Genomic DNA, 144,179 nt, shown 5'->3' with positions numbered 1-144,179 from the left:
GAGATCTGTTGAGAAATTTATGGCTTTCATTGAGAATCTCTAACAGCTTTTAAGTATTAACATAATGCTGTCTTTATAAAATTACTTGACAACATTTCCATTTTGATGACCTGGAATCATTAAGTGGCATTTGAATTGTCTCTTATTTTTTGAAGTGTAGCTAGAACTGTCATAAAATTACATGCTTCTGGTGTCTTTATATTGGAGGAACTTTATTAATTATCTAACATCTTTTTTAGTAATTGGTCAGAATTTTTAACAACAGGAAACTTGTCAGTACAGTTCATTACAATAAATAAAGGCTAAACATTCAAATGTAAGAGCTGGATAAATCAATATGGCTTTGGAATAAGCATAAAAAATAGATCAGTGGAACAGAACTGAGACTCAAGTAATGATACCTATTATATGTCAAGATGCATTTTAATTTAGTGGGAAATGTATGGTCTATTTATTAAGTTGTGCTACACACTAATTGTCCTGAAAGAAAGTAAAATAGGAACTCTAATTCCCATCTGTCCCATGAGAGGCTCAATCTCATTTTTGGGGAACTCCAAGCCTCTCATTTTCAAGCTAAGCCACATCGCCCACAAACAGCTAACCTTCAGCTGTCTTAGGCTTTTATAGGAACTTACTCAGGGGTGAGTCCCTCGCCAGCCCCTCCCCCCCAGGCAGGAATTCTTAGATCCTGGAACCTGCAGCAGAGTCTAGATTGGGATGGAAGCAGGCACATAGTCTCACACTGGACGTGACCCCTGGCCCTTCAAACTCCTTGCCCATTAGGAGGCCCATGGCCAGAGGAAGGCCTGAGTAGTGGCTTGTAAGAAGTGTAGACTAGAGTCACAGCCCTTCCTCTCAGTACAGTGGTGAAACCATATTCTTTTGCCCTCTACCACCATTACAACAGCCTCTCCACCTGCCAGAACATAGGAGCAAAGATTAATTACAGTTCAAATGCAACTGAGCTAAGATGGAGATATCATAGTATTTGTATTTTGGAGAGCCATTTGTTAGAACAGCATGGACTGGCCTTTCCTAACTGATGCACCTACGAGGATGTGTGTGTGTGTGTACCACATATCTATACATGTTAATGGCCACCTATGTGGACATGGATACTTATCACTAATGCAGATTACTAGCCAGGGATGATATGTGCAGAACTTGGGAAAGTAGAATAAAATGAGAAGGGTAAGGAAAAATAAAATCAAAGGAGGAAAAATGGTAAGACCACAGACTACATTTAAAAGTATATATTTATTTGAAAGTAGAGAGAGCTTTCCCATCTGCTGGCTCATTCCCCAAATGTTTCCAACAGCCAAGGCTGGGCTAGGCTGTCTCCAGGAGCCAAGAACTTAATCGAGGTCTCCCATATGGATAGCTGGGACTCACCTACCTGAGCCATCACCTGCTGCCCACCAGGCTGGGATTGGAGCCTCAGCATCCTGATATGGGATGGGGACATCCCAAGCTGATGGCCTAACTGCACACCCACACCCATATTAAAAAAAAAAAAAAAAAAAAAAAAAACCTATAAGACATGATGTCCTTTCCCTAAAATGCCATAGGTGTGTCGGTGTTTGCACATGAAGATTACATGAAAAGATGGACACCCAAATATTAATGGGGACTACTTCAGGGATATCCTGGAAGTTTTACTTTTTTTTTATTATTATTTTATAGGTAGAGTTATATATAGAGAGAGACAGACAGAAAGGTCTTCCTTCTGTTGGTTCACCCCCCAAATGGCCACCACGGCCGCTGGTGCTGCACTGATCTGAAGCCAGGAGCCAGGTGCTTCCTCCTGGCCTCCCATGTGGGTGCAGGGCCCAAGCACTTGGGCCATCCTCCACTGTCCCCAGGCCACAGCAGAGAGCTGGACTAGAACCCGGCACTCATATGGGATTCTGGCACCGCAGGCACCGGCTGGAAGTTTTACTTTCTTATACTCTGTGCCATTTGATTTTTAAATGATGCTGTTATATAAGGAGCAAGAGGGAGACAAGGAAGCCATTTTCATTGCAGAGGAGAAAACAGGAGCCAGCTTCTTCTCTTGAAACTGACTCCCTCCTGGGGATCCCTGCGGCTGTGACCTTCCTCCTTCTGCTGAACTGTGGTTCGTTCCCAGAGTTTTCCCAGAATGCAACACTTGGGTAGATCCGAAATCATGAAGTTGTTTTTTTTTTTTTTTTTTGCCAGTTTCTTCCAATTGATTGGCTAGTTCCCGAGGGAGGGTAGCTCCTGAAATTCAGCTGTCCTTTGGGGGACGTTTTCCCTGAGCTGAGGGTGTTCTTTTGACTTGGGGGTGCATTGGGTTGCTTAGGGTCAAGGGTTCTTGCTGGTAGTCAGACCCTTCTTGGACACTGATTTCATCACCAGATGATTGAGGAGACAGAATGTAGGAATCTCACTGGAGATCTGGAAGAGATGCTATAAAACCTTAAGAAGAATAGAAAGTCTTCCAAAGCTGCTTGCTTAGGGTCTAAACTGACCTCCCCGATACCTTCTTTTGGCCCATATTTCTGCTTGCCCTTTGCAAAAGTTGGGCAACATTTAAACAAATCACGAGTTATATCTGAAAGTTGAAGATGAAAATAACCGAGATAATGTTACAAAATAACATAGTGAGATAAAGTGATCTAAAACAAGCATCGTAAACTAAAAGCCAAGAATTAATAACAGAAGATAAAAATTAAGGGAAAATGAAAATGAGAAACTGGAAGATTAAAGAAAATTTCAGAGTTAAAAATCATATGTTAGCCAGAAGAGCAAACTATATAAGGTCATAAAATAGAATACATAAATGAAGAGTGTAATAAAATGTTAGAATAATAAATGAGGACAAAAATCAAGGGACCATTTGGGTTGAGTCTGCTTGGAACAGCTCCTGAGTTTCCTGCACGGTGGTTCTTCCTGGGCTGGGAGTCTGTTGGTGGGGATTTCTGGGCTCTGAGGCTCCCAGATGGACAATAACAGCAGAGCAGAGCTTGGCGATTTGATGGTGAAGGTCTCTTCTTTATTTGATCTGTCATGACCTCATCCATCATTTCCAGTCAGGCGAAGTTGACCTCGATACCTCTGCACCTCTCCAAACACAGGATTGATGCAATCTTTATTTTAACGTGCATTCAAATATTTGCATTTCTCTGTACTAGTTTATTTGGGCAAAGGGAAAGATGAAAATAAATGCAGCAAAAGCCCCTAAATTTTCCACATAGCTCTTACACAAAAGAGATTACTTTACACATGAGAGTCTCCCCATCTGTAGGGCTGGATTAAATCACCTCTGTGCCAATACCAATTCATAGTACGAAATTAGAATGTGTATCTCATTTCACATGAATGGAATACTTGCAGATCTGCCTCCCCTGACTTTCCTCCATTATCTGTCTAATGCAAGTGGCCCAGAGTCCTTGGGTCTCAAGGAGCAACCAAGGTTTTTACCACGGTTTCACTTCAGTTTCCTACATAAAAGAAAAACTTTTTCTTAAGCAGAATTGATGTTACAATGAACAGTGTTTTTCTTAGTTGGAATTGCTTGAGCCCATTTTACTTGATCAACTTGTGATGATTTTCAGAAGCAAAACAACTTGAACAAAACGTCCTTGAATAGAATTTCACCTTGACTGGATTCCCACTTGGCTAAATCTATTGTAAAAAAAAAAAAGCTGCATGTTATACATCAGTAAAATCACATGCATATATTCTCTATATGGAGGTAACGTGTTGGAAATAGTCTACAAAAATGGACACACAAACAAGACGACTATGGTTCAGAAAGATCTTGAAATTGGAGAAAATTTCAGGACACAAAGAAGAGCCTCATTAGTAATTTTGAGTAGGCAAAAGCCAGCAATAAGGCTTTTTGGAAAGTTTGCCATGTTCTGTTTCTCTTCTTTGTTTCAGAATTAGCGAGTGCCCTTCTTGAGATAGGATCTGAGCAATGTAATCAACAGAACCTCTTCAAAGGTGGATATTCAGAGTCCCTTTGCTTGAATCATGCTAATCTGGATTTTAGGTGCTTCTGGACCAAGCATGCTTGAAAAAACATACATAGATGCCTGATTCCCAAGCAGTTTTGATGGTACTGTTAGAATATTTCTAAGTCCCTTCTCTCACAAGTTCTGGTGATGGACTGGCCAAGAAGTTTCAGTTGACTCCTTTTATAGAACATTGTTGATCTCAGACAAATACATCACAGTTCCTACAGGCAACATTTGGCTGTACACCATATGCAGAACAATTATTTGCGATCCTGGGCCCCTGGTCATGTCTTCATTTCAGAAGAATTTTGGTAAAATATTTAAAGGAGTTTGCATAGTTCCTTACAAATTCTGTGCCCTCAAGAGCAGACCCTCCTGCTGGGATTAAAGAAGTTACAAATACCACCTGCAACTTCCCTGCTTTGCTCAGTAAATCTAGTGCTTAGAGAAATATCCATGTAATCTCTAGTTTACCACGCTGGGGAGAAAGCATTGCATCATCTGGCCAGGTATACACACGTCATATATCATTTGTACAGCTCAAGTCAGCCACAATGTTCAGAACAGGTACTGAGGCCTGTATTTGCTTTTAATTTTAAGATAGATTTACTTGCTAAGTAGAAAAGAGGAAAAGGAGAGAGAGAGGATGCATGCAAGATAGTTCCCATCTACTGGCTTATTTCCCAGATGGCTGAAACAGCCCCTGGCCAAAGCTGGGAGCCAAGACTCCATCTGGGTCTCCCATATGGGTGGCAGGCACCCAACTCCTTGAGCCATCACCTTCAGGACGTTGGAATCGGAAGCTACAGCTGGGAATTGAACATGAGTGTCTTAACCAGCATCTTAATCATTAGGCCAAGTACCCACCCTTGGCCTGCTTCCTGTTGACCCATTCACTATTATCCTCTTGACTTCATTGTGCCCAACAGGACCCTTTGCTGTAGCTGCAAACTCGTCACCTGCCACAATAAATAAGTAGGAAATGAGAATGTTTAGGACAGGCTGCATGGGTTCCAAGGCTGGATAGGTAGAGTGTCTGGGAAAGAAGATGAGAACTGAACACAGGAAGTCACGTGTTCAGTCAGGACCTACAGTTGATTTCCTGCCAGTAAGCCTCTATAGGTTGTTGCCCAGCCCCAGTACAAGGATTCAGTTGGCTCTGTCCTTCCTGTTCCACAGGTAGCCTGCTGATAGAACAACAGCCCAGTGGGTGCTCAGCTTTTACCAACAGAGCTTCCTAGTTTGTATTTTCTTTCACCCACCTTTGGATTTTCTCTGTTGATATTTGTCTGAAACCCTATGCACAAACTGGGTTTTTCTGACTTGATGTTTGGTCCCAGGGTTCTGGCTCTTTCTTGCAAGTCACACAGCCTCTCTACAAAACAATATGTGATGCTGACCTTCGCTGCTGTCTCTGGGTCACCTGTGTGTTTGGATGCCAGTGCAGCCTTCCTGCAGATAGTTCATTCTGGGAATGCCGGATTCTATGGGGAGGCACCAGGCAAGGCTGAAAGCAAGTGGATGAGAGTAGTTCAATCCATCAGCTAATTTGAATTAGTTATGACTTGAACATGTTAGGTTCAAAGGGATTCAAGTAAAGGTTATAGTAGTTCAAATATGTCTTTGAACAATGCCTGCATCTCTAGGGCTGGTGTTTGGTTTAGCAAAGAAGCTGCCACTTGGGATGCCTTAATGCATATCAGAGTGCCCGAGTTCGAGTCCTAGCTTCATCCCCTATTCTAGCTTCTTGCTGTTTTGCACTCTGGGAGGCAGCAGGTGATGGCTCACAGAGTTGGGGCCCTGTCTCCCACTGGGGAGACCTACACTGAGGTCCCTGCGGCTGGCTTCAACGTGACCTACCCCTAGCTATTGCGGTCATTTGCAGAGTCAACAATTAGATGGGAGTTCTGTCTCTGTCAAAAAAAAAAAAAAAATCAACAAAAAAACAATGACCACATCTTAAATTGGAGATCTAGTTCCACTTTGTTTAGTTCCAGGGCTATTTAATATGCACTGAGAGTAAATTGAAAGAGACTTGTTTTCTTTACTCGACATCTTAAGTTCACTGGCTCTGAAAGAATTATTTACTCAGATATAATTACGCCATTCTATTTTGAGCCTAGAAAAGCAGTTTCATTTTGAGAAACATTCAATGAAATAATTTAATCTCTTAAATGGGAAGAAGTTTCTTGTAATATTAGAAAAAAATATAGATTACTTTCAAGATTGTTTCATTGAATTTCTAAATGGCAAAATTATGCATGTCTGATGACATTAAGACAGAAGCATAACTTTTAATTCCAATATTACTAGGGGAAATGGGAAAAGAAAGAGAATGTAAAAACTATGTAAACTATTTCCATTGGAAATATAGTTATTAACATTGCAAACTTTGACCTACACTTCTCAAACTATTGAGTCAACACCAAAAATAATGTATTTTTAGGCACCAAGTTGCTACAAAATAAAAATGAGTCTTTTTCTATTAAAAGCACTAAAAAGTATGTTGTAAAAGTCATTTTTCTTTGAAGCAGTACTCATATCCAGTTTTTTTTTTTTTTATGTACCTACACATCTTATTCATGCACCATATTTTTTCAATCAGTTTTTGGCAACATATCTTAAATTTAGAATTGAAACTGTTCCATTGAAGGCTCCCAGAGAAGAGAAAATGAAAAATTAAGTGCTGATTTTAGGCTTATTGAAGTCTCTGCCTAAATCTGCTTTTGAGAATTATTAGTGCCAAAGTTATTTCATTTGTGACTTATTTACCATTTGGCCAAAGTGAAAGAAGTCATTATCTTATCACATTTTTGCTTCTAGGGCCAGCAATTTCCCTTCGGTAAGTGCCTCTTAGGACTTTTTTTTTTTTTTTTAAGAAAAGTTGTGTTTGTATTAAAAAAACACACACATACACATATTCTCTTGGTCTTCTCTGGAATTGGATGGGTGATGCTGTTTGGGTTGGTCCTTATGAAACAATAGGACTTTTGGTACTTACTGTATGCCAAGCAACCGACTTGAGGTGCAGCTCTTTGCCATTCAGAAGGGTCTCTGTAGAAAAAAAAAATGGTATCACCATATGAATCTAAGTTATTTGAGGGCAAATGCTTCAGGAAGTGGAATGAAACTGTTATTGAATCAGGAAATGAAGAGATAGGGAAGATCTTTGAGATCATCCAGTCTCAACTTATTTTACTAACAGTTGACAGAATTAACATCTCAATAGTTTTGGTTTGTTCTGCAAATCCAACAGATTGCTTAAGGCAAGAATCAAGTTCAATCTCCAGAGCCCTGTTCTGGAAATTTATAAAATAAATGTCCACCATGCATTTTTAAATGAAAAGGAATTTTGAAAGCTGTTCAGTTGCCCACAGAACTGTCAATCAACATATATATTGTGAATACCATGACTGAGTTACAAAAAAAAAAAAAAAAAAAAAACCCACTTCTGTTTTCATTTGAAGTTGAGCCACAAATACTCAAACATACTGTTGGCAGAAAGCTAAGATGAATTTCCATCAAAGGATTCTGTTTTGTTTAGCTAATTTTCCCCATGTGACCCAGTGTCCAAGCCAGCCAATTTCAAACTTAATTTTAAGACAGTGTTGTATAGCCCTAGGTGATAATGATGATAATTATGCCACTAGATTGTGAAGCTTACTTAGAGTTCTTCGGGTTAAGTTTCACTTCTGGGATATGGCCAAGGTGGTATTTACAACATCGCCCGAACACTGGAATTACCAAGGGGCCTTAAAAACTCCTAATGCCTGGGTCCCAACTACAGAGGTTTTTATTTAATTTAATACCAATCTGGTTGGATATTGATTTTATTTTGAAAGCTCATACTAGCTTATTCTAATATGGAGCAACCTTGAAAATCACTGGGTAAGGAAAAGTGATTACTATCCTCGTTAGCTGATTGGAGGCCCTTGGATATCTCCCTTGCTGCTGTCTCCTCTTTGGAATGTGGTTCCTGCTCTTGTTTTTCAATGCCAGTGTGCTGGGCTGCTGTGTGTGTTCTCTGTAATATAGGAGGTGATCCATTTCTTCTTCTTCCTTCTTCCTTCTTCCTCTTCCTCTTCCTCTTCCTCTTCCTCTACCTCTTCCTCTTCCTCTTCCTCTACCTCTTCCTCTTCCTCCTCCTCTTCCTCTTCCTCCTCTTCCTCCTCTTCCTCTTCCTCCTCTTCCTCTTCCTCTTCTTCTTCCTCTTCCTCTTCCTCCTCTTCTTCCTCTTCCTCCTCTTCTTCCTCTTCTTCCTCTTCCTCTTCTTCTTCTTCTTCTTCCTCTCCTCCTCCTTCCTCCCTTCCTCCTTCCTTCTTTCTTCTTCTTCCTCCAGAGTGGACAGTGAGAGAGAGAGAGACAGAGAGAAAGGTCTTCCTTTGCCGTTGGTTCACCTAATGGCCACTGCGGCCGGCGCATCTCGCTGATCCGGAGCCAGGTGCTTCTCCTGGTCTCCCATGTGGGTGCAGGGCCCAAGGACCTGGGCCATCCTCCACTGCACTCCCGGGCCACAGCAGAGAGCTGGCCTGGAAGAGGAGCAACTGGGACAGAATCTGGCACCCCCCGACTGGGACTAGAACCTGGTGTGCCGGCACCGCTAGGCGGAGGATTAGCCTGTTGAGCCACGCAGCCGGCCCCATTTCTTATTTGGGCCCTTACCAGCCTTGTTCCTGAAGAGTTTCAATTTGGATTCTGGTATTTTCCTTCAGAAACATGACAGAGGCATGGGAATATAAGTGCATCCAAGTTCACTACCATGTTGGGTCAGAATTCTCTGTGCCAGGCTTTCTGGCCGTGAAGTGTCAGGTGCAGTGGCATTCTCAAGTGTCAGGATTCATCCCTTTTTGATTGGTTGTCTTTTTAGACCCTGCATTCGGCTTGATTGATGTCCTGGATATTTTTATTTTGCATGATTAAGTTACTGAATAGGAGAAATATAAATGGAAAAAAGAAACAAAAATGGATAGGGTGATAATGTAAAAATATTTGCCAACTGTCTAAGTTAGAGAAGGCGCTTGATAATTTTTTTCTCTATTCTGAAAACAACTCTAGTATATTTGTTTTATTTGTAAAATATACCCTCCCAGACTATTCTGAAAATATCAGGTATCTCCATCTTAAACCTAGATAATTCACATAGCCCTACTAACTAAATTCTCTGGATAAGGAGATGGACATGGAGGTCAACTGCATATCAGAACCTGCCCTTGTGACTTTCAAGTTGGAATTCACATAGAACTCTGTTTTTTTGGCTCATCACATTTTATGCTAATGTCATTTGTCCCCTGACAGTTTTCACCAAGCCCCTGGTACTGCTTCAGTTGTGGTTTGCAATGGTGAGTGTTAAACAGGTCCCATGGGCTGGTTTTCTCAAATGTGTTTTCCAAATGTAATGAAAAACTATTTTACATTGCATGTTTTGCACCGTTGTAACAAAAATCAAATAACCATTGATGAAATTTTATTTGTTTTTTAAAAGTAATCAATTCTGCAGGGTTTCACAGACCCAGTGACCTCCCTTTCTAACTCTGTTTTGTGATAACCCCCTTGAATTTGGTGCTTCTTGGAGATGCACACCTGATGTTTTCTTTTCTGCTATGATTCCCCAGGCCTGGTTCCCCTTGCCAAATTCTCCATCTTGCACTTCTCAAACTACCCCTCACCACTACGTGCTATGTCCGATAGCTTAACAGTCTGAAACAAAGGATCATTTGAAAAAAAAAAAAAAAGGTTTAAATCCTGAGCTTTGTTGGTCTGGTTTAATACGAAGGAGCCCGCAATCTTGCATTCCTACATGGATATCCCAATTTCTTTGGGATTTCTGCTTTGACCATAGAAATCCTAAGCAGCCACGCTGGTCAACAATCTGACCTCGCTGACCAAAAACAAGTTGATCTATTACAGATCGACAGAAAACACATTTTGAAAACCATGTGAATTACTTTTTTCCAAACTATTTACTCATTATATATTTAAAGGTCACCAGTACACATCAGCATTTCAACTTTCTGGGAATTTGTTCACTGCTGGTAACTTAAATGAGGCCACCCTGTTTTTCATTATGGACTGGTATTTTTTTTTTAAGTCTGTTTTTTTTTTCTGACCTTCTAACTTAGAAGCAGAGCAAAATAGCTTTGTTTCAACATTCTGAATCATGGCCAAGAGGTTTCCTATTCTCAAGATGACCATAGGAACTAGATGTTACCAACAGGACACTAAACAAGAGACTTAGATTTTTGCTACATTGGGCTAAATCTGAAGGGTATAAGTTTCAGTTACAAACGCTGCTAAGAGTCTCTCTGAGTAAAATAAAAGTGTCTCTTCGAATGTTTGCTTTTGTTTTCTAGAAACTTCTTTGGATGGAAGAATAAACCATTATCAATAGTTTTCTCCATGTAGTGGGATCACATGGAATTTTCACTTAAGTCTTTGGGCTTTCCCAAGTTTTTAAATTCATCACTAGGAAAAACATTTTTTTGGTAATTAAAAAGATACTAGGCATTTGTCATTGCAAATAATATTGTCTTTATTTTCAGATGAATGTTTTATCTTTACTCTGGGAAAGGGTTTTGAGAAAAAATTTGTCAAGAGTCTATTGCTTTCTCATACTTTAATACATATAGAGATCATCTAGGACATCATTAAAATGTAGGTTCTCATTTGGTAAGTCTGGGGAGGGACTGGAAATGCTAAATTCATCTTTTTTAGAAGAGATTTATTTATTTATTATATTTGAAAGGCATAGATCTTCCATCTGCTGGTTCACTGCTCAAATGGCTGCAACAGCCGAGCCTGTTGAGACTAGAAATCTGGAGCTCCCACATGGGTAGCAGGGCCCAAGTACTTGGACTCTCCTCATTAGCAGGGAGTCTAAGAGTTGCCCTGATACAAAACGCCATGATCGAAAGTGGCAGCTTAACCTGCTATACCACCATATTGGCCCCCAAACTCATTTTTTTAAAGATTTATTTATTTTAGGCCGGCGCCGTGGCTTAACAGGCTAATCCTCCACCTTGCGGCGCCGGCACACCAGGTTCTAGTCCCGGTCGGGGCGCCGTTTTCTATCCCGGTTGCCCCTCTTCCAGGCCAGCTCTCTGCTATGGCCCGGGAAGGCAGTGGAGGATGGCCCAAGTGCTTGGGCCCTGCACCCGCATGGGAGACCAGGAGAAGCACCTGGCTCCTGGCTTCGGATCAGCGAGATGCGCCGGACGCAGTGGCCATTGGAGGGTGAACCAATGGCAAAAAGGAAGACCTTTCTCTCTGTCTCTCTCTCTCACTGTCCACTCTGCCTGTCAAAAAAAAAAAAAAAAGATTTATTTATTTTATTTGAGAGGCAGAGTTAGAGAAGAGAGAGAGACAGAGAGAAGTCTTCCATCCTCTGGTTCACTCCCTAAATGGCTACAACAGCCAGAGCTGGGATGCACCATTATCAACTTGTAGGATGGTATTCTCACAGTGTCTCTCAACCTAAAAAGGTCTAGGAAGAAATACTATATTTTTTTAAAGATTGATTTACTTATTTGAAAATCAGAGTTACAGAGAGACAGGGAGAGACAGAGATGGGGATGGAGAGAAGGAAAGGGTGATCTTCCATCCACTGGTTCACTCTTCAGGTGGTCCTAACTGAAAGCCAAGAGCCAGGAGCTTCTTCCAGGTCTCCCATGTGGTTGCAGGGGCTCAAGCACTTGGGCCATCTTCCACTGCTTTCCTAGGCCACAGCAGAGAGCTGGATCTGAAGAGGAGCAGCCGGGACATGAACCAGTGCCCATAGTGGGTGCCAGTGCCACAGGTGGAGGCTTAGCCCACTATGCCATAATGCCAGCCCCTAAATTCATTTTATAAGCTCCTTACTGATGCTGCTGCTGCTGATTTGGTAACCCCACTTTGACTAACAAGGCTCTGACCAGGGCTTTGAAACTAGCTCACAGCAAAATCACCTAGAATGCTTCCCTGAGTACTGATTGTGGATCCCCCAGATTCTGATTGAGTAGGCCCAAGAATCTACATTTGTAAATACATTCCCAGGTGATGCAGATGCTGTTTCAGGACCCTTACTTTGTGGGTACTGATCTAGAGCCCTATTAATCAAAGAGAAGCATTGCTTAAATATCCTTAGTTCCTCTCAGAGGCTCTCAACTTTAGCAGCCTTAGTTGGAATCAACCATGGAGCTTTAAAAAAATCCTGATGTCCAGGCCAAACCTCAAAAAAATTCTGGGACTGGGGCCAAGGCATCATTGGATTCTAAAGCTCCCCCAAGGGATCCCAGTGTATAGTTAAGTTGAGAACCCCATTATGGAACTGGAGAATGGAGCCATCTCTCATTTGCCCAAAGGATTGGCTCGGTGTTATCGCTCCTTCCATGTCACAGCCCTGTTCGGTGTGTCCTCCACCATCAACCCAAGAGGAAACACTTCCTGCCAGAGCATTAAACGGCTTTGAACTTTATCAACCTGTACACACATTTTGGCTCCGTCATTGGATTTCACGTTTCTACAGCTTTGTCGCATACAACCTAGAGCTAACTCTTCCTCTATTCCACCGGCTTAGAGACAACCCATGGGCAGTTGGGTTACTTCCCTACTCTACACTCATTCAAAACTTAAACATTCTCTAAGAGGTCTCCATGTGAACAGAGTTCTCCTGCTTTGATAGTGTGTACCAGGAGGCAGATGAGGCCATTTTTGAGGGAGAAACAGTACAGAGTTTTACAGACAAGAGAGATGATTAAGATGCTAAAACAGAATAAAGCTCTGTCCTCTAGCACATGTTAGGTATTTTCTCCAAAATCCTGGATTTACCCAGTGTGGGCACGGGAGCTGGGATACTTGCTGCTATGAGCCTGTCCTGACGTTCTCAAGCCTTAAAATCTTTCCTCGGCCATTGAAGTGTGTGTGTGTGTGTGTGTGTGTGTAGATTTTAGAAAAAATCGTGTATTATCCATAAAGAAATGTTAAATTGTTATTTCCAAGGGATGTGAAGGTTGCATCTAAATCTGGATAATGTCTGTGGTTTCTTAAAATTTTTTTGAGGGACAGAATGAGTGAGGGAATGTGAGTGAGCTGCCACCTGCTGGCTCACTCCCCAGATGCCCACAGTGGCTGTGTAGGAGCCAGAACTCAGTCAACATCTCGTATGTGGGCAGCAAAGACACTATCACTGGAGCCATCACTGCTGCCTCCTACAGTTTGCACTAACAGGAAGCTAGAGTCAGGAATCGAACCCAGGCAATTCAGTGCAGGACAGAGGCATCTCAACCAGGAAGCCATAAACGCCTGTTCGTCCAATACTTGCTGATCTTCTGTTGCAGGGAAGGGTGAGCTGCATTTCCACATGTAAACCATGTGAATTCCCATATGTATGTCTGTTGTCTGTGCTCTGCTTCATCTCAGCGAGAGATGCACAACTTACTGAGATATGGACTTTATGTCAAGTGCCCTTCTCAGGGAGGAGGAATCTGTTTGAAATCCATGATTCCTCTGTATTATTGTCAGCTTTTAAATCTTTTGGATTGATCTTCTACCACTGCCAGGCTGTTTGCCACCTGTTGTGCGAATGAGTGAATTCTGACATCTGTTCCTGCATTTCCCTACCCTAGTAAGGCTAGCTCTGTTGATCATTTCTCCCCACTTCCCTGATTCCAGCCCACAGAGGAGGCCTCTCCCAGAACCTTCTGATGGTTCCTTGTGTGGGCTGTGCCAGTTGAGAATCTCTGTACCCTGTGTCATCTTCCCTGAGAGCAGCAGGCACACCCACACCAGGAATTGCAGAGATGGCTTGCTTCACCATCTCAGGTTGAAAACAAAATCTCTACCATACACATTATTTAGAAAATTATTGTCTAAAGCAAGCTACAAACCATGGGATAAAAAAAAACTACTTTATTTGGAAGGCAAAGAGATCTTCCATCCACGTACTGACTGTCCAAATACCCACTGTGGCTGGGGCAGAACCCAGCTGAACCCAGGAGCCCAGAACTCAATCCAGGTCTTCCCTGGTGGAAGCAGGGACTCAAGTACTTGAGCCTACACCTGCTGCCTCCCAGGATGTGTGTTAGCAGGAAGCTGGAATCAGAAAAGGAGCTGGGACTTGAACCCAGGCACTCTGATATGGGATGTGAGCATTCCAAGCCACTGCTGAACCACCATGCCAAATTCCCATCCCAGCTGTGGCGCTGTTTATTACATGGAAAATTCAAAACGAAGCTCCTTATGGAAACTCCCTTATCTTAGCCATGAATGTTAGTAAATTCTTTTTATTTTTTTGAGAATTTATTTGGTTGAAGGGCAGAGCTATAGAGAGGCAGAGAGAGAGGGAGAATGAGAATCAAGATCGATCTTCCATTTACTGGTTCACTCCCCAAATGACTGCAAACCACCAGAGCTGAGCAGATCTGAAGCCAGGAGCCAGGAGCCTTTTCCAGGTCTCCCATGCAGGTTCAGGGGCCCAGGCACTTAGGCCATCTTCTGCTGCTTTCCCAGGCATATTAACAGGGAGCTGGATTGGAAGTGGAGCAGCTGGGACTCCAACCTGTGCCCATATGTGATGCCAGCACTGCTGGTGGTGGTGGCTTTATTTGCTACACCACAGTGCCAGCCCAGTTGGTAAATTCTTAACAACTGTGTTTAGTAGTGCCTGGGAGAGGCTTGGTCTGTAGTGCTTGCTAATCTCTATGGCATAAAGACTCTTAAGGTGGCCGATTTCCAACAGTTGAGCAGAATCATACACTCAGAGTTGCAAGCCAGGTTAAGGGAGAGCAGGCCCAGCACATCAAAATACCAGGCCTAGAAATATCGGTGATATTTTAGGCATCCAGATCTCATTTTCCTTTCACTTTCAAATGAGAGACTTATTAGACGGTGTTTCAAAGACATGTCTTCCCTGGTGGATGTTACCTTTGTGATCAGTTCCCAAACTGCTGTTTTCTCAGGAGGACTTGTGTATCATCTGAGGACTCTCTAATGACATTTATTTTCCCATCAGGCCAGCATTCCTAGACTTCCTGCAAAACTCTGGTGGCAAGAAGCAGAGCAGCCTGGTTAGAATCCAGTGCACACTCAGGAGTGTGCAGCCCCTAAGCTGCAAGGCACAGCACTGAGAATGTTTATGGCTGGCTTAAATCATTGACAGTTTTCAAAAAAAAATATTTCCTGTGACTGATACTGTGGTGCAGCAGGTTAAGCTACCACCTGCCATGCTGATATCCCATATGGGCACTGGTTTGAATCCTGGTGTTCCACTTCCGATGCAGCTCCCTGCTAATACACCTGAGAGGGCGCAGTGGAGGATGGCCCAAGTCCATGTCCTTGGGCCTCTGCATTCTCATGGGAGACCCAGAAGAAGCTCCTGGCCCAACCCTGGCTGTTGGAGCCATTTGCAGAGTGAAACAACAGATGCAAGATTCTCTCTCTCTCCTCTCTTCTCTCTTCTCTCTCTCTCTCTCTTCTCTCTCTTCTCTCTGCCTCTCCCTCTCTCCCTCTCTCTGCCTTTCAAATACATAAATACATCTTTTTTAAAAATCATTTCCTCTCGGTGAGTTCATGGCTCACCAAAATAAATAACATTGTAATGACCTCCTGGCCCTCCTACACTCCGTTCCTTAGGCGGAGTCACAAAACCTGTGGATATTGCCACCAGTTGTGACTTTCCTCATTTTTATCTTTAATTTGTTATAAGAGTTTTTGTCTGTGTAGTCTATCACAATGCTCGAGCTGATTTTTATTTATTTTTTAGTGTATGTGTGTTTTCATCTTATTTGAAAGGCAGTGAGGCCGGCAGAGCTCCCATTCTTTGGTTTACTCCCTAAATGCCCACAACAGCCAGGCTGGACCAACCTGATATGAGGAGCCCAGAACTCAATCTGGGGTGGCAGGCCATCCTCTGCTGCTTCCAGGGTGCATATTAGCGGGAAGCTGGGAACAGAGGCAGATGTAGGCATCCCAAGAGCAGCTGAACTGCTCTGCCAAATGCCTGCCTCTGCATATGATTTCTTTTTTAAATCTACACACCCTGCTCTTGCCAACCTCAGTATTCCACAGTGCGTGGTTGCGGGGAGGGGTGCAGCTAGAGGGCAATGTGAGGGATCCCACACCTGTTCCTCAGCCTTTCATTGTGCAACTCCAGTTTTGAGCCTGAGCGAGCTGCCACAGGTGAACAGGCGGGACCCACCCTTCAGGTTGGACTTCACATTGAAAGACAGTTGTTCAGAAAATTCGATTTTATCCTTTGAAATGTCCAGTTGAATAATTGGGAAAGCAAAACATTCAACTTTAAAACAAGACTTTTTTTCTTAGATTCTAAAGCTGTGTTTATAGCTAGGCAAATCTCTGTCAGTAACCCATATAAATACAGTTACATGGGAAATGAAACACTTGATATTGTATGGACTCTATTGTATGTTTCTTAGGGGAACATTTAAAATTGCATCAAATTCCCTCACCCCATGATAGATATATTACTGGGGTACAGAGTACAATGGATTAAAATATTACATGATCAAATTAAGAGCTGCCCATTGTTAATTTAATACTATTGTTTGACTATATTAAGGAATACCCACTCTATGATATGATCAAAACACAACTATTACAAATATTCTACTTCTGTTAAATTATTTTTCAAAATAACAAGACAATGCATTCATGTTGCTTCAAATAAGACCTTGACTTTGCCAGTATTTTGTATATTGGCATTAAAACATGTGAAATGCAAATTACTATAATGTTTACTGGAGAAAATATGGGGTGAGGGAATGTTCACAACTGAAGATGTGGTTAATGCTTTCCTAGATATTATTTTTCCGTTACAGCATGGTTTCTACATCAGTTATGACATTCTGGCTACTAGGGTGGAAGATAATTATTTGGTTGATTGCATTCCCGTTCTGGTTAGTCTTGTTTGACTATCAGCATAAGGAAGGTAGAATTTCAGTGTAATATTTTGGGGTCAAGTTGATGGCACCAGTATTTGAATAGTTATTATTGAAACGATCATTTCCCAATTCATCTCTTGACAGCTCAGTTTTCAGTAATTCATGACATGACATCTGTTTTCTTAAAGAATAATATTTGGAAGAGTGACAGAGAAGAGAGATAGAGAGATCTTCCTTCCACTTATTCACTCCCCAAATGGTCACAGTGACTAGGGTGGTCCAGGCCAAAGCCAGTAGCCAGGAACTCCATCTGGTTCTCCCACATTGGTGGCAGGGGGCCAAACATTTAAGCCATCTTCTGCTGTTTTCTCAAGCACATTAACAGGGAGTTGGACTGGAAGCGAATTAGTAGGGGCTCCAACTGGTGTTCTGATATGGGATTCTGGCATTGTTGGTGGTGGCTTAACCCTCTGCATCCCCTGTTTTATTTATTTGAAAGGCAGAGTGACAGAGCAAGAGAGACAAAGCCATCTCCAATTTTATAGCTACATAAATTGCTGGTGTCCATCCATCAGAGTTGGATAAACTGAAGCTTGAATTTTGCACTTTTTGGACAAGTTATATTCCATCTGTAAGCCTCATTTTTTAGATGGAAAACTAGATAAAAATATGTGTCTTTTGGGCTTCATTGTGAGAATTACATGTCAAAATGAACACAGAGCATTTGCCATGGTGCTAATCCTTATCGTATAATAAATTCTACACATACTTGTACATATAGACATAATTACAAGCATGTATATGGATAAACAGACATAGATTTAACCATATGGGCATAAAGGATAGAACAGTTTTGCATAACCCCTACACAAATGAGTATTTTTCCCCGAGAACCTTTGGATAGCTTTATAGCCTAAATGTCACAGGAGATGACGTGAACCCCTGAGATCAAGGAGAATGCATGAGCTCTTTGACGACTAGAAAAACATTCCTATCCCCTATGGGTGGGCATGGATGTGCTGGAGAACAGGGATTTAGATGGATTTCAGCAAACTTCTTTCATAGAACCTTAAGTAGAAGTGCCCTGTGAGCAGATGAGTTGTCTAAGTACACCTGTGGAACTCGAGGTAGAGGGGGTTTCTCAGTGTGACCTAGCCCAGCTCTTCACTTGCAGAGAAAGAAACTGAAACCTGGACGAATGGCAACTGAGGGCTCACATGCCTAACCTCGGGGCAGAACAACTAACCTTTTCATGTTGACAGTTCCAAGGAGCCCATTTCCTGTGTGTGCTCGCGTTGTCTTAACACAAGGACCTCGTGAGGACAACAGGAGCCATCCATCTTGGGGAAGAACAGGATACATTTCTCGAGATGAAACTTCTTCTCTAAAATCATACTCAGTGGGAAGCAGGGAAGCACAGCAGTAAATACTTCATCATTCTGTTTCACGGGTCCTACACAATGGTAGATTAATTAGTGTGAACTTTGGGAGAGTAGGAGCCGTGTCTGATTCAGCTTTGAACCTTAGCCAGTAGGAAGCATCTAACAAGTTTATATGGTAAAGCACACAGAAAATGATAAGTGCTTAATTAGTGGGTGAAATAATTAGCATATGTTGGTTGGATAAATGCTTGTTGAATTATATTTGGAGGCTGTGTCCGTGCCAGGCCACTGAACACTATGATCATGATTTCTGTATCGTCCATGATCACAATCTTCTAATAGAGAAGCAAAAAAGGAAACAATAGGGTAAGGAAAACAGAACCAAAATCAAGTCTGTATCTGCCCGTACCCCACAAAGTACAAATTACATACAAATGCAGAAAACAGAAATAACACAAACAGAGGAATCACATGTGGAATATAATTAAAGAAAAGCCCCTTTGTAATGTGTTTGTGTTTAAGGGTTTAACTCTTGGCGAAGCAAAAATTCTTGTTTGAGAGATAAAAGGCTTATTTTACAAATGATTTCCATCAGCCATTTGGATAACTGATGTATTTGCTGCATTTTTAGTTACATGTAATCTAATGGCATTTCTGCTAAATCTTATATTTCATATGTTTGGTACATGTTATGGAATTACAGTACATGTCTCCAAGAATTTTTTTGGCATTGTGTGAGTCTCAGTTCTTAGAAAGACTATCTCCCATAAATTCTAAAATGCTTGCAAAGTCTTTAGCACCAATCTAAACATTAGTAGAATCAAGGTTGCTGTTACTACGAGTCCTTATAAGAATTGCAGATATTTCCTGTACTTCCTGGATGTGCTGTAAGAGAAACGTCAAGCATTGGAAGAGCTGAGGCACATCTGTTTCAGAAAGTGGATTTTGACAAGCGAGGTTGGTGTTTCCAGAAGCTTGTAAATCTACCTTGCCAAAGCAAAACCCCAAACGTGATCAAGTTGGGTCCTTTGAAGGGACACCTGCAAGAATCTTTGCTAATTGCTCTAAGATGATGGGTGGTGCTTTACAACATGAAGAAGCTACTAAGTGCTTCTGATACAGTGGCTCATCCCTTTGTGAAGGAGCCCATCCTTCTGAGAAAGATGTAGCCATTCGTAAGTTCCTTGTATCTCAGGCGAGGCAACTTCAGAAAGCTCCTGGAAAAATGGGACTGAAAGATAATATGTATTTCCCATGGCCTTTTTTGGAGCCCCCCTCAGTATGCTTAGTCCTATTTAAGCTGATGTAAGCTACATATCTTCATAAAATATAATTGCTTGTGTGGTGGGTAGAAGGTTAGAAACTTGGGACAAGGGGGAGAGAGCCAGGATCAAGTAATAGAACTATTTTTCCCCAATATTACTGAACTCCAGCCCATAACAAGTATTTTATATCACGACTCACTAACAAATGTGTACACATAAAGATTTATACACGTGCCTACAACAAAAGTAATGATGATTACCCTGCCTCTGCAGGGGGCTTTCCAGTAATTTCTACTCTATTGTAGAACATTTTTAAAAATGCTGTACCGGGGCTGCTCATTGTGGTGCAGCAGGTTAAGCCACTGGTTGGGATGTCTGTATCCCATTTTGGAATTTAAGTTCAAGTCCCAGTGGCTCTGCCTCTAATCCAGCTTCCTGCTAATACATCCTGGGAGGCAGCAAATGGTGGCCCAGTAATTGGATTCCTGCCACCCATGTGGGCAATCCAGATGGAGTTCTGGGCTCCTCACCCAGCTCTGGGTATTGGGGACACTTGAGGAGTGAACCACTGGATAGAAGACTGAAATCTATCTATTCCTCACTCCCTCTTCCCCCCCCCCTCTTCTCCTCTCCTCTCCTGTCTCTCTGCCCTTAAAATAAACAAATACCTTTTTAAAAAATTATACCATAAACATAATTCTTAAAAAAGGTGTAATATCTGCTATAGGGATTTCACTAAAAAGCAATAGTGATAAGCTGCACTTTCAGAAGTACTGAATTTGAATTGCAGGTTGACCTTGGAAAAGTAGAGAGAGAGAGGGCAGTCAGCCTAGGAGACAAATAGGATGAGGTTATTTTCAGAGATGAATATTCTGACATACCAGCCCTTTCTTGCAGAACCCACAACTGTGTGCTGCCTTAAGTCTTGCAGCTTTGTATCTCCATGCTCTGAAATCAGCCCCAGGGACTAAAGACCTTGCTTAATGGGTATACACTCATTTCACGTGGCTCAAAAATGACAGTAAGAACCAGAAAATTAAACGAGTACAGGAAAAATGAGAGCAGAAAACAGAACAAACATCTGAGGGGGAACAGCAAGACAGGGGATCACTCAACAGACTACAACTTGGACCAGAATATTCCAGAGGACAGAGCTAAGTTAGGGAGGTCCAAGAAAGGAGAGCTACCAAAGCAGGGGACTGAACCTGGGAAGTCCTGATCTCGCCAGTGTCAGGGATCTTCCAGCTGAGATGCAGTGCCATTGTTCGGGGTAGTCATCTGGTTAGGGGTTATGTTTTGTCAGATGCAGCACAAAACCCAGAAAAAGTGGTTTAGCCAAATAAGGGTCTTTTTTTGTATAAAGCATGTAATCTAGGGGTGGCCACCCCAAGGCTAGCAGAGCTTCTTTAAGGACTTCATCAAAGGCCCAGGCTTCTTGTGCTACCATCATTAGTGTGACTTTCATCATCAGGGATGTAAGTCAGCTGTTCTGCCTTTAGGCTCATGCATTCTCATTCAGTAGAGAAATACCAATGGGAGGGAGAGAAGAAGGGGGGACAAAGAAGGGGAAGTGACATTTCCTTAGAAATCCACAGCCAAATCCATCTTGGATCTAACTGAGTAGAATTATGTCATGTTAGCAATTCTAGCTGCAGATAAAGGTGAGGGATTTGTTTTGTGGTCTAGGAATGTTGCTGTCTTACCCTTCCCCCAGCAATGATTCAATTCTGTTAGTAGGCATGAAGAAAGGATGGGTAGGTAAACAGGTATTGTCTTCCACATGTAAGAGGGACTAATCTCATGTGAGGAACCTGTACTGAATAGGTTGAGAGCACCTGCTAGTGGAAGAAGTGGGTGTGGCCCTTACCATTTTACACCCAGGTACACTGAGGTTCAAGGGGTAAGGAAATGGCATTGCTAAGACAAGCTCTAGGCAGTTTGCCTCTAAAGCCAGATTTCTCCCTTGCATCCATGATGTTCTCCAAGGGTAAGTGAACGTTTGTCAGTTTCCTTTTCTCAAATTTTTACTGCAGGCCCATCTGGCCAAAATTTCCTTTCTTTTTCAGAAGAAGAGATCAAAACATCCATTTGTCTATGGCTCACAGAGAAAAGTGGAAGGCAAAAGTTTGGGAAAAATGAAACTCCCCTTAATTATCTCAGAACTTAGATTTTAGAGAAAAAAAGATGCAAGAAAGTTCACTGTTTTGTCTTCTCTGTGGAGGCTTGAGGAAGCAGAAGGCCTGGTTCAGATTTTTTTCTGGGAAGTTCAGCACCATCCTCTAGGCAGCATACTGCATTTCTCAACATGATCCATGGTCCATGAACCATGCAGACCAGGATACCTGATTTATAAATTGCAGATGCTGCCGGCGCCGCGGCTCACTAGGCTAATCCTCCGCCTTGCGGCGCCGGCACACCGGGTTCTAGTCCCGGTCGGGGCACCGATCCTGTCCCGGTTGCCCCTCTTCCAGGCCAGCTCTCTGCTGTGGCCAGGGAGTGCAGTGGAGGATGGCCCAAGTGCTTGGGTCCTGCACCCCATGGGAGACCAGGAGAAGCACCTGGCTCCTGCCATCGGAACAGCGCGGTGCGCCGGCCGCAGCGCGCTACCGCGGCGGCCATTGGAGGGTGAACCAACGGCAAAAGGAAGACCTTTCTCTCTGTCTCTCTCTCTCTCACTGTCCACTCTGCCTGTCAAAAAAAAAAAAATTGCAGATGCTAGACAAACACTTCTGCAGAAGGTCAGAACCTCTGGAGATGGGACCTGGGAGTGGGAATTGTCATCTCTCCAGGGAAATTATGCATAATACAATTTGGGATCCACTGATATTAAATATTAAAATAGCATTTATTGAACAACTAATTTGGCAAGTGCTGGCTCAGACACAGATTCATATTGTTTTATTCCAATACCCTTACAAGATCAAGTGGCTTCTTACTTTACTCTGAAGGAGTTGAGGCTCAGAGAGTTGAATATCTTGTCAAACTCAACTGGCTCTTAAATGGCATGCCTGGGATTCCTTCCAGGAACTCATTCCAGCCATTTGCCTTCCTCAGCACCAGCCTCAGGATGATGGGCATAGTCTGTGCCATTTTTCTCAAATCTCATGAGAGAGCCCACTTAAGTGGCATTTCTGCATCCATAATAGAGTTGAGTTTGTCGTTAGAAAGATACAGAGGCAAACCCAATGGTGGAGTGAACTGAAGGAAAAGATTCTCAGGTGCAAAGAGCTCTCAGATTTTTCCATATTGTTATTTTAAAGATTTATTTATTTGAGAGGTAGAATTATAGATGGGGCAGAGAGGGAGAGAGAGAGAGAAGCAGAGAGGTCTTCCATCTGTTGGTTCACTCCCCAAATGGCCACAATGGCTAGAGCTGGGACAATCTACATCAGGATCTAGAAGCTTCTTTTGGGTCTCCCACATGGGTGCAGGGGCCCAAGGACTTGGGCCATCTTCTGCTTTCTCAGGCCATAGTAGAGAGCTGGATTGGAAGTGGAGCAGCCGGGACTTGATCTGGCATTGATATGGGATGCTGGCTCCACAGGTGGGAGCTAAACCTATTATGCTACAGAGCTGGTCCCCTATTTTTCCATATGCTAAATTTGGGATCATAGCAGGGTCTGTTAACCTTGGTGCTATTGATATTTGGGGCTGAATAACTTTGTTGTGGGGCCTGTATTGTATATTATGAGATATTTAAAACCATTCTCAGCCTCTGCCTTCCCCATCAAGTGTGACAATCATAGGTGTCTGTAGAAATGGACAGATGACTGCCAGGGGCAAAATTGCCCCTGGTAGTGATCCTTTGGGTTGCAGTATGGACCTAGTAAAATGCCATCCTGGCTGAAAGAGAATCCTGCCTGTGCCGAGAGCCAGGACCCAAGGTGTTGGGAGACCTGGAGGGGACTGGCCAGTGAGCACTTACTTGCATTTGGTCTTTGCTTTTCTGGGAGTCCTTTAAAAAAAAAAAAAAAGCAAATGGAATCATTTCATCTGAGTTGGGAAAGCCGTAAATAATTAAGCTAATTTGTTTGTAAATGTCGTTCATCAAAGGAGCCTCTAGGAATCTAGGTCCCATAATTTGAAAGTGGTGTAGTCGATTGCAAGAGAGAACCCTCATCAGTGTTGTGTGCGGGTGGTGGGGCTGTGGCAGAACTGATTTTATTATTCATCCTTGACATCTGGAAGTTGAACTTGGCTATTACACTTCGGTTCTATTGAGGACTAGGGGACACTTTGTTGTCCCATGTTCCTAAGGCCATGATGAACTATTTAAACACTGTGGACGTTATTGGAATCCACGGCTAACATCAACTTGGGTGAGCAACACTGCCTACAAAGGAGTCCCTATTTCTCACATAGTCCCTCTGGCCAAACCAAGTCACATCTTTCAGTTTTATTCCTTTTTACATTTACTTCTTTTACGTAATTATTTTTACCCCTTTGGTCCTTGGCCTCCTGCCCTCTTGGTTCCTGTTATTTTCTGAGTTTACTTTCCCTGTTTCTCATTAGGAATTCTGTGTAGTTCTGGGGTTCCTAACCATCCATTGGCGGAATCCTGGGTGGTCCATGGAAGGTCTTCCCTGGGGTCTGTGTAGCCCATGAAATCACGTGCAGTATTTTTGTGGAGGGACCTGTTTTTCTCCGCATGGTGGGCCCTTGATCTAAGTATTAAGAGCCACTCACTGTCAGGCATTTTTTTTAGACCTTCGGTACTGAAGGGGAAGGATGTATGTGGGAGTGTCTGCTGTTCAGCAGACCCTTTACCCCCTTTCCCTGTTTAACCCATACAGCACATGGATAAAGGAGCCATTGTTTTAAAGAATAGCTTGAGGATGTGAAGATACTAGGTAATTGCCAAGGTGACTGGACTTTCAGAGTGGTTCAATGATCAGAATTGAAGTGCTTCTCTTTAAGAATGACTCAAAAGTGTATTTCCTGGATGTGAAGAATATTGGACAACTGATAATCAGGCTATGTCCTTGATTTCTCTACAACAGATGGCAAGCAAGAGCCCCATTGACTGTTGTCAAATTCTTGACATGATGATGAGAGCAACAAGGATACTCTGTCTGCATTGAATTAGATAGCCTGCCCTGTAAACACAGCCCATACCTTCTGACTACTATGCTAATACAAAGTGCTGTGCTAACACAAAAGGTTATGACAGATACTGGATGAATTTATAATTCAGTTTCATCAATTTGCTGAAAATCCAGTTTATCATTTTAAATTTATTACAAAATATCTTAAGAAAACTCTTAAATATTTATTGTCAATTAACTATCCAATAGAAATCAGTAGCAGGTTTTAAAAAAGTGAGCCTTAAAGAGCCTCAGGTGATTACTGATGTCATAAACAAGAGCGTCAATTGTTAACAACAGGAGTCACTGTGCACTTAATCCCCATGTAGGTTCTGTGTCCTTAATGTGTTGTACTATGAGAATTAATGGCAAAACTGGTATTCAAACAATATTTTATACTTTGGGTACAAACTGTTGAAATTTTTACTTAGTATATACTAAGTTGATCTTCTGTATATAAAGATAATTAAAAAGAAATCCTAATGAAGAATGGGATGGGTGAGGGAGTAAGAGATGGGGATTGTTTTTGGGTGGGAGAGTGGTTATGGGGGGAAAAAGTGCTATAATCCAAAAGTTGTATTTTCAAAATTTATATTTATTAAATAAAAGTTTTCTAAAAAAAAATAAAAAAGTAAGCCTTAAAATTTCACTAAATGGGCCAGTGCCATGGCTCACTAGGCTAATCCTCCACCTATGGTGCTGTTACCCCAGGTTCTTGTCCTGGTTGGGGCACTGGATTCTTTCCCGGTTGCTCCTCTTCCAGTGCAGCTCTCTGCTGTGGCCCGGGAAGGCAGTGGAGGATGGCCCAAGTGCTTGGGCCCTGCACCTGCATGGGAGACCAGGAGGAGGTACCTGGTTCCTGGCTTCGGATTGGTGCAACGCACTGGCTGTAGCAGCCATTTGGGGGTGAACCAACGGAAGGAAGACCTTTCTCTCAGTCTCTCTCTCTCACTGTCTAACTCTCCCTGTAAAAAAAAAATTTTAATTTCACTAAATGGTCCTATTTATATTGCTCACTCTTGTCTGTCAAAAGCAGCAGTTTATTGGAATTTGGTTATTTCTTAAATCTAATTGTTTTTGGAAAAGAAAAAGATGATCCACCATAACTGTTTTCCATTTTGAGAAATTTCTTCCAGTCTTTTTTGTTCCCCCTTATTCACTTAATATTATATCTCAAAATATTCCCACATGTTACTGTATTCTTCATACATTTCTGTAGTCACCAAATTGTTATTTTAATAACTGCATACTACTCATGATGTTAATTTACAGAGATACTTCTTTGTTGCAGGATATATTAGTTGTCTGAAACTTGTTAGCATTTTAAATGATGTTGAAAGAGCCTTCCTTGTGAATATAGCTTTTTTTCTTTTTATGGAATTACTTTATTCCAGGACAGTTGATTGGCAAATATATCCGGAATCATGACTTATGAACTTTTACCAGATTTTTAATATGTGGTCCTTCTAATAATCATAAAAAGGTTTAGAATTTGGCATGAACTTTGGTCCAACAATTCAACTTCTAAGGATTAGTGGACAAGTAATAATTTGCATGTGTGTTGAGACTAAGCAGCAATGACCATGAACCTCACATTTGTGTTTGCTCTGTTTATTCTGTGACTACAATGGGAACCATATAAAAGTCAGGTCCCAACAGATTGATGAAATAAGTATTAATGGAGTAGTGAAATCAGATATGCATCTCCTGGCTAAAATTATCTTGTGTATAAATAGTAGTAACAGTATAATAACAGCAAAGAATATTTATTCAGCACCCAGTATGTAACAGGAATTGTGGTAGGCTCTTCATATCCTGTGCACATGATCACATTCAACACAGCCCTGAAAGGATCTTCCATTTGTTCATCAGATAAACATTAAATATCTTTTATGTATCCAGAATTGTGCCAGAGGCTGACAGTAGAATGCAGGACACCATACAATGTTACAGTCATGCCTTTAAGGAGTTTGTAGGCCTGGGGCTGGTGGACACTGACTGTATCCCTGGAGAGGAAGAGAGGGCAGGAGGAAGAGAAGGGCCAGATACAGGAGTCTGTTCTGCCACCTTCATTACTCCTTACCCCAACTACTTGCTATGCTTGTAGGAGAAAGTGAGCATTTCTTGCAGTTGTGAAAGGCTAAGAAGGGTCTCTTATACGGTGTTGGTGAGAGAAGTATTGTTTAGTTGTTGGTGCTGGGCTAGTCCTCACTTTTCTAAGGCAAACAACGGGATTACTTTAAAGTTATGATAACTGAATTAATTCATTGGAGGCACATAATGCAATACTGCCTCAACTTCAGGTATCGTTATTTCCATCACCCACCATACAGGTGACACTATGGTTGGAATCTGAAAGTTCTTTTTCCAGAATAACAAGTATCACTGTTGACTTTATTATGTCTTGTTGACAATTATGTTTTCTGTTGAAGGCAGAGCCAGCACAAAACAATTGTTGAGGATATCTGTCTATAGATATTTATATCATGACTATGATAGTAAAAGGATAGCTAAAACCCTGGACACCAGATTCCACATAATAATTTTAATTTTTTACCTTTAGCAAGTGACAAGTCAACAGTTAAACAGTTGGGACTTTCTACTGTTTATTTGAGAGCTGGTTGTTAAACCCATACCGGCCCACCATTGTCAATGTGCATCAGTTCTTGCAAGACCAAACTTTACTATTATTCAGAAGCTCATTGGAGACCCCTTCCTTGCCATGACCAACACATTCAACTCCTCATCAGTCAGAAACAGGAATCTTGCTTAGATCAATACTATATATTTATAATAAGTGGTTGATTTCTGGGTGCAGAGGTTTAAAAATTTTTAATTTTTCATTATGTAAAAAATGCAAATCATTGTTTAGGCAAGTAGTGTTGAAATTGTTACTTTTGTCTTCTATAGCATGCTTCATGTGATGAAGGATGGGGTTGATTAGGAAATATCTAAATAGCTTTTTACCTTTTATTGAGGGACAGAGGGAGAGCGAGGGGGAGGGAGGGAGAGAGAGAGGGAGAGAGGGAGAGAGAGAGAGAGATGCCATCTGCTGCTTACCACCTCAAATGCCCACTCAGCTTGGACTGGGCCAGGCTAAACCCAAGAGTCCAGAAGTTGATCTGGGTCTCCCAGGTGGTTGTCAGAGACCCAAGTATTTGAGCCGTCACCTCCTGCTTCCCTATGTATTATCAGGAGGCTGGAAGCAGAGCCAGGACTTTAATCTAGGTCCATCCTCTAAATTATTTTTTTAAAAATTTAATTTCATTTGTAAGGAGGTGGTTTGGTCAGGTTCATTCTCTCGTGATTTATTTTGGACTGAGTTATTTCTGGCTGGTGTTTCAGAATCATTTGCAACCAGTTTCGCACCAGGCCAGCTGCAGGGACTTGAGTAGCTCGGCTTCCTGGCATTCTGCAGTTGTGTGGTTCAACTTCAGTGACTCCTGCAGATCTGGAGTCCAAATTCCAGGTTCCTAGGAAAGGACCAGAGTTCACTGGGCTGGGCTTCAGAAGATGGAGCTGCCTGGTCCTGGTGCTGGTTGACTTTGAGCAATGTCTGTGTTCAGGACTTGCACCTACATGTCAGGAGATGCTGAGATGTTTAATGTCCAGCCTTTAGTTCCATAAAGTTCTTCTATATTATGGTGAAAAATAATGACTTGAACGAGAATATTTAGTCAAGACCATGGGTATTGCATTAAGAATGTCTATTATAAAGATATTTGAAAATGAATCTTGATGTGAATGGAATGGAAGAGGGAGCAGGAGATGGGGGGGGTGTGAGTGGGAGGGAAATTATTGGGGGGGGAGCCATTGTAACCCATAAACTGTACTTTGGAAATTTATATTTACTAAATAAAAAAAAAGAATGTCTATGACATTACAGCCAAATATAGATACAATTAGAATAAATTTCTAATCTTTAAAAGAGAAAGAAAGGAATTAACATAGGTCATTTGGGAATACATCTGGTTAAAATTTTAGTTAGTATAGTTCTAAAAAGAATTCCTTGGACTTAAACAGGAACTGTTCTTTTTGACAGTCTCTGGTGTGGTTTAAACATTAACACGTGTATCTCAATGTTGTTCAAATGAGAAAAGGGGCTTAGATAATTTTTTACCCCACTGAAAATGGACAAACTGTGATAGAAACTGTTGACAATAATTTCCAGGCACACAACAGTTTACAATGAGGTCTGCACTAGGAATTTCCCCAAGAGGCGACTGGAGTACAGGAGAGAGAGCATAGAATCTGTACCAAGATTTCACGTGTGAGTTACTTCTACCATGCTTAAACTAATATTTCCACTGTATTAACTAGCTATGTGGTCTTGGGCCATTTAAAACTCTATGAGCCTCAATTTCCTAGTCATAATGCAGAGTAAATACTATTGGATATAAAAATACTATTTGACACAGAAAAAAGTTACATAGTATATGTGAGTATCCTTGCAAACGATTTTACATAAATGTAAAATATTAATACTGGCACTTAAGTTTTTGGTTACATGTTGTCTTCTTTGTGTTTATCTAACCTCTTACACATGTCTAGCGTTCACTCAATACTTCAATTCTTATTGTATCTACTATGTGGCAGGTATTGTGCCAAGTTACAGGGATAGCAAGATCTATCTAAAGTGATCCCCACAATTTAAGTAGCTAAATATAAAGCTGTTATTTAATCTGGGTTGTTATCATCAGTGCTTGTCGGAGAAAGCCAAGTTGAAGAGCTACTCATCAAAGGTCCAGTGATACCAGGTTTGCACCTGGTCTTCATGTTCAGTGGGCTGTGGATGATGCAGTCCTTATAGAGAGAAGTTTCACAAACAGTGGGCTCAGAAGATATCATCTCCTGGAGAACTTCTGGAGGAGGGTGCTTTGCCACGTTAAGTTTGGGTAACCACATCTTCACTCCTGATTCTGTATCTTCTAAGTGATATACTTTTGATTTTAGCGTATCAGAAAACAGAATCCATTAACAATTTGTGTCATCGAGGAATCTGTCCCTGGATGAAACCAAAAGTCAAAACTAAATATTAATTCACAGGAAGCAGGTCTGAAATATGCTGTATAAGGGATTGAAAGCACTGATTCCAAAGAGCCCATACCAAAGCTGTTCCCTCTCTGGAATGTGGCCATGCTTAATTTTGCAACTAAAACACAGCCCATTGATTTGCAAATAATGACATGAACCACGAAGTCTTATCATTTGCAGGAAAATGTTGGATTTTGTGAAGATAGATTCATTTCCAAGAGAATCCTATGATTGACAATCAGAGCAAATGCATTTCCACCAACAGCTAGGCTTGCACTAGTGTTGTACCATTCACCACTAGGATTGATGACATGAGAAACATTCAAGAACCACAGATAACAAAGCCGGATAGGTTAGAAGTGTTGACAACAATAGGATGTAGTGTATCTTGAAGTAAGTGTCTATCCTTTGGGATAGGAGAAATGCAAACTCTCTCAAAAATGCAATCACTAAAAAAAGTGTGAATTTGACCCAGAGAGGTTGATAATGGCATAAACAAGTTGTTCAATCCTATTTGCTTTTATGACTTAATATAATGAATGGAAGTGGACACTGTGATAGCCTGATAGACCACCCCCGATAGAACTCCCCTTAGAGTGTCACTGACTTTACCTTCTGTCTGCTTGGAACACTATAGAGTACCACACAAAGGGTGAGTGAAAACAGAGGAGTTTGTTCTCTCACAGTTCTGAAGGGTAGAAGTCCAAAGCCATGCTGTTGGGCGGGCCCAGGTCCCTAGAGAGAAGCCTTCCCTGCTGTTTCCAGCTCTGCTGGCTCAGGTGTCCCTGGCTTGTGGCAGTGTAGTTGCAGTTTCTGGCCCCATGGTCACATGGTCTTCTCCCTTGGTTTCTCTGTGTCCATGTCCCCATTTTCCTCCTCCGACAGAGACAACAGTCATGTGGGATTAAGGCCACACTAATGCAGTATAGTCTTTTTAACTCGATTACATTTGCAGAGACTCTGTTTGCAGATCAAGTTACATTCACAGGTACCAGGGCTCAGGACTTGAAAACATCTTTTCAACTGAAAAGTCAACTCAATCCAAAACATAATGGTAATTTATTTTCCTGATTATTCGTGTTAATATATGCCTTTGTTACTTTCAATAATATGTCAATAAAATTTGGTCTTGTAATCGTATTCTCCTTATTGAGTGCATAGTTAAGGGAGAAGGCAGTGGGCTTTAAAAAACAGCTCAAAATGTAATGATCTTAATTGAACTCACTTGTACTCAAAGACTACAAACAAAATATTTTCTATCCTAAGAACCAAGTACATGGAAGGGTTTTGAAAAGTTCAGGGAAAAACTATGTATGGATTTCAGGGTTATTTTTAATATGTATTTTACTTGAAAGTCAGAATTACAAAGACAAAGGAAGAGATACAGGGAAAGAGAGATAGAAGGAAAGAGGGAGAGAGAAATGGAGGGAGGGAGGGAGAGGGAGATAGAAACAGAGGTTCCACCTGCTGGTTTACTCCCCAAACGGACACAACAGCTGGACCAGGACAAAGCCAGAAGCCTGTAACACCATCGAGGTCTCCTACGTGAGTGGCAAGAGCCCAGATACTTAGCCATCTTCCACTGCTTTCCCAGGTACATTATTAGGGATATGGATTGGAAGTGGAGCAGCCAGGAATTGAACCAATGCTCATATAAGATGATGGTGTTGCAGGTGGTGGCTTAACCTGCTGTGCCATGATGCTAGCCCTGAGAATTTTTCCCAGTAAATAAAGTTGTACTAACTTGCTCTAATATGTCTGAGCAGGATTTAATTTGAGAAATAAGAAGGATAAGACATCCCTTTGAAAAGAGCCCCTATCACATAAACATGAATTCTGCTAAAATTGAAGGAGGAAAACATCAAATTTATGGAAAAGCTTGGGTAAAACAATGGGTAAAATCACTGATGCTTTATAAAACATTTATGGGGACAATGCTTCCAGAAATCACAGCTTGCAAATGGCTAGTTCATTTTTAGAAAGAACGAGATGATAGTGAAGATGCACCGTGCAGTGGCAGATACCTATATCAATTTTGCCAGGACAAAAGTTATTCGTATCCCTGTCCTAATTGAAGAGGACCCACAATTAGCAGCTAATAGTGTCTACATCCTAATTGGCTCTGCGTACACAATGCTAATGGGAAAATTAAAATGGAGCAAACTTTGCACTTGATGGGTGCCCTGATTAGCTGTAGACAAGAGCAGAGGTTTCACTGGGGCATTTATCCCAGGAATTGGAATAGCAGAGGAAACACAGCTTTACTAGGATCCTGAAGGCAAAGCACAAACAAAGCAATGAGTAACTGAGAAGTAGAAGCGGCTCCATCAGGGCAGAAGTGACCTTGTCAAAAGTGAAGGACACAGCACAAAGTATTTGGGATGCTCAAGACATTTTGCCTGTTGACTTTTTTTGGAAGGCCAAAGGGCAATAAGCTGCCTTTAGGAGAATGTACAAAATATGTCAACACATGCTCAATCGGACTTGCCCCAAATGGTGGAGTTAGAAATGTGCCAGGGGATTCCAATACAATCCCATCAAGGTGGCATGTACAAATGCCATCTCACTAGTCCAAGTGATCAATTTCAGTTCACAATTGATCACACTGATAGGTCTAAGAGTCAAAGGGATCACACAAACAAGACTAGTGTCTGCTAATACTAACTGATAGAATCAAAAAGGGAGAGAATGATCCAACATGGGAAGCAGGATACACAGCAGACTCAGAATAGCAAATGTCCTAAATAGCACTCTGGCCTCAAAATCAGCCTTTAAGGCATTCGGATCTGGCTGAAGAGCCCATGAGAGTATTTTAGGCATGGAAAGCCAAGTCACTCTGGGGAAAAAAAAAAAGAAGACCTAAATGAAAGATCTCTGCGAGTGAGATCCCAGTGGAAAGAACGGGGCCATCAAAGAAGGAGGTACCCTTCTCTGAAGGGAGGAGAGAACTTCCACTTTGACTATGACCCTGTCTGAACAAGATCGAAGTCGGCAAACTCAAAAGGCTTCCATAGCCTTGGCAATTCATGACTAGAGCCTAGGGAGATTACTGACGCCATTTACGAGAGTGTCAAATTGTTAAATCAACAATAGGAGTCACTGTGTACGTACTTCTCATGTGGGATCTGTCCTTAATGTGTTGTCCAATGTGAAGTAATGCTATAACTAGTACTGAAACAGTATTTTATACTTTGTGTTTCTGTGTGGGTGCAAACTGATGAAATCCTTACTTAATATATACTAAATTGATTTTCTGTATATAAAGATAATTGAAAATGAATCTTGATGTGAATGGAATGGGAGAGGGAGTGGGAGATGGGAGGGGTGCGAGTGGGAGGGAAATTATGGGGGGGGGGAACCATTGTAATCCATAAACTGTACTTTGGAAATTTATATTTACTAAATAAAAAAAAAATGTCAACAAAGTTTTAGTAGAAAAATGCCCAGGCAAGTGCCATTCTCTACAAGGACTATGTCCCTGTTCATTCTTCTCATCAAACAAGGGCAAGTTTGGAAGAGCTCAACAGGAAATCACTAGACACCCACCTTACAGTTCTGATTTGGCTCTTTCTGATCTCTGTTTCCTAATTTCCAAAAAAAAGTCTTGTGGGGTCAGTGTTGTGTAACAGGTAAAGCTGTAGGCTGTGATGCCGGCATCCCATATGGGCACTGATTCCTGGCTGCTCCACTTTCAATCCAGTTTCCTGCTAATGGCCTGGGAAAAGCAGCAGAAGATGGCCCACGTGTTTGGGCCCCTGCCACTCATGTGGGAGTCCTGGATGAATCTCTTAGCTCCTAACTTTGGCCTGGCTCAGCCCTGACTCTCGTGGCCAACTGGGGAGTGAACCAGCAGATGGAAGATCTCTCTCTCTCTCTCTCTCTCTCTCTCTCTCTCTCCCCCTCCCTCCCTCTCTCCCTCCTCCTCCCTCCCTCCCTCCTTCTCTCTGTAACTCTGTTTCAAATAAATAAATCTTTAAAAATATCTTTAAAGGGCATCTATTTTTCTTTATTTAATCATGTAAAAAAGACAACATCAACATGGTAAAATTCATAGGACCCTTAGTTCTTTAAGAATTAACTAAATGGCTGGTGTCACTTACAAAAGTATATAAACCTTGGAGGAGATTATATTGAGAAATAAAAGGCAAAAAGTACAAAGTTCCATTTTTTTCCATGAATGTTTCGAAATCTCCTTGTGTCTTGAGCCATCTGCAATTTTGCATCTCACTTAAGAGCATGCACCCACAAATTTTTTTTAAAAAAGATCTGTGATGAATGTAAATGCCCTTATTGTAGCTGAATGTATAAGGCACATTCTGGAGCTATTTCGTAGTGTGGTACTTTGAACTGTGGCATACAAAAACAAGTGTCAAGGCCAGTGGGCTACAGCCCTCCCCCACGGTGGCATTTGATGCTGTGCAGGAAGTGCTAAATCTACCCCCAGATCAGTGACAACAGGGGATCCTGCTCCTAGGATTAAGGAGCCCTTTGCATCTTTCCCTCCTCTCAGACAATGTTCCAACTGTGTCCCCAAGAGCCCTGCCTTGTGACACTGAAGCCTGCGACATCTGGCTTCTTGCACTGCTGTGTGACCTTGTTTCCTTTTTGCTTTTTTCCCTCCCCAAAAAGTGGCCATGAGGAATCTGTTAAGGGGGGTGGGGTGGGTGCGGAATAACATAAACCATTGCAAATGGCAGTCAATTAATGGACAAGACGAGCTGATCTGGAAACCAAGGGGAATAACATAGTGTGTTCAATAACGTCTTCTATTTATAAAAAAATAGAGCTCTGTGCTGCTTTTGTATCATGTTTCATATTTTATTTGCTTTTTAGGGTCTATGGTCATATTCCCTGTGTTTTGATGAAAATGAAAATAATAAAAAATAAAATTTCATAAAACTGAATAGGAAGCCTAAATGAAGAACTTCTTAGTCTAAAATCTCCCAGATAGATGCAGTGAAATGCACTGAACTGTAAAACTTGGAGCTAAGTAGAAGTTATTGTCAGGTCATGGTTCTGTTATGATTTACAGTGGTCATTAATAGTGACAGAAAAGGCAAGGGAGCTTGATCTTTTAATGTGCCTTATGGTTGTTAATATAATTTAGAATAAACTCTGATGTAGATAGAATATGTGGTTTTAGATGAGGAGCTGACAACACAAATTGACAACTTTGGATTGTAATTCAGTGTGAATTTTTTTTAATCAAGAGAAGGGATATTCTGACAGGAATAACTGGCTCACAGTATATGAATACTTAGTTTGAGCCCCATTTTCATACCTTAAGCATGAGAGAATGAAAAACATATGAATTCCATCTTCCTCCAAGTATCCAACTCAGAAAATAAGGAGAATGTGTGCTTGACAAAATGGCTTAGTGCATTTCAAGTTTCTAATACAATTTCCTGATTTGGACCCTCCAAATGGATTTCATGCTTCTATTTCTGGAGTTTGTTTCTTTGTCATTTTATATAGCATAAAAATCATGGTTATTTTAGAAGCATTACAAATATTTTATGATCCTTAAATATACCCAAGTGTCTCCTTTAATTTAATGTTGTATGCTGCGCATGACTTAACTAAAAGGAATGGAAAAAGCTTATTCAAAATGGTAGGGACATGGGGTATTTAGACGTCTCAATTTAATACTTCCTCATCTTTATCAAAGTCTAATTGTCCTAGATAAATTTATTGACAGCTCATAGCTGATAATTTTATTCCAATTTTGGGTACTTTTTTCAGGTTACATGTGCACTTGGAACCCATTTTTGCTTATGACTTTCTTTGGTTTTCTGCTTTCAAAAGCATTCTAAATTCTATCGCTGAACCCCTTCCTAAAATAGGTCCTCCTTTTTTAATTTGATAGAGAGAGATGCTGTCTGCTCCCACTGCCTCAATGCCTGCAATGTTCAGGGCTGGAGCCAGACCCAGGAACTCAGTGCAGGTCTCCTATATGAGTAGCAGTCCCACTATCTGAGCCAGGGTCTGCATTTGCAGGAATGGAGTCAGGAGTTGGATCCAAAAAAATGAGCCTGGGCCCTCTGATGAAAGACATGGCCATCCTTACTCTTAGGCTGAATACCAACTCACAGTAAAGTTTTTGTAAAACTATTTAGTTGATCATTTAAAGACAGTAACAAAATTGTATTCCACTATGCAAGAGTTTAAGATTTGCTAAGACTCTGGGTTCATGGCTGAGTTCAAGCCTATTCGTCCACAGTCTTGGAAGCTATGAAGCAATCTGAAAAATAGTATCACTTCTTTAGCTGTTCATGCAAACTGTGCGTTTGCAGTCCCTGACAATGATAGGATGCAGTTGAGCACAGTATTGTGTTTCAAGACAACAAACACTCAATCCGTGTGTTCTGCACCTTAGCAAGCTTCTTGGGCCACATTACAGAGGTCAATCTGGAATCTGAGCCTCCAGGACAGTGGCGCTACAGCCTCTTTTGAATGCTTGATTGTGGAGAAGCAGGAATTCTTTTTCTGACAGGGGTTGAGGGAGCTTAGTTATTAAGGTCAAAGGCCACGTAGAAATTTCTGGAAGTGTCTGCTCACATCAGTGTGTAGTGGTTGGACCACACTGTCTCTCTCAAAGCCACAGATTTCAAAGCAAACAGGAAAAGCAGACACATGTACTACATTTCATGTTACTGTTAAGTCCTAAGGGAAGGAGAATGTATTCCCATGTCCAAAAGGCAGAGATGGCTGGGAAAGGTTTAAATGTCATTAGGCAGATAGCCCAACCCTTACACAAGCTGATTTTCTTAAGAAATCAATGCAATGTAGACCTGCCAGGCAGTGTTCTTCTAGTCTTGAGATAAGAATTCAAGTTACCAGAATGGTTTTCTAAGTAGAAAATACAGAAAAAATAACTCTGATCTTCTCTTGTAAGTTGCCTTAATTTCTGAGGAAATGCCATTCTAAATTTTCCTTTGCAGAATCTTCAGTATTTTGATAATGAACACACAGACATCAAAGAAATCAGAAATATTCAATTGGAGATTGAAAGACAAGAGGGGATAGCATTTATTAAATGTCAAGCTTGTCACTAATTATTCTTCACACTGTTTGTAGGTGGTAAATAGTCTGATTTTTTTTTTTTTTTGGACAGGCAGAGTGGATAGTGAGAGAGAGAGACAGAGAGAAAGGTCTTCCTTTTTGCCGTTGGTTCACCCTCCAATGGCCGCTGCAGCCAGTGCATCTCGCTGATCCGAAGCCAGGAGCCAGGTGCTTCTCCTGGTCTGCCATGTGGGTGCAGGGCCCAAGCTCTTGGGCCATCCTCCACTGCCTTCCCGGGCCATAGCAGAGAGCTGCCCTGGAAGAGGGGCAACCGGGATAGAATCCGGTGCCCCAACCGGGACTAGAACCCGGTGTGCTGGCACCGCAAGGCGGAGGATTAGCCTGTTAAGCCACAGCACTGGCCTAAATAGTCTGATTTTTAACCCGAATGGTATGAGTTCAAGTCCTGGGTTCAGTTTCACCAAAAGCCTCCTGAATGCTCTAAGTGTAAGCATCAAGTCTAGCCTTACAAAAAAATTTTCCAAAATCTTTACTTTAACTCAGATCATATAGTTTCCCCAGGTAGGAAATATGGATAAGAATAAAAACACTTTCCTGGTGATATTGTTGGGAGAGTCAAGTTTAGAATGCTTATGGAAGAGTTTACTAAATTTTTGAAAGACAATGTTATTTTCATCTTATTGCTTATGAAAGATTAGGTCAATAATTACTTAAATGTGATCAGTTTTTGAACATCATGCCCTACATGAAATTTGTACTGTACTGGCTAAGGTAATAAATACTGTACACTTAAATTTCATAAGAACTAATTGAATATATCTTTTAGCCAAGTCATTTTGAACTCATTTAAAAATAGTGAGCAGATAAATATTTCATGTTTTATCCATCCTCACATCTTTTGTAAATACAGAACTTTAAGGAGTTCAAGTTTTGGCTGAAAATCAGGAGTTTTGTTTGTTCATTATTATTATAATTTTTTTTTACCTTAGACATCAACTAGGCATGCTTCAAGGTGCTGAGAAAAGCAGTCGCTCAACAGAACCCCAAATGGCAGGAGAGTACAGGGTTTTGAGAGCATAAAAGAACAGAGGAGGCGTGAGTGTTGGGGTGCAGCAGGTTAAAATGTGACTTGGGAGGCCTACATCCCATAGCAGAGTGCTTGAGTTAAAGTTGTGCCTCTGCTTCTGATCCAGCCTGTGCTGATTGGCACTCTGAGAAACAGGTGGTGGCTCAAATACTTGGGCCACTGCTACTCATGTGGGAGACTCTCATGGAGGTTCTTGGCACCTGGCTCCCACCTGGCCCTCTCTAGCCATTGCAGGCAGTTGGGGAGTGAACCAGTGGATGAAAAATTCTCTGTCTCTCCCTCTGTGTCATGCTTCCTTCCCAATATATAATAATCAAGTTTAAATGGAGGAGAGGGGGTGGCCCACATGGAATATCTCAAGTGTTTTCTACTAGCAAGGCAGTTTTTGTTTTTAATCAATAGTAACTGTTCATATTTAGTGTGATATTTTGATGTATGTATACTTGTCCACTGTGTAATAGTCAAATCAAGGTATTTAGCATATCCATCACCTCATATATTTGTCAGTTTTTGTGATGAGAACATTAAAACTCCTCTCCTCTCAATATTTTGGAGTATTCACTAAAATATTGTTAGCCATAGCCACCTTGTGTCTCCCTAACTGTAGCTTTGGACCCATGCACCAGCCTTCCTCTCCCCTCCCCCACTGTTCTCTGGTAACCATCATTCTGCTCTCAATTTCTATTGGACCAGCTTCCTTAGAGGGTCATGGAGCTTTTTCTTTTTTCTGTCTGGCTTATTTCATTTAATGCCATGTGCTCCAGGTTCATCCAGACTTGCAAATGACAGGATGTCATCCCTTTTGCTTTTTTTTTTAAATAAAGATATACTTATTTATTTGAAAGATAGAATGACAGAGACAGAGAGGGAGCGATCGTCCATCTGCTGATTCAGTCCCCAGATGCCTGTAATGGCTAGGGCTGAACCAGGTGAAGACAGGAGCTAGGAAATCCATCCAGGTCTCCCCCTTGGATGCCAGGGGCCCAAACACTTGGGACATCTTCAGCTGCATTTCCAGGCACATTAGCAGAGAGCTGATAGGAAGTGGAGCATCTGGGACTCAAATATGGGATGACAACATCCCAAATATGGGATGACACTCAAACATGGGATGACTCCTATATGGGATGCTGGTGTCACATGTGGTGGCTTGACATGCAGTGTCACAATGCCGGCCATGGATTCCAACTTTGTGTGTTTGTATATGGCCAAGAAGATTCTGTATATGTACCATATTTTCTTTCTTTCTTCATCCATTGCTTGGCACACAGGTTGACTCCAGGTGTTTGCTACTGTGAGTAGTGCTTCAGTAAACTTGGGAGTGAAGGCTTAGGTCCTGTGCCTTGTAAAGATCACATGAGAGGCAGACCAAAGAGCACCCTCCCATCCACTGTTTCGTTGCCTGAATGCTTAGCTAGGAACTGAATCCAGATCTCCCACATAGGTGTCAGGGATCCAACTACTTTATCACCTGCTGTCTCCCAGGGGACACATGAGCAAGAAGCTGAAATCTGGGATGGAGCTGGTACTCGAACCAAGAACTTGGTATGGGACATGGATATCCTGACTGGCGACTTAATTCCTGTGCCAAACAGCTGCCCCTGTGCCTTTGGTGAGGAGGGCATCCAGGCTTTCTCCTGGACCTCCCTCTCCAGGGTTTTGTATGCTGCTTTATGCTGCCCTTGCTCTCCTCCTGCCTGGTGTACTCACTGCACTTAGTTCACACAATGGCCCCCTCAGTATAGGTTAGCCCACCCCTCGCTTCCACCCACTGCGGCTGTTGATTCATCAGATTCAGTCCCTTGGTGGGTGGAGACAAACTCCATTCACTTTTCATGACCACATTTCTCCAAGGAGAAATTGCATAGTAGGACTGGCCATTAGTTGCACTGGCCTGCCCTTGTCACAAGAACTACTGGAAAGGAAAGCTGAAAGGGTTATTATGGGATGGCAGTGGCAGGGGGTGGGCACTCCACTGTACCTGGTCCCACTGCTTTCTCTGATCTACAAGTCTCTTGTGAAAGACTTCATCATTTCTGTCTTTATGGTCAGATGTTTTTGCTTCATGTTCTCTTGTTCTGTTCTTAAGGTTCTTTGAAGTGTCTTTCTCCTGTCATATCCTGTTGCTCAGATAGATGAAACCCTGTTCATAGTTAGTAGGCATTTAAGAGGGGACTTCAAAAACTTCATGGGAAATGGAAATGAACCATAATTTGATTTTGATGCATCAACTTTTGAAATCCGTGCATAGTTTTCATAAGAAGTATTTTCCATGGACTTTTTGAAGACCCTTCGTATTCTGCATTATATTCAGTAACAGATTTAACAAGAACTTTTTGTATACAACAGGGGCTCACATTCAGGATGTTAGAATGTGAATATTGAATCTGAATTCATACCCAAGTGCGAGCAAAGCTGCCACAGTGCACAGAGGAGGATCATGAACTTGAGTGACAGCAGCAAAGGACTCCAGGCCATAGTGGAACCAAAGTGTTAACACATTTCTCAGTGTATGGAAAGTTCTAAAATCACAATCCAACAACTCACTGTAAATTGTAATCTCTTTACATATAGCTTAAATATATGGTACAGTGTGAGTACCCATGTTCCATAAAATGCTACCATTTTAATACTTCACAGAGTCAAATTTACAAGTCCATTTAGATATTCTTTTTTTTTCTTTCAGCAAAAATCTGCTTAGAGTGGAAAAAACATCATGTCAGTGTTGCTGTAGCAAGGCTTACTTTGCTTAGGGTATTTCACCTGACCACCGAGTAGGATAAAATGTAAGTATCACTGAAAATAGATTTTACAGTCATGTGCCACATAATGCCTTTTCAGTCAACAGTGGACACCACATACAATGATGGCCCCATAAGACTGGAATGGATCTGAAACATTGCTACCACCTAGTGACATCATAGCTATAGTCATGTCAAAGTGCAGTGTGTGTTACCCATGCTGATGTAAGCAAACCCACTGTACTGTCATTGTAAAAAGTACATCACATAGAATTATGCACAGTATGCAGTACTTGATAACAATGAGGATGTTCCTAGTAGATGTATTTACTTTTTTTAAATTTTATTTGTTATGCAAGTTTCATGTATTTCATATATACAAATTTAGGAACATAGTGGGACCTGCCCTCCCTTCCACCCATATTGCAACCCTTCCCTACCCTCCCTCTTGGATTCCCATTCTTAATTTTTACGATGCTCTATTATCAGTATACTTAGTGATCATATAGTTGAACCTACTCTAAGTAAAGGAGTTCAGCCAATAGTATGAAGAGAAAGAAAAGAAAAGAAATGGAAGAGACAGGGCTGTAAACAATCATCCATTCTCCAAATGGCTATTTTGTTCAAATTTATTACATTTTAGGTATTCTGTTATTTGCATCGAATCAGGGAAAACATATGTTCACTAAGTATAAAGGTTTCCAGGTGTGACCATCTTGTTGCAAGGCAGGATTTTTTTTTTTACAGTTGAGTAGTAATCCATAGTGTGTATATACCATAATTTCTTTATCCAGTTAATAGTTGATGTGGGTTGATTCCATATCTTAGCTGTTGTGAATTGCACTGCAATGAACATGGGGCACACTTAACTCTTTCATATACTTGGTTTGTGTAAATTCCAAGGAGTGGGGTGGCTGGATCATATATTAGGTCTATATTCAGATTTCTGAGCTATCTCCATACTGTATTCTACAGTGGTTGTACCAGTTTATATTCCCATCAGCTGTTGGTTAGGGTACATTTTCTCTGGACCCGTGCCAGCATTTGTTGTTTGTTGATTTCTGTAGGCAAGCTGTTCTGACTGGAGTGAGGAGAAACCTCATTGTGGCTTTGATTTGCATTTCCCTGATGGCTAGTGATCCTGGGCATTTTTGCAAGTGTTGTTTGGCCATTTGGATTTCCTCTCTTGAAAAATGCCTGTTTAACTCCTTTGCCCATTTCTTTATTGGATTGTTTTGTTGTTGTTAATTTTTTGAAGCTCTTTATATGTTCTGGATGTTAATGCTTTATCAGTTGAGCAGTTTGCAAATGTTTTCTCCTATTCTGTTTGTTGCTTCTTCATTTTGCTAAGTGTTTCTTTTGCAGTGCAGAAGCTTCTTAGCTCAATGTAATCCCATTTGTTAATTTTGGCTTTGATTGCCTGTGCTTCTGGGTTTTTTTCCAAGAAGTCTGCCTATGCCAGTGTCTTGTGGAGTTCCATGTTCTCTAATAATTTGAATATATCAGGTTATAGATTTAGGTCTTTGATCCATTTTGAGTGGATTTTTGTGCAAGAGGTAAGAGGTAAGGTAGGGGTCTAATTTCATATTTCTGCACATGGAGATTCAGTTTTTCTAGTACCATTTGTTAAAGAGACTCTCCCTGCTCCGTGGATGGGTTTTAACTCCTTTATCAAATAAAAGTTGGCTGTAGATGCACGGAGTGATTTTTGGAGTTTCTATTCTGTTCCATTTGTCTACAGTCTGTTGTGCCAGTACCAGGCTATTTTGATTGTAACTGCCCTGTAGTAAGTCTTGAAATCAGGTATTGTGATGCCTCCAGCTTTGTTTTTATTGTATAATATTGTTTTAACTAGTCAGGGTCTCTTGTGTTTCCATATGAATTTCAGCATAGTTTTCTCTAGATCTGCAAAGAATATTATTTGTATTTTGATTGGTATTGCATTGAATCTGTAAATTGATTTTAGTATGGACATTTTGATGATCTTGATTCTTCCAATCCATGAATATGGAAGATTTTTCTATTTTTAATGTCATCTTCTATAGTATTTTGTAATTTTCATCATAGAGATATTTGACAATCTTGGTTAAATTTATTACAAGGCATTTTATTCTTTTTGGAACTATTGTAAATGGTGCTGATCTTAGAAGTTCTTTCAACTTTTTTTTTAAAGATTAATTAACTTGTTTGAAAGGCAGAGTTAGAGGCAGAAGCAGAGAGAGAGGTCTTCTATGACTGGTTCACTCTCCAGAAGGCCCACAATGGCTGGAAATGCATTGATCTGAAGCCAGGAGCTTTCTCTGGGTATCCCAGAGGATGCAGGGGCTCAGGGATTTGGGCCATCTTCTACTGCCTTCCCAGGCCATAGCAGAGAGCTGGATTGGAAGTGGGACTTGAACTGGTGCCCATATGGGATGCCAACACTGCAGGTGTCAGCTTTACCCACTATGCTACAACACCAGCCCCTACAAGTTCTTTCTCAACAATGAGAAAGTGTACAAAGCCTTTTGATTTTTCTGTGTTGATTTTATATCCTGCAACTTGACTACACTCTTTTATGTGTTCCAATAGTCTTTCAGTGCAGTCTTTTGCATCCTCTTTATATAGGATCATGTCTGCAAATAAAGATAGTTTCACTTCTTCTTTACTAATTTATATCCCTTTGATTCCTTTTTCTTGCTTAATGGGTGTAGCTAAAACTTCCAGTATTATATTAAATAGCAATGGTAAGAGTGGGCATCCTTGTGTGGTTCCAGATTTTAGGGTGAATACTGTCAGCTTTTCCCATTATAATAGGATGCTGGCCATGGGTTTGCCATAAATTGCCTTGATTGTATTAAGTAATATTCCTTCTATATCCATTTTGCTTAAGGTTTTCATCATAAAAGAATGTTGCATTTTATCAAATGCTTTCTCTGCCTCTACTGAGATAATCATATGGTTTTTGTTCTTTAGTTTGTTACTGTGGTGTATCACATTGATTGATTTGTGAATGTTGAACCATCTCTGCATACTGGGGATAAATCCTACTTGTTCAGGGTGACTGATCTTTCTGATGTGTTACTGGATTTGATTAGCTAATATTTTATTGAGGATTTTTGCACCTATGTTCATCAGGGATATTGGTATATAGTTCTCTTTCTATTGTATCTTTTGCAGGTTTACGTATTAAGAAGTTATAGGCTTTGTAGAAAGAGTTTAGGAGGATTCCCTCCTTATAGACTGTTTTGAATAGCTTGAGAAGAACTGGAATTAGTTCTCCTTTAAATGTCTAGCAGAATTCAGCAGTGAAGCTGTCCAGTCCTGTGGTTTGTTTTGTTGGGAGAGTCCTTGTTACTGATTCAGTATCCATCTTGGTTATTGGTCTGTTTAGGTTTTCTGTATCTTTGTGACTCAATTTTGGTAGATTGTATGTTGCTAATAATCTATCCATTAATTCTAGGTTTCCTAATTTGCTGGCATATAGCTCTTTGTAGTAATTTCTGATGATTCTTTTTATTTCTTTGGTATATGTTGTTACATTTCCTTTTTCATCTCTGATTTTATTGATTTGGGTCTTCCCCCCCCCCTTTTTTGGTTAGTTGGGCCAATGGTGTGTCAATTTTGTTTATTTTTTTAAAAAAATAGCTTTTCATTTCTCTGATTTTTTGTATTTTTTTGGTTTCAATTTTATAAATTTCTTCTCTAACTTGAATTATTTCTTTCCTCCTATTAGTTTTGGGTTTGGATTGTTGTTGATATTCTAGGCTCTTGAGATGCATAAATGATCTCATTTACTTGGTACTTTTCCAGTTTCTTCATGTAGACACTGATTGCTATAAACTCCCCTCTTAATGCTGCTTTTGTTTGCTGATTTCATTTCCTTTGGGTAAATTCATAGGAATAGGATGGCTGAGTCATATGGTAGGTCTACATTCAATTTCTGAGGTATTTCTATACTGTCTTAAATGGTGGTTTTACCAGTTTACATTCCCTCCAACAGTGGATTAGGGTATATTTTCTCCCACATCCTTGCCAGCATTTGCTGTTTGTTGATTTCTGTATGAAAGCCATTCTAACTGGGGTGAGGTGAAACCCCATTGTGGTTTGGGTTTGCATTTCCCTGACGGCTGATGATCCTGAACATTTTTTCATGTGTCTGTTGGGCATTTGTTTTTCCTCTTTTGAAAAATGTCTTTTTAAGTCCTTTGCCCATTTTGTAACTGGGATGTTTGTTTTGTTGTTGTGAAGTTACTTTATCTTTTTATATATTCTGGTTATTAATCCTTTATCAGTTGCATAGCTTGCAAATAATTTCTTCCATTCTTTCAGTTGCCTCTTCACTTCCTTGAGTGTTTCTTTTGCAGTACAGAAGCTTCTCAATTTGATGTAATCCATTGTCTGGATCTGGATCTCAGTGGGAATGCTTCCAACTTTTTCCCATTCAATAAGATGCTGGCTGTGGGCTTGTCGTAATTGCCTTGCGTTGAGGAATGTTCCTTCTATACCCAATTTGCTTAGAGTTTTTATCGTGAAAAGGTGTTATACTTTATCTAACGCTTTCTCTGCATCTATTGATATAATCATATGTTTGTTGTTCTTCATATTGTTAATGTGGGGTATCATATTGATTGATTTGAAAATATTGAACCATCCCTGCATACCAGGGATAAATCCCACTTGGTCCAGTTGAATGATCTTTCTGATGTGTTGTTGGACTCAATTGGCTAAAGTTCTGTTGAGGATTTTTGCATCTATGTTCATCAGGGAAATTGATCAACAGTTCTCTTTCTGGTGAGTCTTTTTCAGGTTTAGGAATTAAGGTGATGCTAGCTTTATAGAAATTATCTGGGAGGATTCCTCCCTTTCAGTTGAGTTGTTTTGAATAACTTGAGAAGTATTGGAGTAGTTAGTTCTTCTTTAAATGTCTGAAAGAATTCAGCAGTGAATCCATCCAGTCCTGGACTTTTCTTTATTGGAAATTTCTGTCTTGGTAATAGGTCCGTTTAGGTTTTCTATGTCTTCATTGTTCAATTTAGGTAGGTTATATGTGTCCAGGAAAATCTATCCATTTCTTCTTGGTTTCCTGGTTTGTTGGCATACAGCTCTTTGTAGAAATTTCTGATGATTCCTTTTATTTCTGTGGTGTCAGTTGTTACATTTCCTTTTTCATCTCTGATTTTATTGATTTGGGTCTTCTCTCTCTTTTTTTTTGGTTGGGCCAATGGTTTGTCAATTTTATTTTTTTCCAAAAAAACAGCTCTTTGTTTTGCTGATATTTTGTAATTTTTTTGGATTCAATTTTGCTGATTTCTTCTCTAATTATTTCTTTTCTCCTACTAGTTTTGGGTTTGGTTTACTGTTGTTTTTCTAGATCCTTGAGATGCATTGATAGCTAATTTATTTGGTGCCTTTGCATTTCTTGTTGTAGACACCTATTGCTATAAACTTTCTTCTTAACACCACTTTTGCTGTATCCCATGTTTTGATAGGTTATATTGTAGTCTTCATTTGTTTCTAGAAATTTTTTGATTTCTCTTTTGAATTCTTTTATAATCCACCATTCATTCAGGAGCCTGTTATTCAGTCTCCATATGTTTGCATATGTTCTAGAGATTCATGAGTTGCTGATTTCCATCTTCACACCAATATGGTCTGAGGAGATGTATGGTATGATTTTAAGTTTTTTTAATTTGCTGAGACTTGCTTTATAGCCTAGCATGTGGTCAATTCTAGAGAAAGTTCCATGCACTGCTGAAAAGAATGTGTATTCTGTAACTATAGGATGAAAAGTTTTGTAGATGTCTATTAGGTCCATTTGATTTATAGTGTCGATTAACTCTGCTGTTACCTTGCTGATTTTCTGTCTAGTTGATCTGTCCATTATGAAAGTGGAGTATTGAAACCCCCCATTATTATTGTATTAGAGACCATGTCTCCCTTTAGATCTGTTAACATTTCTTTTATATAGCCAGATGCCCTGTAATTAGGTGCATATATGTTTAGAATATTTAAATCTTCCTGTTGAATTGATCCCTTAATCATTATGTACTGCCCTTCTTTGTCTCTTTTAACAGTTTTTGTGTTCTGTTTTGTCTGATATTAGGATGGATACACCAGCTCTGTTTTGGTTTTTGTTAGCATAGAATATCTTTTTCCATCCTTTAACTAAGTCTGCATGCAACTTTGTTTGTAAGATGTGTTTCTTGTAGGCAGCAAATAGATGGGTTTTGTTTTTTGATCCATTCAGCCAGTCTGTGTCTTTTAACTGGAGAGTTGAGGCTATTTACATTCAAGGTGACTATTGATAAGTAATGACTTTGCCCTGCCATTTTTCCATAAACATTCCTATTTTTTGCTTTAGATTTCTTCTGTACTTTTACTTTTTACCTTCTTTCATAGTGATGACCATGTTTCTGTGTGCAGCATATTGTTAAGCATCTTTTGTAGGGCTGGACAGGTGAGGACAAATTCTTTCAATTCAATTTCTGTTTGTTATGGAAGGTCTTTTATTTCACCTCCATTCATAACTGAGAGCTTTGCAGGGTTAGTATTCTGGGTTGACAGGTTTTTTTTCCTCTTAAGACTTTGAATATCTCTCCCCTTTCTCTCCTAGCCTGTGGGGTTTCTGATGAGAAGTCTGCTATGAGTCTAATTAGAGATCCTCTGGAAATCTGGTGTTTCTCTTGTGCTTAGAATCTTTTATTTATTTCTGTGGAGAATCTGATCACAATGTGTTGTGGTGAAGATCTTTTCTGGTCATGTCTATTGGAAGTTCTATGTACTTACTTCCTGTACTTGGATATCCTTTTCTTTCTTCAAATTTAGGGAAAATTTGTTATTATTTCACTAAAAAGGCCTTCTAATCCTTTCACTATTTCCTTGCCTTCAGGAACTCCTAGAACCCATATGTTGGGTCTTTTGATAATCTGTAGATTCCCAACAGAGTTTTTAGTTTCCTAATTTCTTTTTCTTGTGTCTGGTCTGACTGTATAATTTCCTGTGTTTTGTCTTCTAAGACGGATACTCTTTCTTCTGCTTCACCGATTCTGTTGTTAAGGCTTTCCACTGCATTTTTTATTTCTTCTATTAAAATCTTCATTCCCAAGATTTCAGTCATTTATGGTTTTCATTAGTTTTTGCATTTGTTTCTGATTACTTCTAAGTAATCCTATGATCAATTTTTTTGAATTCCATTTCTGGCATTTCTTCAATCTCATCATCTTCACAATCTAGTATTGAAGTGTTGTGTTCTTTTGGGAGCATCATGTTATCTTCCTTATTCTTGATTCTTGAATTGGTGTGTTTCTTTTTGGCATTTGTAGAGATACTCGTTGGTTTCTTTGTTTTCTTGCTGTGGTGGCTTTTATGTTTGTACTATGTGTGGATTAGTGGAGTGTCTACTTTTAGGGTATACCTGGAGGCATGTGGTGGGTGTGGCCAAGGAGCTCTGCTCAGTGTCCCAGTGTGAAAGGCATACCTGAGGTGACACACCCAGATTTGGCATGCTAAATCTTTTTTTTTTTTAATCAGAGGGGAGATTTGTTCTTGTCTTTTGGCATAGACTCAGCTGAGCTCCTCAAAGTAGATGAGTGTCTCAGTGCTAGCCCCAGTGGGTATATTATTCCTCCCCTCTTCCACAAGGACCACACAAAGGATGTGTGCAGTCCTCTGTGTAAGCTCAGATTCCCCAGCAATGCCCCTTACCAGGTAACCAGGGAGCCGATCGTTTGGAGTCTCCCACTGTGCTGCCTAAACTCCCAGCCACACCCTGAGTCCTCCCATGCAGTTTCAGTGTTTTCATAGTCCTGGCATATAAGCATCCCACAGTCACAAGCACCCAGAACCCTGTTCTGCCCACCAGACTCAGGAGTCTCTGCTTGGCTGGTTACTGGGTGTAGACACGAGCTGGTGCAGCTGTTACATATGTCCAAAAATGGTGCCTGCTCTCTATCAGCTTGTTATAGGACACAGTTGCAGGGTGATCAGGGAGAGAGAAAATGTTCCCCCTTACTTTATCTTTTCTCCTGTAGTTTGGGAGGTACACTATCCCCCACAGAACTCTAAGTCTGATTCCCTCTTGACTCTTGTGCAGCTTTTTGCCAGTGGCTTGGGCTGCTACAATCTGGTCTTACCTCACCCTCCAATGCTGGTGTGGAGGCTCTCGGTTGCTGGGATCCTGAGTTGTGCATGTCCTCACCCTCCATGTAGGTCCAATGTGTCCCTCTGATTTGCGTAGAGTTTGCTCTTCTGTTTTTTCCCTAACTCTTATCTGATACTGCACTCTTTCCACTTTTTAAAAACTAACTTCTCCTGGACTAGAGCAGCAAACTCCCTCCCTATTCTGCCATAGTAATCCCCATCATCTAGTTTGACTCTTTTTGCTGGAGAATTCAAGGTGGTTATTGATAAAGTCATGATTTAGCCCTGACATTTTTCTATAAAAATTCCTATTGTTCACTTTGGATTTATTTTATTTTGTATTTCCACTGGTGGTTTTTCTGCCTTCTCATTCTTTCCTAATGATGGCTATTTTTCTGTGTTTCTAAGTGTAGCACATCCTTAAGCATCCTCTCTAAGGCTGCATGAGTGGTGACAAATTCTTTCAATTTCTGTTTTTTATGGAAGGTCTTTATTTCACCTTCATTCATAAATACAAGCCTTGTGGGGTATAGTATTCTGGGTTGACAGTTTTTTTTCTTCTAATACTTGGAATATATCTTGTCATTCCCTTCTAATCTGTAAGGTTTCTGATGAGAAGTCAGCTGTGAGTCTAATTGGCAATCCTCTGAAAATAATCTGGCATTTTTGTGATGTCTATTTTAGAATCTTTGTTTTACTGTGCAAAGTTCGGCTACAATGTGTGGTGGTGAAGATCTTTTCTGGTCATGTCTGTTAGGAGTTCTCTGTGCTTCATTTACTTGAACACCCCTTTCTTTCTCCAAAATTGGGGAAGCTTTCTATAATTATTTTAAATGGCCTTTTAATTCATTCTTTCTACTCCTTCAGATCCATATGTTGGATCATTCGATAGTATCCTATAGATTTCCCAACCCTGTTTTTAAGTTTTCTATTTTCTTCTTGGTGTGTGTGTGTGTTTTATCTGATTGTAAGAATTCCAAAGATTTGTTTTCTAGTTTGGATATTCTTTCTTTTGCCTCATCGACTCTGCCATTAAGGCTTCCCACCACAGTTTTATTTGATCAATAGAATTTTTCATTTTGATTTCTCTTGATATTCTCAATTTCCTGTGAAAAATTTTCATTCATGCCATGTATGTTTTTAGTTCGTGCATTTGCATCTGATGATTAATTTTCTAAATTCCATTTCTGGCATATCCTTAATCTCTTCATCTTCACATTTTTAGTATTGAAATGTTGTATTCCTCTCGGGGAGGGGGGAGAGTCATGGTGACTTCCTTATTTTTGTTGTGGAATTTTGGCTCTTAATGTTTAGCATTTGTGGAGTCAATTTTTTATTTTTTTCTTCAGTTGGTTTTTATCTTTGGGGCTATGCTTTGTGGCTTAGTGGAATGTCTACCCTTTCAGTGAATACCAGGAGGCGTATGGTAGGTATGGCCAGGGGCCTCTGATCAGTGCTCTGGGGGGCTGGCCAAGTTTCCAGGGTAACACCTGAGTGTGATAGAACTCCAAACTCAGTTATGCCCTACAAGTTTTCATGTAGCCACCAAGGTTCCAAGATCTCAGCACAAAAGGCTCCCACAGACACCAAGACCAGAGGATGCTGTTGGCACGAGTGACCCTCTGTCTCGTATCTGCCAACCCACCTTCCTGCCAAGCTCTGAGGCAGTGGGGGCTGTGGACCATTCCCTTGCTCATAGCTTTGGATCATGCACTCACAGTAGAGTCACAGACCTAATATGTGTCTGTTGCTGCTGCCAGCACTTCCTTCCGGTGTCCTGTCTCAGTGAGCTGTTATGTGCATGCCTGAAGGCTTCCATAGTCATGGTCCTGTTTTAAAATGGCCCTGCCCTCTCTCAGCCAGATTGTGAGTTCTAATTTGGAGAGATTGGTTTGAACCTCTACTTCTACTAGGACCACCAGCAAGTGCCAGCTCCTTGGGCTCCAGCCCAGACCCATGCCATGCTCGCTCTCTGGCTCTGTCTCCATGGATGGTACAGACCAACCTCCCCCGTCTCAAAAATGCAGCTGGCTATGGCTCTCTGTAGCTGTGGTTCTCTAGGTGCACAGCAGCACTCACCACTCAGGTTCAAGTCATTTCCCCTCTTCCTGTGGGCTTCCTGGGTGATTTTCTCTCCATTTCACCACCACATGTGTACCTCCTACACTATTCTCCACACTGTTTCTTCCTAGCCCTGTGGAGCTTCCCACTCCCTAATCATTTTTCCCACATTCCCATTCTTAGGCAAGACAGGACTGTATTGAAATGTGCAGATGACTATAATGTATGGAAATAACCTTAAGAGATTAAGGGACACTAGGACATTTTAGGGGAAGCTGCTAAACTTTGCAGTTGATGTCACTGTGCAAAACTATTGGGAGTCATTATCGGAGAGAAGCTGTTGCTAAAGTGCAGGACAGTTCTCATGACTTAAAAAGCACAGGAATTGATTGGAGACTCTACTAGAGTAGAATACCTGATTGGACCTGTCTTCAGATTTGTTTTATTTTCCTTGAATTCTGTAATAAGGTATATCAGAAGAGATATCATAAAGTTTTGGTGGTGTTATTAGTGGCCACTAAATGTAAGAGTAAATAAAAAAAATTTCATTCTCCATGGGTAAATCAAAATTGACACTGGTCTGAAAAAAACATGCAAAAGGGAACAGTAGAGGTAAGGATTTACAGTAGAGGTAAGGATTTACAAAGGGGCAGAACCAGGGCAAGCCAATTAATACATAGGTCTGATGAACTGGAGCCACACCCAGTGTTTTGAGTCAACTATAATGTCATGTCTGTGTTAGATCACATACAAACCCTTGTACCACTCCACTTTCCCCATGCCAGCAGCATGAGGCTCCACCCCCTGGCTCCAAGATGACTTTACAAGATACACAGTACGATTGTCTCATTGCTAAACTGTGTGACTCTAGTAAAACATCCATTACATTTCTGTCTTCTAAGCAGATCCTGGGGAAACAGTTAAAATTAGCCCAGAAGCCTTGGGGTGCTGACCACCAGATAGTTCATCTTGAATGCAGCATTTAACCCATAGACCTCTATTTCTTCTGTAAGAAAAATGGTGCCATGTAGGTGCTAATATTCATCCAAGCTGTGCTGTGGTTCACATCATAAGAAAAAAGGGCACACTCTCCTTATGAAATTAATAGCATTCATAGTGTTTGCTAGTGGATTAAAATATATGTACATTGAATCTAGGAAATATAGCTTAAGTGCCTAAAGATTTTAATATTCTGTGCTTTATTATACCATATTATAATTATGCTTTTATTTTTTTCTCCAGATCAAGTGACCTTAACCTATGATTTCTGGTTAGGAAACTTGTATTTGAGATGTTACTCTTTCTTAACCTATTAGCTTTCTATGACTGTGAATCATGTCTGATCATGCAGTGGACAAAAGGCATGGATAGGTAGCTTTCCATCAGAAAAATGCACAGCTAGATTGACAAATTTATTAAATATAGAAAATTTTTTAAAATTAAACTTTTAGTTTATTATATATGAATCCACATGCAAGCATAAGAAATGATATAGATACCGTACATATTTTTTTGAAAAAAGTTATTTATTTGAAAGGTAGATTTACAGAGAGGCAGAGAGTGCTGGTTTACTCACTAGATGGCCTTGATGGCTAGAGCTGAGCCAGTCAGAAGCCAGGAGCTTTTTCTAGGTCTCCCATGTGGGTACAGGGTCCCAGGGACTTGGGCACTTTCCCAGGCAACAGCAGAAAGCTGGATCTGAAGAGGAGCAGCCGGGCCTTGAACCAGCGCCCATATGGGATGCTGGCCAGTGTGACTGCTGGGATAGGGAGAGGAGGGTGAACAGGGAGATCAGATGTGTCTGCCTCAAAGAGGACTTTGAATATGAAACATGAAGGGTGGATATTACATGGAAAGCCATTTCAGGATCTCATTTTCAAAATTTGTGTTCATTTTTTGTTTGAAAGAGACACAGATAGACATTTCATCTACTGTTCATTCCCCCAAATGCCTGTAACAGCCAGGGCTGAGCTAGGTCAAAGTCAGGAACCTACAAATCAACCAACACCTCCCATGTGTGTGGCAGGAACACAAGTACTTGAGCTGCCTCCCAAGGTGTGCACGAGCAGGAAGTTTGTTCAGAGAAGTATAGCCAAGACTTGAACTGGAGCATTCCGATAGGGATGGAGGTGACCCTAGTGGTGACTTAACAGCTAAACCAAACAGCACCTCCCATTTCAGTATTTAGGAGAATGAAATTACTTATTAAAAAAGCAATCTGGCTAGTGAGTGGAGACAGAGGGATAAATCAAATACCGTCCAGTTCTACAGGGCATACAAAGGGGTGACCACTGGACTGGACAACATAAAAATGATGTAACATTGCCTAGAGTCACTTCAGGAGCATAGTGGCAAAGGGAAGTTCCAAGAGGAGTTGATGGGGAAGGAAGTAGAATCCATGAAAACATAATTTCGTGAAAGTGATTCAGTGCCTTTAAAAATACCCTACCGGCTGGTGCCATGGCTCACTAGGCTAATCCTCTGCCGGGGTGCTGGCACCCCGGGTTCTAGTCCCAGTAGGGGCACCAGATTCTGTCCCGGTTGCTCCTCTTCCAGTCCAGCTTTCTGCTGTGGCCCATGAAGGCAGTGGAGGATGGCCCAAGTGCTTGGGCCCTGCACGGGAGACCAGGAGGAGGCACTTGGCTCTTGGTTTCGGATCGGCACAGCAGCCATTTGGGGGGGTGAACCAATGGAAGGAAGACATGTCTCTCTCTCCCTGTCAAAAAAAAAAAAAAAACCCTACCAAGACCATGTCATCTTCTGCTTTTAAACACATTATGTGCAAAGCTTTCAAAGTTGGAAGGAGCTGTAGAGATGAGGCGGCCCGAGCCTTTCATTTCACAGATGGCCTGAATCGGGTCTGGAGAACTTAACTAGCTGCAGAGCCAGATGCTCAGTTCTGAATGTGCCATTCTTTTTACCATCCCATACTGCTGCTAGTAATAGCCAACACTTATTGTTCGTTAGGTGCCAGGTACTATGGCAAGAACTTTACATACGATAACTAATTCTTATAATATCATCCACCAAGAAAGTTCTATTAAAATCTCACTGAGGCTCAGGAAGTTAAAGTGTCTGATCTAACATCATCTATCTAGTAAGTTCTGCAGAGCTGGAGTTCAGAACTCAGATTCACAAAGCTGTGTTCTTAATCATTGGTTTGTTCAGCTCTGGTCGGTCCTTATGACTTACCTTAAAATGCATCTCTCCATCATTTACTGTGCTAAAATTTAAGATTCTGTCATCTGTCTGATCTCATTTAATTTCACGGTAGCCCCCTCATCGCTCCTAGTAGAAATAGTAAAAGTATTTTTAAGTTTTTAGGCATGTGGTAACAAAAGTAAAAACATATTGGCATCAGACTACTGATCATTGCAATGAACTCTATCATTGATCAGGTGAGAAACCCAACTTGTAAAGATAATAATGTAAGAAATGTGTACTTCTGTCTGAGCGTGCTCGTATCTCAACTTCCTTTCCATCAGATTTTCCAACATTTAAGTTACACAAGGAATAGTATAATTTTCTCAGGGAACTTCAGAATATCTACTACCTGGCTGTCAGCACTAGAAATTCAATATTTTTCCTAAGAGTGAAAGAAAAAAATCACCATAATTTTTAACACTTGGAAGTTTCAAATGAAAATATTACTTGTCTTAAGTTGCTTGCTTTTTTAAGATCTGAACTTCAGGATCCAACTGGATTTTCACTGAAATTCACCACCGTTCCGTCAGCAGCTGTGGGCTCCAAATGCTATTTCTGCTTTTAGCCCGTGGAAGAGCTGTGCTGAGAAACCGCAGGAGTCCATCAGACTCGCAGGGCCCGGATCCTGCCTGCTTTGGAGTTTTCCATCTTCAGATCAAAGCTCTCCATGCCCGTCAGCAACTTTTTAATGCATCTGCGCCTTGTGTGCATGACTTCCCTTTAAACACTCTCCTTGGCTGACTTCTCTGACGAAGTTGTCTGCTTGCCAGGAGAACAGCGTTAATGCAGCCGTGGCTGTGGGGCGTTTGGGTCCCTGTTTTGTTTCTCTTACCGTCCAGCTTCAGCGTGGGAGGAATCACCATTCTTTTTACTGGGCAAAGGGGTGTTAGTTTTCAACATGCACCAGCTGTGAAATTAGAGAGATAAATGAGAGCCACACTTAGGAAGAGACTTGAAGACCCAATAGAAGCAATGCATGCCATGTCCTCAAAACCTTTGTAAGTAGGTGTTTTTTTGAACTTACACTTGTTGTATGTGTGTGATGAGGTCAGAAAAACTTGGAAATGTTTTTCCTTAGCATTTAAAAAAAAGTGCCGAGTTGATTTAAATAGTCCCCATGGTCTTGTTTTAATGAAATGAAAAACAATAGAGCTCAAGAACTACAGCCCAAATTCCCAAGGGAAAAGTTTCTTCTGGAAAAAGTTAATGTTCATGAGTTATGGGAAAGTGGTAAGAGTCAACATATCACTTGCTTTGCTTGCAGTTCAATCGGGTCTTAGACTTACACTCATGCTATGGCATCCTGTGAAACTTCAGCTTAAATATCCTTTCACATTCAATATTTGGTTGACAGGTGAATTAGTTCATTTATTTATGGTTTATCTTATGTAATAATATTATGCCCATATCACAAGTAGAAATAATTACCCATGTTTCCCCAGGAATTCCCAGTATATGAGTGTTGAATTAAGCAGATCCAAGCCAGCCTCTTGTCCTTATCACGTTCCCCCTGCTGTCTCCTAGGAGGGGAGTTGGCATCTGTGAAATGATGGTCAAAGTTGGGTATCTATTGTTCATCTACATTTTAGTGGGGGAGGAGGGTTAGAATTTTATGAAGGAAGGAAGAAGTGAATGTGAGGAAGAACAGGGTGTGACTGGCAGTGTGGCACAGGGTGACGGGGTCACATACAGGCTTGTACAGAAGGAAACATGGTCTTGAATTTGTTTTCAGTCTGTCCCAACCTAGCAAGGAGAAATAGTGCACTCTGAGGACCCGTTTTCCAAATCGTGACATTCTGGTTTTGTGGATTTAGAAGAGCAAGAAGTTCAAGTCTATACAGCAAAGCTTACAGTCAGGAAGGGCTACTCAGCAACAGGTGAGAAAGAGTTGTAATAGGCAGAATGTCAGATTGGAGTGATCCCCACATTACTGCTGGTTAGCCAAAAATGTGTGTGGAGTCTCAGCAATTATTTAGGAGATCAATAGAAAGCACACTTCATTAGCCATATGGTTTGGAGCTGTGCATGTCTCTACTCAGCTTTTAGGACTATACACATACATTCATGTATTCTAACTACTTAGGATAGTGTCCACATCTTAGATATGTTTTTACTGCTCAAGCTTCACAACACTGAGATTTCCATCCTTTAAGAATGAGGAAGGATATATATTCTTGGCAACAGATGTAAGGAAAATATTAGAATAGTTCTCATGAGTCAGCACTTTAGAAATACAGTATGATTAGAGAATAGATGTATTAATATAACCAGGTTAAAATAGTTTCAATTGGAACATAGGCAGATTCACACTCAGGAGATAGCCGGCAGTGTTAGATCTGAACACATACCATGTAATATCCTCATTGAAAGAGGGCTAATGTGTATATCTTGTTAAAGATGAGTCTGGAAAATATGCTATGTTTCATCTAAAGATAATTCATAGCAGTGGAGCTGATTATTTCAAGAATGGTGGCACGTTCATGTTTAGTGATCAAGTACTATGTCATTGACTCCCAATTTAGAAATCTCAGATGCCTGCTGAAGACAGGAAAACTAGCCCCAGCAAGCTACTGAATGCAAGTGGCCTACCTCTGGAAGCCTCCTAATGAGTGAGTGATTTTTCTGTTCTCCAAAAAGTCTCTTTAGAAATGGGAGGGAAAGTCACAGTTCTGTCTGTCCCCCTCTGCCAGGGTTCCACGTGGGGCCTCAGCTGCCCACCCCTGTCAAAGGTTCTGGTTTAGAGAAAGCAGAAGACACTTGATCAGTTCAGTGGTCACGTAGGCACTTTATTTTCTCATTTTACACTATTTTTGGCATCTTACTCATTGCAATGTTCAGTCCTTCTCTCTCTTTAGAGTCCCTTTATGCAACCCAATGATGAATACCTTCTATATGGATTCAATCATGTTCACACATTTTCCCCCCTTAAGATGAAGGTGGAATGTTACAATTGAAAGCAACAGTAGGACTCATGAGAATTTGACCAAGTCCACTGTTGTCTGGAGGATTGTTTATTCAAATTGCTGTCTTTGATTAGTTCCAAAATTCATGGTGCCTTTCTCTGTTTCCCCCTCCCCCCACCTTCTTCAACAACTGTAATTAATCACAGAATTTTGGCATTAATCTCTCTACCAAGGCAATGAATACTCTTCGAATGAATGACAGTTATTTCTTTGTGTTAAGTCTCTGTGCCCCAAGGCTATTAAAGTTTCTCCACATTCTTCAAAGCTTTCTCTTTCAACTTTTGGCTAAAAACAACAAGACAGAACAAAATCCATTATCTGGATCTCTGAATTAATCTCCATTCAAATGCCTGGTTATTATAGCACTTAACCCTGTTTATCAAAGCTTTTGGAAGAGCATTTTAGAAGCTCATGCCTATGAGTTGGGTAGAAAAGACTACACAGCGATCAAAGCACTTGGACCAGGCAGCAAGATTAAAAAAAATACAGGATTGACTGTCCATTTTATTGCTCTAGGGTTCTATTTCTAGATTCTGAAGGATCAAAGGAGTTTTTCACTTTTTGGATATCCAGGACGTACTTCTTAGTGTGGTGGGGCTTATCTCACTACATGGTGAAAGACACTGGGTCTTACGACTGGGCTTTAAACTTTATGTAAACCAGGCCCTCATCCTCTTGACATAGTAACCAGCCAAAACCTCCTTTGTTGATCTTACCAGTTTTTGTCGATTGTGTTCTCTCCTCCTTCCACCTGCCCTAGTCTGTCACCCAATACCTCGCCTAGTTTTCAGAGAAATTTCAAAATAGCCCAACTGAGAGCTAATGGAAGCTCTGTACAATATGTATTGAATTACAGTGGCTGGAAGCAAACTGTCCCTAAAATGAAAATATGTGGGGAAAGACATGGTCTCATTGTCAGTCATTTCATGTGAATGGGCTTAGGTACAGCCAGACCCAATATTAAAACAACTCCATCAAATAGAGATGAGCCTCATGCAGAATTAACTTATCACAAAAATTCTTGTCTGTTGCATGTTAGAATGATTTTGGACAATTGTCCCAGTGCCTAATTGATATGACGTCTGTAAGGATTTGTCCATGTTGATCAACTGACCATATGGATTATTACTTTTTTAAAAGATTTATTTGAAAGGAAGAGTTACAACAAAAGGGAGAGAGTCCTCCATCTAGGTCTCCTATGTGGGTGGGTGGCAGGGGATCATCCGCTTTTCCTGGGCCATTTAGCAAAGAGCTCCACCAGGACTGGAGCTGCTGGACTCAAAGTGGCACCCTTACAGGCAGTTGTTTTACTTGTTATACCACAATATTGGCCCAATATTGTCATTTATGTGCTGGAAGGACACTGATGCATATAAGATTGAATACTTCCCTACACCAGCCCTCATATTAGATGTGGCCTGACCAGGTGGGCCATCTTCTGATGCCCTTCCAGAACAGAGTAACAGGCAATGACACTGAGGACATAAAGTGAGAGATTATCTCAGACATCAAAAACTTATCCGTGTTAGGGAAAATGAGTTCATTTACATTGAAGGCATCACTGCTGTTGAGATTTACTATTTTTGTGTATCATTTTCCTTGATAAATCTTCCTTGACAAAGTGACCTGTGAACTGAATTTGGAAAGGAAGGACATGAAGTATATTCCCTGTAGAAGAAATAGAAGGGGTGGGGCTGGCACCCCATGTTCGAGTCCCAGCTGCTCCACTTCCACTCCAGCTCTCTGCTACATCCTGAGAAAGCACTGGAGGATGGTGCAGCTCCGGCCTTTGCAGCCAATTGGGGAGTGGATGGAGGACCTCTCTCTGCCTCTCCATCTTTCTGTGAAATAAGCAGGTTTTTCATTTATTTATTATCTAGCTAGAACACAGAGGAAGTTGGTGGTAAAACTCCTGGGGGGGGGTCTCAAAAACCAGCCTAAGGGGCTTGCTGTTACCCACTGCAGGCAATGGGAAGCCAAGTCTGTCCTCCAGGTGAGCAGCTACTGGAGGCTTCATAGCCTGCTCCCTTTGCACCAAGTTGACCACCACCTCAAAGCACATTCAGCTGGTTTTTAAGAATGAAGTTCTCGAGTCTTGTTATTAGAAAGCTTACTTCAATAGGCCCAGACCAGCTTCTCCAAGGTCCTGTGGCTTGTGCTTCCTTCAGTGTAAAATGTTCTCAAGCAATGTGAAATACATAAAAATTATCACATTTTCTCGGATTGAGCTTTTTGCGCACATAGATTATGGTCTTTTCCATTCTGTATTAGTAGCTACTCTTTGTGCAGCTTGGTCTAATACAAATGCCATTGAATTATGTACTTTCCCAGGCAAGATTCTCAGAGGAGAGGATGAGGACAAGCAGCGTGCCCTACCTCTGCATGCTTCTTAGTGTGGTAGCCAGTCTCAACATTCCCTTCCCCACATCCAGGAATTCCTGCTCCTCTCCCACAGTTGGTCTGTATGATCAAACCCTACAGCTAAAGAGATGATACGTCACTTCTGAGTTTTGGTAGTAGAAGATTGCAACTACCCTGGGACCTCTCTCCTGGGGGAAGCCCGCTGGCCTGTCAGGACACACACCTGCAGTACTTAGAGAGGTACATGGGGCAGAGCTGTCCTGCCAACTGCTCCTGGATCCTTGGCCCAGAGTAACTAACGTGATGATGATTCTAAGCTTCTCGTGAGGAAGCAATAAATAAAACATTTAACAGGGTTAATCAGTTTGGGGTTTCAAACAGATAGCATTCAAGTTGAGACAAAGGAAGTTTCAGTCATCTTTGTCAAGTAGCCCATTTTTATGACAATTTTTTCCTTAAGGAAGATCTGTACAACAGTTCAGATTCAGTGCTTACTGATCTAGTGCATAAACATTATCTCTTAGCCAAGACTAGAAGAAGGGAGGGCCTGTGGAAGAAGAGCTAAGATTGAGACCATGCTCCGTCACTCACGCTCTGGGATGTCAGCATTGATGCTCTGCCTATCTTGAAGGTTAGGTGAGTCACTGGACTGTGCACCGAAAGTTTCTCAAGTGCAAGGGCTTTACACACAGCAGTGCTGGGTCTTTGGCCCATCAAGTCCCATTTCCTGCCTCAGCTCCAGGACAGCCCTGTGGCAAGCCAGAGGCTCCTTCCTGGGGAGATTCCCTGGCTCATTCTAGGCTTCTCAGTCAGGGTCTGACCCTCTATATTGCAACTGATATTGAGAGGAAGGCATCAGTTGGAAAACAGCATCTTTGCCTCTTCAAAGCTAGGAACATTAGGGACCTCATATTTCCTGTGGTAAGAGAGCCCCAGCTGCCTTACTGAATAGAGTTTCTAAATAAATGCATTCAACCATCCAGATCTCAGACTTTTTTTTTACTTTTGACAGGCAGAGTGGACAGTGAGAGAGAGAGAGAGAAAGGTCTTCCTTTGCCGTTGGTTCACCCTCCAATGGCCGCTGTGGCCGGCGCACCACGCTGATCCGATAGCAGGAGCCAGGTGCTTCTCCTGGTCTCCCATGGGGTGCAGGGCCCAAGCACTTGGGCCATAGCAGAGAACTGGCCTGGAAGAGGGGCAACCGGGACAGAATCCAGAGCCCCGACCAGGACTAGAACCTGGTGTGCCGGCGCCAGAAGGCGGAGGATTAGCCTGTTGAGCCACAGCGCCGGCCTCAGACCATGTTTTTAAAACGGAGATTTTTTGAGTCCAAATTTTTGTGCATATTAACTTACATGTTTTATATTCAATGCTGAATATAGCCTTTTCATACAATTCTTGTGACCCAGTAAGAGCTTGCAAATCTTTCTCAATGGCAGGAGAAAGCTTGGGTGTGGAACGGTGGACGTTCTGGCATAAACAGCCCTGAAGAAGGTTGAAAGGTAAACACTTCAGCTGGCTCAGGGAGTGAGAAGGGATAACAGCTCTCGAGGGGTGTTCTACCTAGGGGTCTTGAGCCGTCACCTGTTCATTAACAGATCTGAGACCAGCTTCCCAAGGTAACTTACCAACTTACAGGAGCTCAAGTCATTGTCTCAGTCTGCTTATGCGTGGAGGGGGGGAATACAACACCCAACCCCCCTCCGTTTATCTCAAAGTATTCCCAGCCAGCTTCCAAATCACACACTAGAGTGATCTTTACATGGGAAGATGTGCCTGGAGGACATGCCAGAACATTTCTCACAGACAGTATTCCAAAGATACGTTTTTCAAATAAAATAAAAATGCTTCTGACAAGCATTTCTACATCCTATTGCATAATAAAATGAACAACTTTTGCAGGTATTTTTTTCCCCCCTGATGAGTCATCCTATTGTTTCATAGACACAGCTGGGGAAATGCAGGTATTGGGAGAGCAGGTGGTGGCCAGAGGAACCGATACAGGGAAACTGGGCTTGGAGACAGAAGTGGGCAAGCTTGGATTTTTGCCAGTCCTGCACTGAAAGTTTCTCCTTCATAGGACAGCTTGATATGCCTACCTTCTACAGATGCACCCATGTCTCATCCGGGACCAGGAAGGCAGAGTTTCCATACAACTCTCAGGATGCTTCGTACATGCTAAGGTACCACCCCCCCTCCCCCACCTCATCAGAGAGGCTGATGGAGGAGGGACCCGATTGTGCCTGGGGACCCCATCTTTCTCCTCATAAGCAACTCTGGCTCAGTCAGGATGGGTGTTTCTCCATGGTCGCCCACACTCATGCATGGATGTAAGTTCACTCTTTTAAACAAATCTGGTTCTCACCTTTGCACCTTTTGTAAGGCTCTCTTTGAATCCTTATTTCTGTCAAGAGCAAGAACCTAGAGTAAAGATTAGGATCCCTATGCCCCTATCAGTACCACCTGTGCCTAGAGGGGTGAAACTTTCAACTCTATTCTCCCCCTCACCTCTGTAAAGGGGAGGAACTAGATTGATCCAATCACCAGTGATAAATAAAAAAGTGACTTTGACAGGTAGCATTACAGACAGAGAAAGGTTTTCCTTCAGTTGGTTCACTCCCCAAATGGCTGCCACGGCCAGCACCGAAGCCAGGTGCTTCCTCCTGGTCTCCCATGTGGGTGCAGGGGCCCAAGCATTTGGGCCATCCTCCACTGCCCTCCCAGGCCACAGCAGAGAGCTGGCCTGGAAGAGGGGCAACTGGGGCTAAAACCCAGCACCCATATGGGATGCCAGCACCGCAGGTGGAGGATTAACCAAGTGAGCCACAGCATCGGCCCCTGAAGTCACTCTTAAATAAAACTTTGAATCATGGGGCTTGGACAGCCTCCAGGCCACTTCCCCTATGCTTGTTTTCCAAAGTAACCATTCCTTAGTTACATCCTTCCTGATAAATGAGTTCACACCAGTGCGTGCTTCCCCCAGTTCTCTGAGCCATTACTGCAAATTCTCGAACTAGAGGAGGGGGTTATGAGAACCATCAACTTAATCAGGCTGAAGCATGGGGGACCCACGTTCTGGACTGGCATCTCCAGCCGGGGAGACGATGCTAACTTCAGGTGGATAGTGCCAGAAGGGAATTGAGTTGTAGGATGCTCAGTTGGTAAGTGTTGAGAAGTGAATGGCATAGGGAATAACCCCACAGATTTGCTATGGGAAATGAAGCGCAGCTTCGAGTAAGACCAAATATTACAGGGCCTTTTTGCGAAGGCTTCTCTGTCAGTTCCCATCTCTTGGTTGTGGTTGCCTCTCTGGGAAGCAGACATCAGATGGTGACTTTCTCATGGGCTCCTGTTGGAGACAGTCCTCCTGGATGGGTCATCAGAGAGATGGAGGGCCTGCAGCAGGAGCCTGCCCATTGCACAGCTACAGAGGTGGAAGATCCGCTCTGCCAAACCTCAACCCCCTTCTGGGCTCCTCGTGACCCCCACCCCCAGGGCAGTCCTTCAGAGTGGGTTATCGACAACTGAACATCCGCCTAAACGTTTGTTCTGATGGTCTTGGAAAACCCATGCTTCCTGAAGTCCAGCTGCAGCGGCAATGAAAACTCTCCCCAGCCGCCTCCCTCCCTCAAGTGCAGGCTGTCCAGTCTATGCAAGCACAGTTCTGGGGCAAAAAGGAAGCTTCCATTCAGTATAGGTATATGTCAGTGAGTTACCTGTTAAGGCAGTTCCCAAGACGGAGGGTGAACTGAATGAATACTGGCTGGGTGAACAAAGGTTGAGCTTTGTTCAACTCCTATTAGACCAAAAGACATTTCTCCAGTGGGAGCCTAAGAGCTTTCATTCCATCTTGCCCTGTTTTCCTTGGGGAACATCTGTTCCCCAACCCATTTATATGGCACATCACATACAGTGGGACTGTAATTAAGTCGCTGCAGCCTTCCCCTCGCTTGGCCAACCAGCATCATTTTCATGATCCCTTCTTAAGCCTTGGTTTCCAGCCCTTTAATCATCTCTGCTCTCTTCTGGATCCAAATGTCCCACTTACTTTTAAACTGTAGAGATGCAAATGGAAATCTATCATAATGACACTGTAAAAGTTTGGCAAATTTCAGAGGAAACCAACATCTGCTTGGTCCTTTCTCATTAAGGGATTCTAAGGAAAAGCCATAAAATTTATTTTGTAATTAATTCAACAACTTCCCTTCTAGCCTAAGTCTTGCTAATTATATACATACAATTTCTATGCAAAAATGAGTTTAGGAATGGAGGGTTTGCAACATGCTTTTACATGCATTTTAAGGATCTAGATGCAGGATGCTAGTCTGTACGGTTTTTTTATTTTTACTTTTGCTTATTAACTCAACAGCCTTGCTTTTCAGCAAGTTATTTTTCAGCTTAAAAATATTTTTGTTGGGGCTGGCGTTGTGGCATAACAGGTTAAGCTGCCACCTGTGACACAAGCATCCCATATGTGCACTGGTTTGAGTCCTGGCTGCTCCACTTCTGAGCCAGCTCCCTGCTAATGTGCCTGGGAAAGCAGAAGATGGCCCAAGTCCTTGGGCCCATGCACCCATGTGGGAGACCTGGATGAAACTCCTGGCTTTGGCCTGGCCCAGCCCTGGCTATTATGGCCATTTAGAGAGTGAACCAATGGATAGAAGATCTCCTCCTCTCCCTAGCTCTCTAACTCCACCTTTCAAATACATAAATAAATCTTTAAAAAAAAATTGTCTTGGTATAGAATGTACTAAATAGGAACAAAAATAATAATAGTACCTATCTTTCACATGTATAAGTTAACTTCTTCCTTATTCCCATCACCAAATGAGCCCCAGACTGTTCATCTCCATTTTTCAGATGAAGAAAATGAGGGTGACAGAGGCTGAAGATTTGCCCACACATAGCCCCCAGTGAGGGCAGAGCTGAGATTCAAGCGCTGGAAGCCTAGGCCTAGCACTGCATTCTAGGATCAGGACATCATGCCATACATTTAGAAGCATGAGGGTGCACCAGCCCTACTGTATATGTCTTTAAATTGAAATTTTTTTTATAAATGCATAGAATTTTCTTTGTATCTAAAGACTTTTCTCCTGCAAGTGAAGCATCTTGTATCTGAAATGGTTGGGACCACAAATGTTTGGGATTTCAGGATTTTTCAGGTATTGGAAAATTTGTGTATTGAGTTTTCTTGGGGCTAGAACTCAAGTCTAAATGCATAATTTGCCTGTGCTTTATACACACCTTATACCCACAGTCTGAAGGTAATTTGTTGTAATGTTTTAAATAGCTTCATGCATGAATCAAAGTTGCATGGTGTGATTCCACTTGTAGCATCATGCGGGCACTCAAGAAGCTTCAGATTTTAAAGCGTTTTGGAGGCTGGATGTAGAAAGTAGGAATGCTCACCTGATAGTTATTCTTGCCTTCTGATGCTGGCTTGGCTAAGAGACTCATACTTGATGCTTTACTGGTATTGTCTCTGTGCTCCCTAGTATCAGGTGTGTTTCACTCACTTTTTGCCCTGAGAATGAGTATGAGTGAATTGAACTTCTGTTGGATCAACTATTGGGTTCATCTGATCATCATGGATTGCAAATATAACCAACAGGTTCTATCACGGCTGCGATGCACAACTTGGGCTACCTCAAAATACAAAAGAACGCATGATGCTATTGTTCTGAGTCTAGTTCTTTTCAGAGTCAGGGTTCCGGAACAGATGACACTGTTACCATCCAGGTCCCCCTTGAGACCTCTGCAGGAGCACTCTCTGAACCATCACCAGACATCCCCGTTACCTTGCCCAAGCTTTTGCTATTTGGACTGTTCAAGTGTTTTACTTCAACTTCAAGGAAAATACTTGTAACTACCTTGCTGGGGAAAATAATCATTTCCTGATTATTTTATCAGATTAATTGAACATATTAACAACTGCTTAACAAAGTCAAGCCTGTGGGTTCTTCTTAGGTCTATGTAAGAACACCCATGAGCCTATCCCCCAAGAATGTACTTGTGCTTAGCATCTGAGGACAGGACGGGAAAATAGCACTTAGATTCCTACATGGGCATCTCAAGGGCATTTTAGAAGATCCTCTTAAACCATTTCCTAATGTTACAGGATATTCTCTGAAACAATGATTCCTCTTTTAAAGATATGATATGTACGTGGGTATATAGTGGGAGCTGCACAGATCAGGAAATACTCCAGCTACCCCCGTCTCCTAGCACGCAGCAATTTGTCAAGGAGTCACAGTGAAACATGAACAATGTTTATCTCTCGGGAAATGGGATGGAGATGAAGACTGTGTCTTTTCATTTTATCCATTTCCTGCAATTTAAAAAATTCTGCACTTCCTTACAGGTAGTCATCCAAACAGTGAAATCGCAAGCCATTTTTCCCCCTGTGTTAAACAGAAATAGTATTTTGAACTGCAAAGTGCTTTTAAAATTTGAATTAAAATTCAGATAGTTGGTTAGCTTGACTGAAAGAAAATTGCCTATCTTCATTTTTGTTTCAAATTTTAGCACTGAAAACATTCTTATTTTCAGATAAGGAAATGAATGATTTATCTAAGTTCACACAGCTGGTTAGTGGCTAAACCTAGAACTATGAATTCAGATCTCCTAACTCTAGCCAGAACTTTTCCTAGGAAGACACTTTCTCCAAATAATTTTAATTTTCGACTGTAAAAACTGAAGTTTTCAATTGTACCAGGAAGCTAAACTTTGGGACAAATATAAATACATCTAAAACATATGACTCACAGGTCCTGTGAAATACAAGCATGTGCAGTAAAACACTAAGTGCTGGAAATACACTAGTTCAAAAATGAAACGGTGCTCAGCTGGGGTAAAAATGAATTCTAAGGGATAGAGAGTTTTAGATGAGAATAATGATCTCATCTCTTGGAGCCATTCTTTGGTTGGAAATCTAATGACATATTTTTCTAATTACACCTTATAAAAACTAATCCCTTTGGGGTCAGCATTTGTAGGGCAGTAGGTTAAGTATGCTACTGCCTATGATACTGGCATCCCATATCAGAGCACTGGTTCAAGTCCCGGCTCCTCCACTTCTGATCCAGCTCCCATCAGAAGATGGTCTAAGTGCTTGGGTACTTGCACCCATGTGGGAGACCTGGATGAAGCTCCTGACTTTGGCCAGCCCTAGCCATTATAGCCACTTGAGGAGTGAATGCATGGATGAAAGAACTCTTATCTCTTTCAAAATAATTAAATATTTTTTAAAGGAAGAGCAAGCAAGTCAGTGAGTACTTCCATCTACTGGTTCACTCCCCAGATGGCTACAACAGCCAGCACTCAGCTAGGCTGAAGCTAGGAGCTTCACCTAGGTCTCCTACATGGGTGGCTGGGGTCCAAACACTTGGTTCATTTTCCATGGCTTTCCCAGGCCATTAACTGGGAGCTGGATCAGAAGCGGAGCAGCTGGGACTCAAACTGGAGCCAGTGTGAGGTGCTGGCATTGCGGGCTGGCTTTATTAGCTTGCAACACCACAATGCCAAGTATATATGTGTGTATATATATATATATATATACATACTGTAATCCTAAATACTCCTCTACTAGCCCTCCTTATTTAAATAGATGTGTGCACTTGTAAAGCCTGATGCACTGTTATGTTTCATTCAAAGATTTAACAGTCATGAAAATAATTATTTAACAAAATGAACACTCAGCTAGACGGAAGTAAGAGGAAAATTAGGTTTCATTGATGCTGACGGTGAGTTCAAAGGCAAGCTTATTAAAAATGTACCTTGGGAGCCTGTAAAGCCACTGTTTTCCCCTACTGGAATCATAGTCTCATTCCTCTGGAGAGGCCGATTCCTGTTCACCAAAAGGTTCAGCTTAGTTAACACTGGGAACCAGTGACACAAGGAGAGAGTTTCCTCGTTGCCAAACACACAGGGGCTCTCTATGGGGCCTGCTGGCTTCCGCCAAGGAGGGAACATCAGACAGGAGGTAGCAACAGTGATTCAGCACTGCTTCAGGCTCGGTTAAATCAGTGACCATCACAGCGCTTCCCTCTCCACTCAGAACCTTTCAAGTAAGCTTGGAAAAGGCTTACTTCTATTCCTTTCCAATCTGCTGTATGTGAGCTGCAAGAAAACATTAAGAAAAAAAAATGATGCTGAATTTCAGGTCAAATTCCTGGAGATAAAAAGAGAAATTGCTACTTTGTTTGTGGCTGCCTATACGCTGAATTTGATAAAATTCATTGATAAAATTAATTATTATTTCACCATAACCCTCTTCCTGGCAAACATGGTCATTGCCAGTAATCCTCATTTGCATTATTTTCCCTTAAAGTGCCCTAGTAGGATGATAGACAATGGTTTTACTTTTTCTTATGTGGAAAATGTTTTTGGAAAATCAAGTAACTAGCCCACAACAGTCACTGGGTCAAGTATGAGGCTTGAGAAGAGAATGGATAAAGTGAGGCAGGTGCCAAATCCAGGGAACCTGAGAAGTTTTGGCACAGGAGGCGGCGGCAAACCCAGGAAAAAGGCTGACTCACCAGGAAGTGGAATTAGCACAAAAGGTCAACTTTCTCTCTGAGATACAGGGAAACTCACAAGACATGTCCTTGATATTTTTTTTTAAAGTCTAAATTTTTGAACAAACACATGCCATGCCCAGAATTTGACTTTTCTAGAAAAACTTTGAAGAAAGACTTCAGGGAGAGCTGTTTCAAAACTGATCATATACCTGAATAGAAAGAACTTCCAGGGCCGGCGCTGGCACCGTGGCTCAACAGGCTAATCCTCTGCCTTGCGGCGCCGGCACACCAGGTTCTAGTCCCGGACAGGGCACTGGATTCTGTCCCAGTTGCCCCTCTTCCAGGCCAGCTCTCTGCTGCGGCCAGGGAGTGCAGTGGAGGATGGCCCAAGTGCTTGGGCCCTGCACCCCATGGGAGACCAGGAGAAGCACCTGGCTCCTGCCTTCGGATCCGCGCGGTGCGCCAGCCGCGGCGGCCATTGGAGGGTGAACCAACGGCAAAAGGAAGACCTTTCTGTCTCTCTCTCTCACTGTCCACTCTGTCAAAAATTAAAAAAAAAAAAACTTCCAGGCAAAATAAGGATATATCTAGATGCCTTTTCCACATCTGGGTGCCATGAGGAGTAAAGAGAAAATTATGTTAGGAGTGTTCATTTCAAAACCAAACAAGAAAACAAGACAAGGAAGAGCTAAAGAACTCATTAAAAGAGTCACAGAAAATTAATTTTAGCAGCAAAATAGCATTCCACTATCATTCTGGAAGCAGCTCTTCCTACCTAGCATTGCTACCACAGGGTCAACTCAATCAAACAGAAAGTTGAAACCAAAGACATGGGAAGGAGAGACGAGCTAAACAGAAAAACCTTCCAGAACACATAGGCAGACCACTGCCACTCACCTCTTCAAGCAGTCTGTTCAGACCTTTTCCCTCCCAAGTATCAGAGACTGTGAAAAAACTGGGAACACAACGTTTCTCATTCTAGGAGGTGAAAAGTTTAAATTACAAGAAGATGGGAAGGAGGAAATGGCAAAAGGGAGGAAAACCGTGGTTTGGTTCGGGCCAGTCAAACTTGGTAGGTATTTCTCAATTTAGGAAAATGCAGGGAAGATCAAAGGACTGATGGGCATTGTCATAAAACTGCCATGAACTTAAGTTCCCAAAGAGGAACTTTATTAAAGATTGTGCAGACTAAGCGAACCACTACCCAGAGTGGACTTCCGTTCTTTACATGTTAACGCAGCATTTATGCACTAGGCTCTCGGTAATGCATGTGGCATACCAGAGGGCACTGGGCAGTCACAGGACCATTCTGAGCAGGCCAATGTCAAGTAGGCCGTGAACCATCTCTAGGATACTAGAACTGCTACCATTTACTGAATGCTTCCCCTGTTCTGGGCAGTATTCAAGGCCACTTATGTTAGCTTCCACTGAATTCTTCCATCACCTCTGTGAAGTAATGCATCCTTGATTTGGTGATGAGAAAATTGAGGTTTACAAGCCAGCAACCGAGGAGTCCAGGCTTAGACCAAAGTGTCTCTGGTTCGGAGTCCATGCATGTACTCCTGCCAGACTGCGTCACTGCCACCTTACTCTAGCAGCTGTCTATAACCCGATGAGGGACAGGATGTCTTCTGATGACAAGAAAAGCACAGAACTCTCGGACATAGAGGGTTAAGTCAGAGGACTTAAGATCCTAACAGAGAAAACCCAAAGTGTGTGGCATAAGCACCTACCCCAACACTTGGCATATCATTGGTGTTCGATGTATGCTCATGTTGATGGAAAATGAAGACAAAGAAGGCAGGCTTAGGTTGGACAGATGGATAAATTATTGGCCAAGGAAAAAGATTTTCCCTTCTGTTTTGAATAAAGCTTATGGAAGTCTGAGTGGAAACCTAAATTTCAAAGAAATGGAAAGAAGCAAACCCAGCTGGTCCTGCCAGAGCTTGAGTTCCTACAGGAATGGAAGAGGAACATCCCACTGAGGTTCGAGGCCTGCAGACATGGTCTCTCAAACAGAATGCATCCTTACCCCTTTACTCAAACTCAAGATGGCAAGGCATCTAAAGACGTGGGATGGAAACAGCCCTCACAATTGCCTCTGTGGCTGTTTACTTCTGTTAGACTCTGAGGATGTCTCTGTGTGAAGATGCTTGCCAGGACTGGTTCGGGGGGTGGGGTGGGGAGTACGTGATTGGCGCCTTGTCTTTCCCCAAGCTTATTGCAGATCATAATACCCTATTTATTCAGCAACAGTGCAATCTGAGTCTCCAGCATCATTGTGTAATAAAGTTTCTTTTGTTTTCACCATGTGTCTATCAAAAGGATTTCAGGGCACTGATGATGCCCTTGGACATTTTTTTGAAAGAAAAGGGGAACATTTGAAACTATGGAAAATCTTAAATTATTTAGAAGCTTTCATCAGAGAGATCATCAAGTAATAAAGCTCTGATTGAGCTTCTGTTAAATTACAAAGCTAGGGAAAGAGGTGGCCAAGCGTGAAACCCTAATCACGTTCAATAGAAGGCCACATAAAAAGTTGCATTTTTAAACCACATTTCTTAGATGATCTTAAAATGTCAGCACCATGAAGAAGCCTGTTTTATAAAAGTTACACCTAGAAAATTAGGCAAGTTCCTTCAATTCACACTTCAAATATTTCTAGGAAAAAGCTTTTTGGTCCCTTTAAGTATTGGCAGAAAAATCCTATTTTTCACAGTATATAAGTATTTCATGATTTCTTGTTAATGTGACAAATAGTGCATTACTTTCACCTAGATAACCGTAAAATGAAATTTGCAAACTACAGAGCAGTATAAGGAAAGAGGAGACATCTCCACCTACAGATAAAATTGTATGGGGGACTTCAAAATGTTCACAGAAGGGGGAAGGCATTGGGACGCCTGCATCCATATCAGAATGGTGCCTCAGGTTACAGCTGCTCCACCTTGGCTCAGTTTCCTGTAAACGCACCTACAGGGCAGTGGCTGATGGCCCTGTACTTACATTCCTGCCACTCTCACAGGAGACCTAGATGGAATTCTGGGCTCCTGGCTCCATAGTCGCTCAGCCCTGGCTGTTGCAGGCAGGGGAGTGAAACAGCAGATGAAAGATACCTGTTGCTCTCATTATGCTTTTAAAATAGATGAAAATAAACATTTTTAAAAAGTTGTGCAGGGAAACTGGCGCTGTAGCACAGCAGGTAAAGCCGCCGCCTGCAGTGCTGGCATCCCATATGAGCGCCAGTTCAAGTCCTGGCTACTCCACTTCCTACCCAGCTCTCTGCTATGGCCTGGGAAAGCAGTAGAAGATGGCACAAGTCCTTGGGCCCCTGCACCCACATGGGAAACCTGGAAGAAGCTCCTGGCTTCAGATCAGCACAGCTCTGGCTGTTGCGGCCAACTGAGGAATGAACCAGTGGATGGAAGACCTCTCTCTCTCTCTCCGCTTCTCCTCTCTCTGTGTAACTCTGATTTACAAACAAACAAACAAATCTTTAAAAAAAAAAAAAAAAAAGTTGTGCAGGAGCGGGCACTTAGCCCAGTGGTTAAGATGTCTGCATCCCATATCAGAAAGCCTTTTGTATCCAGCTCCAGCTCCTAACTCCAGCATTCCTGCTGATGTAAACCCAGGGAGGTAGTAGGTAAAGGCCCAAGTAGTTGGGTCCCTGCCACCCACATGGGAGACATGGATGACTTCCTGGCTGGCAGCTTTGGCCTGGCCCAGCTTGAGCTAGTGTCAGTATTTGGAGAGTGAAATATGAGAGAGAGATTTCTCTGTGTCTCTCTCAAAACAAAATAAGTTTAAAAGAAATGAATTGAAAGTAGTTTATTTTGATGCAAAGAACTGAAATCCATGAGACAGGTGCTAAGCTACCAGAGCACCTATTTTTTAGGCAGCCAAAATCAACACATGTGTTCTTGTTACTCCTTGGTACTCACTGCCTCTATGAGATGCACGGTCTAGGAAACCCATGGCAATAGTTCTCCAATCTCAAACTTGTACTTCCCCCTAAAAATGAAAGAACAGACACTCTGCACCCTACAAAGTCAGAGCCCCAGGTGTAGTGAATCAGGTGCAATCAAACTTTGTCATTATAGAGGCTATTTAAAAAAAAAAAAAAAACTGCCCAAAGTTAATCTCCATGGTTTTGCATTTTTGATGCCACTGTGACTTAAGCACAACCTCTGCCCTCCTAATTTGGCCCTGGCTCTTAGATTCTTGGCTTCATTTTTTTGTTCTAAGGGAGATGCCCCATGAAATTGTAGCCATACTTAAATCTAAGGATGCTTGGGGAATTTTGGTTGGCATTTCTTTTTCTAGAAAGAGACAAGTGATTATGTCTCATACTGAAATAAGTTCCTGTGTATCTTTTCTCTTAAAGATTCCTTACCTAACTCAAGTATTGTTACATGGTCTCATCTTCAATGATTATTTAGACATATTAGTTTTACTGGTTCCTTGATCAACATTATTTGTTTCCATATCATTCTTAGATTCATGTTTCACTTACTGGAGTATGTTCTCAAGTGATTATTTGCCCATCTGAAAAACTGGGGTTGTATTCGACAAAAACTAGCCACTGTCTTTCAGGTAGTGTTTTATGAAATATACTTTGGAAAACAATATTATAAGCTTGCTAAATTTATGTTGAGTGAAAGTATTGAAATTTTTTAAACCAGATCTGCTTTCAAGATCAAACTTGCCTTTTTTTTTTTTTAAAGAGCTCCCTAAGTATTGGTGTGAAATGGTCCCCACATAAAGAATGACCAGGAATATAGTTATTTTATTATACATTTCAGCCAGATTTTCTTCCCTGTCTTATTGTATTACCAAATTGGAGACACAGAAAATTATATACATTTACTTAAGTTGTCAAAAATACAAACTTGTCAAACCAGGTGGGAGAAGTTAAGCTGTAGGCTTGTGAAGGAACCCTTCTACCCTATTCCCCTCACTCCCCTCATAGTAGGTCAATTGAATACTTGTGTTTATAGGACACGAAGACACATATCCTAGGCTTTTGTGTCAGCACTGTCATTGAGGTCTGTATGTCCAAATTTACTTTTGCTATCAATTTATAGAAAGTAAGGAGATGAGATTGGGATAAGAGCCAATACCAAGGTACAGAATGAATCCAGAATCCCAGGCCAGAATTAACAGTAGCATTTGAAGTAAAACTTCCTAAATAAAGTTATTTTCATCTGTAAGTGCTGGTTTCCACCCCACTTCCCCTACCTGCCAAGTTATTTGAACTCAGAATTTATTGTCAGGGCAACCAACCTATAGAGTGAAGGCATTGAGGAAACCATAAACATAATGTACTCTACTCTGGAAATGACAGAGTTAAATGTGAAAGACCAATCTCTTGTGGATTGGCTTCCTTAGATTTTGCTGGGTTTGGAAAATACGACAACCTTCACCTTCACATCCTGGAGTAGCCCTGCCACTCCCTCTGGAATTCCCACTATGAACCTTAACAAGATTTGCTTTGGGACTTTACAGTGAATGTATGGGGACTGTACAAACAGCTTCTAAGCCTTTTGAAGTTCATTAAGAGGAAGGAGTGGGGAGCTGCTTCCTGGAGGAGTATGGGGCACTGGGGAGCATTAAGGAAAGAAACAATGGCCGAGGAAATGTCCCATTTTCTGCACTCATTAGTTTCCAGGGATAATGAATTTCACAAGTTTGAGGGTCTTGAATGGACTTGTTACAGGTTCCAGTCCTGTTCCCACCACTGTCTTGGGGACCACACAGAAGTCCTCTATAGGAATTCACATTTGACAAAAGAGCCAGCATCATACCTGCCTGCCCTAGTCACCGAATGCAGACAGAAGATTGTGATTCCTGAAAATATGAAAAGCTTTTTGGAGCTTCTATAGTTAACAGATCTACTAAAAAGCAAATAAAGTCATTTTTTTCACTTTCCAATTCCCCAGATTAATTTTCTCATTCTCTAGGAAAGAGAACACCAGAAAAAATGGACAGTAATTGTCCTCCATAATTACATCAATCAGAGATAAACTCTGTGAAGCTTTTAATACATGTCCTTACAACCACCTAGATATGGATGATGTTGTTTTACTTTCAAAGTAAGAATCAGAAAATTTATAAGTTACAGCAAATGAGATTGATTTGTTTTTCACTTGGCAAAGTTATTAAAATAGAAGGCTACTATGGATTTTACTTCCCATGAAATTTTCTGGTTTTGCTAAACTACTCTAATTTTCTTTATCTGACCTTAAATCACAGTAATGGTTTTTAAATGGATTTGGTGTGGCTCACACACTTCACATGTACTACTGAACATCTATCATCAAAATTCTTGGAATGTCTCAAAGTTTCAGCTACAGCAATCATAATACTGTGACAGTGTCTTCCTTAGATATTCACATACAAACTGTTCAACAGACAAGGCTCCACTTGGTGTAATCCACACAATCTTTCTGCACCAGGACTTTCAATACTGGCTATAGTTGAATCAAATAATAAACTAGCAATTATCTAGTACCTATAAATTTCTAAGGAACTGTGTCATCAACAAGAGGTACAATTCCTCGTCCACAGAACTAAAAAGGGATGACTAGAGAGGCTCCTTAAAACAATTATTATACACACAGTCTTTATTGAGAGACCCACTTATCAAGCCATTTTGGAAACAGTTATTTTATTTAAATTTAAAATGTTCTCAGACCTGGCTCATTTGTTCCCCAGGCCCCATGTGCCTCTGCCATTAATTCTGACAAAAAAGAAAAAAGGCACAGACATAATGGCATCCAACTATAACTAAAGCCCAAGAAATCTTCCTAATGACTGAAAGCACATCTTGGGGAGAAAGACTCTTAACAATACAGGCACCATTTCAAAGCAACAGACAAACTGACCACCAGATATGCAAGTATATTGGGGACATTGGTAGTATGAAAAGGAAAAATGATTTTTAAAAAAAGATAAACTATATAGAAACAATGATATTACCATATGTAATACCATGGTATTACAAATACCACATGTTCTCCCTGATCTGTGGAAACTGAGTATCCAAAAGGTAATCTATAGAAGTAAAATTGATTCTTTGAGATGCGATGGCTTTGAACAGCTCTTGTCTTGACTTTTGAGGAACTTTTTTAAATTATTATTTGTTCAACTCCTTATTTAGTGTAGGGTTACTTTATGTACATAAAGTTAATCAAAAATAGATCTTAGAAAAAACAAGAATGGGAGTAGGAGAGGGAGGAGGAAGATGGGTAGAGTGTGAGTGGAGGGAGTGCAGTGTGGGAAGAATCACTATGTTTCTAAATTTGCATATAGGAAATTCTTTGTTTGCATACCTTAAATGAAAGGTTTCTAGGTAAAAAAAAAAAAAGTTAGAGTTTAACAAAATTAGGAAAACACATGACATGAATGAGAAATCCAGCAGAGAGAAACAAACTCAATAAATCAATGGTCTGTCTCAACAACAGACTAAATCAAGCAGAAGAAAGAATATCTGAACTTAAAGACATGTTTGACGAAAAATCCTCAGACATTAAAAAAAAACAAAAATTGAAAACAATGAAGACAGCCAATGAGACTTTTGGGGCATCATTAAAAAAGGAAAGGAAAAAGCATAAAGACCTATTCAATGAAATAATAGTTGAAAACTCCCTTAACCATGGGAATCATGTGGACATATACAGGAGGCCCATAGGACCCCACATAGAAATGACAGAAAATATCTTCACTGTAACCTATGGTACTCAAACTGCTACAACTAGAAAAAATTCTTGAAAAACCAAGAGGAAAGCACAATGTCACATTTAAGGAAACTCCAATTACACTAATAGATTTTTCGGCATAAAGCTTAAGGCCCAGGAGAGAATGGAATGATATATTCCAATTTCTAGAAGAAAACAATTGCAAACCAAGAAGATTATACTCAGCAAAGCTGTTTTTCATAACTCATGGAGAAATAGATATTCCAAGACAAGGAAAACCTTAAAAAGATATAGACTGGCAGAACAGATTTAACAAAGATCCAATTGTACATTATCTACACAGAATTCATTTCACCAACAATGACACATGTAGACTGAAAGTCAGAGGATGGGAAGAAATATTCCATACAAAAAATTGTACACAAGTATCTATAGACAAAATTGATTTTAAGACAAAAACTATAAAGAGACAAAGAAGGTCACTATTTTGAGAAAGGGATAAATTCTACATGAAGATAGAATGATAGTATGTGTATATGTACCCAATACTAGAGCACCCCATTTTTATAAAACATTGTTAGATCTAAAGGGAGAGAGAGGCTCCAGAATAATAGTGGGAAAACTCAACACCATACTTCCATCAATGGACAGGTTATCCAGAAAAAATAATCAATAAAGACTCAGAGCTATACAATTGACCACATGGATCCAACAGTCATTTACAGAACATTTCATTCAACCACTCCAGGACACATTCCTCTCATCAACACATAGAAAATTCTCCATGGTAGACCATACCTTAGGCCACAAGATGAGTCTCAAAACTCTGAAAATAGAAATCAGTTATCTTTTTGTACCACATTAGACTTAAACTAGAAACCAATGAAATACATTTTGAAAATGATACAAATACATGGATGACATGCTTCTGAATGAATAGTGGGTCACTGAGAAAAATCAGGGAAATTTAAATTTTCTTGTCACAAAAAAAATGGAAGGATATAAAAATTTGTGGAATAAGGGAAAAGTGGCACAAAAAAATAAGACGACTTCAAATAAACCTAGTAATACATCTCAAGGAACTAGAAAGGCAAGAATAAATCATATGCAAAATTAGCAGGAGGAATGAAAGATTAAAACAAAAACAAATGAAATAAAGAAAAACAATGATACAAAGAGTTGGTTTTTTGAAAAGACATAAAATTGATAATTCTCTAGCTAGACTAACCAAGAGGAAAAAAAAAAAAGATAAAACTGGAACTGAAAAAGGACACATAAAACTAATACCACAAAAATAAAGAGTCATTAGAAACTTACGAACAACTACATCCCAACAAACTGAAAATCTGGGAGTAAATTCCGAGATACATATAACCAACCACAATTGAAAAATAAAGATGTAGTAAATCTGAAAAGACTAACAATGAGTAATGAGGTGGAGTCAATAATAAATCTCCCAACAAAGAACAGCTCAGGTTCAGATGGCTACACTGCTAAGTCCTATTAAAATCTGAAGGAGGAACTGACACCAATTCTTTTCAAACTCTTCCAACCTTACCCTATAAGGGCAGCATTACCTTGATATCAAAACTAGACAAGTATATATAAAACTACAGACCATTCCCCCTGATAAACATAGAAACAAAAGTTCCTAAGACCGGCAAATCGAGTCCAATAACCACAAAGATTGTTCAGGTGGCAGACATTTGGTCAAGTAGTTAAGGTGTCTGTTGGGATGCCTGAATCCCAAATTGGAGTGGTTGGGTTCAAGTCATGGCTTCACTCCCTATTTCTGCTAACACACACTGAGAGATGCAGCAGATAATGGCTCACGTTCTTGGGTCCCTTCTACGCATATGGGAGATCTGGATTGCTTTCCTGGCTCCCGGCTCCAGACCAGTGTATCCCTAACTATTTGAGGCATTTGGGGAGTGAACAAGTGGGTAGGAGCTCTGTCCTTCTGTCAGTCATCTCTCAAATAAATAAAATAATAAATATCATTCCTTATGATTAAGATTTATCCCAGTGATATAAGGATGAGTCAACATATCCAAATCAACCAATATATCACATAATGAATAAAAACCATGTGATCATCTCAGTAGATGCAGAAATGCATTTAATAAAATCAACATCCATTCACGATTAAAAGATTGAACAAATTAGGTATAGAAGGATCATATCTCAACATATAAAGGTCATATATGACAAACGCACAGGCAACGTCATTCTGAATGGGGAAAAGCTAAAAGTACTTTCTGTAAAATCTGAACAAGAAAATGATAGTTTCTTCCTCCACCCTTATTCACTGAGGGACTAGAAGTCTTAGCTAGACCCAATTATTCCTATTCCCAGATAATCTGATTTGTAAAATATACAAAAACTCGAAGAGTCCCCCAGAGACTATTAGAACAGTTGCAGGACACAAAATCAACATGTGAAAAAGAATGATTTACTTGAAAGACTGAGTGACAGAGAGAGGGAGAGACAGAAGAGAGACTGATCAACTGGTTCACTCCCCAAATACCTGCAACAGTCAACACTGGGCCAGGTTGAAAACAGGGACCAAGAACTCCATCTAGGTCTCCCATATGGGTGGCAGGAACCCAAGCACTTGGGGCCATCATCTGCTGCCTCCCAAGCACATTAGCAGAAACCTGGATTAGAAATGGAGGTGGGATTTTAATCCTAGGCACTCTGATTATGGGTTGTGAGCATTCTGAGTGGTAGACCCACCACGCCACAACTCCTGCCCCCAGTATTTTTATAGAATATGTCACTCACTGAGAAAGAAGTCAAGAAGTAGTCCCATTCCTAATAGCTAGCAAAAATATCTAGGAATAAATTTCATCACAGTAGTGAAAGACCCCTATAATGGAAATATTAAAACACTGAGGAAAGCAAATGAAAACATGGAGTTGCTTCCCACGTTTGTGGATTGGAGGATTCTTATTGCTAAAATATGCACACAACCCCAATGCAATTTACATATTCATTGTAATTCTCATCAAAATACTCATGACATTCTTCATAGAAGAAAAAAAATCCTAAAATTTATATAGAAACACAAAAGCCCCTCCAAATAGCTAAATCAATCTTGAGCCAAAAAAAAAAAAAGAATTTGAGTCATCACAGTATCTGATTTCAAGACCTACTACAGAGCTATTGTAAACAAAACAACATGGTAGTAGCATAAAAACTGACACATGGGGAAGTGGAACAGTACAGAGAGCCAAGCAATAAATCCATGCCTTTGTAGTGAACTGTTTCTTGAAAAAGAAGACCACAAACACACACTGGAGAAAGAACAGCCTCTTCAATAAACGGTGCTGGATAAACTGGACAGCCACACGCACAAGACAGGAACCGTGACCACCAGCACTCTAATCCTACGCATGAAGACGACAAATACTGCATGTTCTGTCTCGAATGTGAAAGCTAAGACAAACAGTCTGTGAGAATTAGAATGGTGATTACTAAAGCCTGGGAAGGGTAGCACGGAGACAGATACAGGGAGCTTGGATAATCAGTACCAAAACCATTAGATGGAGTAAGTTCTAGCTTTCCACAGCGGCACAGAAGAGTGACTGTAGTTCACAATAGCCTAGCAGACAGTCTAGGAATAAACAGCAAAGGGAAGCTTGAGGTTCCTGGGGGGATGGGCTGCCCATGTATTAGGATTCACTCAACTTCCCCTCATTGCTGGACAGAGAGAATTTCCATGAATCACAGGAAGCCTTTCAAGAACAAGGCCAAACACAACTGAGCAGGACCAGGGAACACTAAGTTACTACAGGACCCCCTCTGAGCACCTTTCTGTCTCGCAGTTCTCTGCAAGAGGCTTGCTGTCCCAGAACAGCTGTCTTCCATATAAGAGGTTGACAAAGAGATTTGGGGGTTGCCCACCACGTGCAATCACACTCCAGTTCATCTGAACATCTGACAGCAGGGCAAGGAAGGACTCCTTTGTTGAGGTTAATTTCTTCTGAGAGGATTCATTCTGAGAGGAGGAGCGTGGCGGGGGCAAGAGGCGCAGAGTCACCACACAGACCCCGGGAGTCAGGTGAAAGCAGGCCAGAGGCGAGCAGCCCACAGACTCGTTTATTTCAGTTGGTACAACAGCTTATATAGCCAAGGCAGCCAATCTGGTCAAGGGGCGGTCTATGCCCTAACCAATCACAGCCTGTTGCCAGGCAGGCTCCGAAGCCATCCAATCACAGCCTGTTGCCAGGCAGGCTCCACTGCCAGGTGGGTTTCAAAGCCATTCCTGAGTAACTGATGTTCACTTGCCAGCGGCCATCTTGGCACGGCCTTCTCATTCCACCACATTTCCCCCTTTTCATTTATTTTTGAGCAACGGGAGGCATGATTCTTGGCCATACCATTGTTGACCCCGTTTCCATGTGGTTTCCGTATGCAGCTGTGCCTGTCTTAGGTTGTCCCCCAGGGGATCTTACCCGTCATTGACTAACCAGCGCTCAAAATGGGAGACCACAGGAGTGCTTGCTCAGATAGGGGTAGGAATGAGGAACAATGGTAATCAGGAATGGCATGACCGCACACAGGCTGTGGGCCATTTGAGTGGCTGACCAGAGCTAGTGGGGTATAAAACAGTAATGGATGTGGCTATGGGCAGTTTCTCAGGGTAGGATGATAGGGCAGGTGCGTCTGCTAACAAGGCAGACTCTCAGTCTTGTTCAGCTGGTTCTAGTTGGCTGTCAGTTGCAGGCTTGATGTTTCTGGCTGGTACCCAAATGGGCTGTCCCACATTCTCTGGAAAGACAAGCATATCCTCGACCCTTGGTTAGCAGAAGCCTTTTTACAGGCATTGGAATCCTGAATTTTGCGTATAATTCGACATTAACAGCAAACATGTGGGTGGCATGGGGTCTAGCAGCTGCCCTGAGAGCATGGGGTGCCTGAGTACTGCCACAAATGGGGGATCCTCACTGGGTGCAGATGGGATGACCTCGCATGAGTTATTGTCTTGAGGTCCTCTAAGTTCATCCCACGGGTATGTGGGGGGTGGCTGACAAGGCATTGCTACCTTGCTGCATTGTTTGCTGCATTGCTTTTTTTTCCACTATCAGAGCTCTCTCTCCCTAAGTCATCAACTATTGTCTATGAGACAGGGACCTGGAGTGTCAGGCTCTGATCACTGACAGATTCACTATGTTTGGTAATCTGCATGCGCTTCTGAGAGGGGGGTATCTTTCCCATGTTTGAGCACTTAAGAGTGGTGCACCACACCAACTCTAGCCAAAGAAAAGACATGCACAGCACTGCTGCCATAACAAAACAAATTCCTAGCACCTCAGCGGCTGATGGCATTCTGCAGGGGTTTCCCTAAGTTAGACAAACAGACAGTGGTGTATCAGATCGCAAATATGTCCTGTGCTTAGTGGGGGACTTCCTTGATTTGTTAGGTCAAGGCTGTATGCTCACACGGTGTCTCCGGAGTGTCACCTCTCTCGAGTGAGGGAAGATGACTTGGTTCTGAATTCTGGGATGATCAGTACCTTATGTGAATTTGCTGGGTGAACCGAAAGTAAAAGGAGGAGCCGAGAAGCGGCATACGCTTCTGGGTGGTGTGTGCCTCACCTGGGGTTACTTAGACCAAGGACAACGACAAGGAAAGGGGCGTAGGAGGGGGTTCTGTGCTCACCCTCACAGAACTGAACAGCACACAAAACACCAAGGGGCCTACTTGCCAAAATCAAGGGGGGACCTCACCAAGTCCAACACACTGTCTCTCTCAGTCACGTTGGTGCCAGATGTTGAGGTTGGTTTCTTCTGAGAGGATTCATTCTGAGAGGAGGAGCGTGGTGGGGGCAAGAGGCGCAGAGTCACCACACAGACCCCGGGAGTCAGGTGAAAGCAGGCCAGAGGCAAGCAGCCCGCAGACTCATTTATTTCAGTTGGTACAACAGCTTATATAGCCAAGGCAGCCAATCTGGTCAAGGGGCGGTCTATGCCCTAACCAATCACAGCCTGTTGCCAGGCAGGCTCCGAAGCCATCCAATTACAGCCTGTTGCCAGGCAGGCTCCATTGCCAGGTGGGTTTCAAAGCCATTCCTGAGTAACTGATGCTCGCTTGCCAGCGGCCATCTTGGCATGGCCTTCTCATTCCAACATACTCCTTCCACCCTAGCTCCTCACCAGGGACCCCTCTCTTAGGGAGTATATTCCTTTAAAAAAAATTCAGCATCATGTCCTACCAAGTCCACATAAATGTAATCAGCACCAATCTTGTATCCTGCTGGTGAAATAGCACAGCCGCACAAGAGCATCATCATGAAATCAGCAAACCGGGCCTCCTTGAAAAGTCAAAGGCAAAAGCCTTGAGAGTCACTAAGGCAGATGGGAAGGCAGATGGGAAGGCAGCTGGAAGAATCAGCCACACAAAGCGGTTGGGGTTCAAGGAGGATGAAACACAGCATCGGGCATTGCACATTTACACAAAGGCAAGGGCTGTAACCTTTGTCAGGCTTTGCACTGAGCTGAATTCATGACTTACCACAAAGAGATACTTGCTGGGAACTGGCCACACCAAGTGTCAAGACCAGTTCTAAGGGTGTTTTCTGATCCCTGGCCCAGTTTTAGATGCTCAGAGGATTTCTAAACAGCCTGTGGCAGGTGGTCCTTCATCTAAATGTGATTCTTGGATGGCTTGAATGACTACTTCGCTAGAGTAACAGAAGAGGAGGAATTCTTATTACAAAAAAGGTACCAGTGCTTGCAACAGTGGCATCCCATATCAGAGTACTGGTTCAAATCCCGGCTGTTCCACTTCCATTTCCGCTCCCTGCTAATGCAGTGGATGATGACTCAAGTGCTTGGGTCCCTGCCACCCATGTGGGAGACCTGGATGAAGCTTGTAACTTAGTATGGCCCAGCCTCAACCATTGTGGCCATTTGAGGAGTGAACCAATGGATCAAAGATCAATAAATCAATCAATCTCTCTCACACATGCACACTCTGCCTTTCAAATAAAATAAATATTTTAACAAAATAGGCAATGAGGTGAATAGACCTTCAACAAATTTTATCATTGGAGTAAAAGCACCATGGGGTGAATCAGGCCTGAATCATTACAATGCAGGTGTGTGGATACTCAAAACTCAAAAGCGAATGACAGTAGACCACCTGAAAGATGTTCTTGAGGTCATGACCTTGGATCCAGCAGCTCTATCATCGGTTCCCAAAAAGCCAGTCTTGACAACTCAGTGATCCCATTTTGCCAGGGTTCATTAGACCACAAAATTATTGCCTCTTTAATTTTGGGCATGTTAGAATGTTTCAGAAGTTGTGGTCAAAGTATGCACATACACACACACACACACAGCACCAGGAGTCTCATTTCTAATGATTCCTATGGTTCTCAGAGTCAGCCTTTCCCAATTTCTCATAAAGTCCAGAAATTTTCTACAATCATCCAATGACTGCCAAGGCCCTTGCTGGCTATACAGTGTAGTCCATAACAATTTTTCCCCAAAATGTAGATGCACCTGAGAATTGGGGGTGAGGGGTGAGGAGCATTTAAAGTTACAAACTGTTAGGTCCCATTTGAAATGAATTAGGTCAAGAATTCGGGTGCTGGATAGAGACAAGGGCATTGAGAATTTTAAGAGCTCTGGAGCTGCTTCTAACATGCGAAGCTGAGGTCCATTGCTTAGACACACAACAAGCGTGAGATCAGATCTGGCTCTAAACTACTGCTGATGACTTGTAGAACAAGTCGTGACAGCAGGCAAATGGCTTCATTTATCTGGATTTAGACTTCCTCTATCAATCTGAAAGACTGATAATGATGACCCCTTTCTCATGTGTTTGTCATTAGCTTAAATTTAGAAAATAGATGTCATTCACCAGACAGTGGTTATACAATTTGTAGCCACAACAGCCTTTTCAGGGAATGGCAACGTGGGCGTGCTATTTTTCCCTGTCATCCTGCATTAGGGTTTTGTAGTCAAGTCGGCCTCCCAGAAACCACTAAATTCTATGTATTTCTAAATATATCTCAGTTCTGCAGAGGGCAGAAGCCCATTTGGCAACCTTTGACTTCTAAAATCTGGCCACTCCCCCTTCATCCAATCTGAACCAGTCAGGATGCTCTCCTCCAGGGGTTCTGGGACTTAACTGGTCCCAGCACAGTCCACAGTCCTGCTCACTTCTTTATTTAGTTGCTTGTGGTTCATACATCAGTTATCATTTTACCATCAGTGCTGTTGAAAATTGCAGCTCTAAGTGACCTTCCAAAATAACCAGATAGACTGAGTCATATGTGGATACATGGACCCTTAGCTCTGGTTCTGTGAATGACTCGAATTTCTTAAGTATTGGATTTACTTGTTATATTGCATCTCCAGGGCTTAATTTTTCACCCGTTTGGAATCACTTTTGTTGTGCTACTCAAAATGTCAGGTGAGCTTTATACTCTGAAGTACTTCCACAATTTAGATTGGATATTCATTGCCCTTTTTGTTGTGTTGACATCTGCAATGACAGTGCAAAAGCCATAGGAAGTAAACTGTAGATGCCTTAATACGAATCAAAGTGATAGTTTCACTCTACTCTTTGCCATCACCTACTCATTGTAAAAAAAAAAAAAAAAAAAAAACACTTAAGAATTCTGAAAATTAAATTTATACCAGAATGTCCTTGAGGAAACAGTAAGAATTACTATGGGTGTTTCTAATGTTCTGTGACACAGTGGATGTAAACCTGCAGTGCGTTAGACAGGATGACTGTCCCAGGGACATGCACTTGAGCTGTGACCAAGCTGTGAGCTGAATTGTCACTTTCTCAGCACAGGGGAAACCAGTGTTACTTGAACACAGTTTTTAATTTGAAAAGGTGACTGGCAAAAAAGCAATGGCTCTTGTCACCTGATCACTGACTTTTTTGACAAGTGCCTTTGTTGTCACACAAAATCTGAACAGGACTCATCATTGTCAGCTGTTTCCTAATACTTAAGAATTTTCTAATGCAGCAAATTTTGATATTATTGGATATAATTCTTTTACTATTATGGGATGGGATGGGTCAGCATTTAGGAGAGCTGCATAATTTACTGAGCCAGTATTTTCTAATGCTCAGGGCAATGCCAGTACAAAGCCATTCAATGATAAAAGTCCACTCAATGTGGAGGGGAGATCAACAGCTTCATCATGATACAGATGAAGAGTTCACTAATACTGCTTCATATTCCACACTGCACTGACTTAAGAAAATATTCTCTTAATATTATTACTAGTAGCTTTTTAAGAAGCTATTAAGGGGTCAGCACTGTGTGGAGTGGGCTAAGCCTCTGCCTGCAGCGCTGGCAAGCCATATTGGCACCAGTTCAAGTCCCGGCTGCTCCTCTTCCAATCCAGCTCTCTGCTGTGTCCTGGGATAGCAGTGAAAGATGACCCAAGTCCGTGGGCCCCTGCACCCACATGGGAGACTCAGAAGAAACTCCTAGCTCCTGGCTTCGGATCGGCATAGCTCCGGCCGTTGTGGCTATCTGGGGAGTGAACCAGTGGATGGAAGACCTCTCTCTCTCTCTCTCTCTCTCTCTCTCTCTCTCCCTCTCCCTCTCCCTCTCCCCACCCCTTTTTCTCTACCTTTACCTCTATCTGTAACTCTACCTCTCAAATAAAAAAAAATCTTTTTAAAAAAGTTATTAAAATAGTCCTCTTTTCCAAACCCATTCATATAAAACAGATCCTTTATATACTTTCACTGAATAATTTATCATAACACATTGAGCACAGAAGTAGATGAAAATCTAATTCAGCCATTCTCAATAAGGCCTTGAGTGTACAAGTCCCTGAGATATTGTTCTAGATGAATAAGGATTGTCAATTTTCTGATAGCTACATTGAAAAAAGGAAAAACATCCTTTTCTTACAAAATGATCTTAATCTTCACAATTTTATCTTAACATATTGAAGAGGAAGAACTCGATTTTAACTATTTTTTGGAAGTCATTCTAATGTTATTGAGCTTTGTATCAAAAATACATTAACCAGTGTAGCAGAATTGTGTTCAGTAGCATGTAATGAGAAACTAAAATTACAAGGGAGATTTTTTAAATAGAAAAAGTTCAGGGGCCAGCACCGTGGCTCATTTGGTTAATCCTCCACTTGCAGTGCCAGTGTCCCATATGGGCGCCGGGTCCTAGTCCCGGCTGCTCTTCTTCCAGTCCAGCTCTCTGCTGTGGCCGGGGAGGGCAGTGGAGGATGGCCCAAGTGCTTGGGCCCCTGCACCCGCATGGGAGACCAGGAGGAAGCACCTGGCTCCTGGTTTCAGATTGGCACAGTGCTGGCTGTGGTGGCCATTTGGGGAGTGAACCAACAGAAGAAGACCTTTGTGTCTCTCACTGTCTATAACTTTTTTTTTTTCATTTGACAGGTAAAGAAAAAGTTCAGAAAAAATCTTGAAAAACTGGGGCCAGCGCTGTGGCGCAGCAGGTTAAAGCCCTGGCCTGCAGCGCCAGCATCCCATATGGGCGCTAGCTCAAATCCTAGCTGCTCTACTTCCAATCTAGCCCCTGCTAACTTGCCTGGGAAAGCAGCAGAAAATGGCCCAAGTCCTTGGGCCCCTGCACCCACGTGGGAGACCCAGAAGAAGCTCCTGGCTTTGGATCAGTCCAGCTCTGGCCGTTGCAGTCATTTGGGGAATGAATGAGTGGATGGAAGATATTTCTGTCTCTACCTCTCTCTGTAACTCTTTCAAATAAATAAAATCTTGAAAAAGAACCAATTTGTAGGACTCAACCTTCCTGATTTCAAAATTTGTTGCATGTGTTGCTGGCATACAGACAGACATTTAGACCAATGGAATAGAATAAAGAGCCCAGAAATAATCCCATGCATATACAGCCAAGTTATTATCAACAAGGTGCCAAGACTATTCAAGGGGGAAAGACAGTCTTTTCAATAAATGGTGATTTAAAATGAACTGAGTATACACATGCCAAAGAATGAAATTGAACCTCTACCTAACACCAGATAAAAAGAATAGGTTAAAGACCTTCATATAAAGACTTCAACTACAAAACTCTGAGGAAAAAAAACACACAGGCAAAATCTTCCAATCGTTGGATTGGGTGATGACTTCTTGTACCAGACACCAAAAACACAGGCAGCAAAAGATATCAGTAGACAAACTGGGCTTCAGGGCACTTTAAAAACTTCTGTGCAGGAGATGGCAGAGAGAAAAGGCAACGAACGCATGGTGTCTGGGTCTGCTGGTGTTGTTACAGCAGAGACCAGGTGGTTTACAAATGATGGAAATTTATTTCTCTCAGATCTAGAGGCTGGAAGTCTGTGACCAGGGTGTGTGGTGAGAGACAGCACTGCCTAGACAGCCATTTCGAGGGGTCCTCGTGGGGCAGAGATGGGAGATTGGAAAGGGTCCAGCTATTTCCTTCTAGCACTTTAATCAGAGGGCCTCAGTCCTATTCATGAAGAGCTTTCATGATCAACATCTCTCCCAAAGTTCTACCTCTTAATACCATCACATTGGATGGGAACTTTCAACGTAAGAATGTTGAGGGGCCACCATTCAGACTACACATATGGAATGGGAGAAAGTATTTTCATATCTGATATGTTATTAATATCCTGAGATCCTAAAACTCAACAATTAAAAAAAAAAAACCATGATTCAACAATGCACCTAGGACTTGAATAGATGCTTCTCAAAAGATGTATGAATAGTTAATATGAAAATGAAAAGATGCTGAACATCACTAATGATTAGGGAATTGCAAACCCAAACCACAGTGCTAACCTCACACTCATAAAAAACAGAAAGTAAGGGTTGGCAGGGATGTGGAGAAACTGAAACCCTTGCACACCATAGGTGAGAATGTAAAATGGTACAAACAGTACAGGAGTTTTTCAACAAGTTAAAGATAGAATTACCATGTGATCCAGCAAGTCCACTTCTGAGTATATACCCACGAGAAGGGAGATCAGGCTCCTTAAGAGAGATTTGTACATCTGCATTCGTAGCAGATCACAATAGCTAAAATGTGGGAGCAATCCAAGCACCCGTGGGTAGATGAAGGAACACACAGAACGTGGTGTATTACAATGGGCTATTAGGCTTCATAGGGCAAGGAAATTCAGCAACATGGATAAACCATGAGGCGCTTATGCTAAAAATCAGCCATTCACAAAAAGATAAATTATCTTATGATTCCATTTATATGAGGTACCCAGAGTAGTCAAAACCATAGCAACAGAAATTCCTGGGGGTAGGAGGATTATGGACTTGTTGTTTAAAACAATGAAGTTTCAGTTTTGCAAGCTGAGAAGAGTTATGGAGACAGATGGCGGTGCTGGCTGCACAATAGGAATGTACTTACACCACTGAATTGTACGCTGAAAACTGGTTAAGATGGTGAATTTTATGTTACATGTTTTTTCTACCACAAAAAAAATTAGAAGGGAGAAAAGTTCAGAAAGGGCCTCCAAGCAGGTGCAGTGGTAAACATCCTAAGCTTTCTATGCAGCCACCCTTAGCATATGGTTTCAATCTCGGTATTTGCAAGATGGCTGCTCTACTTCAGTGCTGCAGGCAGGCAGGAGGCACCAAGGGAGCAGAAAGCACCAAGAGCTGTCAGTCAGCTTTGCCTCTCACTGGCCAGAACCCTGTTATGTAACCCCTTGCAGCTGGGCAATTGAGCTTTTAACTCCGACTGTGGTAAAGGCAGGATTTGAGATACCTGTTCCATCTGCCAGCCCAAGAATCTTTCATGACCAACAGGCAAAGAAACAACACTGATAATGGCTCTCCCCTGTGGAAACAACAAAAATGTAAAAACTGACTAGCTCCGGGGAAAATCCAGGTGGGCTTCCACTTCCTCCTAAGTGAAGGGATGGCAACCCAAGGTGATGGCAGCTACACTCACCTCGGGGTATTTTCAACCTAGAACGGGTTTATGAGGACATAGCCCCATTCTAAGTCGAGGACCAGTATCTGTAGTCAACCTCAAGATGATGCCACAGGTAATACCGGAAGGAAAGCATCACTCCTTCCTCACTCTGCTCACTGAGCTCAGCTGTGTGTCTGATCCAGCACTCCTGGAACAGAGAGGTCCACTTCTCATCTCAAGGAACTCAGCACCCAATCCCACATGTTCTGAGTGTTTTCTAATCATTTTATTTACAGGTTTGATGAGTGAACTGAGGTAAAACCACCTAGAGAATGGTTCTAGCACCAGATCAGTTTATACTTTTTATAGTTCCAAAACTATAATATACATTTTGCTCTAAAATTAGGGCAGCTAGTACATAAGAAATATCTTAGTGACTCTTACTGGATGGGAGCCTGCAGGCAAATTTCTCAGAGTCAAATTACGTGAAACTATTTTCAAGCAGGAGAAAAAGAGAATATAGCTTTGACCCAAAGAGGGTAAAAGATTCAACTGGAAATTTCCTTTGGCTGAAAAAAGTGACTACGTCACATCTTTCTTGGAAGAAGATAGGCAGAGAAAAAATTATTTTTGAAATTTTTATTTGTTTGAAAGATATAGTGACAGAGCAAGTGAGAGATCTCATTGCTGATTCTTTCCCCACTGGCCTGGATCAGCAAGGACTGGGCCATGCCAAATCCAGGAATCCAGACTCAGCCCAGTTCTCACATATGGGGAGCAGGGACCCAATTACTTAATCCATCACCTGCTGCCTCTCCAGGTGCTCACTGGCAGCAGGCTGAGTCAGGATTGGAACCTAGACTCAAACCCAGACACGTTAAGATGCAAACACCCCAAACACTGGCTTAACCACTACTCTCAACTCCTGCCCCTAAAAATAATATCTAGAGATCAAAATTGGATACTTTGAGTTTTGCAAAATTCAGCAATAGAAATAACTGTATGTCATATTTTAATCACTTTTTTTTGATATCTGGTTTAAACACTTCTCTTTAAGCCAAAACTTATTTGGAGCAACTGTGAAACTTCTTGATGCCTTGTTCTGTTTTGGAGTCTAGTGTTGGTCCCAAATAAAACCAAATACCCAGTCAGATCTTTTTGATTGCCTACCAAGATGAAATACTCCTAAACCCCAACAGTCAGTGGGTCTGACATTCTGAAGTTTTGCTCTCAACTTTACTTCCCAATCATTCATTTGGGTCGGGAGGAGAGAAAGAAAGCAATCTTGGGGTTTCTGTGGCTATGAGGGGAAGTCAGACCAAGACAGCTGGTTGCACCATTTAAACAGCCAGCCACTCAACCCATCCCTCTAGTTAGTGTTCTGATTCTGTGAAACTGTGAGCCGAGTGTTTGGGTGTCCAACCCCTTAAACAGGTTATAATACTGGAATAGGACTGCAATGCAAACTTCTGCTATGCAAACTTCGCGGTTGTTTTTGGGAAAGGACGGATCAGTGTGTATTTCATTTTATGAACACCACGTGTCTGCCTAGCTTTATAAACTAGTATGATTCCTGGCTCTGGATCCTGTTACTCTACCTTTTTCCAGGTGACACTCGATCTTTCACATGTGAGTTCTCTTGAGTGCCATACCTCTATCATAAAGCTCAGACTCAACTTTTAAAGATCACTTTTAAAGATCATTTGCAGGAGCTATCAAATATTACTATCAGGGATAGGGTTTTGGAATACAGGCAAAGGACAAGGAAGGGCAGGAACTACAAGCCTGAAGGGCAGATCTGTCCCAGCTCTGTCAGTGATCAGTCATCTCCCTTAAATCCCCCCCCCTTTTTTTTTCATAGAAAAAATGTCAGGACATTGAGGCAAAATACCGGGTTCCATTTGTTTCTAAAATGTCATGAATTTCCTTGCTAAGAGAACAGGGTGTATTCTGTTCACTGTTAATGTATCTAACTCTTCCCAGGACATCCTACAGTTTACACACACATGTCACATACACTGTTAGACTGCCATCTATCATCTCCTTAGGAACACCTTCTAGGCAGACCTACTTACAAGGTCTGGAACCAACTGTTGAATGAGAAATACTTCCATTGAATGAAGAGCAAGATTTCTACCTCCAAAACCTCATCTCATAGTTTCTCTAAACAAAGGACCTATTAAACTTAAATTCAAACACCACTTAGGACTTAATATTGTTTAGCTGTTTCTGAGATCCAAAAGAAGTTGAATACCACAGATTAGATGGTATATAGATTTTGTCAAATATACATACCAATGATATCACCCTTTTTCACCAGCTTTCATATAAAACTTTATCCAAGACCCCACTTGAGGTAACATCGGCTCCAAACTTCCTTTGGTAGCACCCATGCTTCCAAATTTCTTAAAGCCTACTTTCAGTGGTAAGCTCGATTTCATAGAACTCTAATTCCCAACACTATGAAACAAGAATTTCTTGTTGACTCTGTCACCTGCAATTCTTGCAGTGTGGGAAGTTAACGTTTTCAATGAAAAACATCATGGCAGGTATACAGACAGTTCTGTTTCAGAATATACCAGCAGGGAATATTACCATTCTTCCCTTCAGCGTCCCCCCCCCCCCAAAGTAATTGTAATTTGTTTTCTTCCCCCTCCCATAGTGCTCTGTCTTCCTGATGACTTTTCCTGGCACTTCAGATTAAAATGCTATTCCTCGCCCAACACCTTCTCAGATCCTCAAAACAGTTACAGAGTCTGATCACCTAACACTCCATTGCTTTCACAGTCCTCTCCACTTGTAGCTATCACTCTACTGCTTTCATCCATTTATTTAATCAACATGGATGCCTTGTTTATTCTTGTCACTATGCCAGGTGCTGAGTGTCGTTGGCCCCTGAGCAGAGTGGACTCTAGTGCTATGACAGCCGTACCTGCCAGGATCAGAATGCATTGTCATTAGATGCTGCAAGGAGAGCCTCGTGCAAGGTTAAAGAGAGAGTAGAAGGATAGGTAGAAAAAAAAGGTTGTTTTTTTTTTTTTTTTAATTTGACAGAGATATAGACAGTGAGAGAAAGAGAGAAAGGTCTTCCTTCCACTGGTTCACTCCCCAAATGGCCGTTACAGCCGGCGCTGCGCCGATTCGAAGCCAGAAGCCAGGTGCTTCCTCCTGGTCTCCCATGCGGGTGCAGGGCCCAAGCACTTGGGCCATCCTCCACTGCACTCCGGGCCACAGCAGAGAGCTGGCCTGGAAGCGGGGCAACCGGGATAGAATCCGGCGCCCCAACCAGGACGAGAACCCGGTGTGCAGGCGCCGCAGGTGGAAAATTAGCCTGTTAAGCCACGGCACCGACTGTTTGTCTTTTAATACCATCCACCTGCGCGATTTCCAGATCGGGGCCAACATTCGACACAGGTGCTTCTCAGTTCCCTGATCTCATCTCTTATTGCAGGGCCACGGGCATCATCAGGCCTCCCTGTGTCACACACACCAGGGCCACACGTGGGCTTCATCAGGTCCCCGTGGGTTTTCTGCTGGGAATTCTCAAGCTCCCAGCGGGGCCTTCCCTATTATTCTTAGCACTCGGTTCTGCAACCACATAGAGACCACCAGCAGGCCTACATGTTCCTCTCAATCCGTCCACTTTCCCCGTGTTCTCTGCTTGACCGGAGGATGCCTAAAGCACACGGCTCCCGAAATCACCCACTAGCACCCAGGTGTGCCTGTCGGAGCCCCGGCTGAGGACAATGCAAACCTCCGCTCAGCCTGGACCCTGGCTCTTATCCCTGAGATGCATGGTCGGCACGCACAGGTGCAATATGTGGGTTGAGCTCATAGGATTTCTGAGTACGAGCGAGCATCATATAGGTATCCAAAGGGAGATTATAGGAATTGACTCACAGTGTCGTGCATGCCAGGAGCTCCCCTGCTCTGCCACCAGGGAGGCTGGAGAATGCGGAAAGCCAGCGGTGCAAATTCTGTCCGAGTCCCTTACGCCCCTGCCTCAGCCCCAGGAGTGGGGTGAGCCCTGTGGACTGGAGCCCCAGGAACCAGGAACTCCCAACAGGAGCGAGCGGATGGAGAGGCCTCGCTTAAGAGGAGGGAGGGAATTTGCCCCGCCCCCACCTTCCGGGTCTCCCAGGGCCGCCTCTGGATTGGATGCCGCCCACACTGGGAGGGAACGGAGCGTCTTGACGCCCGCAGCTGATTGGCTTGCTAGTTCCGGGTGGAAACACCTGAGGGGAAGTTGGCCTGCTCCCAGGGCAGCCCTCTCCCAGACGCAGCTCACGCCGGAAGTGCTCAGGTGCACCGCTTCCTTCCCGAGTCTCGGGATTTGTCGAAGGCCTCTGGGCTCCACCAGCAGTCCGAATGAACTCGCCCGAGAGTCTCTCTAAGCTGCTTTTCCGGTGCTCTTCTATTCCAGCCACTGCTCTCCCCTCTCTTCCTCTCGCACCCAAGCCTCTGCAGAGGGAGCAATGGGCGCCCTTAGTCTCAGCGTCACCTTCCAGCTGCGCTTGATCAGCTGCTGATTGTAAAACAATGTACCTGTGAGATATAAATGGTGATCAAAACATACCCGCTGCCCTGCCTTCAAAATGAATTTGTGCGCCTCTTCCCCTCCCCACAAAAGCAATTATCAATCTTTGCTTGCTTTCAGTTTATTCGTAATTTATGTAAGCGTAGCGTCTACTTTCCCAAGTTTTGATTTTATATAATTCCTATCATAGTGTCAGTTTTCTTCTGTGGCTTGTTTGGTTTACTATTTTTGCTTCACATTAACTTTGTGAGTTTTCTCTATGCAATACTGATGAACAGAGTAGCTGTGGTTTATCATGTATTAGCATTATTATAAATGGACTCTGTTGTTTCGATTCATTGCCATTATTACAATGAACAACATAAATGACAATGTTTGTAGGTTAAAAATATTTGACTGGCAGCAATTTCTTATAGTTTAGCAATGCTGCTGTCAACAACCTTGAACACGTCCCCTTGTGCCACATGTGAAAACTTCTGTAGGCTGAAAGTGGAAATCGTGGTTCACAGATTGATCTCCAAAGTTATTATTTCAGGCTATAGCTACCCCCACCCATCAAAGCAGACATGCTCTTTTATTATTATTATCTTTATTTATTTATTTATTTATTTGACAGGTAGAGTTACAGACAGTGAGAGAGAGAGAGACAGAGAGGTCTTCCATCCGCTGTTTCACTCCCAAAATGGCCACTACGGTTGGAATTGCACTGATCCGAAGCCAGGAACCAGGTGCTTCCTCCCGGTCTCCCATGCAGGTGCAGGGACCAAAGCACTTGGGCCACAGCAGAGAGCTGGACTGGAAGAGAGGCAACCGGGACTAGAACCAGGTGCCCATATGGAATGGCGGCGCCACAGGCAGAGGATTAACCAAGTGAGCCACGGCGCCTCAGCAGACATGCTCTTATGGTGGACATTGTCATTCACACATAAGGTATGCTTAGTCCTCTGAAAAAAACTGCACATCTGGGATGAAGATGGAAAATTTTATTTCACTGTGTGTTTCTGTTTTCCTGAGTAGCGCTGAGGTTGAGTATCTTTTTTTTCAGGTTTTAACTGTTCTTTTGTGGTTTCTCTTCTGTGCCTTTTTTTTCCTATTAAACATTTTTCAGTATAGTCATTTACAAATTTCTGGACATCAACTGTTTTACAGTGAGGTGGATTGCAAATGCATCTTTCCACCTGGACCTCCATTTCCTCCCTCAATCTTGATGTTGTCTTTGGTGAAAAAGAAGTGTTGATGTTCAAAGAGGTTCACCAATTGATTGCCTTTAGGATTTTCTTTTCCTTTTTCTCATTGAAGAACTCTTTCCTACACTCTGATCATAAGTATATTTTCCTATTTTGCTGTCTAAAATGTTTTAAGTTTTGATTTTTGCATAAATTTCTTTAATTCATCTAGAACTGATTTTTGTGTGTGATGAGAAGTAGACATTTTCATTTTCTAAAAATGAAATTCCCATAGCATCATCTATTTGATAATCCATGCTATGCTCATAGATCTGCAATGCTGCATTTATTAAATGACAAGTTTCTGTGTAAGAATTGTTCTGATTCTAGGCTAGCTGTTCACATCCACTGTTAGTCCATTTCTGCCCCCAAAGAAACCATGGTATTCGATATGGTAGGTTACAACATTTCATTTTTTTTTAATTTCCTTGTTCTTTACCTCTTCTATTGAAATCTTCAGTCTTTCAAATTTCAAAGAAAACCCAGCTCAGATATTACAAGACATTTAATTGACTTTTGTTTATCAATTTGAGGATAACCAAGATATTTATAATGTTGATCTTTTTATTTCTGAATTATATATATATATATATAAATTTAGATCTTTTAAAAGGTTTCAAGACCTAAAAATTTCCCCATAAAACGATTGATCATCTCTTGTTAAATTGATTCCTAAGCATCTAATTTTGTTTCTACAAATTATATTTTCTGTTTGTTAATTTTTGTGTATATTTTGTATAGTCACTTAGCCAGGTTCTTTTTTTTTTTTTTAAGATTTATTTTATTTATTTGAAAGACAGAGTTACAGAGAGAGAGAGAGACAGAGAGACAGAGAGAGAAAGGTCTTCTATCCACTGGTTCACTCCCCAGATGACTGCAAGGGCCAGAGTTGTGCTGATCTGAAGCCAGGAGCCAAAAGCTTCTTCTGGATCTCCCACGTGGGTGCAGGGCCATCCTCTGCTGCTTTCCCAGGCCATAGCAGAGAGCTGGATTGCAAGTGGAGCAGCTGGGACTAGAATCGGCACCCATATGGGATGCCAGTGCTCCAGGCCAAAGCTTTAACCCACTGCGCCACAGCTCTGTCCCCGCTAGGCTCTTTCATTCATTTGAAATAATTTGTAGCTTTTTGGGGTTTTCTATAAATACAACCACACCTTCTAAAACAGTAAGAATGCTATTGTTTTCTGTCCTTACCTGTTTTTCAGTCTCATTATCATCTGCTATCTGTGACCCACAGTTCTATGTTGATTTTATGTGATGGTAGTGAGCATCCTTCTTTCGCTCCTCTCTTTAAAGTGAATTATTTTCACCACCTCTCTTCATTCTATTCAGTTTGCTATGTCTAATGTGAATGAATATTGGCTTTCATCTGCAAAACTAAGAGATAATTTTATGAGATTTTACAATTATTTCTCACACTTTCAAGAACTAGGCTTCCTGAAGTTTTTTTGTTTTTGTTTTTGTTTTTTTTTTTTTAATAAATATTTTGAGAGTGAAATTGTAGACTACTGATGAAGACACCTGTGTCTCATTCAGGTGTACCACCATGGTTTGATTCCTGGCTCTGGATCTTGACTCACTTCCCACCAATGCAGATCATGGTTTGGCGCAAGTAATTGAGTTCCTGCCACCTACAGGGGAGGCCTAGATTGGGTTCCTGGTGCTCGGGTTCAGCCCTGCCCAGCCCAGACTGTTGCAGGCATTGGGGGAATGAACCAGCAGGTGGGAGAGCTCACTTCCTATCTATCTGTCTCTCTGCCTCTCAAGTAAAACTTAAAGAAAAATCTATAACATTGCTAGCTCCCTAGTCTTTGCTTTTTTTTTTTTTTTTTTTTTTTTTTTTTTTTTTTTTTTGAAGCAGTCTCCTTTTGCTTTGGCAACACTGTGACACTTTCCCCTTTTTTCTTGACCAAATTCGTCATAGATATCTGGATATCATTTGTTGTTTCAAAGAGACGTGGTTTTATTGATTCGCCTTACTATATTTGTATAGTCTATTTTGTTAATTTCTGTTTTTTTATCTTTTATACTTCCTGGGTTTTTTCAATATTTTTTTAAATTGAGGTATGTGCTTGATTTATGGATTTTCAGCTTTTCTATTTTTGTGAACTATTTTATCTATATTCTACTTTTTCTCTTTTTTTAAGATTTATTTATTTATTTGAAAGAGTTACACAGCGAGAGAAGGAGAGGCAGAGAGAGAGAGAGGGCTTCCATCCCCTGGTTCACTCTCCACCTGGCTGCAACTGCCAGAGCTGCACCGATCCAAAGCCAGGAGCCAAGAACTTCTTTTGGATCTCCCACATGGGTACAGGGGCCCAAGGATTTGAGCCATCTTCTACTGCTTTCCCAGGCCAGAGCAGAGAGCTGGATCAGAAGTGGAGCAGCCGGCACTCAAACTGGTGCTCAGATGGGATGCCTGCACTGCAGGCGATAGCTTTACCCCCTACGCCACAGCACTGGCCCCTCTACATGTTTTGATACTCAGAACTTTTATATATTTTATGTCAGAAGATTTCCAACATCTATTTTAATCTTTAATGTGTTATTTAGAAGTGTGTTTTCAAATTTATAAACATTTGAGCTTTTTGTAATCTTTTTAGTGCTGATTTCAAACTTAAGTTTATGTGATCAGAGAATGTGACTCATATTTTATCAATTTTTCATGTTTGTTAAATCTAACTTTATAGCTTATTACGCTATTTGTATATGTTTATACAGTTGATGTGCCATCTGTGTTTGAAAATAGCATGCTGTCTCTAATTATTTCCTGCTCTGTTCTCCATACCACAATTTCTTCAAGTACGTCACTTCAGTTCTTAGTCTTTTCTATCCTGTTTTTTCTTTTTTTCTTTTTTTTTTAATTTGGCAGGTAGAGTTACAGACAGTGAGAGAGACAGAGAGAAAGGTCTTCTTTCCGTTGGTTCACTCCCCAAATGGCCGCATTGGCCAGAGCTATGCCGATCCAAAGGCAGGAGCCAGGTGCTTCCTCCTGGTCTCCCATGCGGGTGCAGGGCCCAAGCACTTGGGCCATCTTCTAGTGCATTCCCAGGCCACAGCAGAGAGCTGGATTGGAAGAGGAGCAACTGGAATTAGAACCTGCACCCACATGAGATGCCAGCAACACAGGCAAAGGATCAACCCAGTGTGCCACAGCGCCGGCCCCTGTGTTTTTCTATTTTACCAATTAATTGCTAAGAATAAGTCTCAGCATCACCCACTATAAACTGGCAACCTCTCCTGCTAGCTTTTACTCAATACAATTTCAAATTGTTAAAGTCAGTGCATACTTTTAGTTACTTTGTCATTATATAATGGTCCTCTCCCCAAATTATGCTTTTTACCTTACTGTCTGTTTTATTTGATAAGTATTTTCTTTTTCAAGATGTTTGTGCCTTTTCATTTGAGATCCCAGATATATTTTGATTTATGTCTACTATCTTTTGTATTTTTCCTTCATGCTTAAGCAGTTTATAATTACTCTGTATCTATCTGCACTTCCCATGGGACTTCAGCGCCTTTTAAATTTCAGCATCCTTCCTGACTTATTGTTTTAATTCTATCTTGTTTTTTGTTTTTCCAACCTCTCTGTCATGAACACACCCTCCAGTGACCCACACATAACACCCTTGCATAATTCTGTCCACGTGAGTGAGGGTGGAATCTGGGCCTTGCTTCTAACTGATGGAGTATAGCAAGGTAATGGGGTGTTCCTCTCTTGATTAGCTCAACCTATGGGGTGGGGGAAGGTGAGGGAATGTCATTCTGGGAGTTATTTAGGTTATGAGACTGGCGGGAGTTGCACAGCAAGCATAGAGACTGTCCTTGCTGATTTTCAGGAGACACTGGGAGAGTATCCATGGGAAGCAAAGGCAGCCTCAAAGCTAAGCCGGTCTGGGCCAGTTGTAGACATTCAAGGAAATGAATTCTGCTAGCAACCTGGAGGAGCATGGCAGAGGATTCTTCCCAGTGGCACCTGCTTAAACCATGCTTATGGCACAGTCACCTCACATCAGAAAACCCAGTGAGCTACATTTGGATCCTGTAGGATCCCATAGCAACTAAGAGATAATATGTCTTGTATGAAGCCACTACATTTGCAGACATCTGTAACATGGTAACTGAAAGCAAGTATACTCTCAAGTTCAACTGTGTTATTATTGCTTCTCAGAATTAACATTTGTTCAGAGTTGCTCACATTAAATACTTTATTTGCTCACTTTTCTTCTTGAACTCAATACATTTTCTCAAATCATTCTCCATACTCCTAAAGTACATATCTTAGAAGCTCCTGTAGGAAGGAGGTATTCGTTGGTACTTTGATTTTTATGTGAAAGTTGACATTATACTCCTTTACAGTTCTAGGTATGTGGCTGTAAATACTTTTGTCCTCAGTGTAACATTATCTTGTAGTTTTCTGGTTTCCAGTGCTGTCATTGGAAGTCAGCAGTCATTCTGAATGTTTCTTTGGAGGTAGTCTTGTATCTCTCTGGATTGTTTTGAGAGACAAGAAGATAGAGCAGGGAGAGGAAGGGTGAGAGGGAGGGAGGGAGGGACAGTGGGTGAGAGAGAGAGAGAGAGAGAGAGAGAGAGAGAGGAATTCCCATCTGTTGGTTCACTCTCAAATGCCCAAGAGCCAAGAACTCAATCCAGGTCTCCCATGAGGGTGGCAGGAACCCAACTACATGAGCCATCATCTGCTGCCTCCCCGGGTATGCATTAGCAGGAAGCAGTCTTGGGATACCTGCCTCCATATTGGAGTGCCTGGGTTTGAATCCTGTCTCATATCTGGATTCCAGTTTCCTGCTAACCCACACTCTGGGAGACAGGCTTGGTGTGACTCACACTCAGGGAACCCACAGATGTATGGTGCATGATCCCAAGTCCAAGGCTGGAGAATGTGGAGTTCTGATGTCCGAGGGCTGGGCAAGAGAGTGGCAGCTTCAGAAGAGACGTTTTCTGTTTCTGTGGTTTTGTTCTATGTGATCCTTCAGCCCACACCATGGTCTCTGCCCATGCTGAGGATAAACTTTCCTTACTCAGCACATCTCTTCTGGAATCACCTTTGAAAATATACATGAGGGGGCTGGCGCTGTGGCGTAGCAGGTAAAGCTGCCACCTACAGTGCCAGCATCCCATATGGGCGCTGGTTCGAGTCCTGGTTGCTCTATTTCCAATCCAGCTCTCTGCTATGGTCTGGGAAAGCAGTGGAAGATGGCCCAAGTCCTTGGACCCCTGCACCTGTGTGAGAGATGCAGAAGAAGCCCCTGGCTCCTGGCTTCAGATTGGCCTAGTAAAGGCTGTTACAGCCATTTGGGAAGTGAACCAGTAGATGGAAGATCTCTCTCTCTCTCTCTCTCTCTCTCTCTCCCTCAACTCTGCCTTTCAAATAAATAAATACATCTTTTTTTCTAAAAAAAAAAAAAAAAGGTCAAAGCATACAAGAGGATCTCTTAGTCAAGTTCACACCTAAAATTAATCATCACAGACCTGAACTTATTGCTGTTTGAGGAAGAGTCCTGACTTTTATGTCTTCTAAGCCAACACTTCGTTTCTTCAAAGTAGATCCTTTTGTTAAAAATGTGAACTTTTGGGGCCAGCGCTGTGGTGTAGTGGGTAAAGCTGTCGCCTGCAGTGCTGGCATCCCATATGGGTGCTGGTTAAAGTCTCAGCCACACTCCACTTCCAATCCAGCTCTTTGCTATGGCCTGGAAAGCAGTAGAAGGTGGTCCGAGTCCTTAGGCCCCTGCACCCACATGGGAGACCCAGAGGAAGCCCCTGGCTCCTGCTTCGGATCGGCACAGCTCTGGCCATTGAGGCCATCTGGGGAATGAACCAGCAGATGGAAGACCTCTCTCTCTCTGTCTCCTTCTAACTCTATGTAACTCTTGACTTTCAAATAAATAAATAAGTAAACCTTTTTTAAAAATGTGACCATTTTCTAACACAATCTCAATGACAATGTCATTCCCAACAGATCTGAGAACTTGCACCCAGGTCTCCTCCCAGTGCAGACCTAAGTTTATCTGCAACAAAACTAAAGCTCTGAGTCATAGGAATTAAGATTTCCATGCTCATAACCCTCTAATTGTTTCTTCACAGAACGCTTGGCCTCTGATGACTCTCATGATTTCTCTGATGTTTTCCAATGTGGGATGACATTAAAATGTGTTTTTTTTTTTCTTTTTTGTATCAACTACTTTTAGGTGCTTTGCTGTAGGACAGTTTTTCAGGATATTCACTCTGCCAATATTGTTGGAAAAGGAAGTCCCTGTCCACTCTTCCCCTTCCTGTAGCCAAATTTTGCCCCCAAGATCTCACAGGATCCACTCTGGCTAAGGTCACCAGTGACCATGTGATCCCTGAACAAGAACCCATCAAGAGCTTTCTCAGTCTGCAGCTTTTGAAAAACCACTGTCCACTCTCGCCCTGAGCCACTCTTTTCCCTAACCTTATCTAAGATTCTGCAGGCACAAGAAGCTCATGCACCAGGGTTCTGCCATTATCAACTGCTAGGATTCTATTTTCACACTGTCCTTCCACCTAAAAAATGTCTACGAAGAAATATTATTTGTTTAAAAATCCATTTACTTATTTGAAAATCAGAGTTCCAGAGAGATAGGGACAGACAGAGAAGGGGGCAGAGAAAAAGGGAGAGAAATATCTTCTATCTACTGGTTCACTTTCCAGATGGCCACAATGGCTGGGGCTTGGCCAGACCAAAGCCAAGAGCCAGGAGCCAGGACCTTCTTCCAGATCTCCCATGTGGGTGGCAGGGGCACAAACATTTGGGCCGTCTTCCACTCCTTTCTCAGGCCATTAGCAGGGAGCCAATTGGAAGCAGAGCAGCTGGGACTCAAACACCCATATAGGTACCAGTGTTGCAGGCTGTGGCTTAACCTGCTATGCCACAATGCCAGCCCCAGAAATATTATTAAACCACTGCATTTTTCCTCATCCTGTCTCTGTTCCATGAGACACTGAACATACATCTCAATGTCTCTATTTCTTATTTCAAGAATCTTTAGGCCAGCGCCGTGGCTCAATAGGCTAATCCCCCACCTGCAGTGCGGGCACCCTGGGTTCTAGTCCCGGTCAGGGCACCAGTTCTGTCCCAGTTGCTCCTCTTCCAGTCCAGCTCTCTGCTGTGGCCCGGGAGGGCAGTGGAGGATGGCCCAAGTGCTTGGGCCCTGCACCCGCATGGGAGACCAGGAGAAGCACCGAAGCTCCTGGCTTCGGATCAGCAGCCATTTGGGGGGTGAACCAACAGAAAAGGAAGACCTTTCTCTCTGTCTCTCTCTCTCACTGTCCACTCTGCCTGTCAAAAAATAAAAAATAAAATAAAATAAAAAGAATCTTTAGTCTCTCAAATCTATTCTGCCATTAATCTATTTTTAAAACGCACCAGCCCTGGTTGGTGCTGTGGTCAAGAGGTGCCGGCATCCCATATGGGTGCCAGTTCGAGTCCTGGCTGCTCCACTTACTTTCTTTTTGAAATTTATTTATTTATTTATTTTACTTATTTGACAGGTAGAATTAGATGAGAGAGAGAGACAGAGAGAAAGGTCTTCCTTTCATTGGTTCACCCCCCAAAAGGCCGCTACAGCCGGTGCTATGCTGATCCAAAGCCAGGAGCCACGTGCTTCCTCCTGGTCTCCCATGCAGGTGCAGGTGCCCAATCACCTGGGCCATCCTCCACTACCTTCCCAGGCCACAGCAGAGAGCTGGACTGGAAGAGGAGCAGCTGGGACTAGAACCCAGTGCCCATATGGGATTCTGGCACCACAGGCGTAGGATTAGCCAAGTGAGCCATGGCATCATCCCATGCTGCTCCACTTTCAATCCAGCTCCCTGCTATAGCCTAGGAATGCAGTAGAGGATGGCCCAAGTCCTTGGGCCCCTGCACCCACATTTGAGACCCAGAGGAAGCTCCTGGCTTCGGATTGCTGCAACTCTGGCCATTATGGCCATCTGGGGAGTGAACCAGCAAATAGAAGACCTCTCTATCTCTCTCTGTCTCTGCCTCTCTGTAACACTACCTTTCAAATAAGTAAATAAATGTTTTTAAAAAATGCACCAGCCCATCTTAAAAGTTGCCTATTGCTTACGATCCTATCCACTCCACTTGCACACTTGCTGGTGGCCAGCTCATCTGCTTAGAATTATGAGTGAGTAAATGGCAAGGTGCCATGTTCAATGGCAGCCATCCCGCAGTGTTGATGTAAAGGTTGACTTGAGGAAATCTGCTGTGGAAAGACTGGTGCAGAAGCAGAAGGTGTGCGCGTCATAAGTCACTTCCATGCTAGAACCCCAGGTGGGGGTTTGATTTTTAGGGGCACCCAGGAGGCAGAATGCAGGCTCATCAGTAAGTCTTCGGCAGTGGCAAATAGAGAACATAGCTTGCATGTGGTAAAGCAGAGAGTGAAACAGCGGATATCAGGAGTGGGGTGAAGGAAATGAGGAGCTGTTGGCCAAAGAGCAGAAAGTTTCAGGCATGTAGGATGTGCAATCTCTAGAGATGAAATGTGCAGCGTGGTGATTATAGTGAAATTATAGTTAATAGCATTGTTTGAAGTTTGCTACGAGAGTAGAACCTATGTGTTCTCATCAAACACACACAAAAAACTGTGAGCAGACAGATATGATCACAATTCACCATGTGTGTTAAAACATCACATTATACACCTTAAATGCATCTACTTTCTGTTAAAAATTCCAAAGTGTTTTTAAAATATAGGAAAAGAGAGCTTGGCACCACTCTGTTAGCCCCCATGAGACATGCCTCTCTATGTTGTATGCTAGAATGTCCTTGTAATGCAAATTTATCAATAACATTGTTCAAGTTCAGCTTGAATGCAGAGTCAGAGAAGAGGACCTGAGATGGCAGAGTTCATAATGTTCTGAGATAAGGGCTGATGGCCTTGACAAGAGACTGGCACCAAGCTAGTGCTGTGGGGAGGCCCCTGTGGACCAGAAGTGGGCACGGCACATCCACTTTCTGCTGCCTCTCCAGCTCCCTCCTTTCCTACTCCCTCACTGGCTTCTCTGCAAGTATTGCTCTTCCTGCAGTGTGCCTCCTTGGTCATCTTCTCTTCTCGCGATGTCTGATCTCCTTACGTCATGATCATGGCATCAACCACCGGCTCCACCCTGCTGATTTTCACAGATGTATTAGGAGCTCTGATGTCCACCTGAGTTCAGGGTCTACTGTTCTTTCTGATGAGCTCCTCTGAGGGGAACCTGAAATCTGACAGCATCTCTTACATCTCAGCTGTCAATTTTCATCTCGTTATCTCCCAGGAAACCAGCTCACCCCTTTCAGACTGCTCTAAAAAACAGCCAAGCAAGCACCCGTCCTGCTCACCAGTAGCTGTAATTCTGCCCACACTTCAGTAATTTCTGACGTGAAAGATGTTGCATCCTTTGCTTCTAAGAAGTTCAAGTGTTTCATAATTGCTCAATTCCTCTTTGCTCTGTGGCCTCACTCTCACCTCTGGGTTCACAGCCGTGCTCCTTGAGACTGATAAGGCTGACAGACTCATTTCAACAAAACATTGACGTATGAGGTTACTTCAGAAGCTCACGGACAACAGAATTAAAAGATAAGTGAGATCATGCATATGAAAGTCTTCAAAAAACTTCACAGACTGAATATTATGCCCAATCTATGCACAAGGAGTGAACATTTGGTATTAGCCATTAGGTCCCCGCTTGAGATACCACATTGAGCATGGGAGGATCTAGTTCTAGTTCCAGCTCCACTTCTAATCTACCTTCCTGCTGATGGGCACCCATGGACCCATGGACGCAGATGATGGTTGAAGTATTTGGGTCCCTGCCACACATGTGTGAGACCTGGAGTGAATTTCAGGCTCCTGGCTTTGGCCTGGCCTGGCTTCAGCTGTTACAAGTATTTGGGGCAAGAACAAGCAGATGAATGATATCTCCCCTCCCCCATCTCTACTTCTTGGATTAATAAATAAATTTTTTGGAAAAATAATTTTCAAAAATGTCTATAATATCTGCATGTATGTTACTTTAAGTATCTACACATACATTTTAGAATTTTTCACACCAAAATAAACATCTTTTTCATTCCATTTTTGCCCATTTTGGAGTGCTCTCACATCTATCCATCCATCCATCCATCTGAAGTCAGCCCCGTAGATTTGCTCAAGTTGAAACAATGATGATAAAGACAGAAGCCACTAGTAAATCCACGAATACTGCAGAAGTGAGACAGGGGGGCCGGCACCTTGGCTCACTTGGTTAATCCCACGTGGGCGCCGGGTTCTAGACCCAATTGCTCTTCTTCCAGTCCAGCTTTCTGCTGTGGCCCAGGAAGGCAGTGGAGGATGGCCAAGTGCTTGGGCCCCTGCACCCGCATGGGAGACCAGGAGGAAGCACCTGGCTCCTGGCTTCGGATCTGCACCGGAAGACCTTTCTGTTGTCTCAGAACTGAGACAAATCTCTCTCTGGCTTGCTGCCTGTGGGGAAGGAAAGCAGAAGCATCCCAGGCCCTATTTACTGTGGTCAAAACCTGAACGCACAACGGGATTGCAGAATTGCTTTTAACTTTCCACCTGTCCTTTGACAAATTTCTGTAGCTTCCACACACTTCCCCTCATCACTGCAGCCACCGAGATAAACAGGCAGAGGGAGGCTAACTCAGGCCAGCCTCTGTCAAGGTTGCTCACATCCAGGTAAAAGTGGGGAAAAGAATATCCTCCATTTTATTTTTTAAAACGAGGTAATTCTTTGAGATCAAGATTTACTAGTAAGTCTCATAATGCAACTCTGAGGACAGAGGCCCTGCATGGGAAGTTAGTGCACAGTGACTCCTGTTGTTTGGAGAGGGAAGGGGAAGTGGGATGGGAGTGTGGGTGGGAGGGTGGGTACAGTGGGAAGAATCACCATGTTCCTAAAGTTGTATTTACAAAATGCATGCAAATAAATAAATTAATAAAGATAGTGGGGAAAAGAACTGAACCATTGAAAACCCGTTCCTGAGAGATGAGGGGAGGAGAGAGAAAGAGAGGGAAAAAGAGAGAGGAATGTGGAGTTGTCACAGGTGTCATGGGAGTAAGGAGCCAACCCCAAATCTCCCTCCCCTGATGAGATGCAAGCCCACAGCAGTGTCTCCTCCTGCATCACAGAGACCACAGCGTGTCCCTTTATAGCCATCTCAGGGGATATCGTCAGGATTTCTAAGGGTTCAGATATTTTCAACTTCAACTTCTTGAGCACCTAGGGCAACAGGAAGGGTGTGTGCAGCTCTGCTGGCAGCCGCCGGACAGGAAGCCGGGCGCGGACCAGGCCAGCTTATCACTTCCCTCTTTTGATGGCAGGACAGAGTGACCTCTCCATGGGGCTTCATGTGAAGTGCACGGAAAGTGACATGACACTAGGGTCATTTTCTTCTGTGCTGGCCTTCCTTCGCTCCAAGCAGGAAAGAAGGGAGATGTTGGTCTCTGGCGAAGCCAATGATTTGGGGTGATTTCCCCTCCTGCTCATTTCTGTATGCAGCATAGAATTCTTATTGCTTCTGTCTTTGTCATTAAGTCTCTTTTTCAATTAAGCAATTCTAATGAGATGGTTCTTTTGTAAACATGAATGGTTGATAGGAAGTCTTCGACTCATATTGTATTTCAGGTCTCGCTTTGGAGAAGGTGACCCAGGAAGTAAATAGCAGGAGGAAGGTCAGAGGTGACCTCGGAAGTAAATAGTACATGTGCTTCAGGAAAAAAGATCCATGGTCTCAGCCTCACCGTCTACCTCCCTGTGGGGATGGATGTTGATGGAGGCATCGAGGTTCCTGGGTCTTCTGTTCACTCGAATTTTGTTGGGTAAAGTTGAGTAACAGGTGGGAGAAAGAGCCAATTCAAAAGAATCTACAAAGCCTTGACCGAATTGGACAAGAAAGGGCAGACGGTTTGGTGAATAGGAAACCAGCACGGCTGCCTCGGTGCACACAGAGAGTAGGGCCAACTTGGAAGAGCTTGGCTCAAACTGAGGAAGAGGAAGGCCACTGCTTTTTCTGGTGAGAGTGATGGTTAAAAAAAAAAAAAAAATCTAAGAAATTTTTCTGAGTGGCATTTGGCAGAATAACCCTTTGGTGTTTTCAAGATATCTCAAGAGGGCATTAAGGTGCTTTTCCAGGCAGGTCGTAGGCTTTGGGCTGGGTGACCCTTAGATTGCTGCAGGATACTGATCTGGGCTCTGATGAAAGAGCAAAAGCTCAGCCCATATTCAGCTCAGACCTTTCCGTCTGCCCATCACAGCAGGAGTCATGTCCCCCCTAAGAATAACTTAAAATACTTGGAAGTCACATGAACATTTTCAGCCCTGATTCTATAGCAGCCAGTCATTTAATTCTTTCCACGTAACTGTGGCCTTACTTACTACACCCATAGTTAGTACTCTTCAGTTCTTGAATAAGGAGTTGTGCTAAGCGGTTTGCATAAGGTAGTCTGATTAATTGTTCTATAAATTTGATGAAGCAAGTGCCACTGTCAACCCCACTGAAAAGGCTGAAGACACAGAGACACAGAGATTTAGCAATCTGGCCAGTCTTACAGCAAATAGGTGGCTAGAACTGTGGATATGAAACCATAGAGAAATGTTGGATTTAAAGTTTAAAACCACACACTTCTATTTTTAAAAGCAGAACTGTTGCTGTGGCCAGGGAGTGCAGTGGAGGATGGCCCAAGTACTTAGGCCCTGCACCCCATGGGAGACCAGGATAAGCACCTGGCTCCTGCCATCGGATCAGCGCGGTGCGACGGCCGCGGCAGCCATTGGAGGGTGAACCAACGGCAAAGGAAGACCTTTCTCTCTGTCTCTCTCTCTCACTGTCCACTCTGCCTGTCAAAAAATAAAAATAAAAATAAAAAATAAAATAAAATAAAATAAAAGCAGAACTGTGAATAGGTGTATCTTTGCGAATCCTGCTTTTGAATGGACTGAACTAGTTTTCCACGGGGAATTATATTGCTGTCCTATGGAGGAAACATGGTGCTTTGATCCCATCCTTTCAGCTCCCTCCTAAAGAGATGTGTCCAGGAAGGATTTAGTAGTCGGAAAGTGTTTCCTTCTCTCTTAAGGATATTCACACCCCTTCTAATCAAGTGAAATAAATTTTATGCTTTTATATTTGCTTATTTCCTTCTTTTCCCAAACCAAAGAGATCCAGGAAACAACCCAAACAGAATTTGACACCAACAGAAGCTCCTGGTCATTCTATCTATGTATCTTTTTTTTAAAAAAACTTTTATTTAATGAATATAAATTTCCAATGTACAGCTTATGGATTACAATGGCTTCCCCCTCCCATAACTTCCCTCCCACCTGCAACCCTCCCCTTTCCCGCTCCCTCTCCCCTTCCATTCACATCAAGATTCATTTTCAATTCTCTTTATATACAGAAGATCAGTTTAGTATATATTAAGTAAAGATTTCAACAGTTTGCCCCCACATAGTAACACAAAGTGAAAAATACTGTTTGAGTACTAGTTATAGCATTAAATCACAATGTACAGCACATTAAGGACAGAGATCCTACATGATATTTTTTAAAAATTGATTAATTTTCTATGCAATTTCCAATTTAAAAACCAAGTTTTTTTTTTTTTCATTTTCAATTATCTTTATATACAGAAGATCGATTCAGTATATACTAAGTAAGGATTTCATCAGTTTGCACCCACACAGAAACACAAAGTGTAAAATACTGTTTCACTACTAGTTATAGCATTACTTCACATTAGACAACACATTAAGGACAGATCCCACATGAGACAAAAGTACACTGTAACTCCTGTTGCTGACTTAACAATTTGACACTCCTGTTCATGGCGTCAGTAATCTCCCTAGGCTCTAGTCATGAGTTTCCAAGGCTATGGAAGCCTTTTGAGTCCGCTGACTTTGATCTTATTCCGACAGGGTCATAGTCAAAGTGGAAGTTCTCTCCTCCCTTCAGAGAAAGGTACCTCCTTCTTTGATGGCCCAGTTCTTTCCACTGGGATCTCACTCGCAGAGATCTTTCATTTAGGTCTTTTTTTTTTGACAGAGCTATCTATGTATCTTCTATCAAATGTTATCTATCTATTGGCATTATATGTATACATACATAATCAAACACATAATAAAACATTGTGCTTTTTTTTTTTTTTTACATTTAAGTCACTATCCTTTTTTTTATTTGACAGCTAGAATTAGACAGTGAGAGAGAGACAGAGAGAAAGGTCTTCCTTCTGTTGGTTCACTCCCCAAATGGCCACTACGGCCGGAGCTACGCCGATCCAAAGCCAGGAGCCAGGTGCTTCTTCCTGGTCTCCCATGCAGGTGCAGGCACCTAAGCACTTGGGCCCTCCTGGGCCACAGCAGAGAGCTGGACTGGAAGAGGAACAGCTGAGACTAGAACCTGGACCCCATATGGGATTCCGGCACAGCAGGAGGAGGATTAACCAAGTGAGCCAGGGCGCCCAGCCCATTATCCTTTTTGATATGCTAAGCCTCAAGCAACCAGAGAGACAACTTCCCCAAATGAAAAACTTCTTGCAGTTTTAATCAAGCTAGGAATGTGGAATTCTGGAATGCCCCTCAGCAGATACCACAACATGAATAAATAAAAACTATGCTTTGAACAAGGCCTCGCCCCAAATATTCCCCCACACATCATTCACAGGAGCTACCTGACAACACATAATGGGGAGAAATGCTGATGCAAACTCATTAACACTAGAAAAGCAAGAATGGCAAACGTTGCCCTGGGGGAACAGGCCAAGATAGAAGAAAAGATGAGGGCCCTACAAGCCATGAGCATCCTCATGGGAAATGCATCGAGAGGGAATTAAAAATTGCTTTAGAATTTGGTATCTAAGCACATGACACACAAAGACAAATAATGTGTGATTGTCAGCCCACAAAGAAATTATGGTTCTTGGTGCAGTAAGAAATGGCTAGAGTCTAACCCCTAAAATTCTTTTGTCTAGTTTCCCATTCTTCTATCTACTTGTTGACATGGTTATTTGACATTTAGAATGTTCAAACACAAAACTATTTTCTATAAGCACTTGAGGAGTATTTTAACATCCTGAAGATGGAAAATGTATGTCATATCTATGCATCCAAATATGTACATGCACACACACAGGCATCTTTCAGCTTTGACTCTATCCTCCTGCCCTACCACATACCACTCAACAGCCAAAGTTAATTTATTTAAAAACATAAAGCTAGTATCTTGACTACCTCATGCCTGCTGTGGCTTCTGGTTTTCCCCAGGAAAAGCAGGCTCTTCTCTATGGCCTTCCGGTCTGGGCAATTGGCCCTCTTCCCTCGTCAGTTCATGTCTCCCCACCCAATCTTTGTCTTCCATCCCTACCACCAAGGTTTCCTTGTTCTTTGGCCCACAGGCCAGTTTGTTTCCACCTCTGGATCCTTTGTCAACCTGAAATGTTCTCTTTGGATGCCTGGCTCTCCTCATGTTTCTTTGTTAGCTCCTTTTCCTGGGTTTCCTTTGAGAGGTCATTCTTGACCATCCAATTTGAAGAGCCTCTCACTACTATTCTATTGTGATACTCTGTTCTTCACAACACTTGTCATAACCTGGAAGAATGCATTTAGGCATTTTCTGGTCTTAACCTGGTCTCTTCTGTTAGACGCTCAATGACGCAAACAGAGTATCTGCCTTATTTTCCATTATATAGCACATTGTTTGATGATGAGGTATGTATGCAGGTGCAATAACCTAATTTGATCAGCTGTTCAACTTCCTTTCAAATAAAAACTGTCCTCTGTCTTCACCTCATTGTTGCTTCCATATATCTCACAGGAAACTTGGACGTGACAGTGAATTTTACAATGAAGTGAAACTCCCAGCCAATCTCTAGTTGTAGCTATAACACAGGAAAGCCATCAGTTCACTAAGGCGCTATCTCCAGCCATGTGATTTTCCTAGAATTCCAATCTTAAATTTTGAGCAGTCTCGTCACAGTGATGATCTGTGACGTGGTGGGTATGGCCAGCCCAGACTTTAAAAACTCACACTGTGTGATACCATATTGACCATTTTTACTGGAACTGTCATCTGGATTGATGCCCCAGTTCACCCTGGTAAAGGGTAAGTAGAATACAAAGCTAGGCCCATCCATGGTTTATATTTTTCAGAAGATGGAGCAGGTACCAATGTCTTCATTGATTTACTGGTCATTTTGGTGTTCTATTGATCTGCCCTTCGCTTTGGACATCCTGAAAAATACTCATTATAAAAGTGTCATATTTCACAAAGCCTACGCTGGTGATGCTGTGACTTACCAAGGCACCGAGAAGAACATCTGTTGTTTAATATGGCCCTGAAGGCTTGTAGAGAATGTTTCCATCATTTCATTGAGTCAGAACACTCAACATAGTACACTTGCAGTATTTATTCACAGACAAAAGTGAGATTTCTCACTACATTGCAAAGATAGTTGAGTGAGGTTTGGAAAATGAAAAATAGCTCTTGATGAACTGCAGATCCCTTCCCCAGAGTGGCTTCTTTTTCCCTTAAGGTTGTTTTCTTGTCTTCACTCAGTAGCTTCCACCCTTCTGAGTAGTTCCATCATCCTTTGTTATTTTCTTATGACAAGTCGAATTTCCAGACTAACGTGCAAGTATGAAAAAAGAAAGGAACTAATGCTTTATTATAAAAAGTGTGTATGGCAAATGAATTCAGATAGTATATGAAGTTTGGAGACATTTATGTAAAATTTTAAGGCAAGATTTGGACCATGGCTTGTAAAGTTACAATATTTGGTAGAAAACTTTCAACTTTCATTTTTTTTCTTTAGATGGTTCAGAAAAACTTCCAAATTACTGTTTAGATATGTGTATGTGTGTGCATTTTATTTTCAAATATTAGACACAGAGGATTAAACTATTAGATGGGCAAACAAAACAATAAAACATACATCATTTAGAAAAACAGGCAAGCAAACAGGAAGAACAATCAATGATTACTGTGTTGGATCCATAAAGCAACCATCTCAAGTGTATTGCCAGGAAAAAATTATGATAAAACTTGCTTAATGCCAGGTAAATTTTACCTGTAAGAAAAAGAATTATTGCAATTTTTGCTTAGAACTATGCATTTTAAATGTCATTGTTATTTGTTTGTGAACCCAGAGGCATAAGAAATATATATTTGCCCTTTGAATTTATATTAAAATGGGATGAAAAACAAGAGTTTATTAACATTGGATGTTTTTGTGCTTGTGTAACAAAAAAAAAAGTCTGGCTGAAATGCTTTGGCAAGTATGCAATGCATAATATAGTAGAATAACTTATGGTGTTTTGGAAGAAAAATAAAGCTGCTAAGATACTGTGGTTTTGAACTTGGCAAAAGAGTGCTACAATGAAATTGGCCCATGCACTTTCACAAGAATTTTCACAATGGATAACAGACTTTCCAAAACTCTATACAGAGAGGTGATAAGCAACTTACTACATTGCGTCCTACTGTAAGGGTCCATGTATTGAGAGGGTCTAAAAAGAAGATTACTTTATAGAGAAGGATCCCCAGAACATCAATAAGTGAACCTCTGGGTTGTAGTTCAGAAAGTCATATTTTATCTTGTTATATTCAAGTAAGATTGCAGTATAGTAATGTCTTAATTACATAATCAATAAATATTTTTATTGTACACCTTCTAGAGGGGTCTCCAAAATATTCATTAGAAAATGCATATTATGAAAAAAACCATGCATGGATTTCAAAACAGAAACTGAGAGCTTGCTTTTTAAATCTATTTTCCCACATACTTCTTGAAGTACCTTCAAATATTCTGGCTTTCACAGAGAATACAAATATTCAGAGGAAAGAGAAAACAGATTCTATCTTTGCAGAATTTATGTTTTCCTGGCCTCCCAGGTAAGCACAGAACCAGGACAACTCTCTTAGCCAAATTCAATGTGAGTGCTACCAGAGAAATAATACAGTTCTGCTTGCTTAGTAGTGGTGGCGGTAAGTCTTTATTGGTATCACTCCTGTCACTAGGAGAGAGTTTAACCGTCCTACTCTCACAAGCAATGATATGGATCAATCAACAAAAGCCACCTTCCCAAAGGCAGCCTAATATGGTAATGAGTGTCAGGCAGAGGGAATTAAATGCTCAAATATGCATTTGTGAGATACGGTAATACTGTGTGGAACCCCCTTTGTACTAGAGCACGGGAAAGTCAAATTTTCCTTTTGTGGTGTTCTCTCGCATTGCATGGGGCTGAGGTGGTGTTTATGGGAACACCAGCGTTCTGAGCAGCAGCCATGGGAGGTCCTTTGAAAGCTCTTAGCATTGTGACAAAGCCATACATGCAGTGGGCACAGTGCAAGTACCCTAGCCTGTGTGCTGTAGCAGGAAAAACCAGGAGCCCTTCTTTCTTCTTCTAATTTTTTTTTTTTTTTTTTTTTGGAGTGAATCCCATGGAAACAGAGGTGGTGTCATATGCCATTGGCAGCTTGTAAAGGATTTTAGGATTTGACATCCCAGCTGTTTCTCCTTTACAAGCTTTATGAAAGAGCTTTTGAAGTGAACCTTGAAAGTCACAAAGGATTTCAACTGGCAGAAACCAGAGGAAGAAAATTCTAGAAAGAGGAAATCGTCTATCTGCAGGTGTGCCGAAGACTGGAGGAAGTCTAGGGGTAGGGGTTGCTGTGAGTCCTATTTGTCTGGAAAAAGATATAAGCAAGTGTTTCAGGAGACACAATGCTGAAAAGAGAGGCTGGGGACCTATTGAAACCAGGATGAATACACTGTGAAAAGTTTAGCCGGTATCAGTCATCTTTAATATGTATGCTTGAACACATGACCAAGACACTTTGTACGAGACTTTTTCTTTTCTCTTTCTTTCCTTTCCCTTCTTCCTTCCTTCTATCCTTTTCTCACTCTCCCCTTTCTCCTCTTTCTTCATCATCTTCTTTCCCTTTGAATCACTCTGTGGACTTCATGCTCCCTCTCCTGCATGGAACCTTGAGTAGATTTTGTAGCCGATGCAGGTCAGGAGGCAGTCTTTTTTCCAGATACATGGGAAGGCCTTGTCTAATGGAACATTTGTATTCAAAGCAGAGACAGGGTGGATACCAGGAACAGGAGTGCCTCTAGACAGGAGGAATGATTTCGTATTCTCCATAGCACAGTATGGTAACTCTGGTTGGCAACTGCGTATTTCCAAATAACGAGTAGAGAGGATTTAGAATGTTCCTTGGAGAAGCTGATTTCCCTAATCATGACAACAGTGCCTACAGGTATTGAATATCACAATGTACCCCATACATCATGTATAATTATGATCAAAGCCATCATGCAAATTGCGAATTCTGTTTTCTGCATGGCTGGGGTCTTGCAGTGGAGTGAGGGTTGTGGTTGGCCTCTTCTCCCATTTGGACCACCTCCCTTCCTCTCTAGCTGTTTGTTGGTGGCCAAGGGAAGGTGAGAGGAGGAGGTAAGCTCAGAGGAGCCTTGCTTGATTAGTGCAGTTAATCAGGCACGGGTACCTCCTGGGGTACTTTGAGAGCTCCTTGGAGACCCTGCTCCCTCTCACCTCCCAGGCCTTCCATTGCTTCTGGTTGGAGCTCCTCTGTTTCATAACTGATGTTGGCTGTGCTCACAGCCAGAAGGAAAACCTGTGTCTTTTCTTAAGTGTTGGTTGAAGAACAACCCTTGCTCTTTTCACTTTGCCTTTTCAAAATGACACCAACTCACTGTCTCCCACCTAGTTTTACACTGCCCCTCCCACCATACTCCAGGGCAAAGAGGCATGATTGGCAAATGCTCTTAAAAAAGATTTATTTCTATTTGTTTGAAAGACAGAGTGAGAGAGAGAGAGAGAGAAAAAGAGAGCCTCCATCCACTGGTTCACTCCCCAAATGGTCGCCATCTTCAACTGCTTTCCCAGGCACATTAGCAGGAAGTTGGGTAGGAAGTAGGGAAGCCAGGACTTGAACTGTCACTGCATACAGTATGGATACTGGCATCATAGACAGTGGCTTATCCTGCTGTCCCACCACACAGGCCCTTGCAGATGGCCTTCCAACATTCCCTTAATTTGAGTTGAATGAGAAGAACCCCCTGCCTGACACATAAACACATTCATTACCATGCCAAAAGAGTCCTCACTGTCCTCATCTCTGCTCAAGGATTGGTCCTGTGGGAAATGGATGTGCAGGACCAGTTACACAATTTACCATGTCCTGAACAGGTAGCATTGCTCCTTTGTTTAGGATTTTGGGTTTCTGGTTTTAGGAGCCTCTGCTGCACTTTGACAACAGAGCAGGTCTAATTTAGTATTTTGTCTCCTACACAAGCAGAAGATCCAGGGCTGCAGGCCTGGCAGTGCAGCAGGTGAAGCCAATGCTTGGAACACCCATATCCCATGTTGGCGTGCCTGGGACTGAGCCCGCCTCTGCTTCTGATACAGCTTCCCACTAATGTGCCTGGGAGGCTCAAGTACTTGAGTCTTTGCCACTCATGTGGGAGACCCAGATAAGTGTCCCTGGCTCCTGGCTTTGGTCTGGCCAGCCCCAGCTATCATGGGCCTTTGGGAAGTGAACTGGCAGATGGAAGATATCTCAGAAAATTGAAAATAGATCTACCACATGACCCAGCAATCCCACCCCTGGAAGTTTACCCAAGAAAATGAAATCAGCATATGAAAGAGTTATCTGTACCTCTGTTTACTACAACTTAATTTACAATAGCTAAGAATCAACCCAGATGCCCATCAACGGATGACTAGATAAAGAAATTGTGGTATGTACACGCTATGGAATACAACTCAGCCATAAAAAAGAATTAGATCCTGTCTTTTGCAACAAAATGGATGCAACTTGAAACCATTATACTTAGTGAAATAAGCCAGTCCCCAAAAGATAAATACCATATGTTTTCCCTGATCTGTGGTAACTCCTAACAGAACACCAAAAATGTAACATATAGGAATAAAATTGACATTTTGAGATTCGATGATTGTTTACAGGCCTTGTTTTTACGGATGAGGAACAGGGTTTTATTCTTCTTACTATTTGTTGAACTTTTTCCTTAGTGCAGGGTTAATGTTCTGAGTATAAAGTAAACTGAAAGTAGATCATTGTAAAAATTAAGAGCAGAAGGAGGAGGAAGGGTGGGAGTTTGGGTGTGAGGAAATATCACCATGTTCCTAAGTCTGTATATATGAAATACATGAAACCTGTATATCTTAAATAAAAATGTTTTAAAAAGTGGTTTTTCAAAAAAAATTAAAAAGATCTCTTTCTCTCCTTCTCTTTGCCTTTCTGATAAATAAAACATGAGTAAATAAACATTTAAAAAGAAGATCAGCTATTTATGAATGGCATTTCTGAAGGCCAACTTGTCAGTGACTTACTGAAAACAGCAAGCTCCTGGTCCCACAAGTTATCATTCAGGAGCTCCCGGGAAGAACATGAAGGCCTGTGCTTACGTGGATCACAGTCATAAATATTTACCATAGTGAAATGGAGATATTTAAGAACACAGGAGTACAGAAGCATTTGTTCTCTTAGAGGTCGATGACACCATCACAGGTCATGTGGCCTCTGGAAAGTTCCACGGGGCACTTGCAAAAGAACCAGAGGGAAGGAGACAGAGCACTTTGGTGTTGTCATGAAAACATTTCCAACGTCATGAAGCCCCACAGGGAATCTCGGGCTCCCTCAGGGTCCCTGGATTATACTTTGAGACCCACGTGTGTAGATGGAGGAGGGGCTAGGGTCTAGGCAGGAGGTGTGGTTGTGTTTGGTGCTGCCAAGTGAAGAAATTGGACATGGATGATGTGGGCACTAGTTAATAGGACAGGACGACCCACAAAGAACATTCTGCAGATCACTACATCATTAGGACAAAGGGGTGTTTTCCTCATTTTTAAGAAGAAAAAAATGCATGTCAAGAATTGGAAATACAGTAGGAAACACAGGGACCTTGTTTTTGAGAGAACGTGTATTTCCCTTTACAAAAATTATGAGACCTTCAGTTGAAAAACAATTTGATTAAAATGTAAACAGAAATATCTGGGATGGAATTAAAGGCCCAGAAGATGGCACCAAAATGCCCAGTTTTTACCCGGAAATCCCTAAAGTGCCATGGGAGCAGGCCACAGTTGGGCTAATGCTGCTTCTAGGCCTAAACCAACTCTGAAGGTGGAGCAACACTTCAAAGGAAAAGGTCTTGGGCACTGTGAATCACAGATTTCCTCAGGAACCAACCCCTGATCATAAAGATGAGAAGCAAGGGCCCAGGAAGGGATGAGGCCTCATCTCGACATTGTGCGAGGTCTGTGGAGTGCTCTACACAAAGGTGAGACGTCAGGGAACGTGTAGTAAGAAGAAACTATACATGGATCTCATTGTTTTTGTCCCCAAATAAATTTATCTACTAATTCCATTTTCCCTGAACTTTTCAAAATGCTCCATCTAGTCCAAAATTAAAGTTCTGCCAAGAATTATGCCTTATTTTTTTCTACTTTGGTCAGAATTTTCTTTAACTGAAAGTTCACATTAGAAGGGACTCCGCAAATTCCACTCTGAAATTGATCTTCTTCTGTTGCAGCTCTGAGTGCACGCCCCCTATGCATTGCTGTGTAATGTGTGTGCGTGTGGAGTGTGTTTATACGACAGTGTTTTCATGATGATTCACACACATATCCAAAATTAACAGCAGTCATCATTGGTTATCTGATTTTAAATTCTTAGAGAATCACAGTTAATTTATTCTCAATACTTATAATTTAATATGTTATTTCAACCTCAGACTTAGGTTTTTTGTGTTTGATAAGGAGTAAGTTTTGCTTCATTCTGTTGACAAACATTTCCAACGTTTTGTTGACAAACAATATTGGCTGGTATTATTATTATTTTATTTTATTTTTTGACAGGCAGAGTGGACAGTGAGAGAGAGACAGAGAGAAAGGTCTTCCTTTTGCCGTTGGTTCACCCTCCAATGGCAGCCGCGGTAGGCGCGCTGCGGCCGGCGTACCACACTGATCCGATGGCAGGAACCAGGTGCTTCTTCTGGTCTCCCATGGGGTGCAGGGCCCAAGCACTTGGGCCATCCTCCACTGCACTCCTGGGCCACAGCAGAGAGCTGGCCTGGAAGAGGGGCAACCGGGACAGGATCGGTGCCCCGACTGGGACTAGAATCCGGTGTGCTGGCGCCACAAGGCAGAGGATTAGCCTAGTGAGCTGTGGCGCCGGTCAGGTGGTATTATTTTTTATAGTGAAAGGATTTTGGTAGACTATTTGGAGAAGATTTGAAAGAAATACTTATAGGCTAAAATTATTGATCAAAAGTCTCTTATGTATATGTGACATTTATATACAAATGATAGCTTTAAACAAAGATCTTAGGACCTGGTATGCAAATGAGCAGTGTCCCTTCAAAGCAGTCACTATCAACTGAAGCTGTCATTTCTCAAAGCACAATCACTGCCGGTATAATTGCATTTCACCCAACAACACACCGCATGTATATGATTAGAGTGGAGCTGAAAAATTCCTCCCGTTTAGTGATGGCATAAACATTCTAACATCATAATGCAAAGCATCGCTCACCCATTAGGAGCGATGCTGGTGTAGTCAGATCTGCATTGCCGGTTGTAAAACAGTATAGCATATACGCTGATGTATAGTACATCATACTTGAAATGACTGTTGTGGGTCTGTGTATTTACTGTACTTTTTATTGTCATTTTAGAATGCAATTCTACTTATAAAAAAGTATTCTATAATAACACAGGCTGCCACGTTCTGCTAGCAGCGCCCTCACCTATTGCCTGCTTATCATCTTTCCTGATGGCATCCAGGAGCCATGCTGACTGATTGAGCGGCACTACGTAGGTGTGTGTGATGTTTACACAGCAATGAAATCCCTTAATGGTGCATTTCTCGGAATGGGTTCCTGTTGTTAAGGGGAATTATGCTTTATTTAAATAGGATCTCATTCTTTCATTGCTATATTGATTATAAACATATAAGTACAGGGGCTGGCGCTTTGGCACAGTGGGTTAACGCCCTGGCCTGAAGCACCAGCGTCCCGGTTTGAGACCCAGATGCTCCACTTCTGATCCAGCTCTCTGCTATGGCCTGGGAAAGCAGTGGAAGATGACCCAAGTCCTTGGGCCCCTGCACCAACATGGGAGACCCAGAAGAAGCTCCTGGCTCTTGGCTTGGGATCGGTGCAGCTTTGGCCGTTGTGGCCATTTGGGAAGTGAACCATTGGATGGAAGACCCCTCTCTCTCTCTCTCTCTCTCTCTGCCTCTCCTCTCTCTGTGTAATTCTGACTTTCAAATAAATAAATAAATCTTTTTAAAAAAAGTATAAGTATATACTACATATATATTTCCAAAAATATTCATAGTGCTCACAAATGTAAAAACTGGACACATTAGCTAATTCACAATTTTACAGCATTCTAAATAAAGCAGTTTTTAACTTTAGCATAAATGCTACTAAAAACGTTTGCTGTTTTAGGATTAGTCATATGGCTTTAATTTTGCAAAACCTTTTCCTTGTTATGCATGAATATTGAAGCAGCCATGACTGCACTGCATTGCACGAGAGAATGGAAGGAAAACTCAAAGAACAAGACATCTGTCCAATATACCACATATTTTTTTCCTTAAACAGACAGCAAAACATTTCTCCAAGCATTTTGTTTCCTCAATGTAAAGAAAGCAAAATGTACATTAAAAGAACCTTGAAAGAAATGGCAAAGGCATGTAGCATTCAGGAGGACCTGAAACCATCACCAATAACTTTGTGTCAGTGACTTCAGTTTGTTTTCTTTAAAGGACAACCGAGGACATAGAACCTAAGTCCCAGGGGAGGTGTAACAAGTGTTCCTGTTGTTCCTGGATGTCGTAAAGCTCTGGGTTGGGTTCTCCAATGCATACACATGACGAAGAGTCCCTGGTGCTAATTGGTTAGATATTTGGAAAAGATAGATTTTTCCTAAAATTTGATCTTATCTCAATTATACCACCAAGTCAATAAATCAATTCCAGGTAGAATAAAAATTATTATTGTAATTTTCTTAAATTAAAATAGAAGTGAATACTTAATAACTTTCTGAGAAGTCAAGAGCTTCCTACATATGAGATGATAGAAGAAACTATAACTAAAACATCAAAATACAAAGATTTAAACTTATATCTGGAAATAACTGAAATAGATAGCCAAACTAACACACATTGGTAGCTATCATTTGTAGCTATTTAAAAAGGTATATTTTATTATTTCTATTACAGATTGTTTTATTCAACCTAAATACTAAGATATTTAATAAATTAAGAGGCAAAGAATTGGAATAGACTATCAGAAAAAAATTTTTTATAAAAAGGCAGTTTGTCTCCCCCTAGCAATGGAACCAATATAATGACAATACTTTTACCCCAGAAATTAGCAATCATGAATTTCAAAAAGAATTTTCTATGTTAGTGAGATACAGTCATTATAGTATATTCATAGAAAAGTCACAATGACAAAACGTGTATCAAAAGGCTAAAATTAAACACCCCTCAACATAAATAGATGTCTGTAGCTGGTAGAACAGTGGATAATCTTTCACTTCACACTTTTAACATTATAAGAGTATGTATTAGGGGCCAGCATTGCACTGCAGTGAGCTAAGCTGCTGCCTACTATGTGGCATCCAATATCAGAGTACAGGTTGGAAGCCCAGCTGCTCCACTTCCAATCCAGCTCCCAGCTAATGTGCTTGGGAAAGCAGGGGAGGATGGCTCAAGTACTTGGGCCCCTGCTCCCGGCTCCCGGCTCCTGGCTTTAGCAAGGACCAGCGCCAGCCATTGAGGCCATTTGGAGAGCAAACCAGAGATAGAAGATCTCTCTCTCTCCTCCTCTATCAAGCTGCCTTTCAAGAAAGTAAAAGAAATCATTTTTGAAAAGAGTATATATTAGTTTCAAAGAGGGGAAACTATTGAAATGTTTGAGTTAACTAAGAAGATATGCAAGGTATCTGTCCACAGGAAGTTTAGAATTTAAAGTTAAAAATGGGAATAACAATCATTTAGAGCAGAATGTGTTCATCACTAGCCCAAAGCAAGGAAGGAATTGATCATCAGAGGCTAGGAGAGGTAATTAACAGAGAAGGAGGCATTTGGCTAAGGCCTGATGGACTTGGATTTTGACAGGTGGCAGTGAGTAGGTGGGAAGCACTTTAGTTAGTGTTCACACTAAGACAACAGTGACAGCAAAGGCAACAGTGGGTAAGCAATTGCTTTGCTGAAAGTCGGTTGTCTGGGTTGGTTGGAAGCCATGATATTCAAAGCTGCTTGGAATCCATTGTGGGAGGTTTTAAATGACAGGTTATACATTTGGTCTCTTTGTAAAGGTAATTGGGTCTGTTCAGGTTTTTGCCATCCACTATCTAGCTAGAAAGAAACGGAGGAGGTTTTAATGTTTATTGAAGCATTATCTTCTACCTGAAGATATTAAAGTGCAACACAATCAGATTCTTTTTAATGAAGGTGCTCACGCTAGTAGCTTTGGCCTTCTGGGGTCTGCTTACAACTGATGCCCCTCACCCTATCTTAGCGTGCACCTGCACCTGCTGGTTACTGCTCATCTCCTGAACAAATACTCCTTCCCACATACGTAGCTTCTGAGTCCTCTACCTAAACATCTGACTGCAAAATTCATTTTCTAGTTTCCCCAGGCTCAGCTCCCAGTTCCACTTTTACCAGGTGTCACACAATCCCCTGTGACTCCCTGTGCTAGCTTTCTTCCATAGAATACAAATTTAGCCTGCCCTATTCTGCTTGGAGACCACTCAACATTCTTGTGCCAAAACTTTTTTTTTCTTCCTGCTATTCATTCTTAGGAATCAAATGTATCTGAGAGTACTTTGAAAAGTTCACAGGAAATAGAACTGAGAAATTTATTTCAGTGCAACAAAAACGTTTAAGTCCACGCATAGTTTTTTCATAATATGGGATTTCCAGCAATTTTCAGAAGACCCCTCACGTTTGGGAATCAGCAGCGGTGACGTCTGTTGCTATCTTCTGTATTCTGATGAATTTTACACTGAAGTGATGCTCAGCTACTATTGTTCTGAGCAAAGAAACATGTGAGCACCCTGGATGCACGGGAAGAGCTCTTTTAATCTACCCCAGTCTGTTTCTGCTCAAAGTCTGCCAGGAAGTAGACTGAATTTGTCATTCATGTAATTTTCAGATGTTATTAGCATTTCTGCAATTCTAATGAGGAATTTTAGAAGTTTAGCATCAATCTCCAAATACTGTAGCCAAACCACATTGGTTTCTGTCTGAAACTATTTCCTCATGCATGATTTGTAGATGTAAACAAAAATGATATCTAATTGTAGAACATGACTGTATTTAAATACATTGGGTAATAGTTACACTGTAAAGCAACCTGCTTGGACACAATTAGTTTCAGTTTCAGTTTTGAAACTAATAAAGAAAGATGTATAAAAATAGTGAGAGGATGTTCAGCTAAAGGCATGCTATAATCAGTATCCTGGTGAGCAATGCTAAGACTCACTCTAGTCACTTTCCCTCAGTGCTAGCTTGACAAGAACAGACATAGAAATATCTGTAATTTCAGCTCAGTTTTTGCATTAGCAGTAACACAGGCAAGAATTTTTAGCTGGCAACAATGGGGAAACTGGTCAATGGGACAAATGAGCTTTTCCCCTACAGCACTGGAGGAGTGTTGAGTGTTCCCTTATTTCTGTAGCATATTTTAGTACCCAGAGATCTTGACAAGTGCATACCCTTGTATTGGCACCCTCCTCCTAGCAATTTTTCCTAAGGAAACAATTTTGGATATGCACACAACAGTGGTGACTACAATGCTTATCCCTACACAACCAGTAGAGTGAAAACTTGTAAATAACCAGAATGCCCTGCAATTGTAAAAAAAAAAAAATACGACACACACACATGTGTATACACACATAGCCACGGGGTAGAGCTCCCTCGAGGTGTTAGGGAAAATATTCACTGACAAGGAAAAGCATTCACAATCTGGTCAGTTCTACTCAATAGGCAGACAAATAAAATATGAGAAACAAATAAAAATATGAGACAAATAAAAAATGAGAAACAGAAATGTGCCTGGTAGTCTTGTAGGCTGAGGAATAGCGGTGATGTTGAAATGGCAAGAAACACAGAAGGGTACTTTAAAAGATTCCTGGAAAAGTGGAATTAAAAGATAAGTTTATTCTGGTGCAAAAAAAATGTTCAAAATCTATGCATGTTTTCTCCCCAAAATATGCATTTTCCATAAACTTGTAGGAGGCCCCTTGCAGTACAAATACACACAAATGAATTTTAGGTACTGATAAGGGATAGAGATGAGATACAAGAGATCAATGTGTGATAATGAGCAGGAAGATGGCATGAGGATGCTTTGCCTACACTGGTCAGGGAAGGCTTCTCTTCAGAGGTCACCTGTGGGTTGAATCCTGTGTGAAGCACATCAGAGAGCAAGCACGTTGAGCAGAAGAACCAGCAACCAGCAGTGCAAAGGTGTTAGGACACGAGTGAGTGTACAAGGTCTAAAAATGCATGTACCCAGATGCTCACTGCCCATGGAGATTTCCTACTGACAGGTTACAGATCAATGTGTATTTTCTTACCAGTAATATTCTTATCTTTCCATAATTGACATGGACTATTGATAATAAGAAAAAAAATCAAGTTAATATAAGAAATAAACAAATATTTTCAAGCCACATGCTTTATGTAGTAGTTTCTCCAAATGATTCCTTACAGTAACAAAGTTAAGACTTTTATCTAGGAAACCAATAGGCTCATTCTGACTACATTATCACCAAAACAGCCTGTTTTATAAATGATGTTTATCTTGTTCTGGTGTTTTCTTTGGCTGGGAAGTCATTAATTTGACCTAAGCTATTCTATGGTGGCATACGGATGGTTGAAATTTGCTAAAGAGACAGGCTCTAGTTCGCAATGATGGTCTTGCACAGATCAGACAAATATGTTTTGGCTCAAAGTTAAGTTGAACAAAATGCATTCCATTCATCTAGTATTAAAAACTAATGAGAGCGAGGCAAGCCACCCTTCACACATGACTTCCAATGACACAAATTCTCTTCTAGGTGTAGACAGCCTTGTGCTTCCATAATCTTACAAACGGGGCTTCCAAGCACAAGGACCCATTGGCAGGAAGGTAGGGGGTGGTGGGGCTGTGGGGGAGGTAACAAGACATCTGCTTTCTATTGATTCTGTAGGGAGCAGCTCATTGAATCATCACATTTCTTCCCAGTGAAATAAGCACTTCAGTGTTTGGTCCATTTTCTGATAAGAGGTTAATAAATGATCCAAGGGAAAACACTCATTGGAAATTACACTGTATAGCTATTCTCATTTCTCTTCACTTAAATCAATTTGACCTGATCTCCAAACACTGGTTATTTGCTGTGGCAGCAGAGAGAAATGTGATTAGAACCACACGGCTGATTAATTTACGACAGATACAGAAAGCCTATGGGAAAGGGAGGGATGCCTTTGCAAATAATGTAAACTTAACAATGCAACCTTTCTTTGGCAAAATAAGGGAGAGGCTTTGACCTCTCCTGGGCTAAATTTTTATGAGCAATTGTATCACAAACCCGAAATTAAATATGTGTGGGATTTGGATTAAGTACACCTTTGAGGATGTAGAAGGAGGAGGGATGGGTGTTTTGGAGGTAAACCAAGGGGGAAAATAACTTGTTGAAAAATTATTTTGTTTTAGTTTGGCTCTGCCTAAGGGATTTTTAGGATTTAGCTGATCTCCTAAGTTCTATGAAAGTTTACGTTTTAATGAAAAAGCAGAATAGATTTAACATCAAATGGACCCCCTGGGTAGAAATTTAATTCAAATTTAAAGTTTGCAAGAGCATTTATATTGTGTTGTATTGATTTTTCTTTTAGGTGATTTTGTTGCTAAGAAAGAGTTTTTAACCTCTGAAGACATGGGAAGTTTATAGCTTAAAGCAGAGAGCTGTAGGTTTTCTGTAGATCAAAGGACCTTAACAAGTCTTGGTAGGACAGATGATATAGAACATTATCTTTGCTTGGATTACAGGAAAATCAAATAAAAATCTGATTAAATTTCAAATAGAAGTGACAGATGTTTGGTATTACCTAAGAAGGGTTTTGGCAGGGCTAGGCTTTTGGCACAGTGGTTAAGTTGTCCTTGTAAAACCTGAATCCCAGATTGGAGTACCTGGCTAGAGTCCTGGCCACTCCAGTTCTGATCCAGCTTCCTGCTAATGTGCGCCCTGGGAGGCAGAAGTTCATGGCACAAGTACTTGGGCCCCTACCACCCAGGTGTGGGAGATCCAGCTGGAGTTCTAAGCTCCTGGCTTTGAACTGCCCAGCCCTCACTGTTGCAAGCAAAGAAGATCTCTGTTTTCTCTCTCTCCCATTCTCAAATAAAATGGAAAAAAAAAAAAAAAAACTTTTCAAAAGAATCTTTGCAGTCATGACATTTCAAATGAAAGACTTTATTATCTTTATCATTCAGAGAGCATAACAGAAATGTTATGTTCAGCAAATCATGGAAGTCATCTGAATATTAAATGAATTGTTGATTTTGACCCACTTTCCAAAGGATTGTGGGTAAAAGTGAAGATATTTTTTAAAAAGGTTGCAATTTGCTAATCCACACTAATTTATGGAAGTTAACCAAAATAAATGGAAAACATGAAGAAAATGAAATAGTAAGTAGATAAACCTCAGATCTGAGTCTATTGCTGCAGTTTCTGCCCTGGATGTGACAAATACTGATTGTCCATCATTGTATACAACTGCTAAAACGGACAGCCTTGTGAGTTTTAACTATTTGTTCCCCAGTGGAACTACCCATGACTTTAAAGAAGCTTGGGACAGGTGCACCCTGCCACTGAACCACTGACAACACTTGTGGTCAGCACAATTGGAACCAAAGACCCAGACCAGATTCTTTGAAATACATTCATTAGGACACAGAATGTGTGTGTGAGGGGCTCCTTCTCTATATCCCAGGATTGAAGGAAGCACTTTCAGAGCAACTTGAAATTAGGGACTATTTTTAGGCTTTTTCAACAGTGTGATGTTTGTTTTTTAAAAATTAATTATTTCATTTAGCAAGGGAAATGAAATCAACATATGAAAGAGTTATCTGCACCCACCCCATGTTTATTGTAGCTCAATTCACAATAGCTAAGATATGGAATAAACCCAAATGCCCATCAATTGAAGACTGGATAAAGAAATTATGGGATATATATACTATGAAATACTACACAGCAGTTAAAAAAAAATGAAATCCGGTCATTTACAACAAAATGGATGAATCTTGAAGACATTATACTTAGTGAAATAAGCTAGTCCCAAAGGGACAAATACCACATCTTCTCCTTGACCTGTGATAACTAATAGAACACCTAAAAGGCAATCTATAGAAGTGAAATTGACACTTTGAGAAGCAATGACTTGAACAGCCCTTTTGTTGACTTTTGAGGAACAACTTTTTTATACTATTTATTGAACTATTTACTTAACATAGTTAAACATATGTATATGAAGTCAATTGAAAATAGATCTCAGTAAAAAATAAGAGTGGGTGTAAAAGAGGGAGGAGGAAGAGGGGTTAAGAGTATGGGTGGGAGGGTAGGCATGGTGGGAAGAATCACCATGTTCCTAAAGTTGTAATTATGAAGTGTATGATGTTTGTAAATGTAAAGCTGTATAGTTCTGCATACATTCCTATGGACTTACTTCTAAGGGTACAATTTAAAAACTTGCCATGGCACCCCAAATTCCCTTAAGCTTGGTGGTAAAAATACCATCTTAAGTGTTAAAGTGATCATATGGATAGGATTAAGGGTCTGGTAATACTATTAGATAGAATTAAAAAGGAGAGAATGTTCCAACATGGGAAGCTGTCCACACAGCAGACTCATAGAATGATAATTGTTTTAAATAGCACTCTGACCTCAGAATTAGCCCTTAAGGCATTCTGATCTGGCTAAAAAGCCCATGAGAGCATTTCAGGCATGGAAAGCCAAGAAACTGTGGCAAAAATTGTCCTAAATGAAGGACCTTGGTGGGTAAGACCCCAGTGGAAAGAAGTGGTCATCAAAGAAGCAGGTACTTTTCTCTGAAGGGAGGAGAGAACATCCTCTTTGCTTATGGTCTTGTCTAAATATTGATAGAGTTTGTGGATTCAAAAGGCTTCCATAGCCTAGGCAGCTCATGTCAAGAGCTTCAGGTGATCACTGACGTCATACATAAGAGTGTTAATTGTTAAGTAAACAAGTGTCACTGTTCACTAATTTCCCATGCAGGACCTCTGTCCTCAAAGAATTGTATTATAAATATGTCTAAGTGCTAGCAAAAGATGCATTATTCTTGGGTTCTTCTTAAAAGTTAATTATGTTTCTAAAAAAAAAGTGAAATTAACTTCAAGATGCAATGACTTTGAATAGCCCTTGTCTCGACTGTTGAGGAACAGTTTTTTGTTTGTTTGTTTGTTTTTGGTTTTTCTTCTGTGCAAATTGCTGAACTCTTTACTTGGTATGGAGTTGGTCTTCTGTGTATAAAATTAATTGAAAATGGATCTTAGTGGAGAATGGGACTGGGAGGGGGAATGAGAGAGGAAAGAGGACGAGGGGTGGGAAAGTGGGTAGGAATCACCATATTCCTAAAGTTGTACTTATGAAATGCATGAGGTGAGTATTCCTTAAATAAAAGGTTTATTTGGGGAGAAAATAAATTTTAAAAAATTAATTATTTATGCATTTTATTTGAAAGGCACACACACACAGAGCTCCCACCCACTGCTTCACTCTCCTAGTGCCTGCGAAGGCCAACCTGGGCAAGGCTGAAGCCAGAACTAGGAACTCAGGTCTGCCATGTGGGTGTTCAGGGATCCTATTATTTACGCCATCACTGCTGCCTTCCAGGATGTGCATTAGCAGGAATCTGGAGTTGGGAGTAGAGCCAGGGCTCAAATACAGAAACTCTAACATTGACATGGGCACCCCGACAGGCAGATGGTAGTTTAACTGCTAAGCCAAATACCTGCCCCTAAAATACATTTTTAAAGACACAGTAGAAAAGCTTAAATTCAATCAAGATATGAAGAGTCTTCAAAAAGTTCTTGAAAAGTGCCTGTTGTGAAAAACTGCACATTGATTTAAATTTCTGGCACAAAATAAATTTGTTTCTTAATTCCATTTCCATGAAACTTTTGAAGTAAAATTTATTTGAAATTCATAAAGCTCGAATATACCTTATTAAGCTATAAGTTTTATAACTTTTTATTAAGATTACATTATATTTATATAATTATATATTGCTATATATGAATAACTATATAGCAATATGATAACCTACAAGCAATGGGCACATTTCTGGACACATGCACCTTACAAGACTGAATCCTGCAGAAATAGAATGCTTATATAAGCCAATAACAAGTAGCAAGATTGAACTGCTATCAAAGAAAAAGCCCAGGACTTGACAGCTTCACTGCTGAATTTTATCAAACATTTGAAGAAAAATTAATACCAGTCCTTCTTAAATTCTTCCAAAAAGTGGAATAGGAGGGGATTCTTTCAAACTCAAAAACCAAATAAAGCAAAGACACACAAGAAGAGAAATCTATAAGCCAATAGCCTTGATGAACATAGATGTGAAATGTTGCAACACTAGCAAACCAAACCCAACAACAGCACAGTTAAAAGATTAATCACCATGAACAAATTGACTAAAACATTTGATCAACTCTACCATAATGTATTCAACATTGAGTGTGTTACACACTCAGATGAGAGAGGGCACATTCAGGGTGGTATGGCCGTAGACTGCACACTCATATGAATCCTTTGGTCTCTTGGGAAGAGAAATAAATATGCTTGACTATTTTATATGTAATTTGCCTAAAGAATTCACATTTAGGCAAATTATCATCCTAGAGCTGCAAGGAAGGTTCAGCGTGTGAAGTCAGTGTGTTAAACCACATCAACAGAATGAAAGATACAAATTGTCTGATCATTCATTAAGACATGAGAAGCTACACATTCTTTTTTGGGCTATCCTAAAATTTGTTGTCTTCAGGATTATTTACCAAAGAACTCAAGGAAAACTGTAAATAAAACTATTAGAAGACACACACAGAAGCAATAATAAGGTCAGTAATTCTGACATCTAGAGGGGAACTGAAGCAAAAAATTTTCGTAGGTAAACAGCGATAGGTCTCAAAACTGCAAAATGCAGTGAGTGACTACGGATGAGACTCCCTTTACTGCTACCCTAGGGATACCTCACAGGCAGTCCATGACTGGTGACTTCAGAACTGTGCTACAGCGGTGGGCGTTTTGGTACAGTGGGTGCAACCGCTGCTCGGCACACCACATCCCATAATGGAGCACTGGTTCAAGGCCTGGTTACTCTGCTTCCAATCAAGTTCCCCACTAATGCACCTGGGAAGCAGTGCATTCTGGCTTCAGAGCTTAAGTCGCTGCCACCCATGTAGAGACTCAGACGGAGTTGCTGACTCCTGGTTTTGCTGGTCCAGTCCCAGCCACTGTGGCCATTTGAGAAGTGAACCAGTGGATGGATGATCTCTTTCTCTGCTTCCTGTCACTGTGCCTTTAAAAAAAAAAAAAAAAAAAAAAAAAAGGTCCCTAACTACAGCATTGGTGTTAAAGAGTGAATCAATGCCTTGTTTCCTTTTCATATACGATTTTATTTGATTTATTTATTTATTTGAAAGTCAGAGTTACACAGACAGAGGCAGAGAGAGACAGAGAGAGAGGGAGGGAGGGAGAGGTCTTCCATCCACTGGTTCACTCCTTAATTGACTGCAATGGCCAGAGCTGCGCCGATCCAAAGCCAGGAGCCAGGAGCTTTTTCCAGGTCTCCCATGCAAATGCAGGGGCCCAAGGACTTGGGCCATCTTCTACTGCTTTCCCAGGCCACAGCAGAGAGCTGGATCGGAAGTTGAGCAGCTGGGACTCGAACCGGCACCCATATGGGATGCCGGCACTGCAGGCAGCGGCCTTACCCACCATGCCAGAGTACCAGGCCCCATATACAATTTTAAATTTGTAAGTTCCCATATTAACTTCCTGTATTCTCATGGACTGTGTTGTGTTCTTGGAGACAAGAACCACATTCTGAGAATAATGATTGTCAGTGTTTTCACAATTGAAATTACGAAGTTTCTAAGATTGGGTCACAGTAACTCCTCAGTTAATGATCAGTGCAACTGCAACTAATCCAAATCATGTTAGCCATCTGGCTAAGATTCCTTCTGTGTATAATCATCAACCCTGTCTCAATATGAAAACTCAACATTGCCCACCTAACTAACATATTCAGGTTAGTCCTTTGGTTTCTAGGGAAAAAATATTAATATGCTTGACTATTTTATACATAATTTGCCTGAAGACTTAGAATTTCTCTCCCTCTTTACAGAATTTAGGGAGATGCAGTCCAACTTCTAATGAATAGAAACACATTATTAATGAAAATGTACCACTCACAGAACACTCACATACTGAAACCTGCATTGGAAGACATTGGAACAAAATCTTATGATTGATGATAACATCTCAAATGCAGGAACTGCGCAATGACAAACAGCTGGGCGCAACTTGAAAGCTCTCAGAACCAAGGCGGAATCTGTGTGGCCACATGTCACCATTTGAACTTGGCGATGGAACACAGTTTGGTTAAATAAGTTATTTTTCCACAAGTTTCCTCTTCTGTTTGTTGTGTTAATCATTAAGATGGACCGAGGCAGATCCCGAAAAGATCTCCACAGGACACTCGCAGGTGCCTGGGATAAGGCATCCTGGGCTTTGTTAGATGGCAATCTTCGGCAAGTTACTTTCTCTTAGGTTGCCTTTTGAGTACCAGTTTGTATTCCAAGGTTCTGCCCATGCCTATTCTTGGTCCAAGGGCCATTTAAAAATGTACTTAAAATATTCTTGTTCAAAGTCCCTTGATTGAGTTAATGGCCGTTAGATAAAAGCTTTCCCCGAAAGGCATTTCATTGTGAGTGCCCTTCAAAAGAATGCCACATCCTGCCTCCCACCCTGAGACATTTGCGTTTCCTTTTCTAGGTGTGCCCTGAAAAGCCTCAGGTGACCTGCTGCTGCCTGTCCCTCCTCAGTAGAAGGGCTAGAACTGAGTCTCTTCCCTTCACACCCAGCAGTTCTCAGTGCTTGGTCAGTGCTAATCAACTGACCAGTTTAAGGAAATCCATTATTCCATGAAGTTCATCCCCCGAGTCGAGGAATAATGACTTTGCAAATCGAGGCACAGTGATTGAGAAATGGAAAGAGAGAGACATGAAAGTGAAGAGGATTCTCTACCAAGTATGCTCTCATGTTGTTGTTCTTATAAGTTTGGGAAAAAAAATTTAAAATATTTCCAGAAAGATTAAAGGAGAGCAAACACTGCTTAAGACGCTTCTCCTGAACCATATGGAATTACAGTAGGAAGTAATGTTGTGTCAATTCTGGAAATGTATAAGAGAGAGGAGACGAGAGGGAGCGAGGGAGAGAGGGGAAGAGGGGAAGAAAGCAGGGTAGGAGAGAGGGAGAGCGAGAGGGAGAGAGGAGGGGGGAGCCAGAGGGAGGGGGAGAAAAGGAGGGAGGAGGAGGGAAGGAGAGAGGGGGAGGGAGGGAGAGAGGGAGAGGGAGAAGAGGGAGAAGGGGGAGAAGGGGGAGAAGGGGAGGGGGAGAGAGGGAAAGATGAGGGAAGGGGAGAGGGGGAGGGAGGGGGAGAGGGAAAGAGGGGGGAAGGGGAGAGGGGGAGAAGGGGAGGGGGGAGAGAGGGAAAGGGAGGGAAGAGAGAGGGGGAGGGGACAACTGGGAGGGGGGAGGGTGGGGGAGGCGGGGAGAAGGAGAATTTGATTTGGTGGTTTATTCCCCAAACACCTACAAAAGCTAGGGCTGGGTCAGGCCTAAGCCAGGAGGCAGAGACTCAGCCCAGGTGTCCCACATATGTGGCAGGATCCCAAGAATTCGAGGCCTCGCCTGCTGCCTCCCAAGGGTGCATGTTAACAGGAAGCTGGAACCAGAAGTGGAGTCAGGACTCGAACCCAGGCTGTCTGATATGGCACACAGGCGTCCCAAGCTGTGCCAGACTCCCACCCCACCCCACTCCACTCCTGGGGTAGCTTTTTTTTTTTTTTTTTTTTTTTTTTTGGACAGGTAGAGTTATAGACAGTGTGAGATAGAGACAGAGAGAAAGGTCTTCCATCTGCAAGTTCACTCCCCAAATGGGTGCTACGGCCAGCGCTGCACCGATCTGAAGCCAGGAGCCAGGTGCTTCCTCCCCATCTCCCATGCAGAAGCAGGGCCCAAGCACTTGGGCCATCCTCCACTGCCCTCTTGGGCCACAGCAGAGAGCTGGACTGGAAGAGGAGCAACTGGGACTAGAACCCGGTGCCCATATGGGATGCCGGTACCGCAGGTGGAGAATTAACCAACTGAGCCACAGCGCCACCCGCCCCCCCCCCCCCTTTTTTTTTAATTTTAAAAAATTCTCTTTGGCTCCATGCCTAGGGCTTTTGATTCAGTTCACCTGGGGAGAGACTTATCCTCAACCATTTTTAAGTCTCCCTAGCACAAGCGAGTCAAGCCGTTTTTAATTCCTGGAGAGGAATGAGGATTTGGGAAATTGGCGTCCCATCCATAGGGGCTTGGCATGGTTGCACAATGGCCTGTTCTGCTCCTGCTTGCCCTGGCCATCTGTGGCAGCTCCCCTGAGAGTGGAAAGTCTCCTCACACCTTGCTCGCCTCGGCCATCATCCCAGGTTAACTTCAGAAGCCTCACTTACCATCGTTCGGCGTATGCTTTGAGGCAGCCTGGAAGACTTCTTATTTCTGCTATGTGCCAGAGCACTCTTGCCCCACAAAAAAAAAAAAAAAAAAACAGTAACATAAAACATGGCCACCTCCTCCTGCTCCCAGGTCCCATGGCGGCATGCGGGTGTAGATTGTCTCCACTCCTGGGGCTGTAGGAGCCGGAGTGGAGAAGGCCCCAGCGGCTGGCTGCCTGTGACTTGCGTGGTGATGGGTGGGAATCAGCTGAAGGCTTCTTGGCGCACACACCTGGTGCTGGGCCGGGATGAGCTGACGGCTGGCCGCAGCTGGGGCTACCAATTGCCAAACCTTACTCACCAGCTCCCCACGTGGCCCTGCTCCTGCCCGCACCTGAGCCTTGGACCAGTTGGCTGTTTTGCATGGCACCTCAGGGCTCTGAGAGTGCGTGTTTGCTCCACCTAAGATTTCTGGTTCTTCCAACTTCTGAGCCTTGGACCATCCCTTTGCCATCAAGACTGCTGAACTCTTGGTGTGAACAGTCACAAAGCTATTGAAGAGGAGGCAGACAATCTATGGGTGTTTTTTACTTCATGACTGTCAAAATCTCCTGATGTGGCTGTTTGTCTTAGAAGTTCAGGCGCAAGGCTGACGCTGTGGTGCAGCAGGTAAAGCTGCTGCCTGCAGTGCTGGCATCCCATACAGGCACTGGTTCAAGTCCCGGCTGCTCCACTTGTGATCCAGCTCTCTGCTATGGCCTGGGAAAGCAGTAGAAGATGGCTCAACTCCTTGGGCCCCAGACCCACATGGGAGACCTGGAGGAAGCTCCTGACTCCTGGCTTCAGACTGGCACTGCTCTGGTCATTGCAGCCATTTGGGGAGTGAATCAATGGTTGGAAGACCTCTCTTTCTCTCTCTCTGCCTCTCTGTAACTCTGCCTTTCAAATAAATAAATAAATCTTGTAAAAAAAAGTTCAGATGGCTGCACCTGATTTGAAACCATACTTCAGCTTCTAACTCCAACTTCCTGTAAATGAAGACCCCAGGAGGCAGCAGTGGTGGCTCAAGTGCCACTCACGTGGGAGACGCGGATGGGATTCGTGGTTCCCAGCTTAGGCTGTGGCCCAGCCTTGTTTGTCACCAGCATTTGGGGAGTGAACCAACAGACGGCAACTTCCTTCCTCCCTCTGTCTCTCTGACATTTCAAATAAATAAACAAAACGGTGAGAGAGAAATAAAATCTGTTCACTTAGATTTCATTGATGACTTCCAAAGACACCGGATAGGGTCCTCTGAGAAAGTTACTCGGTAAAATCAGAATTAAAAATGAGAAAAGGGTGAGCGGTTAGTCATTTTACTAAAGGATGTTTCATTTCTAAAAGCAAATTTAGTGCAGAAGTCTTTAAGCATCCTGGAGCCATATTAAAACATTTCAAAAGTGAGTCAACTTGCAAAATTGCAATTTGCTTCCAAGTTGTGAGGCACACCGACTGCATCAGGAAATCGAGCCAGCCAGCAAGCAAACACTACACATCTAGTTCATTCGAGCACTTCCACTTCATTCAAAGCCTTGTTTTCCTTCTTTCGAGAACCCTCAGATAGACTTGGTATTATTTCGACTAATGCTTCCCCTTGGATTCGTCGCTAGCTCCCCAATGCCCTGAGTTGTTAAATAAGATAATTATGGGCTGATGCCTGCATTAGTCTCCGGCATAAGATGGGTGGACAAGAAATCTTTGTTGAGTAGTGTGAGTGGGGGTGGAGCTGGCCGCTGCAGGGCCGCAGTCCTGCTGGGTTGGAAGGTGATGGCTGTCACCCTCAGTCTACAGCCAGGAGACAATGGCTGTCTTTGCAAGAGGTGGAAACAGCCTCTTCTGTCCCAGAGCCTCCAGCTTTGAGTGTCAGCTACCATAAATAACCCCCGACTGTATAGCAGATTTCTAGGACCCCATCTCCTAACAGTGTTGGACAACCAATGTGCAGACAATGAGTTTCTAAGTAGGGCAATGAAGTGTTTTCCTTCAGGGTTCTCTAACAGTGAGATAACTGCTCTAAGAACAAGTGGTTATTGAGTGGATCATGTTCACTCAGCCTTTAGGTGAGTGGCCGATTAATTACTCTCTCCCTCTCACTGTCTTCTTTTGCTGTCAACGGGTTATTAATAAAACACTTTCCACGAATGCTTCAGGAAAAAAAAAACATTCTTGAAACCATGTGCAACATGTTGTAAACCGACTTACTCTCACTGCCACGCCCATCAACTGCTCCAGAATCCAGCAAAGCTGAATTAGGGATTTATCTCGAAGTTATGTTTGCACACTAGTGCTTTACGTAAGACGGAAAACATCTCACCACCCAGCTGGATGATCTCTGCTCTGGGGACCTGTTGCAGGGTGCACACAGCTCTGGTCTAACCTTTGCCAAGCTCGGACTAACTCCCTCCCATGTCCCTTACATGAGCAAAGACTAAGCAGACGTGGAACCTGGGGTTTTGCACTGTTTAAAGATGGAACATTGCATATACATTGAATTCACCATATGCACCAACAGCGTTGTACCCAATGGATCTTTCTAAAGTCAGCGGGTGAGTGCAGGGACCTCTTTCAGATCTAGAGCTACATAATTCTACACTGTAAGCTCATTATCTGCCTCCTAGGGGACATCTGTCAATATCTGAGGCTCCCATGTTCTTTTTTTTTTTTTTAAAAAGAATTATTTTATTTATTTGAAAGACAGAGTTACAGAGAGAAGTAGAGACAGAGAGAGAGGAGTCTTCCATTCTGCTGGTTCACTCCCCAGATGGCCACAACGGCCGGAGCTGCGCTGATCCAAAGCCAGGAGCCAGGAGCTTCATTTGGGTCTCCCACACAGGTGCAGGGGCCCAAGGACTTGGGCCATCTTCTACTGCTTTCCCAGGCCATAGCAGAGAGCTGGATCACAAGTGGAGCAGCCGGGACTCGAACCGGCGCCCATATGGAATGCCAGTGTTGCAGGCTGGGGCGCCACAGCCTGGGAAGAGCCCAGAGACGCTGCGAGACATCCTACTGTGCAGGGGGGCAGCCCTCACACAGCAAGGAATGACCGATCCTAGAGAAACCCAAGAATGAGCGCCTGCAACAGGGAGCAGTGTGGGTTAGAGAAGGGAGCTCGCCACACTGAAAGCTCACAGCTCTGGTTGCTGGGAAGGGTTTGCTCGTTGCCTAGTTGCAATTTTGCAATGTTGCTTATCACTTAAGAGGAAGCAGAGCTAAGTGGGAGGTGAACTTTCTTAATTATGACAAAGCCCCTCTGCCAAGGGTACTCAGGCATACGACTTGGGCATTTACACAAATAGAAGACATTTAAATGATTCATTAGATTGACTTTTTTTTTTTTTCCCTGAAAGAAGCACTCACAAGAAATTCTATTTGCCCGAGGCATGACCAGAGTTCTCTGATGTGAACTGCTCCACAAAGCAGGAAAGAATTCTTGCACAGTGCAAAGCTGAGGGTGCTTTTCTGCACCCACACTCGGCCAGGGCGTCACCTATAAACACTCAATATTCAGACATGTAGGCTGGCAGTCAAGGTCCCCGTGGGAGCGAATTAGGCGGGTGGAACCCCAGGACCTTCCCAGACCTTCTGAATCAGAATCCCCATTGCAACAAGAGCCTTCAGAGATTCCTCCGCATGGGAAAGACCAAGAAGATCAGCAGCGTTGCCGGTAGCCTCCATTCCGTACTACTCAAGCCCTAATTTTTGTGGATAAAATGCATGTTCCTCTTATCAACCTGGCAGGAATTTTTGTGCAACTAGTGATGTTGCTTTGGGAAAACTGGCTTACCCCTTGGGCTTTGGCATTCTCCTTTGTTGAAAGCAAAAGTGGAGACAAGAGGATCCCTATGGTTTTTTCTGCTCTCCTAGGGATTACACTGTTTTCCTCCATTGTAAATATTACCCATGAGGGTCTGGCTTGGCCCTGTGCGTGTAAACATCCGAAAGAGAGGGTGTGTATCCAGTGCATGCCATAGACACACAGCTATCAATACACAGCCTCTGGAATCGACAGTCACTGTTCAATCAATAAACAGTCACTGGATTCTTAGGTAATTCCACCTCCTACCTCGAAACTGAGCCTACTGAAGGGGTGTGCCTCTCTCGGTTGCTGCTTGGCGGTGGCATCCTTTGCCTTGCTGAACATTGTGTGTAAATACACAAACACCCAACATCCCAGCCTACTCTGTAGGATTAGCTGCTGCCTGGAGGTGCTGAGATGGGTGCCTGTGCCATGCCCACTTGCTCCTGGCAACCCCGGTTGAGTCCTGGAGGAGAGGTTGTGCAGCTCTCTTCCCGGCATCATTGACAAACATCAAGGTAGTCAGTGTGGGAGAATCCTGAAGCACAGCTCACAGACTGAAACAGACCTGCAGGTCAGCTTCTCTTAAAAGCTACTTCAGGAGAGGAACAGGGGGAGGTGGCCCAGTGACTTTCTTTGGCACATCAACAGGTGGCATCTGCACGATTGTGATGGTCATTCTGGCAATGTGTGCAACAATCACAACATCCAGCATGCTGGGGTGGACACATGGTGTAGCGGTTAAGAAGCCTCTTGGGATGCCCGTGTCTCATGTTGCAGTAAGTTCAGTAATGTGTGTTACCCAACTGCCTATCCTGGTAATGAGAGATGAGAGAGACAGAGGGAGGGAGAGAGAGACTGAGAGATCTTCCATCCGCTGATTCACTCCCCAGTTGGCTGCGACAGCCAGAGCTGAGCTGATCCGAAGCTAGGAGCCAGGAGCCAGGAACTTCTTCTGGGTCTCCCACGCAGGTCCAGGGGCCCAAGGACGTGGGCCATCTTCTACTGCTCTCCCAGGCCACAGCAGAGAGCTGGATTGGAAATGGAGCAGCCGGGTCCTGAACTGGAGCCCATAGGGGATGCCAGCACTGCAGGCGGTGGCTTTACCCACTACACCACAGCACTGGCCCCAGAGAACGCCATCTGGAGAATCCTAGATGGCCAATGAGAGACATTCCATTTCACCTGGCACTCGAATCAAGGAAAGAAATCTGGGGCCTGCTCTGTGGTGCATGGGTAAAGCTGCCGCCTGCAGTGCCAGCATCCCATATAGGCGTTGGTTCGAGTCCTGGCTGCTCCACTTCCGATCCAGCTCTCTGCTATGGCCTGGGAAGGCAGCAGAAGGTGGCCCAAGTCCTTGGGCCTCTGCACCCAGGTGGGAGACCTGAAAGAAGCTCCTGGCTCCTGGCTTCGGATCAGCGCAGCCCCGGCCGCTGTGGTCAATTGGGGAATGAACCAGCGGATGGAAGACCTCTCTCTCTCTCTCTCTCTCTCTCTCTCTCTTTCTCTCTCTCTGCCTCTGCCTCCCTGTGTAACTCAAATAAATAAATAAATCTTTTTAAAAAAGGAAAGCAATCTGAAAGATCAGTCAAGTGACCAAATCATTCTTTCACCTGGTTATATTAATTTCCTACACAAATGAGGAACCTTCTAGTCTAAAAGCGTTCCTTATCTTACATTGTCACCTTTATTCCCTCAGCAGAAAGAAGAACTCCTCAGTAGGTTTGGCGATGTTATTCTTGTCTGATTATCAGGGACTGAGCCACAGCTGGACAGCTGAACGTCAACAGAATTGCATGCTTGATGCAAGCAGTTCAACAACAGTTCGTGGCTCCTCACTTAGCATAGTGGGAGTCAGAATCGATTCCAACCATGGATTTGCAATTCCTGTGCAAATTAGGCACTGAACAAATACATTTATGACAGCTTGGGGCCACTTCCTCTTTGTAGTGATCCTTCCTTTGACCATACTGGGTGATACCATGAAGATATAAGTTCAAAAAAATTTTCTCTTTTCCCAGCACCTTAGCTACATAGCTATAAAAGGTGACTCCAAAGTAGCTTTGTTAATTTTCAACACAGGGAATAAAAAAACACTTGAGATGTACAAACTGACACTGCTTATATAATATCCATTGTAGAGAAGTCATTTTTTTTTCTTCTAGGAATGAGACTAATTCGTAGGGTAATTTGCTAACAGCAGGCTCTGCTTATCAGGATCATTTTTCAGAAACACACGTGGGGTTGTAAGCGATGCATTTCCTGGCTTCCGACTTGAGCTGCAGATCTGCCAAGGCAAGGCTGCCATGGACTGTGAGCTGGTGATGCTTTCCACATGTCTGCAATGCCCAGGCGAGGCTGGAGCCCATTAGGAGCCACCGTTGGCCTCATAACACTAGGACGGTCTTTTGTAGGTGTAGGTCTTTTGCTTGGTGTGGACAGGGGGGATGAGAAGTACCACTGGGCCTTTCTGGTCTGTTCTTCCCCAGAGAATGGCCATAGTCAGGGAGAGGTGGAGAGAACAGTTCTTCTGTTTTTCCCCAGGACTAGCTGTTTCAATCCCGAGTGCATCCCTGGCTTTCTGAAAATCCGTAGCCACTGTTTCAGTTTCCCAACGCTGCTGTGACAAATTATCACAAATTTAGTGGGCTTCAGACAACACAGGTGTATTCTCTCTGCACGAGCAGTCAAAAATTCCAAGTTCTGCACAGCTGTGTGCCTCCTGGAGGCACAAGGAGAGAAATAATCTCCTTGCTTTTCTTAGCTCCTAGGGGATCACTGCATTCCTTGGTGTGTGGCCTTGAAGCCCAAGGCCCGTAGCGTAGCATCTTCAAGCCTCTCTCTCTCTCTCCCCCTTTGCATCTGTCAAAAAACCTCCTTCTCTGAACTCCTATCCTCCTCTTATAAGGACCTTTGTGTTTATATTGGATCCACTCAGATAATCCAGGGTACCTTTCCCTCTGAAGAACCCTAAAACCACCTGAGCAGTCCCTTGTAGCAGGTTTCCATTGCTGTAGCAGAACACCTGGAGCTAGGCGCTGTGGTTTGGATGTGGTTTCAGTGTGCCCCCAAGGGCTCATGTGTCAGAAGTGTGGGCCCCAGAGAGGCAGTGCTGGGAGGTGGTCAGAATTTATGAGCCTCTTAAGAAGTCCTTAAGTCGCTGGGTGTGGCCCTGAGAAGGGCTGTGGGACCCCAGCCTCTCTGACTTTTGTTTTGCAATAGGATCTCTTCCTCTCACAACTGCTCCTACTGCCCTGCCAGCATCTGAGATGAGCCCTGGAGTGCAGAGGGACCAGCCTTCCCTTTGCTAACAGCCCTCTCACGAGAACTGACCAGTGCCCCGTGAGAAGGCCCTTAGTGTTTTCCAAGGGCAGCACCCACAGTGACCTAATGATCTCCCACTAGGACCCAGCTCTTAAAGGCCCACTACCTCTAACTGTCATACTGGGGACCAAGCTTCCAACACACAGACCTCTGAGGGCCATACCCAAAGCCTTATCCAAACCACCATCCAATCTGCCATATGAATTAACACAGTCCCAGGTTCTGGGGCATTAGGGTATGAACTTTTTTTTTGATGGGGGATATTATTTTGTCTACTACAAGCACATTGATTATTTTGGTTGCCTTTTCTAAGTATAGCTTAATCATGTGTAAAATTTGGATAACTAGATTTACTTCATGGGAAGTAGTAAGTGAGACAGCTAGAACTAAGCAACTAGCAGAATACCAAGCAGAGCAAGGCACAGAGATAGCGGCTCTTATTTGGTGCCTTTGAAAGTGCTCTTAAATAGCAAGTGCAAACCCTGGGTCTGTCTGCACCACCTTGGGTGTGTTCAGATAGACCACTCTACCTCTTGGGCCCCCATTTGCTAATCTTCAAGTGTGTAACTTGGGCTTTCTCATCAGCCAGTGCAAAACGGTCATAACGACTCAAGTATCGCAATGACCTGACCTAAATGAGAAAGCACTCGCACGCTTGCAAGCTCCTCACCTGCTTGTTCAGGGGAGGACGAAGAGAGCGTGTCCCGGGTAGTGTCACAATCAGCTCTCCAATCTTTCCACTCTGGGCCTGTTGCTTTCCTCTGGTCCAGCAAAGAAAACAGAAGCTGAGTAGAACAGGAAATGACAGATGATATAAGACAACAAGAGTGTCAAATTGTTAAGTCAACAACAGGAGTCACTGTGTACTTACATCTCATGTGGGATCTGTCCTTAATGTGTTGTCTAATGTGAAGTGATGCTATAACTAGTACTAAAACAGTATTTTTACACTTTGTGTTTCTGTGTGGGTGCAAACTGATGAAATCTTTACTTAGTATATACTGAATTGATCTTCTGTATATAAAGATATTTGAAAATGAAAAAAAAACCTGGTGTTAAATTGGAAATTGCATAGAAAATTAATTAATTTTTTAAAAATATCATGTAGGATCTCTGTCTTTAATGTGCTGTACACTGTTATTTAATGCTATAACTAGTACTCCAACAGTATTTTTCACTTTGTGTTGCTATGTGGGGGCAAACTGTTGAAATCTTTGCTTAATATATACTAAACTGATCTTCTGTATATAAAGAGAATTGAAATGAATCTTGATGTGAATGGAAGGGGAGAGGGAGCGGGAAAGGGGAGGGTTGCGGGTGGGAGGGAAGTTATGGGGGGGGGGGGGATCCATTGTAATCCAAAAGCTGTACTTTGGAAATTTATATTCATTAAATAAAAGTTAAAAAAAAAAGACAACTATGATTGAAAATATTAGAGAGGCTAAAACAAAGTAGTGCAAATCATTTTAAGTTAGTTGTGTCAAAGAGAATAGGCGTGGGGGAAAAAAGTCACAGCCTCTGGGAAGCCAGACAGGACTGAAACCATTGTTCGGTCACCATCCCTTCCCCTTAGGTCCTACTCCTACACGGGGCCCATCCACCTCCTATGTTCTGTGAAGTGTTATTGGCGCACATTTCAGTTTAAAGGCACTTATGGCTAGCTTACGTCTCTTCCAATAGTTTTCAACATTGCTTCATTTATTGACGGTATCCTTATCCAGGTAATTCTTATCCAACCGTAAAAGAAGTTGTGCAGTTTACATTAAAACTAAAAAACAAAAGCAGGCAATCTCAAGAAGTAGGAAGTAGGCTTCACAGGAATACAGAAGCACAAATACTTTTCCCTCAAGTAAAGGCAGGGGAGGAGGTTGAACCTAAGTACAAAACTGATTTTTGCACTTCCTGGCCGTGCAAACAGAGGTAAATGCAATCAATGAAACAGCACTTTGTTGGAAGAGACAAAGGTTTTGCTAAGCCTGAAATCTGAGTTAGTTCTGCATCTCCCACACCATGAGAAGCCATGGAACCGCAGAAGGGGCATGGGAAAGGGCTCTTCCTCAAAGGTTTTACCAGATGGAGCTGCTTTGTAACAATGATGACAAGCGAAGCTCACACGGGGAGAGAAAGGCAGTTCACCCAATGGAGGTGACTGGAGGCAGGTGACTTAGGGTCACTCAGAGCACGGCACAGCCCAAGGCAGGCCCCTCAAGCCTACTGATTGTACTGAACACCATGCTAGCGATTTTCTAAGGACTCTAGGAGGGACAGGGTCAGAGAAGTCAGAAATTAGGAAATTAATTAGGGGCATACAATGTGACAGAAGCCAAGGTAACAAGTATTCAGGGGTAATTTCTTAATAGGTAACATTGATACAGTTAAATTCAGATGGAATGTTTAAAAAATAAAGATCAGCAAGTTATCAATCAGCCACTTTTTCAGATATACAGTGGTAAAAAAAAGAGAATAAAAAATAAGGAGGAAGCGGCAGTTTCATTTATTATTTCTTTAGAAGATGATGATGTTTCTATGCCGAAGAAACCAAAGCATTCAATGACTGAAGATACAAGAAAAAGTAGAAAAAAAACAGGGAAATATAAGGGGACTGTTGATAGAAATGCCAAGGGCAAAAACCAGCAAACCACAGGTTGTGTTGGATGTTTTCAGTCAAGTTGGAGGTGACGTCATGGTAGACAGTGAGATGAGGCAGATCCCATGCGTGCGTGTGTGCGTGCGTGTGTGCGTTTCTCTGTAATACACACCAAGTGCAGAGGCAGGCAGAGCAGGGTTTAGTGGCTCCAGGTCATGCAGGACCTTGGCTCAACCTGGCTTTGCTTCACTGCCTAGTCAATGTCTTCTGTCATCATGGATCAAGGTAGATGCTGGATCTCCATCCACCGCAGCCATGTGTGTTGGGTATGAAGAGCAAACATCAGAAAGGCAGTGGCTTCTTGCTAGTTGCACTGAGTGTCCCTGCACCCTTGTTAGCTACTTCCTACCCAAAAAGAGGCTGCGGAATCTATAACCAGGAAGATGATACAAGGGGGGGTCAACTGGCAATACAGGCACAGTTAAGAGTCTATGAGGAGGCCATTATTTCAGTGTGTGATGTTTCTCTAGCAATCGGTCCATCAGGGAGACAAAGTGGTTAGACCAAGGCTATGGACTGGAGTAGCAGAAGCCAACAAGGCAATGAACAAATCCAGGATGCAAGCAAAAACATTTCTGAAAGCTCGCAGTGGCGGTCCAGGCTGAGGGCCTGCAGAGGAACCGCACAGATCCAGGGGTCTGGGAATCCCAAGGTTGGCTGAAGAAGGGAGACAGGACTGGGAGGTGGGAAGGGAAGGCTGAGACAACAAAAGGCAATTTCAGGCCGGCGCCGTGGCTCACTAGGCTAATCCTCCGCCTTGCGGAGCCGGCACACCGGGTTCTAGTCCCGGTCGGGGCACCGGATTCTGTCCCGGCTGCCCCTCTTCCAGGCCAGCTCTCTGCTGTGGCCAGGGAGTGCAGTGGAGGATGGCTCAAGTGCTTGGGCCCTGCACCCCATGGGAGACCAGGATAGGCACCTGGCTCCTGCCATCGGATCAGCGCGGTGCGCCGGCCGCAGCGCGCCAGCCACGGTGACCATTGGAGGGTGAACCAACGGCAAAGGAAGACCTTTCTCTCTGTCTCTCTCTCTCACTATCCACTCTGCCTGTCAAAAAAAAAAAAAAAAAAAAAAAAAAGAAAGAAAGAAAAAAGGCAATTTCAAGTGGACAGAGGTAGGGCAGTAACAAGTGCTCAGTGTTTTCAGGCGCGGCTGTATTTAGGTGGAATGGAAACATACGATGCTGAAGTTGGTGTGCAGGAGCTATGAACACGAGGCTGGAAGGATCACTGCTAAGGATCAGTTGGGAGATCACAATGGAAAGGAGGATCGTAGGAGACTAAAACCCCTACCAGCCATCAACCACAGAAGATTTAGCGCCCATGTATAGCTTTACCTCCATCTGCGAAAAGGCTGTTTAGACATCACAGGAAAATAGTAACGGCAGACACTTACTTCCTATGTGGCAATTAAATAGAAAATTATTCTTAAATAAATTATTGTGGAAGTTCTGAATTGCAGCCCCTTTATTTGCCTTCATCCAGATTCCTCTAATGTTAATTTTTTATATAACCACGGGGTAGTGGGCAAAATCTGACACTCACCAATGGTACAACAATATCAGCTAAGCCAGACTTAAATCAGCCTACAGTAAGAAGCAAATTACATGAAATGTACAATAAGGTGGAAACCCAGACCAGATTTCAGGAGATCAAAACTGTTTCAGACAGGAAGCAGAGAGGTAGTTTAATTAAGAAAAGGGATCAGGGTCAAGTAAAGTTTTTTCCAGGGTGGAGAGTAGACCTGTACACAGTGCAGCCTACGTGGGAGGAGACTCAACAAGCGAAAGGTAAAGCCCCACGCACCACAGTAAGAAAGTTAAGTGCAGACCTCAGAATCCGGGCAACCCAACCTCTCCCCACGTACCAGAGGTCAGGAGACTGAGAGCAGTGGTGTTGCTGGCGTGAAGGAACACACTAACTTAGGATGATGCTCTCAGTTCTATTAGTAAAACCGGGACCTTACTCATCTGCCGACCGTGAGAGAGGCATCAGGTGTCACCAAGTCCCTGGACCAGTGTTTATTGAGCAGGCTTGATGAGATGGAACCAGTCGTATTGACAGAAACCATCTATTGGGGCTGGTGCTCTCTATAAAGCTGCCTTCTGCAACGCTGTCATCCCTCTGGGGCACTGGTTTGAGTCCCAGTTGTTCCACTTCTGATCCAGCTCCCTGCTAATGGCAGGGAAAAGCAGCAGATGGCTTAAGTGCTTGGGCCCCTACTACCCATATGGGAGATCTGGAAGATGCTTCAGGTTCCTGGCTTCAGCCCGGTCCAGTCCTGACCACTGTGGCCACATGGGGAGTGAACCAGGGGATGGACAATCTTGCTATCTCACAGTCTCTCCCTCTCTCTCTGTAACTCTGATTTTTAAATAAATAAATAAATAACTTAGAAAATAATCCATCAACTGAATGCAAATAGTATTGGATTTATTTCAAACAGTTAAAGCTGAGTATTTTATGTCATTCTTAGACCATTCTAA

General features: G+C 42.3%; 1 long non-coding RNA gene across 1 annotated transcript; it reads left to right on the top strand.

The window, feature by feature from the left end:
- Positions 1 to 28,725: 28,725 nt before the first annotated feature.
- Positions 28,726 to 86,137, top strand: LOC133749229 (uncharacterized). Its single transcript, XR_009864580.1, has 4 exons — positions 28,726 to 28,856; positions 40,417 to 40,516; positions 56,380 to 56,466; positions 85,797 to 86,137. It is a non-coding gene; the product is annotated as an uncharacterized LOC133749229 (long non-coding RNA).
- Positions 86,138 to 144,179: the final 58,042 nt, after the last annotated feature.

The sequence above is a fragment of the Lepus europaeus genome, chromosome 20 (genome assembly GCF_033115175.1).
Source record: "Lepus europaeus isolate LE1 chromosome 20, mLepTim1.pri, whole genome shotgun sequence".
Taxonomy (NCBI): domain Eukaryota; kingdom Metazoa; phylum Chordata; class Mammalia; order Lagomorpha; family Leporidae; genus Lepus; species Lepus europaeus.
Note: the sequence above shows the minus strand (reverse complement) of the source record. Positions and strands in the feature narration are given on the sequence as shown.